The 142,791-nt window shown below is 50.0% G+C and overlaps 1 protein-coding gene and 1 long non-coding RNA gene across 4 annotated transcripts; both read right to left on the bottom strand.

The window, feature by feature from the left end:
- Nucleotides 1-57,166: 57,166 nt before the first annotated feature.
- Nucleotides 57,167-126,814, bottom strand: LRFN5 (leucine rich repeat and fibronectin type III domain containing 5). 3 transcript variants are annotated; one of them, XM_053377665.1, is made up of 4 exons: nucleotides 126,606-126,814; nucleotides 78,184-79,603; nucleotides 63,255-64,030; nucleotides 57,167-57,647 (listed from the first exon to the last, which is right to left on the bottom strand). In XM_053377665.1, the coding sequence occupies exons 2-4, from the start codon at nucleotides 79,581-79,583 to the stop codon at nucleotides 57,526-57,528; spliced, it is 2,298 nt and encodes a 765-aa protein (XP_053233640.1). In that variant the 5' UTR covers nucleotides 79,584-79,603; nucleotides 126,606-126,814; the 3' UTR covers nucleotides 57,167-57,525. The 3 variants fall into 3 exon arrangements, with proteins under 3 accessions (XP_053233640.1, XP_053233554.1, XP_053233462.1); XM_053377579.1 differs by having other exon boundaries at nucleotides 57,556-57,647; nucleotides 63,015-64,030; XM_053377487.1 differs by lacking the exon at nucleotides 57,167-57,647 and having other exon boundaries at nucleotides 62,405-64,030.
- On the bottom strand, nucleotides 58,120-58,919 carry LOC128408971 (uncharacterized). The gene is made up of 2 exons (XR_008329170.1): nucleotides 58,706-58,919; nucleotides 58,120-58,675 (listed from the first exon to the last, which is right to left on the bottom strand). It is a non-coding gene; the product is annotated as an uncharacterized LOC128408971 (long non-coding RNA).
- Nucleotides 126,815-142,791: the final 15,977 nt, after the last annotated feature.

Here is a 142,791-nt window from a genome sequence, read left to right as displayed (position 1 = left end):
CAAGTTACAAGAAAGGCGATTCCGACTAAATATCAGGAGGAACTTCCAGGCAGGAAGAGCTGTTTGGCGGTGGAACAAACATCTTTGGGAGGTGCTGGACTCTCCTTGAGGTTTTCAAGCAGAGGTTGGATGGCCATCTGTCCTGGATGCTTGAGTTGAGATTCCTGCATTTCAGGGGGCTGGACTAGACGACTCTTAGGGACTTTCCAAACTCTACAATTTTATGATTCTGTGATCCATAACAGATGGCCATCCAATGCTTAATATCCTCTTCTTCTTGCCTTCTCCTCCTCTTCTTCCTCCCCTCCAAAGGTGTGTGTTTGTGTGTGAGAGATGTTTCAGAGAAACTCTCCATCTTCCTCTGAGAGATGCTGCTGGGGTCGCCTTGTGCTGCTGGACCTCTGTGGGCCCTTGGAGTCCCCACTCCTGCTCACATCCTGATGCTCATTCAAAGAGGAAGGAAAGGTGCAGCTCCTGGGGGCAGAAGGAACAGAAGCCACCAACACCTGCCTGGTGCTAAAGCCTGGACACACACACACACACACACACACCTTCTTGTCCATCCCTCAGTCCCAGATTACTTCCTGAATTGGCTTGGGAAAATTCACTCCTTGCTAAATGTGTCCAGTTTAGGACATCTCCATAGAAATGTGTGTAAAAATATGTTTGTGAAAGCAGATAATAATACCTATCAATGTTCACAGCAGGAATCACTGTCATAAAAATGCACATCTAGTTAGCAAATTGTTAAGAGGTTTTTTTTTACTTATTCCTGCTAAAAGCAATAACCCAGAATGTCTCTGTAAATTGCATTACCCATGTTATCATGGCCTTAGCTTAGCGCTAATAAAAACCACATATAACAGCTCCTCTTTTTTCTAATCTGTTCAGATGCTCAGAACCTCCTTTGGCAGAACTTCTTTAAATATGAAATCCAGCATCCTGGTCTCACAGTCGCTGCCCAGACACCTGCAGGGAACTCGCAAGCAGGACCTGAGAGCAAGAGCAACGCTCCTCCGTTGTGATTCCCACCAACTGTATTGGGAGGCACTGAGAAGGTCCAACGTGGCCACAGTTGGCCATCCATAGCTGTCTCCTCCTCCATGAAATGGTCTAATCCTCTTTTGAAGCCATCTAGGTGGGAGGCCAGGTCCAGCAGACTCTTCTTAGGAAGCTGAAATATTGGAAGAACCAGGAACCCCCTCCCACAGGAGGCACAGATGCCAAACATCACGTGGGAAGGCTTAAGAAGAGGATTCAACCATTTCATGTTGGAAGCAGCACTGCTTTCGAATCTCAGTTGCTGGAAACCACAGGAGGGGAGGGGTCTCTTTGTGGGAATGTTGAGGGTCACAGGAAAGGATATACAGTGGTACCTTGGGTTAAGTACTTAATTCGTTCCAGAGGTCCGTTCTTAACCTGAAACTGTTCTTAACCTGAAGCATCACTTTAGGTAATGGGGCCTCCTGCTGCCGCCGCGCTGCCGCAGCACAATTTCTGTTCTCATCCTGAAGCAAAGTTCTTAACCTGAGGTACTATTTCTGGGTTAGCGGAGTCTGTAACCTGAAGTGTATATAACTTGAAGAGTAGGTAACCCGAGGTACCACTGTATTGTTTTTAATACCCTTCCTAACTTGCGTTAGCAAGTTCCTTTACTTAGCAGAGTGCATTCCCCTTTACAAAGCACAGCAGATAGCTGGTTGCAGGCTCGTGTGAGCCTCTCACTATAGTACAATTCAGTCTGTCTCAGATTGAATTGTACGTTCCTGGTAAGTTCCCTTGACTCCCCCTTAAAAGAATAAAGGCTCCACAGTCTTATTCAAAGTCAATAGAATAAGTTTACTTACATTGTACTATTTTATTGTTGTTAGCTGCCCTGAGCCTGGCTTTGGCTGGGGAGGGCGGGATATAAATAAATTTTATTATTATTATTATTATTATTATTATTATTATTATTATTATTATGGCAGCGCACAGTGTGATCCCTGAAGACGGACTTAGTTGCAAATATGTACACGTGGATCTGTCCCATATGGGGGATAGTCCCAGTGCTTCTGCTAGCTGAGAAGCCTTGCTAGAAGCTGGTCAAATGAAGAAGGAAGTCAAAAAGAGAGAGGTGTGCTGCGTGACTCATCCTTTTGTTACCTGGACAGGTTGGGTCACGCCCACCTTCTAGTCACATGCAAAAGGAAGGATGCTCCAGGCCAGAGGAAAAGGAAGTTTTGACTGGCTGGACCAAACATTCCCTCTCATGTCCACTCTAGCAAAACAAGGAATGTTGTACTTGACTGCCTCTCATGGATCACACCCCACACTCTTGTGCTCAGATCCTACTTGTGCGTTTCTCCTAATGGGCATCTGGTCGGCCACTGTGAGAAGAGGATGCGGAACTAGATGGTTCTTATGTTCTTATGCACGAAAGGCAGAAGCTGCACAAAAATCTTCCCATGGCGAAGCTGCAAAAGATGGGGCTTGCGCAGTGAACAAGCGAGGCCTCCTTGATCGCAGCTTGCCTTGGCAAAAAGCTCTGCCCGTCTCCTCTTGTTCCTCGGCCGTCTTCTGTTGCAGAGGCACCTGTGAAACCAATTAGGAGAAGGGGGCCTTTCAGCTGGCACAGCCAGTTCTGCAAGAGGCACTGACAGGCATGCATCTCGGAAAGCTCTGCTGGAGAGGCTTCCCTGCAGAAGGGCAGAGGGCAGCCACGCTCCCCCCCTCCCTTCAGCACCCCCTCCCCTGCCAGGGAGGCCCTCCCCTCCCGGGCTCTGCTACCTCCTGGGGGAAAGGCTGGCCTCTGCATCAGTGAGCTCCCTTCCCCCCAGACAGCTCCAGCATCTACTTGCGGCCGACGGTGTCTGTTCTTAAACATCTCTCCTTGTCCTTGAATTGCCAACTTTGTCCTTGTGTGACATCGGCTCTCAAATCATCTGCTTCCCTTGAGACCGAGAAGTTGGTCTTTTCTGAAAGGGGGGGGGGAAACACACATTTTTCATAGCATTTGCAGCATCTGAGCAGGAACAGGTGATGCTGGCAGGTCAGAGCCTGTCAGAGCCGCAGGTGCAGATTCCGAAAGACAGAGGGCGTAAGGGGGAAGCCCACTCCCACCTCCCTTCTGTCTCCATCCCTCAGTGGTGCTGGGGGGGGGGCAAATCTGTTTCTTTCCCTTCTGTTTGCCAATTAGCACAGGTACAGGCAGATGAAAGGGAGGACTTTTTCATGCAGCGCAGGCTCAAACTATGGAACTCCCTCCCACAGGAGAAGGCTGTGGCTATCAGCCTTGTTGTTGTTTGGTCATTTAGTCATGTCCAACTCTTTGTGACCCCATTGGTCAAACTCATGCTGGCAGCTTCGAGAACACTGTCCCACCATCTCGTCCTCTGTCGTCCCCTTCTCCTTGTGCCCTCCATCTTTCGCAACATCAGGGTCTTTTCCAGGGAGTCTTCTCTTCTCATGAGGTGGCCAAAGTACTGGAGCCTCAGCTTCAGGATCTGTCCTTCCAGTGAGCACTCAGGGCTGATTTCCTTCTGAATGGATAGGTTTGATCTTCTTGCAGTCCATGGGACTCTCAAGAGTCTCCTCCAGCACCAGAATTCAAAAGCATCAATTCTTCGGCGATCAGCCTTCTTGATGGTCCAGCTCTCACTTCCATACATCACTACTGGGAAAACCATAGCTTTAACTATAGGGACCTTTGTTGGCAAGGTGATGTCTCTGCTTTTTATGATGCTGTCTAGGTTTGTCATTGCCCTTCTCCCAAGAAGCAGGCGTCTTTTAATTTCGTGACTGCTGTCACCATCTGCAGTGATCATGGAGCCCAAGAAAGTAAAATCTCTCACTGCCTCCATTTCTTCCCCTTCTATTTGCCAGGAGGTGATGGGACCAGTGGCCATGATCTTCGTTTTTTTGATGTTGAGCTTCAGTCCATATTTTGCGCTCTCCTCTTTCACCCTTATTAAAAGGTTCTTTAATTCCTCCTCACTTTCTGTCATCAAGGTTGTGTCATCTGCATATCTGAGGTTGTTGATATTTCTTCCCGCAATCTTAATTCTAGATAGCTTCAAAAGAGGTTTGGGCAAATTCATGGAAGAGGAAAAGGCTACTGATACGAACCATGAAGGCTATTGCTTTGCCCTCAGGAGTCAGAGGCAGCAATGCTTCTCAAAATCAGTTGCAGGAAACCACCAGAGGGGAGAGGCCTCTTGGACTTGGGTCCTGCTTCTGAATTTCCCTTTGAGGTGTCAGTTCTTGGATTTCTGTGAATTTGCAAAAAGCAGAGGAAGTTGTGCCAGGGAAGAACCACCCCTGCCTTTTAAAAATTACCTTTGGTACTTCTCTCCTTAAGTCTCTGACTCACTACCAGGATGACCTTAAGCTTCTAGTCCCTAATGTTGGGTTAGGGTTAGGAGGAGGGTGGAGCACCCCCACATTTCCCAGTTAGGATTGCAAGATGATCATGCAGACCCACCCTGCCCGTGGACTGTCACTCCAGAGTGGTGCATGCTCTGGTTATCTCCCGCTTGGACTACCGCCATGCGCTCTATGTGGGGCTACCTTTGAAGGTGACCCAGAAACTACAACTGATCCAGAATGCAGCAGCCAGAGTAGTGACTGGGAGCGGCCGCCGAGATTACATAACACCGGTCTTGAAAGACCTACATTGGCTCCCAGTACATTTCTGAGCACAATTCAAAGTGTTGGTGCTGACCTTGAAAGCCCTAAACGGCCTCGGTCCAGTATATCTGAAGGAGCGTCTCCACCCCCATCGTTCCGCCCGGACACTGAGGTCCGGCTTCAAGGGCCTTCTGGCGGTTCCCTCGCTGCGAGAAGTGAGGGTACAGGGAACCAGGCAGAGGGCCTTCTTGGTGGTGGCACCCGCCCTGTGGAACACCCTCCCTTCAGATGTCAAGGAAATAAGCAACTATCTGACTTTTAGAAGACATCTGAAGGCAGCCCTGTTGAGGGAAGTTTTTAATGATTGATGTTTTAATGTATTTTTAACCTTCTGTGGGAAGCCGCCCAGAGTGGCTGGGGAAACCCAGCCAGATGGGCAGGGTCAAAATAATAAATAATTCTTCTTCTTCTTCTTCTTCTTCTTCTTCTTCTTCTTCTTCTTCTTCTTCTTCTTCTTCTTCTTCTTCTTCTTCTTCTTCTTCTCCTCCTCCTCCTCCTCCTCCTCCTCCTCCTCCTTCTCCTCCTCCTCCTCCTCCTCCTCCTCCTCCTCCTCCTCCTCCTTCTTCTTCCAATTCTGGTGGGGCTCCTGTGCCTTTACGACAAACATAAGCGCAAGAGCTTAGTGGGAAAATGCTCCGTTTTCTCCTGCCATGTGGCACTCAGGCCAAGCTGCCCTTTCTGACGCCCCTCCCCAAGATGACCTTGGCTCTGATTGTCTGAAGACTCCGCAAAGCTCAAGGCAAGGTTGTTCTTCTGAGCTTCACAGCTTGGCAAGGATTCTGGCTGCTGGAAAGCCCAGAAGAGGTTGTCCTGAGAGCCTGGCCGGACCAAAGTGTTTTTCCTGCTGAGGAGCAAAAAGTGCATTGCTGACCTCCTCCTGGCAGGCAGATCCCCCCTCCCCGATCCCTCCAGTTGGGCCTTGACTTACAATCATGGAATCAGACATTTGGAAGGGACCCCAAAGGGGCATCTAGTCCCGCCCACTTTGTCGCCAGTCCTCCTCAGTCCCGTGGTGGGTAAACGGGAGGCAGAGCGACTCCCAACAAAGGGGTGTTTTTCTCTGCTCTGGAACACAGAAGAGGGTTTATGGGCTGTAACAAGGAATGAAAGAATCTGACCATTTTGGATTCTCCTGGTTTCTCTTTTTTCCAAGACTCCACCCCCCCCAAACAAAAAAACACCATTTGCAGATCAATTTGTGATTATTAGTATTATTAAGTCCTCATGAAAACTCATCAGCATTTTCATAGAATTGTATTTTAGTCTGCATTTCTTCTAATATATGCATACATGGATGCAATGCAGCCTATTTGCAAAGCAATGTCCACTGATATAATTATTTTATTTTCTGGATGCAATATTGCCTATTAAACACATTTTGGCAAAGCAACTTCCACTGATACAATTATTTTACTATTATGAGATATCTTTACCTGCCACGTAATACTTCTGTCTGTAAATCACTTACAAGACAACAATAATGTCTTTTGGGTGTGTTATTTGGACTAATATTTACATTCTGATGCACATTCTCCCCCTGCGCACGCAGACCTGTGCACAATGCTTGGCTGGAGAAACTTCCTAGCGAAGTGGGAGGCGTGTGGCAGACTTTGGAGGGTGGTTCTGTGTTTAGGTTCTCCCTTCGTTTCCGGAAAACGGGAATTAAGTAGGTGTGCCTTTGAATGTGAAGTGAATCGACTTTCTCCCCCGTCTCTCATCGTAACCTGTAATTTCAGAACTATTATCCGGAGACATGAAACTCGTCCCTGCCTCACAATTACGGACTTGCACAGCAAAATTCTGAATAGCGTGTTATTGATTAGAGAATGGCGATTATACTAACAACAACATTTCACCAGCATCAGATTAAAAGCAGGTTAAAACTTCAGTCTTCCAATGGAACAAATGGTCCTCTGATGTCCACCTTTCTTTTCTTCTTTTTCATATTTAGTAAAGATTTTCTTGATTTACAGAAGCATGTGTAATGTCTCTCTCTTGTATTTTTTCTATGTAACATTTTTACAAATCAGTTTCATTTGTTGAGACATTAGGAAGAAAAGGGGGGAGATGGGGGGTCGGGGGTGATGTTTCTATTTTGCTTAATGTATGTAGGGTTTGGTGTCAGCGTTGCTTGTGTCGGTTCTCTGCTGTTCACTTGTGTTCCTTTGGGGTGAGAGAGGCTGGGGTTGGCCCAGGGTGTGGTTATTCATTTGTGGTTGGCTGTGGTGGTCTTTGTTTTCTTGTGTGAGTGGGGTGGGTGGGTGTTTTGGATCAGGTTAGCCATATTGATTTGTATGCTGTTGGTGGATTATTGTCTTTGTCTTGTTGGGCTGTGTACGTGATAAAGGGGAGCCATACCGGGGTGAAGGCGTCTTCTTCTGTTTGACGTCCACCTTTCTGATGGCGAGAGCTGCTCATTCGACAGTGCAATGGGGCTCAGTCAAAATGTGGTGGACTCTCCTTCCTTGGAAGTTTTTAAGCAGAGGTCGGGTGGCCATCTGGCATGGATGATCTCGTTGAGATTCCTGCATTGCGGGTGGGGGGTTGGTCCCATCCAAGTCTGCAGTTCTACTATTCTATGATTCTGTTTCATGGGAGGTTTTTAAACATAAGTTGTTTGACTGCCTGTCAGGGATATACCTTAGCTGTGGTTCCTGAATCTGCTCACACACCCCCCCCCCCCGTGGCCCCCCCATCTTGTTGTTGTTGTTTAGTCATTTAGACTTGTCCGACTCTTCATGACCCCCTGGACCAGAGCACGCCAGGCACTCCTGTCTTCCACTGCCTCCCTCATGTTGGTAGCTTTGAGAACACTGTCCAACCATCTCGTCCTCTGTCATCCCCTTCTCCTTGTGCCCTCCATCTTTCCCAACATCAGGGTCTTTTCCAGGGAGTCTTCTCTTCTCACGAGGTGGCCAAAGTATTGGAGCCTCAGCTTCAGGATCTGTCCTTCCAGTGAGCACTCAGGGCTGATTTCCTTCAGAATGGAGAGGTTTGATCTTCTTGCAGTCCATGGGACTCCCAAGAGTCTCCTCCAGCACCAGAATTCAAAAGCATGCATTCTTTGGCGATCAGCCTTCTTGATGGTCCAGCTCTCACTTCCATACATCACTACTGGGAAAACCATGGCTTTAACTATACAGACCTTTGTTGGCAAGGTGATGTCTCTGCTTTTTAAGATGCCTCCCATCTTAGCGACCTTGATTTCCATGAAGGAAGGAAAATGGGGTGCAGAATGAGGGCTCTGCCTCCAGCCACCGCCTGGGCCGCCCCGCCAGGCTCAGCCTTCACCAGCCCCCCCCATAAATAAATACTCAGCCCCACCACCTTGACAAGACTCAGCCAGGAGACTCTCTCTAGACTCACTGCAAAGTATTCCAAACACTTTGAAAGCAGTGCAAATTACTATGGATTATTGCAGATATTTCAAGTGCTGCAGGCGCTGATTTCCCGTGGGAAAAGCTCTTCCAAGGAGGGGGAGGGAGGGAGAGAAACTCCTGGGAATTCCTGGACTGAGCTTCCTTCATCACCTTCTCTTCCCCCCCCCCGCGCCGCTTCTTGAAAAGGGGAAACACTGAGGCAAGCAGAAAAAAGGATGAAAGGCGCCCCTTGTGACATAAAAAAACCCGCTATTTCGGGGGAAATTTGAATAACAAAAGCATCCGCAAATAGCTCTGGTGCTGAACTCCTTGCAGGTTAAAAGAATATCTGTTAATTGATTATCACTTTCTCTGCCCCAATTATCACTCTCTCCACCAGCACCACTTGACGGGGGGCGGGCGGGCGGGGGCTCGCTCTCCCTTCTCCTGAGTCATCTTCTGCTTCCCGCCCGACTTCTCTTGGCTACCCGAAGCTGAAATGGAAAATGTGCTCCAACTAAAACGTTGTTGTTGATGATGACGACGTGCGGCTTTGCCACTCGTGGCCCCATGCCTGCCCCATACGCAAAGCCATTTGGGTCGTCTGCGTCTGCCTTGCAGCGGGTTGGAGTAGATGACCCTTGGGGTCCCCCCAACTCTACAATTCTGGGCTCCTGAGACTTTTGAAGGTGGTGGACTCCCCTCAGATGGATAGCTCACTTGGTTGCACCATGGTGCCGATAATGCCAAGGCCGCTGGTTCGATCCAGCTGCATATTCCTGCCCATAGCTGTCAACTTTTCCCTTTTCTTGCGAGGAATCCTATTCGGAATAAGGGAATTTCCTGTAAAAAAAGGGGGAAAGTTAACAACTATGTTCCTGCCTTGCAGGCGGTTGGACTGGGTGATTCTGAGGGCCCCTTCCAACTCTACAATCTATGATTCATTGGCAGTTCTTTCCCCATAGGCTGGGTGACTGCTCCCTCCAGAAGTGTTTGCACCAAAGACGCAAGGACATAAGAACACAGGAAGAGCAAGGCGGCTGGATCAGACCAAAGGGGACTCATCTCCACCCCCATCGTTCTGCCCGGATACCGAGGTCCAGCTCACAGAGCCTCCTGGCGGTTCCCTCACTGAGAGAAGCGAGGTTACAGGGAACCAGGCAGAGGGCCTTCTTGGTGGTGGCGCCTGCCCTGCGGAACTCCCTCCCACCAGATGTCAAGGAAATAAACAACTATCTTACTTTTAAAAGACACCTGAAGGTGGCCCTGTTTAGGGAAGATTTTAATGTTCGATGTTTTATTGTGTTTTTAATATTCTGTTGGGAGCCACCCAGAGTGGCTGGGGAAACCCAGCCAGATGGGCGGGGTATAAATATCATCATCATCATCATCCAGTCCAGCCTCCTCTTCCCACAGTGGCCAACCAGATGCCCCCAAGTTGCTGCCCTGCGCCCCCTCCCTGAGCCTGAGTCCACATCCCACCTCACAAGGCTGTCACAAGAAGAACCAAATGAATGGCGCCTTCTTCAAGCATTCACCTCCATGGGGAGCCCACAAGCAGGAGCTGAGCCCCAAAGCAGCCCTCCCCTCCTGAGATGCCCAGCATTGCTGCCTCCAATGGCACCAGCGACATACACCCGTCTTGGCTATAATCTTGGCCATTGATAGCCTTATTCTCCATGGATTTGTCACCTAAATACCATTTTTATATATCATTTTGCCTTGTACACATTTTTGCAAGGGCTTCACCCTAACCCCAATCCTCTTTAAAAAACATCCAAGCTGGTGGCGCTCAGTTTGCTCTGCATGAAGAAGGATTTCCTTTTGCCTGGCCTGAATCTCCCAACATGCAGCTTCAGCTGAGGTCCCTAACCCAGAAGGCAGCAGCAGCACAGCTTGTCACGCCCTGTCAACACAGAAGCCTCTGGCTCAGAGATCTGCAGATTTGTTACTGGGCCAAGTTCAAAGCGTTACTGTTGGCATATAAAATCCTGGACAGTTGGCAGGATTTTACTTGCAAGATTGCCTCGCCCCCCATACTGTAAGACGGCTTCGATCTGTGGAACGGCCACCATCCTGGGTGCTGCATCAAGCATGTTTGGCGCTTGGAAGAAATCATTCTTTGAGTCTGGCAGCATCTAAATAAACACCTTGAAACTCCTTGCCTATTGACACCTTCACTGTGTTCTTCCCAGTGCCTGCTTAAAACGCTTTTTGTTTCTGCAAGCATATCCAGACATGTGGTTTGTATGTGTTTTAATCCAGTTTTAATTTATTATGGACTCTTAATTCGTTCTTGAATATTTTTCCATGCCTGCTTTTAACTATCTTTTATTGATAATGCCAAGGTCTGGGTTTGTAAAGCAGTTTGAGGTTTTATGGCAATCATAAGGAAACAATAAAATCTATTTGCTTATAGATTTACTTATAGACAGACCCACGCAAATGGCAAGGAAGGAGATTCTTACTAAAGCGCATGAAGAAATTTGTGACAGTCAGAGCTACTCGAAAGTGGAACCGTCTCCCTCAGGGGGTTGTGGACTCTCCTTCCTTGGAGGCTTTTAAGCAGAGGAGGGATAGTCATCAGTCAGGGATGCTTGAGCTGAGATTCCTGCATTGCAGGGGGTTGGACTAGATGACCCTCGGGTCCCTTCCAGCTCTACAATTCTATGATTCTATAACAGCCCTCCTGCCCACCTAGCAGTTCGAGAGCAAGTAGATAAATAGATAGAAGAAGAAGAAGAAGAGTTTGGATTTGATATCCCGCCTTTCACTCCCTTTAAGGAGTCTTAAAGCGGCTAACATTCTCCTTTCCCTTCCTCCCCCACAACTAACACTCTGTGAGGTGAGTGGGGCTGAGAGACTTCAGAGAAGTGTGACTGGCCCAAGGTCACCCAGCAGCTGCATGTGGAGGAGCGGAGATGCGAACCCGGTTCACCAGATTACGAGACTATTGCTCTTAACCACTACACCACACTGGCTCTCTGTAGTACCGCTCTGGCGGGAAGGTAAATGGCATTTCCACGTGCTGCTCTGGTTTCGCCAGAAGCGATTTAGTCCTGCTGGCCACATGACCTGGAAAAACTGTCTGCGGACAAACGCCGGCTCCATCAGCCTGCAAAATGAGATGAGCGCCCCAGAGTCGTCTGCAACTGGACTTCACTGTCAGGGGTCCTTTACCTTTTTTACAATAGCCCTAAGAGGCAGATCATGAGCATTTCCTCTTTGCAGAGGGGAAGCTGAGTCTGGGAGATCAGCTAGAACATTTGAAGCCCCAGCAAAGCCATTTACACCAGAATATGGACGGTTGTAGCTCTCTATAAAAAGCAACACGTGGAACCAGCCCAGCAGATATGAAGATGTTTCGGATTTGGATGCAAGATGCCGTGAAGATGGAGGAAGCCAACTTCCTTTCACAATAAATTGATAAATAGGAGCAAGGTGAGGTATCGGTTAATAACCAGGAGAAAACAAATGTTAGGCAGATGAGAGGTGCTAAAGCTTCATTTGATGATGATGTGAGGCGCCTGACACACGCCAGCTTCCCAGAGAGGCATCAAGGAACAGATGGTCTTTGCAAGGGAGTCGGGCACGGCATTGATCTTCATTTAAGTGCTCAGGTTTAACAACCAGTTCTGCAAAGTCCATTAAAAGACCATCTTTTCCAGAAGCCCCCCCTCCCTCCCTCTCCACTTCACAGCACTATAATTAAACCTAATTCTCTATTAAGTCGGCAAAGAAATTGTTTATAAAGCATTTGAGGTACAGTTCTTGGTGAGATCTGCGGAGCTGTCCCAGTGGATGTTTGGGGCTGGGGATCCTGGTTCAAGGCCCGCCGGTTGCCTTACGTGGCCTTGGGAAATGCAGAAAGCACTCTTCGCATGCTCAAAAGAACATTTGGACTGTTTGCACATGCGGAATGTGTGCAGAGGAAGGCAAGTTCAAGGCCTGGGAACCAAGCCTCATGAGCAGGGGTTGAGGGAGTTGGGGTGCTTAGCCTGGGAAAGAGGAGACTGAGATAGGAGAGCCATCTTCAAATACCTCAAGGGCTGTCCCGCAGAAGAGGGAACAAGGTTTGGTTTCTCCTGCTCTGGAGGTTGGGACTCGAACCCATGGCTTCAAGTAACAAGAAAGGAGATTCCAACTAAACATCAGGAAGAACTTTGTGACAGTAAAAGCCACTCAAGAGCGGAATGGAATCCTTTGGAAGGTTAGAGACTCTACTTCCTAGGAGGTTTTTCCGCAGACCTTGGATGGCTCTCTGTCAGGGATTCCTCAGCTGAGATCCCTCTTTTGCAGGGGGTTGGACTAGATGGGATCCATTCCAAAACAGTTCTATGATTCTCTGTGCTTCAGCCAAGCCCAGTCCCTGGAAATGAATCAGAAGGCTCTGCCTACATTCTCATTCCCCCTGCTTTCTACAAAACGCTTGTCTCCTTTGCCTGTTGCTGTCTGATTTTTAGGGTTTTTATTTCTGGCCCTGTAATCAAGACTCAAGGCCCTGGCTAAGCAGCTCAGAGACCTGGGAAAGTGGCCTGACATGGCAATTAAAACTTCCTTGCCTCGGAGGGCTGTGGCTGAGCTCAGTTTGGCAAGAGGCTCCGAGGGGAAGAGGCAGTGGAGCTTTCCAAGAACTCGCAAGGAGAGGGAAGCTGCCCAGAAGGCACTGGCTTCCTCCGGCAGAGACATCAGGACATCAGAAGAGCCTGCTGGATCAGGCCAGTGGTCCATCTGCTCCAGCCTCCTGTTCTCACCAGGGCCAGCCAGATGCCCCCATGGGAACCCAGCAAGCAGAACAGGAGCACCAGAGCAACTCTCCCTTCCTGGGCCTTCCAGAGCCTTTTCCTCCTCCAAGAATTCCCTTTTGTGTAGTTCTCTTTTCAAGCCATCCAAGCTGGTGGCCCTCATGGCCTCCTGTGGCAGGGAGTTCCACAGTCTAACTCCACACCGCATGGAGGACTTTATCTGTCCTGCATCTTCCAACCTTCAGCCTCCTTGGATGTCCTCAAGTTCTAGTGTTGAGAGAGAGGGAGGGGAACTTCTCTCTATCCCCTTTCTCTGCGCCAAGCATGATTTTACAAACTCCAGTCATGCTCCCTCTTGCTTGCCTTTCCTCTCACAAAGCAGCCCCAAATGCTGTCACCTTTTCTCATAGGAGATTCGCTTCATCCCCTGAACCATTCTAGAGGCCCATTCTGAACCTTTTCCCACGTACCTATGGGACCGCCTCTCCTGGTCTGCCCCACGGAGGACCTTAAGGTCTACAAATAACAACACTTTGGAGGTCCCAGGTCGCACGGTGGTTAGATTGGTCTCAACTAGGGCCAGGGCCTTTTCAGCACTGTCCCCGCCTTGGTGGACCGCTCTGTCGCAAGAGACCAGGGCCCTGCGGGACTTGACATCTTTCTGCAAGGCCTGCAAGACAGAGCTGTTCCGACTGGCCTTTGGTTTGGACTCGCTCTGACCCTTATGTTTCTATCCCCTTATGGTTTTGACTTTTAAAATGAGGCATTTTAACCTGTATTTTAAATTGGTTTCTTTTCCTATGATGTTTTTACTGTGATTTTACTGGTGTTAGCTGCCCTGAGCCCAGTTCTGGCCGGGGAGGGCGGGGTATAAATAAATTATTATTATTATTATTATTATTATTATTATTATTATTATTATTATTATTATTCCGACTCTACAATATCCTTTTTGAGGTGAGCCGACCGAAACCGCACACGGTATTCTAAATGTGGTTGTCCCATCAGTTTGTATAATGGCATTGCGATACCAGTATTTTCAATTCCTTTCCCAATGATCCCTGGCGTGGAGTTGGCCTTTTCCGCCCCACACGACGGGGTGGGCCTGATGGGCTGGTGACCCGCGTTGGAGGCTGAGGAGGCCGTGGAGTGACAAGGCCGAGCCCAAGACCGCAGGCCACCCTCTCAGCTTCACAGGTTGTCGTTCCAAATAGTGCCTCTCGTGGAGAGATTTGACAGGGACCCTGGAGATGATCTGAATGGATGTTGCAAGTGCAGATTAATACATTCGCTCGGCCGAATCCACCTGGGGATCTGAAACAGCTGCTCCAAGAGGCTTTGGTGAGTTGGCACTTTCCTGGAACAACTGCAGATGTGGCGTCTCTCTCCGCAGAAATGAAAGAGCAAATCAGCAGCTGTCACAATGATGGAGAAAACCCCCCAAAGGCTGAGCAGAAGCAGGGAGTTCAGCTGGAAGATGCAGAGAGGGGGGAGCACAGTGGAGAAGAGGAGGGAAGCCCACCCCTCTTCATCTTGGGGTCTTAGCTGCATCTTGAAGTGGGGAGGCGTCAGGGGAAAGCTGTGGCCCCACATAGTCCATCAAGGAGGCTCCAGGAGCCGGCCAGCCAACATCTCTCCTGCATGCAAATGAAATTTGTTGGGAGGGAAGAGTCTGGGGGAATCTCTTTGGGCTGCATGCAAAGCGGCGAACAAGGAAGAACCAGCATCTTCCTGGGGCGAATCTGGAGGAGAGAAGGTGCAGAAAGGGGAGCGGATCGGGAGACTGGACCACACAGTTTAGACCTCTCGGCTTATTGAGTGCTGTGTGGCTTGGACACCAGGTCATAAACGAGCGTCAAGCACTCAGATGGTCACCAACTTGGGTGGCTTTTAAAAGGGAGTAGACATATAGGAGGATAAGGCCATTGCTGACCCCCAGCCAGGATGGCTCTGCTCCGGTCTCCACAAGATGGGACAGAAATTCTTCTGAGTCCCAGCTGCTGGAAACTGTAGGAGGGGAGAGTTGCTGCTGGGCTCAGATCCTGGCTGCAGGTTTGCCATCATGGTCTTCTGGTTGGCCACCGTGAGAACAGGATGCTGAGCAAAATAGGCCATGGGCCTGATTCAGGAGGCGGTTCCTCTGTTCTACGGCCATGCATTCAGCCACACAAGCTCTCAAGGACCACCATTGCTTGTGCCCTCTTCCCTTGCAGTGACCCTCCTGCTCTGGGCCTCCTCCTCCTCCCTGCGCCCCTCACCTGCAACTGCACAAAGTCCTTTCCCGTGAGCTCTAGCGCTCCCCCCCCCTCTCATTTGAGGAGAAGTGGCATCATGATGGACCCCCTGTGGCTGCTATTTCTGCTCTTCACGCTACACCTGTGGCTCATTTGTCAAGGTGTTTTGCAAATGAAATTTCTGAGGGCAAGAGCTGTTTGGCAGTGGAACAGGTAACCTCCGAAGGCGGTCGGCTCTCCTTCCTTGGAGGTTTGCAGCAGGGATCAAACCTGTGACCATGGGCATAGCCAAGTTGGCGCAGGGAGGGGCAGCTGCCCCCCTAATCAATAAAAATCAATACAAATACATAGCAAACTGAACTTCTGCCCCCCCCAGCAAAGATCCTGGTTATGCCTGTGACCTTGGCATTATCAGCATCGTACTCTAACCAACCAAGTTGTCTATGAGAGGAGAGACACTCTCTCCCTCTCTCTCTCTCTCACACACACACACACACTCCTCTCCATCAAGCCATTTCTCCAGCCCTCTTAGAAGGGGTGCTCTTCCTTTCCATTTGCATACAGAAGCAACAATAGTGAGGTGCTTTTTCCTGCTAGAAGCACATACCATGAAAGCAAATATTAAGGCCGTTCCTAGGCTCACTCCCTGACAAGGCGGCCAAGAAAGGAGCTCCGCTGATCATCTGACAGCCCTGAGACTTTCTTCTCAGCTGAAACATCAACTGTCTCCAATACTTCCTCCTCTTCTTCCTCACAGAGCAATAAGCTGTCATTGACAGCGCGACGTGGATGCTTTGCATTTAAAAGTCTTGCCAGCCAGCTGTTTCAATTCTTCCAGCAATTAAACGGATTACAGTGGGAAATTAGATGTAATATTTGTTCGAGGCAAAATAAGCCAGAAATTGGCAGGCTGTGCATTGCTGTGAAGCTGAAGTTGGCAGCGCAGAAGGACAGGACGATGAAAGTAGGAAGTGCTCTTTCTGTGGAGAGGGTGAAAAGCGCCAGAATGAAGACTTGGCTTTTCCTTAACCAGCCCACGAGCAGGACAGACCTCACTTAAGGCAAGTTCTCTTAAGCACATCAGAAGAGCACCTGCTGGATCCGGCCAATGGCCCACCTAGTCTAGCATCCTGTTCTCACAGTGGTCAGCCTGTGAGAAACTCACAACTGTGGGCTGGCGGATGACGCTATTGGGAATTGGGGTGAGGGATTGCATAGAAAGCAGCATGGCCTCCGTGCCTCTTGTGCTGGACTCCGGCAGGTTAAGGCTCTTTGTAAGCGATTGCACCAGGCCATTTAAGCATCATAAATCCTGTTTATCTGGAGGTCGTCATCCTGGTGTCGTTTTGGTGTCGAAGCAGCCGGCTCTGTTTCCGCGGGAGAGTGAGCTGCATACTGATGGGAAGAACATCAAACAGGGAGGCAGGCAGGCACGGAGCGTTGCTCGTCTGCAGTGGATGTTTAATGGTTTGCTGACAAGAATTAAATATGGAAATTGTAATTAGTCACTTAGCCAAACAGAGCGGGGGCCAGGCTCTCCTCCCCAATACGCCAGGAGGGCAGGAGGGCAGGCCGACGGAAGCTGGTGGGGAATGAATTAGCCGGGAGAGAACCCAAAAAACCTCAGCATGGCTGCCTCCGACTGTGGTGGCAGGGCAGAGCCATCCTGCCTGGGAGCCATCGGTAGCCCTCTCCTCCTCCTCCAGGAATTTGTGCTTTATGTTTAATGTGTCTCCAATTAAAGGCGTACCATCTCAAGTGTTCAGGTGAAGTGTGAGGTTATCAGAAAGGCTATACTGTATGTCTGCACTTTAGTTAGGAAGTATGGAGAGGGTTATGGCTCGTACACCCCAGGTAGTGTGGTTGCTGACCTTGAGCCAGACATCCTGGAGAGTGAAGTCAAATGGGCCTTAGAAAGCACTGCAAATAACAAGGCCAGTGGAAGTGATGGTATTCCAGCTGAACTATTTAAAATTTTAAAAGATGATGCTGTTAAGGTGCTACACTCAATATGCCAGCAAGTTTGGAAAACTCAGCAGTGGCCAGAGGATTGGAGAAGATCAGTCTACATCCCAGTCCCAAAGAAGGGCAGTGCCAAAGAGTGCTCCAACTACCGCACAATTGCACTCATTTCACACGCTAGCAAGGTTATGCTTAAAATTCTACAAGGCAGGCTCAAGTCGTATGTGGACCAAGAACTCCCAGAAGCGCAACACAATAAACAAATGGAGAGGGTCTTGGCTGAAGAAGCACTCTGCTCCTTAGAGAACATGTCTGCGCATGTGCCGCTGTGCCAAGGCCAGGAGAACTTAGTGAAATGTGCCTGCTTCCACAATGTTGTGCTTTCAAGAGAAACATGTCACTATAGTGAAAGATAGGCTGGCACCGGAATATACGTATAGCTACAAAAATGAATAATTACGTTTGGCATTTTAAGATGGAATATTTCAATGCTGCAACTGGGCTTACAGCATGCTGCTCAAGGAAGAAACCAGCCCTAACTGTTTCTCTAGGAAAAATTTCACTGCACGCCACTGAAAGAGCTTCTTGGTGCCATTCTGACTAATTTGAAGGGCATATCTTAATGTTTTCCAACCCCTGCTGCTCCCCTTCCTGAGGTTTTGGGACAGAAATTCAAATGAAAAGCTCCCCCTGGCCTCCCTGAGTGCTGCTGGCCTGGACTTTCTAGGCCAGGGGTGAGCAAACTTTTCCAGCAGGGGGCCGATCCACTGTCCCTCAGACCATGGGGGGGCCTATATATTTTTTTGGGGGGGGGAAATATGAACGAATTCCTATGCCCCACAAATAACCCAGAGATGCATTTTAAATAAAAACACACATGTAAAAACACGCTGATTCCTGGACCGTCCGCAGGCCAGATTGAGAAGGCGATTGGGCCGGATCCTGCCCCCGAGCCTTAGTTTGCCTACCCATGTTCTAGGCTCAGGACAGGCACTTTTTGCAAACCTCCCACCTTCTGGGAACAGAGATGATGTTACCGTATTTTTCGCCCTATAGGACGCACTTTTCCCCCTCCAAAAATGAAGGGGAAATGTGTGTGCGTCCTACGGGGCGAATGCAGGCTTTCGCTGAAGCCTGGAGAGCGAGAGGGGTCGGTGCGCACCGACCCCTCTCGCTCTCCAGGCTTCAGGAAGCTCTGTGCAACCCTCGGGAGACCGACGCCACTTCGCGCCCGCCTCCCGATGGCTGCGCAGAGCTGCCTGCAGTCCCGAGGCGAGCGCAGCTCTGCGCAGCCATCCGGAGCCGGGTGCGAATTCACGCCCGCCTCCCGATGGCTGCGCAGAGCTGCCTGCTGTCCTGGGGTGAGCGCAGCTCTGCGCAGCCATCTGGAGCCGGGTGCGAATTCACGCCCGCCTTCCGATGGCTGCGCAGAGCTGCCTGCTGTCCTGGGGTGAGCGCAGCTCTGCGCAGCCATCTGGAGCCGGGTGCGAAGTCACGCCCGCCTTCCGATGGCTGCGCAGAGCTGCCTGCATTCCGAAGCCTGGGGAGACCGGCACGACTTACCGCTGGCCTCCCACGGCTTGCGGATAGCAGGCTGTTCTCGGGGCTGGGGTTGGGGGAAGCTCGGGCTTCCCCCGCGCCAGCCCCGCGCCTGGGGGGGAAATAATTTTTTTTCTTTATTTCCCCCCCCAAAAAAACTAGGTGCGTCCTATGGGGCGGTGCGCCCTATGGGGTATGTCTCCGCTTCTTCCAGCCCCTTGGAGGGGATTCTCCACACCATTTTGGCTTCTGCTGCTCCCTTTGTGGCAACTGCTCTGCTGTCACCTATAAACCATCACTGCTCTGGGTGTGCAATTCACCTCCCCCTTCACTTTCTCAGAGAGAGAGAGAGATGGAAAGGGGTTCAATTAGTTCCTCCTGGCAATCGCTCTCTCGCTGGCTCGCTCTTCCTTAAGTGCTCTGCTCCCACTTTGCTTCCGTAATGGCACTTCAGATTCTCCACCAGCCTTTAGTCTTTCTAATGTATTTTCAAAATAAATTCTTGTTATTGGCTCTCATTGCTTTAGCTTCTCACTCCTCGCATTCTCTCTCAGGCAGCTGCCTTATTGCATTTCACTCGCTGGAATTTATACTCTGGGATTGACTTTCTGCTATTTGGATCACCTTTCTAATTTTTCCTTTTTCGTTTTAATAGCTTTTCAAATCACTGCGCTTTAGTTGAGCACAATCCCTGGAAGATTCCTCTCCCTTCCTCTTTCTCCATTGGTGGGTTCACTAGAGAGTTCATTTAAATTTTCATAACATGCTTCTGCAAACACCTTATACACCCCGTCGCATCCCAAAAACCTGTGGTGGTTTACCGCGTCATGGATGTGGGGGAAAGAGAAGAGACCTGTCTGGTGTAGTATCTCAGCCCTTCTAACAAAGTGACAGGTAAGTGAGTTAGACCATTGTTTCCCAACCTTGGGTCTCCGGCAATTTTTGGACTACAAATCCCATCACCCCTGACCACTGGTCCTTCCAGCTAGGGATGATGGGAGTTGTATACTGGAGACCCAAGTCTGGGTAACACTGAGTTAGGCAGCTGGGTGAGTTTGGCAGCAGAATGGAGAGAAGAAAGGAAGGAAGGAAGGAAGGAAGGAAGGAAGGAAGGAAGGAAGGAAGGAAGGAAGGAAGGAAGAAAGAAAGAAAGAAAGAAAGAAAGAAAGAAAGAAAGAAAGAAAGAAAGAAAGAGCTGGAAACAGGCTGGGAGTTGGAGCTGACGAAACCTTGCTCTGTGCTGCATCCAAAGCTGTGTCTAATGGAGAAGCAAGATCCGTTGGGGGTGTTGATGCTGTGAGCTCCTCCAGCTCTTGCTCAGGTTATAGGTAAAGGTAAAGGGACCCCCGACCATTAGGTCCAGTCGTGACTGACTCTGGGGTTGCGGCGCTCATCTCGCTTTATGGGCCGAGGGATCCCGCATACAGCTTCCAGGTCATGTGGCCAGCATGACTAAGCTGTTTCTGGCAAACCAGAGCAGCGCATGGAAACGCCTTTTACCTTCCCGCCGGAGCGATACCTATCTATCTACTTGCACTCTGACGTGCTTTCAAACTGCTAGGTTGGCAGGAGCAGGGACAGAGCAACGGGAGCTCACACCATCACAGGGATTCGAACCGCCGACCTTCTGATTGGCAAATCCTGGGCTCTGTGGTTTAACCCACAGCACCACCCGCATCCCACTGCTCAGGTTATACATATGTACAAATAAAACCATATTAATTAGCCAGTCTATGGCCTGGGAAAAGAGGAATGTTTCTTCCTGGCACATTTTTGAAGCTTTTCCAACTACTGATTGTTCTTTTTGAGGTGACACACCGGGCGGGGGCGGGGAGAGGAGGGTACTCTTCACCCTCTGCTCTCACCAAGGCCAGGCTGGGGGGCTGGAGGGACTTGGTTCACCCCCCCCCCCCAAGATTCTGCTCCCAGAGACACAGCCTCCTTGCCCCCCCCCATGCTATGTCACTAGTCACCAGAACTTTACACACTACTCCAAATGCTGCCACACCATAGATTTGTGCCATGGGATTATGATATCAGAAGTTTTATTTTCAATCGCTTTCTGATGACCCTTAGAATGCATTTTGCCTTTTCTGCAGCAGCCGAACGCTGGGTTGACATCTTCATTGAGCTATCCAAAACCCTGAGGTCTTGCTCCCGGTCAGTTGCATCCAGTTCACCTGAATCAGGATGGAATCATACTTCCGGCGCTTAATTATTATCATTTTTAAAAGGGTGTGGGTAGAAGAGTTTTTAAATGCATTGCAAGGGGGAAGCTAAGAGGAGCTGAGTCTGCCTTGGGATCGAGGCCCCCTCCTCCAAAGGAGGAAAGAATCTGTCATGTTAGAAGTCACATTCAGTCTGAAACACTTTAAAGCTTCAACTTTCGCAATGTTGCGTTTAATGACAGGGAAGAAAAAAAGAGGCGAAAGAGGTTGTCTGTCAATGGCTTAAAATTTGTGAAGAGCAATAAAAAGAAAATGAAGAGTTAGACTTCTCTGGCCAGAACAAGCGAGGCTGAGAGAGAGATGGGGGGGGAGGGGTTGTTTCTTGGGAATTTGAAAAACAGTAATAGTATTCTTTTCCTCTGCTGCTGCAGACATTTTGCTCAGTTAGGATTATTCCTCCGATCATGCTGGTGATTTAAAAAAACAAACCCATGCATATAAATAAATCGGTGGAATGGACAGGACTTTCCACCGCATGGACATCTGGGCTTAATCTGAAGAGCTTCTACATCAGAGGCATAGCATTAAAACTGTTTTCACATTTAAAAATCAGCATAATTTTTTGGGTACAATCCAGCCAACACAAAACACTTTAAAAACAGTTGAGGGATTTGGGTATGTTTAGCAAGGAGAAAAGGAGACTGAAAAGAGACATGGTAGCCATCTTCCAATATCGGAAGGGCTGCCACATGGAGGACGGAGCAAGCTTCTTTTCTCCTGCTCCAGAGGGCAGGATCCAAACCCATGAAGTCAAGTTACAAGGAGATTCCAATTACTTTCTGGTGGTTTGACAGTGGAATGGTCTCTCTCAGAAGGTGGTGAACTCTCCTTCCTTGGAGGAATTTAAACAGAGCTCAGGGGACCATCTGTCAAGGATTCTCCAGCTGTGATTCCTGCAAGGGGCTGGGTGGCTTTTGGGGTCCCTCCCAATGCTAAAATTGTACAATTCATTGGATGCTTTTAAAAAGAGGCTGGATGGCTGGCAGAGATTCTTTCGCTGCAATTCCTGCATTCCAAAATACGGGACCAGATGACCTTGATGGTCCCTTCCCGCTCTACCATTCCATGATTCTATGATCTCACAGAAGCTGAGTTTCTGAGCCTTCATGAAATGTTGGGAGTGCATGTGGGGGGGGGGCTGCTTTCTCCCTCCCGGTAGAAAAGGGGCCACCAAGCATTTGCTTCTTCATTGGCAATTCCAAGAGATGGGGATGCGGAATCACAGTTTGAGTTTCACTTACTAATGCAAGTTTTGTGTTTTTTGGATGTTTTTATTGTTCTGCACAGAGAGGCTGGTGGGTCTCCAGTGTGCTGTTTGAGCAATGTAAAATGTGAACATTTATTAAAGTCGACAATAAAAGCAATCCATGCAAGGAGAAGAACAGGCTTAAACAACACGCCAAGAGGACTCGGCTGCAAGTCATGGCAGTCTGCTCAGACAGCTCTACCCTGGGGAGAACCCCCTCCCCCAAAAAAAACCACACACCCTGCCCCCCAGAGGAGAGACAAGCAGGACGGCCCTTCCCCCCACCCAGTCACCCAGTGACTTGCACACAGACATATCTTCAAGAGGCCCAGAGCCCTGCCACCAAAATCTTAGAAGCATAGAATGGAAGATTTGGAAGGGACCTTGAGGGTCATCCAGTCCAACCCCCCGCGATGCAGGAATCTCAGCTGGAGCACCCATGACAGATGGCCACCCAACCTCTGCTAAAAACCTCCAAGGAAGGAGAGTCCACCATCTCCTGAGGGAACCTGTTCCATCGTTGAACAGCTCTTACTGTCAGAAAGCTCTTCCCACTGTAGCTAATGGGGCCTCCCACTGCTGCCGCGCTGCTGCCACCACCGCATGATTTCTGTTCTCATCCTGGGGCAAAGTTTTTAACCCAAGATGTTAACTACTTCCAGGTTAGCGGAGTCTGTAACCCAAAGTGTTTGTAACCCGAGGTACCACTGTACTGGGTAGAGAATACGCCATAGATTGTTGCAGGGGGTCAGCAGTGTGGAATATTTAAAAGGTTAAAGGTAAAGGACCACTGGATGGTTAGGTCCAATCAAAGGTGACTATGGGGTTGCAGCGCTCATCTCACTTTCAGGCCAAGGGAGCCAACAGGACTAAACCACTTCTGGTGCAACGGGACACCGTGACAGAAACCAGAGAGCACAGAAAGGCCATTTACCTTCCCGCCACAGTGGTACCTATTTATCTACTTGCACTGGCATGCTTCCGAACTGCTAGGCTGGCAGGAGCTGGGACAGAGCAACGGAAGCTCATTCCTTCGCAGGGATTCGAACTGCCGACCCTCCAACTGGCAAGCCCAAGAGGCTCAGTGGTTGAGACCACAGCGCCACCAGCGTGGAATATTTAAGGTACAGTCAAACCAACAATTCCTGTTTTGGTAGACAGGCACATGATAGAGGCTGAAGCCCACAGAGTTTCCGTGTAAACTTGCTAGAGAGATTTCTGTGAGAGACACTCCCACGGAGCCTTGACAAGGGGAGGGCAGAGCTATGTACTCTTCTGCCTGCCTGGGCACATCATGTCTTTTTCGGCACTTTCCACCAAGCCAACAATGTGAGGACATTTGCATCTCTGAGCTCCAGTGCTCAGACACCATTTTAAACTAGACTTAGTATGTCTTTAGTATTGCCATTTTAAACCTGGCTGAACAAAACTGCTGTATCTGTTACTCTTCAACAAGTATTCTGAGTGAGTAAATATTTTTGTTTTACCTTTTAGAAGACTGTGTGGTTGTTGTTTCAAGGGGGAGAAAAGGGTGACATGCCAGGAGAATCCAGTCTGCCTTAAAGCATCCTGGATTACTTAAACCAAGGGTCAGCAAGCTTTTTCCGCAGGGGGCCGATCCACTGTCCCTCAGACCTTGTGGGGGGCCAGACTATATTTTTTGGGGGAAATCTCCCCCCGACTCTCCCCTCCCTTTACACAGCACCAGACGAGCCCTGGTGGCTGCTCACCTGAGCCTTGTGAGGGACAGGGGCTGGCGGCGGCGGAGGGTGACGTGAAAAGGCTGGCTCTGGAGAGGGGCTACTTAAAATGGTGCTCAGCCAACCACAGCTCAACAAAGCCCAGCCCCCTTCCTCCTCTAGGCAGGGCAGGGAGAAGCTGGGAGGAGGGAGGGAGGAGGAGCCGCCAAGGTGTGTGTGAGGGAGGGGGGGAATGGTGCAGCCCAAATGATCAAAATCCCAATGCCGATCCACGTGGTGATTCCCGGACTGTCCGCGGGCCAGATCCAGAAAGCAATTGGGTCAGATCTGGCCCCTGGGCCTTACTTTGGCTACCCATGACTTAAACTAAATAGCTAAAATTAGCCATTCACATTCCACCAAGTACAGCACCCTCGTTCTGGTGCTGCCCTTTGAGTGGCCCCCATTAGCACCCCTCCAGCATCAGTTCACCTTCACTGTGGGTCCTTGCTCCTCTGAGACCTCCTGCTTGCTTAGAGCCCTGGGATGGAGAATGGGATGTAAGTACCAGGAGGGAACGAGCCGAGCACCCAGGCAGCGTCACACGGCCCACCAGAAGTCCAGGCGCGCAGGTGGTGACAGACATGACCGGGAGGATGAAAAGAGTGGGACCAGGCCAGAAGAGGAGTAGCCACCTGCGTCATCTCCAGAATCTGAAGCACTTAAGAGTTGCTGCCTTGATCCTCAACGGATATCTGGCAACCAAATTCTATGCTAGCATCTCCAAATGGAATACCTTGCTCTTCGCTATAACCCTGAACGCTGCTGCAGCTCTGGGTATTTCTGCAGGGAATATCCCTGCTTGCTTGTAGGCCTGTTCCATCACACTCTTGCTAAGTTATTGCATGGCTTTATTCAAAAAGTAGTCTCTTCTATGGACAACTGCCTCACATTTTTATATCCTTGTTGTGTCTGCTATTACATTAATGTATGCTGGTTTTGGGGTTTTTTGTGAGTCGCATTGGGTTGCCCTGGGAGGGAAAGCATATATCAAACAATAATGGTGGTGGTGTCAAAATTCATGGGATTGTTTTGGGCAGCAAATTAATTGAGCTCTAGAGCTTGTGGACATTCAGTGAAGCTGAATGTTGGAAGATTCAGCCCAGATAAAAAGGAAGTCCGTGCAGCACAGGAGGCAGTGATGTCCACCAAGCAAGGTGGCTTTGAAAGAGGGTTGGACAAATTCATGGAGGAGGAGAGGACTATTGATGGCTGCCCTGGGTCTCTCTGCTCTCCACCGCTGGAGGCAGCCATGCTTCTGAGCACCAGTTACTTGAGGCCACAATGGGCTCCTATTTGGCCCCTTTCAGAACAAGATGCTGGATTAGCTGGGCCATGGTCCTGATCCAGCCTTGCCTTTGGTCCTCACACCTGCCTGCCCAAAGAAGTCTCAGCCCCCAAGTCCACAATGCCACTTGGATCCTGCCCTGACCCTTGCCTGCCAGCACACCCCCTTTTTCCTTTGGCTACTGGACCTCCCAGAACTGCCACAGGGCACCACATTGAATATCTGTTTTCTGAGGGTGGGTAAAGAGATTGGAGGAGGCAGTGAGGTGGAGGATACAAATGCATTCGTGCAGATTATTCATTTCCCCTTTTACGGTCACTCAGATCTTTGCAGATGATGGACTGGGAACATAGAAGTGATATCATGAAATGCAAATGACTATTAACGGGAGTAAATCAGGCTGGAATTATGCACAGCGCTGGCTTGATAATTTAAACAAGAACCTGTGGTTCTCTTTGAGAAGACAAATGTTTTACATGCCCCTCTTCCATGGTGCAATTTGAGGGGAATGGCAGGATCCGGAATGCAAAATATTTACACTTACTTGAAACAAGAACCAAAAGGATGTTTGAAAGTGTTAACATGGCAAAGCCCTGCCTAAGGTGATTAACTTTGCAGTGCCCGCATAATTAACATGGGTCTCTGCTGATTCAAATTTAAATTTATTTCCACAATATATTGAAGTTGTTGGCTCATGTATTAAAATGGAGCTGTCTTTCAGAAACACAGTTTTTGCTATCAATGCTAAAATAGGGCTGGGGTGCGTTTGTGTTCTGTGCTATGTAGTGTCACAAGTGCTTCCCATGCTCCAAACAGCCGATTATGGATCTGCCTGTGCCTCTGCCAAACCCCTCCCCACCCCAAAATAGCATGCCCAGAGAGGGGTATTCAGGTGTGTCCTGAACCACCCAAGATGCCTGCAGGGTCACCAAGGCCATTCTGAGAAGACAGGTATCCATCACAAAATCCCTAACAAAAACAAGTACTCACAGGAATTTGCTGAATGTCACAACTGTCATCTGACACTTCAAGAAGGAATTTATTCAAGAAGGAATAAATTCATTTGCTTGGAAATTGTTTTGCACCTGAAAACACAGGTTGCTTCCTATTGGAGCCCAGCCATTTAGACTAGCCCAAACCAAGACCTTGGATTTTGGACATCTTGATCTTCCTAGATGTGCGCCATGCAGGGGTGAGGAACAGCTGTGCCTCCCCCCAGATCTTGTGGGACTCAATTCCCAGCAGTCTCAGCAGGTGGAGATCAGCCACGGATACTGATGGGGTTTATAAGCAGCCCAGAAACATCTGAAGGGACACAGATGCTCCCCACCATTGAGGACACCTGGACACCATCTCTGTCCTTCTCTGCCCTTCCTCATTCTGCTCCCCAGGGCAACAGGGATGCCCTCCTGCTTCGCAGTTTGAGGACGAAAATGTAGGTAAGGATGGGAGCTCATAAAGCAGGAATCACAGCTAAAGAATCCCACTAGACAGTGATCCGGCCTCTATTTAGAAGCCTCAAGTGAAGGAGAGTCCACAACCTCCCAAGAGAGGCAATTCCGCTGTCCAATGGCTCTTACTGTCAGAAAGCTCTTCCTGAGGTTTAGTAGGAATCTCCTTTCCTGTCACTGGAAGCCATGAGTTTGGTGTGGGATTGTTGAGGGTGGCAGGAGAGGATATATTGATTATTAATATCCTTCCTAACTTGCACTAGCAAGTTTCTTCATTTAGCAGAGTGTATTCCCCTTCTTACGCAGCAGAAAACTGGCTGCAAACTGGTGTGAGCCTCTTAAAACAATAATCAATTCAATCTGGCTTGTCCAGATTGAGATATGTTCTGATATTCCTGGTAAGACCCCTTTGATCCCTCCTAAAAGAATAAAGACACCACAGTCTTATTTATACATAACAAATAGTAGTTTTAGTCATGATCAGGCAGAGCGCAGTGTGATACCTGAAGGCAGGCTTTAGGCTTAAAGTTACAAACAGGTTTACCCCATATAGGAGATAACCTGGGGGGCGGCTTGGCTGGCAACCAGCAGCACAGTCTACGTAAATCAGGGTGTTTGCAGGATGAAAAAGAAGATCAAAGAGAGGCCTTTGACCAGGTCTGGAAAGGTCACGCCCACCCACTAGTCACATGCAAGGAGGGAGGCTCCAGGCCAGGAGGAACAGGAAGTTTTGACTGGCTGGACCAGACATTCCCTCGCATGTCCACTCTAGCAAAACAAGGAATGTTGTACTTGACTGCTCCCAGTGGATTACATCCCACATTTGGGTCGTACCCTCCAGAGCAGGAGAAAACAAGTATGTTCCCTCTTCCATGTGACAGCTCTTGAGATATCTGAAGATGGCTCTCATATCTTCTCTCGCTCTCCTCTTTTCCAGGCTAAACGTCTCCGACTCCCTCAACTGCTCCTCACAAGGCTTGCTTTCCAGACCCTTGAGCATCTTGGTTGCCCTCCTTGGCACACCTTCCAGCTTCTCCGTATCCTCCTCCACGTGGGGTGCCCAGAACTGGACATAGGGATCCAGGAGGGGCTGAGCAAGGCACCGTACTGTGGGGTCTTTTCTCTCACTCTGTGACCTCACAAATCCTGTGCCAGAACTGCATTGCAGGAGGTTGGACTAAATGAAGCTTTGGGTCCCTTCCAACTCTGCAATTCTATGATTCTATGAATGCCTTCCTGGCTGGGGGCCACAGCAGACCCTCCTGTGAAGATGAAGCTGCGGCTTGTGGCAGGCAGGCCACACTCTCTAGCAAGTGCTCCTTCCATCTCCTGCCTTTCCGACTCCAAACCACTCAGAATGCCTGAACAGAATTGTGAGTGACTCTTTTTGAAATCTGAGGTCCCAGCTGAGCTTGGCTTAGAAAATTCAGTGGCCCCCAGCTGTGTGAGAGTGTGTGACAGAGAGGACAGAGAGACAGCTCCTGAAAAACAAAACCAGGAATCAGCACACCCTCAAGGACTGGCTTACAGTTAATAAGGTGCAAGGATATTGTGAGAAAACAGAAAGGGTTTTCATTTTGCAACTCCCAAGTCTGAAAAGTTAAGCGGGATCCATGCCTCTTTTGGCAGGACATGAAGGGACAAAACTCTTCAAAGCCCCTTTGCCTCCAGGCTGTTTTTCCCTTTGAATAGTGACATTATTTTGCAAGCCAGGAGTTTACACAAAGACAACCTTTTCTGGGATGCTTCAGAAACCCACGGCACATTTCCAGCTGCATGCAGTTTTGCGCTCCAAAGAGACTGCGGTGCTTATTAAGTCAAATGGGCCCAGAAACCTGCCTGCCTTGGCGGAAATGTGAACTTGGTCTTGCTCTAGGAAATGAGCAAGATCCAGAGGGTCTAGCCCACAGATGGAGTGGGCCTCTCGGTGTCCATTGCTGAGCCAAAGCAGGGCAGAACTTAGAATCATGGAATCATAGCTTTGCAGAGTTGGAAGGGACCCAGGGGGTCCTCTAGCTGGAGCCCAAACTGGGGCCGGGGTCCCCTCTCCTTTCCCAGCTAGGAGTTTCTCTCCCTTCTCTGGGATGCTTCTGAATACCAGTCACTGGAAATTGGAAGAGGAGAAAGGACTCTTGTGCTTGGATCCTGCTTGTGGGTTTCTCACAGGCATCTGGTTGGCCACTGTGAGGACAACATGCTAGACCAGATGGGGCCATTGGCCTGATCCAGCAGGCTCTTCTTGGGTCCACCACTCTTTCAACACACACCCAATCCTGTGTGAATTTGATGTTCTTTTGCCATTGAGCCAGGGCTGGATTTAGGTTTGATGAGGCCCTCAGCTACTGAAGGTAATGGGGCCCTTTATCTGTCCAGCTGTCCTTTGTCCACAACAAATGGTCACTGTTTTTTTGTGGTTGAATATATGCTAGATGGTAATTGATGGACCTAATAGGTATCTCAAGCCATTTGCACATGTTGTCCTGCAACCCGTCCATGCAGAATATAGGCACCCTATATGTAGAAAGGAGCAAACCAGTGATATTTGAGGGAGCAGGCTAGCAGGCAGGGCCCATTACTGACTTCATAGGAGCCAACACAACACAAAACACTGTTGCTGTGTGTCGCTTTTATTTTATTTGTTTTTTATCTTATATTTTGGAAATGTACTTCCAGGATTGTTTTCTTGAAATTTCTTGGGGGGGCGCCCAAGAGAGTGGGGCCCTAAGCTCTAGCTTGTTTAGCTTATACGTAAATCTGGCACTGCATTGAGCAAAAAATGAGGGCTTCAAAGAATAGCAAGGAAGTGCCCTCTCCCCTGCCCAGTGACCTCCACCCAACCTATTCCCACTAGGTCCCCAGGGTGCCTCTCACCCCTTCTTCACATCCAAAACTTTCCCAACTCCTCGGGCTGATTTTACTATATAATTTTTTCTTTGCCCACCCTTTCAGGAGCATCACACCTCCGTGCTAGACTTCTATCAGACACTTAAAGGGCAATCTTGTTATTTCAAGCTCTGTAAGGCAAGGAATGATTGCAGTGATGACAACCTCATTTAATGGTATTTATTTCTTAATGCACCCGCGAAAGGAGTCATGGCCGGGCGGCAACAATGCAAAGGGCTGTAATCAGGGCTCTGGGTGAGACTCGTGCTGCTTTGCAACCAAATTGTCTCCTGGAACTGGAAAGGTTTTGCACAGGAGGAAAATCTTCCTTGCTGGAAATAAATGCACCTGAGCTGCTCAGGATTCTTCCAGGCCAACACCACGATCCTGAGAGCGGTGCAACTCAGCTCCGCCTCTCCAGTGGCAATTTAGCAGTGAAAATAAAAACAGATGGATCAGGCCAAAGGAGGCCCACCCAGTCCAGCCTCCTGCTCTCACCGTGGCCGCGCAGATGCCCCAAATGGGAGACCCAAAGCAGGACCTGGGAGCAAGAGTGGTTCTCCCCTCCTGTGGTTTCCAGCAACTGGGATACAAAACCACAACAACCTCACCTCATACCCCTCAACCATCCTGATCTGAGCGGGACAGCCCAGAATTACAGAAGCCATCCTGGCTTCCAGCTGGATCCTGGAATGTCCCGGGTTTAGGACTGGCACTCTGGCGTGAGTTTTCTGGCTCATGCCAAAAGACACCCCTTTTTTGTCTCGCGCTCTTGCACAAGTCAGCTAGCTCCTGCGAGAGCTCGGGACCAAAAAGAAAGTGTCCTGATTTTGATCAGCAGGATGTTGGAGAACACACAGCCTCCAACAGTGGCAGTAGAACACAGCCCTTGGGGCCAGGAGCCTTCTCCTCCATGAATGTGTCTGAATCCCTTTTGAAGCCCTCCAAGTTGGTAGTGAAGCAAGGGAGACAAAAGGGAAAAGGGAAATGGAGGGGAGGAGGAAGAGAGGGAAAATGTGTGTTGATGAAAGGGGGAGGAATGGAGAAGGGAAAGGGAGGTGAGTGAGGGGAAGTATTGCTTGCTTTCCCTCTCCTCCTTCTCCACTTCTTCTCTCTCCTCCGCATTTCATGGTGTCTTCCTTTTCCTTCCTTTCCACACCTCTATCAAACTCCTCGCCCACAGAGTCCTGCTCAAGTTCTGAGCTGTGCATGCAGCTGGCTACTGAAGGGCAGCTGCCCAGCTTTGCAAGAGAGCAACTGCAGCCTCCAGGCAGTAAGCCCAAAGGCGAGAGAGGATGGGTTCGAATGACAAGAAAGGAGATTATGGGGAAACATTAAGAAGAACTTTCTGGGGCTAAGAGCTGTTGGACAATGGAACAGACTGTTTGGGAAGGTGGTGGGCTCTCTCGACTTTGGGTGACCATCTGTCAGGGATGCTTTAGCTGGGAATCCTGCACTGCAGGGGGTTGGACTAGATGACCCTCGGGGTCCCAACTCTACCATTCTATGAGTGCAGCCGAAGGGGAGAGGGAGACTGGAGGGAAAGCAGAGAGCGTTTTGGTGATGAGGCAGGCCCATTTCTCTCCATCTCTTGTCATAACTGAGTTTCCTCGTGTCCTAACAATGCAAAATTAGTTTAGAAGCCCACAAAAGAGATTCAGCCAGATGGAATAATTCCATCTCCTGCCCTTTGTGTGTTTCTGTCTTACCAGCTCACCAGGGGCTTGTTTGCTTCCCCAGATTTGAGCTCATTCATGCAAAAACCTGGGGAGGGGGATTTGTGTTGGGAAGAAGCCAGATCCGCTTCCAGTTGTTACAGTGAAACTGGGAGGCCGGGAGGAGGAAAGTGCGGTTGTTGCCAGTGGGTTGCTGGGTCTCTCTTCGCTTGTTTTTCTCAATATCGGAAAGCGGCACTTCTGCATAAAATAGCACAAGACAATATTGTAATAAGAACAATAAAACTGACTTGATGGGGTTGTGGGGTGTGTGTGTGGGTGTGTGTGTGTGTGTGTGGGTGCCCATCCATCAACACTGGTTGCATAGCCAAGGAGAGAGAGGTTTTCCTCCCTCTCTCATGGCTCTGGGACTCCTTGACATCTCAGGAAGCTGAATATTGGAAGGTTCAAGACAGACAAAGGACATCCTTCTTCACACAGCATAGTCAAACCATGGGGTGTGGGATTTGTGTCTGCACAGTTGGTATTCCTCAGTGGACATCTAGGAAGGAACTTGGAAAGCATACATTTGGGGGTTACCCCCCTATCCAGGTAACAACAGGCACACCTGTGGTGCTGAAGGATGCTGAACCTGGACACTGAGGTCCACTTCCGAGGGTCTTCTGGTGGTTCCCTCAATGCAGGCAGCAAAGTTACAGGCAACCAGGCAAAGAGCCTTCTCGGTGGTGTCACCCTCCCTGTGGAACACCCTCCCTTCAGATGTCAAGGAGATAAAGAATGTCACAACTTTTAGAAGACATCTGAAGGCAGCCCTGTTCAGGGAAGTTTTTAATATTTAACATTTTATTATTATTTTTATTTTGCTGGAAGCTTTGCAGAGTGGCTGGAGAAATTCAGATGGGTGGGGTATAAATAATAATAATAATAATAATAATAATAATAATAATAATAATAATAATATTCATCTGAAGTTGATTCCTGCATTGCAGGGGGTTGGAGTAGATGATCCCTGAGTTCCCTTCTAACTCTATGATTCTGTGATTCGGATCATTGGTGCCTTCAGTCTCTGAGTGATGAGAGACGCCAGGGGTTCCAGCTCTTACTCAGGGCAGATAAAATAACGCCCTTTTTTGCACAGTGCATACTATGGAACTCCCTGCCACAGGAGACAGTGGTGACCACCAACCTGGACGGCTTTAAAACAGGATTAGACAAATCCCTGGAGGAGGAGAGGGCTATTGAAGGCCACTAGTCTCAAAGGCTATGCTTTGCCTCCATGGTGGTCAGAGGCAGCCGTGTTTCTGAATACCAGCTAGTGGAAGCCCTGGGAGGAAAGAGGGCTCTTGTGCTCAAATCCTGATTGCTGTTTCCCATGAGGTGCATTTTGTTGGCTCTGTGGGAACAGGATCCTAGACTACATAGATCACTGAGCTTGATCCAGCAGGACTCTTCTTATGCTCTTATTCCCCTGTGCTCAGATCCTGATCGTGGGAGTCTTCCCATTGGGACGCCTGGTTGGCAACTGGGAGGAGGCAATAATGGACGGGCCATTGGCCCTGATCCAGCACAGTTCTTCTTATTTCCTGAAGGCAGCGGCCATGCTCAGCCTTGTTCCAGGCCAGGGGCGCCGGGATACTGGATGGTTCCAGGCTGGAAGGGCGAATGGCCTGACTCAGGTGGGCGGGCAGCCTCACCTGCGCTTCTCCCGCTCCTGGAAGACGCCTTCCTTTCCCTCCTGCCGGGAGGAGACATCCACAACTGAGGCAGCCGCACCTGGGAACGTCTCCCAGCACAATCACGCCTGACGCACGGAAGTTAAATATTTTCAAAACACTTAGTTTTGGAAGCCACAAATGCTTCTGCTCAGCCTTGGAAAGGTTTTATCATAATTAATGAGGGAGGAACATTTGGAAGAATAGGCCAGGTGTACGATGAGCAAACAGGAAATCACGGAGCCCCGCTCATACTGACATTTCGCTCTCGTCTCCTTCTCCGCTTCAATCTGCTCCTAATTGTTGGCTAATTAACGACTCCTTGCGCCGCCGAGAACTTTTTTCTCTCTCCAAGCGAGGCCCTGGTATTCTTGGCAAAGAGCCCTCCGCGTTGGCACACGCCTTTGTGCTTCGCCTTGTTGTAAAGCGCAAGCCTTGCTCCACGCAAAACGGCTCGTTTTCCAAGGGCTCCAGGCTCAGCGAGAGGCTCTGCGCCAGGCGCCCTTTGAGGAAGCGGGGTGAGGGCGCATGAGAAAGAGAGAGACCTCTTCCCCACTCTGGTTTTCTTACAAATCTACCGGTAGGGAAAGGGATGGAAGGGGGCACGATCCAGCAGAGCTCTCATGGAGAGATGGGGGTACGAGAAGGAAGGAAGGAAGGAAGGAAGGAAGGAAGGAAGGAAGGAAGGAAGGAAGGAAGGAAGGAAGGAAGGAAGGAAGGAAAGGACTTTTCTCTATCTCTTGTCCCTGAATGGTTAGTTTTCTGTGTTCAAAAGTGTCTTGGGTTTTGAAGACGCTCAGATTCAGGACGCAAAGGAGAGACGTGCTAAGAGGAAGGCAGGCTTGGCAAACCCTCAAGGATCAACTCCCACCCAGAACCAATGTCCCAACTGTGGTAGGACGTGTGGATCCAGAATTGGCCTCCACAGTCAATAACGGACTCACAGTTAAAACCGTGTTTATGGAAGACAATCTTACTCAACTACGAGGAATCGCCAAAGAAGAAGAGTTTTCTGTGTGCAAAGAGGAGGTCCCCTTTCTTGCCCTTAAGAACATAAGCACATCATAAGGAGAGCCTGATGGATGACGGTTGCTAGAAAGCACAGGAGGAGACGAGATGAACCACTGATTGTCCTGGTCCAGGGGGCTCTTTGGATGCCCTTATGGAGACCACAGGAGCAGAGAGTCCTCTTGTCTTCATCTCCTGCTTGTCGGCTTCTCACGAGCCTGTCCACCGTCAGAACAGGATGCTGCGCTAGATAGGCCGTTGAGCCTGATCCATCAACTCTTCTGATGTTCTTATGACTGGCAGCCGCCTGAGGACCCTGAGCGAATCTTCCCGGCTTCTGAGTGTCGGCGAAGCAAAGCCTCTTCTTTTCCCCACCAGCCTCCCTGCAGGAGAGGAGTGGGGAGCTCCTTTTTCTGCATCAGCGCCCCCTCCCCCCCCCCGCCCCTCCGCCTGCCTTCCCTCCCCCCTCCTCAATTCAGTGTGTGTGGATTCGCTCTCCCTCCGGAACTGCCCCAGTTTAGCTGACAAGGCGAGCAGATGTTGGCCTCTGCTTTGCAGCCCCTTCCCCGCCCACCTCCCCCCCCCCGCGACAGATCCCAGCCTCCAAAATGGCAAGCGGGCACTTTGCCGCGGGAATCCCCAAGAAAGCCCCCAACCCCCCTCCATGGCCTGCTGAGGGCTAATGTGCAGACGCAGCAGGTTAACCCTTGCAACCCCAGCAGGAAAGGAGCAGAGGCTCTTTCCTCTCTTGCTGGAACTCTAGGCTTCATTTACTGTGCCCCCCCCCCGCCAGCATCCTCCAGCAACCCAGATGCTGCAGCCTCTGCTTCTGCTCCCTCTGGCAATCTCTCTGCTGTGTGTGTAAAAGGGGGGGGCAGAGAGGCAGGTGCTGGGGGGGGGGGACTGAAAGAGAAATCGGCAACGCTTGCTGATTTGATAGAGGGGCCAGATTAAGGAGTCACTATTAATAAGGGACGCGGGTGGTGCTGTGGGTAAAACCTCAGTGCCTAGGACTTGCCGATCATCAGGTCGGCGGTTCGAATCCCCGCGGCGGGGTGCGCTCCCATCATTCGGTCCCAGCGCCTGCCAACCTAGCAGTTCGAAAGCACCCCCGGGTGCAAGTAGATAAATAGGGACCGCTTACTGGCGGGAAGGTAAACGGTGTTTCCGTGTGCTGCGCTGGCTCGCCAGATGCAGCTTGTCACGCTGGCCACGTGACCCGGAAGTGTCTTCGGACAGCGCTGGCCCCCAGCCTCTTAAGCAAGATGGGCGCGCAACCCCAGAGTCGGACACGACTGGCCCGTACGGGCAGGGGTACCTGTTAGGATATTTCCGTTCCACCTTAAAAGGGAGCAGGATGTTTGTATAACAGCCTGCGTAAGTTCCTGTCTCACAGGATGTTTATGTTGTATGTTCGTTTCGTTTTTGGCTGTTTTGCCTGAGCAGTCGGAGCAGACGGTCATGCTTTTCTTTGTTCTGACCAACGCCTAATAAACTGTAAATATGCATGTTCTGCTCTCATGCTGTGCAACTTCTGTTGTGTGAATTCTGCTGATAGAGTGTGCACAAGTCCAAGAATGTGGCTATCTTTTCTTGAGGCTTCGTGTCGCTACAATTGCTAGATACTGCGTGACTAAGGGAGGTCGATGGATCGTCCGGCACCGAGCTTGGGGCTCAGATGGACTTTATCTCCCTGGCAGTATCCCAACAACAGGTTTCGGGCCCAGATTCACGGCACTTGCAGGAGAGTAAGACTGCGACAGACTGCTGAGGTATGTGTGGGAAAAGCGAAAGCAGAGGCTTTTCTGTTGCCGCGGCAGCCTCTTTGATGTCCGGCTGGCCTAATTGGCCTGGGAGCCGAGCCAAGGAGGCATCGTGATTTATGGGCTGCCGAGATAAGAAGTCTTAGAACGCATAAAGGCTCACGGCTAAAGTAAAAAGCTGGAATGGAGTTTTTCCAAGCCTCTGAAGCTGCTGAGTGTCCTAAATTAAATCGGGACAATTATGAGACCTGGGCAAGATGGTGTGAGAGTTTGCTGCGTCAGTTTGGAGTCTGGCATACTGTATTTGAGGCCACTCCAGTTCCTCGGACAGAGAAATGGCAGGGCCAGGATTCGAAGGCCATGGATATTATTGTCTTATCCGTCTCTCTGGAGGAAATAAAGACGCTTGCTGGAAATCTCACGGCACGTGACATGTGGGATGCTTTGAAAAAGGCCCACCAGCCAATAATCCCAGCCCAGTGTTTGAATGCATCGGAGGTCCTGGCTGTTTCCCAGAATGCTAGTGAATGCAGGGATGCTGAGGGCACCGGTTGCAAGCTGCAGGGGGAGAAGACTGCGACGTCATCCCAGGCAGCATTCCAGCCTCCAGGGGGAGCCAAGGAGTCGGCAGCTGAGAGCTCTGTTTCCCGTGAGAACCAAGGTCAGAGCCTTTGCAGAGGCCGGAAGACCAGATGTAAACAGAGCAAGATGCTTGCAGGTGGCCAGGAGCGGGGGGGGCAAGTTGCAAAAGCCCACGCCAGTGGAAAACAAGGCTATGTTAGCTGGCACAGCTCCACCAAAGGCTAAAGGCACGTCTGATGGCCAGGAGCAGGGGGGCAAGTTGCAAAAGCCCTCGCCAGTGGAAAACAAGGCTATGTTTGCTGGCACAGCTTCACCAAAGGCTAAAGGCAAGCTGCAAAAGCCCACGCTGGTGGAAAACAAGGTTTTGTTTGCCAGCAAATCTGCTTCGAAGGGGAAGGCCAGGTTTATTGTTGACTCAGGTTGCATGCGCCATCTCAGCAAAGACCGCCATCTGTTCATCTCCTTCACACCTCAAGATGGAGAGATCCACCTGGCTGATGGAAGGACTTTGCAAGCTACAGGAGTTGGAACTGTGAAACTTGCAAGTCTGAATACGACCATTAGCAATGTACTTTTTGTTCCAGGAGCTGCGGACAATTTGATTAGTGTACCACAGCTGACTGGGCGTGGTTTTGAGGTTTCCTTCAAGAGGACTGTCTGTGTCATCAGAAAAGGCAAAGAGGACATGTGGCATGCCAAGTTGATGGATGGTTTGTTCAGTCTAACTTATGATGATGTTGCTGTGTCTAATGCTGATACTTGTTGTGTTGCACAAACTAACAAGGTTCTTCATGCAGGATGCATTCACGATGCACATCGCAGATTTTGTCACCTCTCTTGGCAAGCGCTAACCAAGATGCCTGAGTTGGTTGAAGGTTTGGACATCAAACCTTGCAAATTTCACATGAAATGTGTATCTTGTGCAGAGAACAAGGTGAAGGTTGCTCCAAAAGGCAAGGAGTCTAGCAGGCAGGCTTCCAAACCCTACCAGCTAGTTCATGCAGACCTGGTAGGTCCTCTAGCGCCCTCTTTGGGTAGAGCAAGGTACTTCATGGTTCTAATTGATTCTTTTTCCAGGTACATTCATGTGTTTATGCTCGAGCAGAAATCGCAAGCATTTCCTAAGTTCAAGGCATTCTGTGCTTGGTTGGAGAATGCTCACGGTAAACGTATTGGTTGTCTGTTTACTGATCGAGGCGGGGAATTCACTTCTCAGCAGTTTGAAGCTTTCCTGACTGAGAAGGGAATCCAGCATGACTTGTCAACGCCTAGATCGCCATGGATGAATGGGCTTGCGGAGAGAGCAAATCAAACGTTGCTGCAAGGGATAAAAACCTTGTTGCATGATGCCAATCTCCCTGAGAAGTTTTGGGGGGAGGCTTTGGCGAATTTTGTTTATTCTTTTAACAGGAGACTGTCATCACCTATTGGCTGCACTCCCTATGAGAAAATGTTTGGTAAGAAACCTAACACCAAGCACATGAAAATCTTTGGTTCTGACATGTGGGTGCACACCCCACAAAGCAACAAGCTTGGGAAGCGTGGGGCACATGGTCTGTTCATGGGGTACGAAAAAGGTGCATACAGGGTATGGATGACTAACTCTAAATCCATTAAGTTCACGAGGAGTGTTGAGTACAATCCTAAGTGGGGGGAAAATGTGGGAATTTTCCAGAGTTACCCAGAGGAGGATGAAGGTGATGTGAAGAAAGCAGGTCATGCTGAGAAAGCTGAGGAAACTGAGGATGAGGATGATGATGATGATGATCAGAGTTCGGATTCCAGTTCAGTGGGCGGCGCTGCTGCTGCTGTCAGTGACAGTGATGACACAGCAGACTACAAGAGCGCAAAGGCCTCAGTCAGACCATCTGATGAGTCTGACAATGAACTGGAAGAACCACTGTTCACCATTGGTCACTTTTCTCCTAAGAAGGAGGAGATGAGTCCAGAAGACTTGCGTCTGGTTCGCAGGTCTGAAAGGGCGACCAAAGGCAAACCTCCAAAGAGATTTGCTGATGAGTTTGCTAAGATGGCAACTGCTGTTCTTAGTAGCTCAGAGAAGGTGTGGGAACCTTCAAGCTTCAAAGAGGTCCAGGAGTTAACCTCTAAAGATGCTGAGCCTTGGCTTAATGCCATGAAGGCTGAAGTTGATTCCTTAAACAGGAACCAGACTTGGGAGCTGGTACCGGTAGTCCCAGGAATGAGACTGGTTGGCAGCAAATGGGTCTTCAAGGCCAAGACAGACCAGAATGGCAAGGTTGTCAGACACAAAGCCAGATTGGTTGCCAGAGGTTTTTCACAGGTACCAGGGCAGGATTACCACGAGACCTACTCGCCCACGGTCAAATATGAGAGCATTCGGCTGATGCTCAAGATCGCTGCGGAGGAGAAACTGCATGTTTCCCATCATGATATTAATACAGCTTTTTTGTACGGGATTTTGAACGAGCAGCTGTACATGCTTCCACCTGACGGGATGCAGATACAGAAGGGAATGGTCTGTAAACTGCGGAAATCCTTGTATGGTCTCAAGCAGAGTGCCAGGTGTTGGAACACAAAACTCACTGAAACGTTGCTTTCTCTAGGTTTTCACCAGGGCAAAGCTGATCCGTGTGTGTTTGTCAAGGAGGAGGGGCAAAACAAACTGTATTGTTTATGTTTTGTTGATGATCTTCTGATGTTTTGGAAGAATCAGGCTTTTTACCAAAGCACCCTAGCTCAGCTGAAGGAGCACTTTGACATGAAGGATCTTGGTGAGGTATCCAACTATCTTTCTCTGCAGGTGGAGAGGGACCAAGCAAGTAATTTTCTGGTACACCAAACACAGAAAATTGCTGATGTATTAACCAGGTTGAATTTGGTTGATGCAAACCCAGCAGACACACCGATGGTGACAGGTTACCAGGTAGATAGTACTGCTGAAGCGTTTTCTGACACAACGCTGTACAGATGCATTCTAGGCAAGTTGAATTTCATTGCTAGATGCTCAAGACCTGACATTGCTGTAAGCACTAACCTGCTTAGCAGACATGCAAACAATCCTACTGTTCAGGATTGGAAAGCTCTGAAGTGCATAGCCCGGTATTTGAAAGGGACTATGCACTACAGGCTGAGGTTCACCAGTCAGAAGACTGGAGGTCTTGAAATCTTTGCAGATGCAAGTTTTGGAAGTGACACCACAGATGGTACAAGCACTTCTGGAGTATGCTACATGTACAACCACTGCCTGTTTGACTGGTTGTGCAAAAAGCAGACGACAGTTAGCCTAAGTTCCTGTGAAGCAGAACTCAATGCTCTGTCATTTTCACTCATGGATTGTGAATGGTTGATGCAACTGTTTAAGGACATTGGGGTTTCTGTGAAATGTCCTATACAAGTGTATCAAGACAATAGATCTTGTTTGGCTTTGCTGAACTCGGAGAGTTGCAAGCAAAGGACCAAGTACTTGCAGATTAAGCTACATCGTGCAAGAGAGTGTATTCAGAAAGGACTCATTCAGGTGTCCTACATGCCAGGAAATGAAATTCCTGCTGATCTGTTGTCTAAGGTTGTTAACAGAGAACAACTGAAGGTTTACGCACAAAGGTTGCAATTGGGTTGAACCACAGGTACTACAGGTTACACGGAAAGGGGGAGGATGTTAGGATATTTCCGTTCCACCTTAAAAGGGAGCAGGATGTTTGTATAACAGCCTGCGTAAGTTCCTGTCTCACAGGATGTTTATGTTGTATGTTCGTTTCGTTTTTGGCTGTTTTGCCTGAGCAGTCGGAGCAGACGGTCATGCTTTTCTTTGTTCTGACCAACGCCTAATAAACTGTAAATATGCATGTTCTGCTCTCATGCTGTGCAACTTCTGTTGTGTGAATTCTGCTGATAGAGTGTGCACAAGTCCAAGAATGTGGCTATCTTTTCTTGAGGCTTCGTGTCGCTACAATTGCTAGATACTGCGTGACTAAGGGAGGTCGATGGATCGTCCGGCACCGAGCTTGGGGCTCAGATGGACTTTATCTCCCTGGCAGTATCCCAACAGTACCTTTACCTTTACCTTACCTATTAATATGTAAAGCCCATAAACACTTGAGACCACTTCGCCTGAACCCACTGTGACCGCTCTGATCAGCACAATCAGCACTGTTACAAGAGCCACATAATAGCCATATTCGAAAGGATCGACTATTCAGTGTGGCAGCACCAACACTTTGCATCCTTTACCTGTTGAGATCCAGCCAAAAGAAAAAAGAAAAGTCCCAGTCCCACTCTCTTCTGCCTTGGTCAGACCCCACCTGGAGTCCTGTGTCCAGTTCTGGGCACCACTATTTAAGAAGGATGTGGACAAGCTGGAAGGTGTACTGAGGAGGGTGACCAAGAAGATCAAGGGTCTGGAAACTGTGGGATGTAAACACAGGAGCAGTCAATGACAACATTCCTAGAGTGTACAACATGGGGAGGGATGTCAGTCCAGCAAACAGGTAAACTTCCTGGGGACGGACTTCCTCCGCATGTGACCAGAGGTGGGTGTGGCCTCACCTGTGCAGGTAAATGATAAAAGCACAGGGCAGGCAGCCATCTCTCTCTCTCTGATCTTTATCTTCTGAAGGAGCAACATGCCCTCTTGGCTCTCAGCCAAGAGAGGAGGATAGGACTATCTCGCTATAAGATAGATTCTGAGTGTATTTTACCTTTTTAAGCTGTCTGCCTTCTGGGATCATATTGTGAACAGAACGTGAGTAAACTCTTTTATAAAGACTGTGCCGTGTCTTGTACTTTAAGAGGGAATAAAGGGGAAATTACCAGAGTAATTATTATAGAGGTTCTAGCGAACCTGTGCAGACGTTACCGTTGCGAACTTGAAAGGGGAATGTTTATAAACTCTGCTGATATTTTGGGAACTTGTTAGCACAAGTTGGATTAGGATATAATCTCACAATATATCCTCTCCTGCACCCCAGAACATTCCCACAGAAACCAAGCCTGATAAGGAATGGTTGAAGGAGCTGAGTATGTTTAGTCTGGAAAAGAGACTGAGAGGCAGGCCCCTCTTAAGCATATATGGCGCCGTGGTGCAAGGATCCCTCCAGTGCCCCCCGCCTCCACGTTTCCCTCTGGGTGGGCAGTGGCTGGAGGGCGGCTCTTCTGGCGGGGAGGAGGCTCCGGGAGCAGCGCAGCATGGCAGAGGCGGGCAAGGGAGGCGCCACAGCCAGCCTCCACCTCCTCCCTGGCGCCCTCCAGAACTTGGTGCCATGGGGCCCCACACCACGTGCCTCTATGGGAAAGATGCCCCTGCTGAGAGAGCCATCTTCAGATATCTCAAGGACTGTCACATGGAAGAGGGAACAAGCCTGATTTCTCTTGCTCTGGAAGGGAGGACCTAAACCAGGGCTCAGCAACCTTTTTCATTATTATTTTTTTAAAATAATATTTTTTAGGGGTTTAAAAATTACAGAAAAAAAGAAGAATGAAAAAATGAGAAATTAAATACATAAAAAAGAAGAAAAGGGGGAAAAATACAGTAAAACAGAAAAAATAAAAACGAGCATTTAAAAACACATCCAATGTTTCCCTATCTTTATCTTTCATTTACTTGTTTCATCGACCTCCTCACACCTCCCTTTTTTGTATTCTAGTTCAATTAGCTATTTCAGCAAATCCATTCCATCTTACTCAAATTTTGTTCCATAATTTATCTTAACCCAATTTAACCTTAAATTTTCCACTTTGACCCATTAACAATCTATTTTTACTTAATTCTTTATAACCTTTCTGCTAAAGCCATGTAACTTCATTCCAGCATCCTTCTAACATTCCTTAATTTTACAGTATTTCTGTAAATAAACTTTAATTTTTTTCCAATCTTATTCCACCGACTCTTCTCCCTGGTCTTGGATTCTGCCAGTCATTTCCGCCAGTTCCATATAGTCCATCAACTTCATCTGCCATTCTTCCCGGGTGGGTAAATCTTGTGTCTTCCAATCAGCAACCTTTTTCATCAGGGGGCCGGTCCACTGTCCCTCAGACCTTGTGGGGGGGGTCGGACTATATTGGGCGGGAAGAGAGACTGAACAAATTCCTATGCCCCACAAATAACCCAGAGATGCATTTTAAATAAAAGGACGCATTCTACCCATGTAAAAACACACTGATTCCCAGACCATCCATGGGCTGGATTGAGAAGGCAACTGGGCGGCATTCGGCCCCTGGGCCTTACGTTGCCTAAGGTAAAGGGTAAAGGGACCCCTGACCATTAGGTCCAGTCGCAGATGACTCTGGGGTTGCGGCGCTCATCTCGCTTTATTGGCTGAGGGAGCTGGTGTACTGCTTCCAGGTCATGTGGCCAGCATGACTAAGCTGCTTCTGGCGAACCAGAGCAGCTCATGGAAACACCATTTACCTTCCCGCCGGAGCGGTACCTATTTATCTACTTGCATTTTGACGTGCTTTCAAACTGCTAGGTTGGCAGGAGCAGGGACCGAGCAACGGGAGCTCACCCCGTCGTGGGGATTCGAACCACCAACCTTCTGATCGGCAAGTCCTAGGCTCTGTGGTTTAACCCACAGTGCCGCCTACCCCTGACCTAAACCAATGGCTTCAAGTTTCAAGAAAGGGGATTCCAACTGGATATCAGGAAGAACTTTCTGACAGTAAGAGCTGTTTGGCAGTGGAACTGATTCCCTCAGGAGGTTGTGGACTCTACTTCCTTGGAGAGGAGAGGTTGGGTGGCCTTCTGTTATGTATGCTTTAGTTGAGATTCTTGCATTGCAGAGGGTTGGACTAGATGACCATTGGGTCCCCTTCCAACTCTACAATTCCATCATTCTCTAAGCAGTCCTCTCCCCTCCTGTGGTTTCCAGCAACTGGCATTTCGAAGCACTGCTGCTTCCAGCCATGTCTATGAGCCACCGACAGTCCTCTCTTCCCCCATGAACTTGTCTAACCCTCTTTTAAAGCCACCCAGATTGGTGGCCACCACAGCCTCCTGTAGCAGTGAGTTCCAAAGCTTAGCTATGCACGGAGAAGTACTTCCTTCCACATCCTCATTCTCATCCCTGACCATTGGCTGTTCTGGCTGATGGGAGCTGAAGTCCAGCAACACCCAGAAGCAATCGTGTGTGTGTGTGTCTGTGTGTGTCTGTGTGTGTGTCTGTGTGTGTCTGTGTGTGTGTCTGTCTGTGTGTGTGTGTGTCTGTCTGTCTGTGTGTGTCTGTGTGTCTGTCTGTGTGTGTGTGTGTGTGTGTGTGTGTGTGTCTGTGTGTGTGTAGGCTGTCCTATGAACTATCAAATAACTTGAGCGCAGCTTGCATTTTCTCATGCAACGTGAATGCCATCTGGCCTCAGCGGCTCATTATTTTTTCATTTGTCAGCTAAGTTCTGAAATGTCATCCTTTTGTCACCTCCACTTGAGAGGCCCTCTCCAAAAATAACGTTCCAAGTGTGGGTCTCCTTTCAACGTCTTCTTCTTCTTCCATGGCTGAAACCACAATTCGGCTTCCCTGCCGTTCCCCTCAATTATTCCTTCACTTCTCGGCTTTTTCCTTCCTTCCTTCCCTAATGGCCCCGCAGACCCTGTGGCTGGTTTCCTTCTCTGGCTGGTTTCAATTAACCTCTATTATTAGCTGTGGCGTATCAAGCAAGCCCTGGCCAGGGCTCCCATGAGGCTCTCTGAGGCAGCTGCCTTGAGCGACACTCTGGGTTGGGTGGCGGATTTGCATCTGGGGGCAGCACCCCCCTCCCTGCCTCCTGTCTGCATGGAGACGAGCGTTGCCATCTTTCAAAAACTAAAAACCAGGACACCCCAAAAGTTTTAAAGCATTTTAGGAAGTCCCCTATTTTTCCTCCCACCAAAATTGTTGGAATTGTTTTCTTTAGGAAACCACCAAATAAGTGCATTCCCCCACCCCAACTGACTTACCCAAGATCCAGGACAAAGTGCCACCTTTCTGGCATAGGGCAGCCCTAGAGAAGACTGAGAGGGGATAGGAGAGGCCTCTTCAAATATCTGAAGGGATCCTATATGGAAGATGAAGCCAGCTTTCCTTCTGCTGCTCCAGAGGGGCGGACCCAAACCAAATGAGTCATAGAACTATAGCATTAGAAGAAGAAGAAGAGTTTGGATTTGATATCCCACTTTATCACTACCCGAAGGAGTCTCAAAGCGGCTAACATTCTCCTTTCCCTTCCTCCCCCACAACACTCTGTGAGGTGAGTGGGGCTGAGAGACTTCAAAAAAGTGTGACTAGCCCAAGGTCACCCAGCAGCTGCATGCGGAGGAGCGGAGATGCGAACCCAGTTCCCCAGATTACCAGTCTACGACTCTTAACCACTACACCACACTGGCTCTCGTGGGACCTTGAGGGTCTTCTAGTCCAACCCCTCACAATGCAGGAATCATTTTTCCCTGCAGCCTAGGGCTCAAACCCACAACCTTGAGATTAAGAATGACAGATGGAAGTTTTACTTGATGTTTGCTCAGAATCTCCTTTCTTGAAGCTTGAATCCATTGGTTCGGACCCAACCTCCAGAGGTTAGGGTAAAAACAAGCTTGTTCCATCTTCAAATTGTGGTGCCCAGAACTGGACACAGTATTCCAGATGTGGTCTGACCAAGCCAGAATACAGCAGCACTTTGACTTCCCTTGATGGACCCTATACCTCTGTTGATGACAGTAAACTTCTGTTGAGTCAAATGACAAGAAAGAAGATTCCCATAAAGTATTAGGAGGAACTGTCTGATGGCAAGAGGTGCTGGATGCTGGAACTGACTCCTTTGGAAGTTGGTGGGCTTGACTTCCCTGGAGGTTTTTAAGCAGAGGTTGGATGGCCATCTAGCAAAGATTCTTTAGCTGTGCTTCCTGCATTGCAGAGGGTTGGGCAAGAAGGGCACCTGAAAGAGGGACGGTTGGCCACAGGGTGGCAACTCATCATATCCAGAGGTTGAAGAAGGCAAGTTGGCTGGTTGGCACCTGTCTGTCTCGGGAGGCAATGGAGGAGTGTGCCTTTGGGGGTGAAGTCAAAATGTTGGAGCATTGCAGCGCCTGCTGTGGCTGTAGAGACCGATAGGGGAGAGACATGGCAGGGGTGATATCACCAGGCTTCATGTCACGGTTGCACACATCTCTAAAATGCATTGCAACAAGAGACTGAGCTAGCGCAAAGTGGCTGAGTGGCCGAGCTCCTCCCATGCCCAATCTTATTGAAATGAGCAGAAGCCAGGGAGGCTCTCTGGATATATTGTTTATTAATATCCTTCCTAACCTGTGCTAGCAAGTTCCTTTACTTAGCAGAGTTTTACATTCCCCTTTTAAACACACAGCTGATAACTGGTTGCACTCTAGGAAAACAAGGAATGTTGTACTTGACTGCTACTTATGTATCACACCCCACAAGCACCACCCTCCGGAAATGGGTGTCTGATGTCCGTGGAATGCGAGGAAGCAGACATCAAGGTGCAGGAAGACCCTGCACAGAGTGGAAGTCCTTCACACGGTGCATTGTTAAACTATGGAACTCCCTCCCTCAATGGCTTTAAAAGAGAACTCAATGGCTACTGATTACGATGACTATGTGCTGCCTCCACAGGGCAATGCTTCTGAAGCCCAGTTGCTGGAAGCCACAGGAGGGGGGAGCTGCTCTTGTGCTCAAATCCTGCCTGAAAATTTCCCACAGGTGTCTGGTGGGCCACTGTGAGAATGCTGGACTCAATGGGCCCCCATTGGCCAGATCTGGCAGGCTCTTCTTGTATTCTTCTTGCTTTTCAGCCATTCACTGTGAGCAAGGGAGGGCACTTCAGCGAGGTCACTTGTCCGCATTTCTGCAAAGGGTGCAAAGATGAGGAAAAAGACTTTTTCAGCTGTTAGTGAAAACTGTCTCCAGTTTTAGTTTGCCTTTCAACAATCCAGTGTTGGGAGCTGAAAAAGCGAAGCTGAGTGTACTTGTCTGACCTCCTGCCAAATCTCCTGGCCCCTCCCAGGGCCTCCTCCCTCCAACCCAGGAGAAACCTGGTCCACACCTCTGACTGGGAGAAGGATCCCAGGGAGCCCACGCAGGCGCTCGGTCTCTGAGCTCCTCAGGGGTGGCAGAAACACATTTTAGAAGGTTCACAAGACCTTCAATAATGGTCCCCACAAGAGGCCATTAAGGACTCTTAATTCAGATGCTCTGTAATGAAGGGAGCCGAGCGAGTGGAAAGATTAAGCAGGAAGGAAACATTTAGCAGGGCAAGGATGCAATTATGTGCAGAGTTGAAGGACGGCAAGAGGGGCAGGAGGTGTTTGGGTTTTGCCATGGAAAGAGGCTATTAAGGAAAGGAGAATTTGCTAGGAAATGTTAACAAGCTCTGCGGGGGCCAGGCGGTGAAAGAGAGAACCGGGTTTTCGGTAGGGAACCCAGTTGATTTCCCCCCTCTCACTCACCTCTTGGTTGCCCTGGCAAAGGTTTCATTTAAAACTCTAGCGCTGCCTGTTGTGACACACAGAAGAATCAATCCTGCGTGTGCATCTCACTCGAGGGAAGGGAGACAAGTCTTTGCTTCTGAACACTGGAGGGGAACCCTGCTTCCTGGTTCCCTACAGAAACCTTCCTAAGTGTGAGCAGGAGACACCCCTTAATCCTGGGAGGAAGACATCCTCTGCAGATGAAAGGGTCATCCAGGGAATCTCCAGCCCTGGGAATTGCACCCCAAGGCAGTGTAGGTGGGGCATCAGAACACAGACTCCCCACTGCTCAGCTGCAGGCAAAAGATGTGTGCTTTCATTTTCAAAAGCTGAGTATGGAGGTCGCCTGACTCCTCCCCCTCCCCCTGTGGCTCTCAGGATCCTGACACCCCCTCAGGATGCCTGGATAGAGGAGAGGACGAACAGAAGAACATCAGAAGCTGGATCAGACCAGCGGCCCATCTAGTCCAGGATCCTGTTCTCACAGAGGACAGCCAGATGCCCATATGGGGAACCCGCAAGCAGGATCTGAGCCCAAGAGCCCTTTTCCCTCTTTGGGTTTCCAGCCACTGGGCTTCAGAAGCATTGCTGCCCCGCCTATAGGCCCCATCTCCATTAATTTGTCCATTGTCCAAAGCATCTGCAGCTGCCTAAGAAATTTCCCTCCACTGAGTGTCATGCAATCTCCAGGTCCTTCTGAAGGTCACCTGGAACAAGGGCCTCCTCTCCTCCCTTACAGGAAACCAACCTGCCCTTCCTGCCCAGTCACATCCCACAATCTGGATGAAGGCGGCAAGTTCTCTCTCTGCTCTCCCTGCCGTATCAGTAAGGAGAGAATCTAGAAGCACTTCTGCATAGTAAGCAGCAGCGACACACTCTCTCTCCCTCCTCAGGCATGTCTCCAAACTGGATCTGGATCTGGATGAGGGGATCGGGGCAAAGGGGGCAGCTCCCACTGAAGGGGGCAAGGCCACATCCTGGGGTGGGCAGGATCCCTCTTCTCCCATGCCTTGAGCTGCACTCACAATGCTAGCCCTACTTCCTTGGAGGCCAGGGAACTTGCACTGCGTTCTTCTAAAGCCAGTTCTGTCCTCACAATGGCCAGCTAGATGCCCCAGTGGAAAACCAGTAGAACCAGTTGCTGGAAGCCACATGGGTGGAGAGGAGACTCGCACTCGAATCCTGCTTGCAGGTTTCCCACAGTGAGAACTGATCACTATTTGGGGAGCTCATTCTCCTAGGTTCAAAGAGTCACAGACCAGCAGCTGCCTCTGTATGTGTGTCTTGTCCCTTCAGACATGTAAGGGAAACACACACACACACACACACACACACACACACACACTTTACTCCTGTCTCTCATATCAAATGTGCTGTGTATGTGTGCAGAAGTGAGCAACACAGAGCCCAATATCCCTTCTGCCACCCGTTCTCCTGCTAACTGGCAAAATGTTCAAATACCACACGCGAGTGCTGTGAAAATAACGTTGGGGGTATTTATAGATCCAGAGATAATGAAATGCAAATAGCAGTAGCTGCAATTTGGCAGGGACCGAGCCGGCTTTTCTGCACACACTCCGTGAGCAGGGATGACTTTGCAGTTTTGAATGGCTGGGGATATTCAGGGCTTCACGGCAGCCTCCTTCTGGCTGTGTGGTTTGCCAGGCAAAGCTTCTGCTTGGCATGCAGGAGGTCCCAGCTTCAACCTCTTCATGGACCAACAAAGGTCTAACTGGGCACCAGGCACTTCCCTGCGTTCCTGAGCCCTCAAGCCTGAGTCTCCAGGCCTCCTGAAAAAGATGCTCTTAAGAACACAGGAAGCACCACCTGGATCAGGCCAATGGCCCACCCAACCCAGCATCCTTTTCTCACAGAGGCCAACCAGATGTCCCAGTGGGAAGTCCAAAAGCAGGACCCAAGCAGCCAGAGCAGAGCCATGGTGACCAGCAGCCACAGGTAGCTCTCTAGATATCTGCCCATCATCTTATGACATTCAGCTTCCTTGGGTGAGTTCTAGTGTTATGAAAGAGGGAGGAAATCTTCCTGCTGTCCACTTTCTCCAGGCCACGCATAATTCTATAAATTTCAAAGATGGCATCTCTTAGACTCCTTTTCTCTAAACTGAAAAGTCTCAAACTCTGCAGCCTTTCTTCAGAGGCGAGTCTCTCCGCCCCCTTGGTCATTTTGGTGGCCCTTTCCTAAACCTTCTCCAACTCCACATTCTTCTTTATGAGGTGAGGCCACCAGAACTGGACACAGTAGATTCCCAAAGCTCCTGGGTGGTTCTTGCCCCGGAGATGCTCTTTTCTATTTCTAGAGAGGTATTTGTGTTCTTCAGAGACACACGAGGAAAGAGGTCAACCTGGAATCCAGAAAATACTTCTGGCAGAAATGCAAGATGAGAAGCATTGTTCTCCCCACCCCACTGGGTGTGTTGCTCTTAACCCCATGACCTCCCAGTTGACACACACACACACACACCCCACAGCTCTACAAATCACCAAGCACCATCTGAGGCCACCAGCTTCCTTGTGAGGCTTACTGGTATGATTGGCAGCCTGCCTGCTCAGCTTCTCCCACCGAGGTGAGGAGAAGTTCCAGCTGCCTTCACAACACGGATCTTGAATATTTACCAACAGCGGGTGACATCATCCTCTGCGGAGACACATCCCTCCCTCCCCCATTCCTCGCTAAACCTCTTCCCAGGGCAGAAAGCTGGTTGATAACACGTTTAATTAAACTTGTGAATTTGCCCGAAACCATCTTGTCTTGTTCTTGTGCTTCACTTGTCATTACATCCTTTCAGAGCGTGGAGAGATCATCCAGCACCACAGACAGCTCCAGGCCCAACTTCCAGCCTGCCCTTTCAGATCCACAGCACTGGCGTCCCCATGCACACAGATGGGTTACTGGGGGCGGAGGGAGGATAGCTCCTGACTTTGATGTTCCCAGGACTGTTTCAAAGCAGAGGCAGAATCATAGAATTGTAGCGTTAGAAGGGACCACAAGGGTCTTCTAGTCCAACCCCCCACAATGCAGGAATCTTTTCCCCCTGCTCAAACCCACAACCTTGAGATTAAAAGTCTCATGCTCTACCCACTGAGCTATCTCAGATTTTGCTACAGCACTGGGATGGCCTTCAAAGACATCCATGGGAAGAGGGTCCTGTGATGGAAAGGTATTGCTGCAACCTAGGGTAGAATCATCAAATTGTTGAGTTGGAAGGGACCCCAAGTGCCATCTAGTCCAACTCCCGAAGTGCAGGAATCACAGCTAGAGAATCATGGAGAGATGGCCACCCAACCTCTGTTGAAAAACATCCCATGAATAAGAGTCCATCACCTTCTGAGGAAGCCCATTCCACTGTCCAACACCTCACCATCAGAAAGTTCTTCCAAAGGTTGAGCTGGAAACTCATTTCTTGTCACTTGAATCCATTGGTTCGGGTCCTACCTTGCAGAGCACCAGACAAGCTTGTTCCCTCTTCCATGTGACAGCCCTGTTGATATTTGAAGATGGCTATCATGCCCCCTTCTCAGTCATTGCACAGCGTTGGACTAGATGACCATTGGGTTCCCTTCCAACTCTACGGTTCTATGATTCTCTTTTCCAGGCTAAACATACCTAACTCCTGCAACCGTTCCTCATGGCTTGGTTTCCAGACCCTTGATCATCTCAGTCACGCCCTCTGCCCACCTTCCTGCTTGTCCATATCCTTAAATTGTGGAGCCCAGAAGTGGACACAGGACTCCAAGGCTGAAGAGAGCCTGGCCCTCTGAAGGCTTCAGATCCCCACATGGCCACAAAGCTCACCGGTTGACTTTGGGGGCCAGTCACCACCTCTTCTCAGCCTAACCCTACCTCACAGGGTTGTTGTGAAGATGAAACCGGATAAGGGGAGAACCACAGGTGCCACTCTGAGCTTCTGGGAGAAAAAGGTGGGATATAAATGCCCAGCACCCAACAGGGGCTCCCCTCCCCCGCCTCAGTCAAGGTGCCCACAGGGGATCCCCCAAGGAGAGCCAAGTTATTTGGGCATCTGAGCTGGAAAACCCCCAAAGTGCCTTCCCCACCCCCACCCCCAGCAACACAGAAAAGACCAGTCTTATTCATTCATTGTTGCTGTTGCTGTTTTCCAATGCTGTGTGTCTTGTGCATTTTTCTCGTTTGCATTCTTTGCATTTAAATATATTCCTTATTGTAGTGCAGTTTTAGAATTATTTTAAGCCTCCCTAATGCAGAGGCACCAGGAGGCGGGAGGGGGGGGATGCGGGGGGGATGAACCAACATTAATAAACTGAATTGCTGCCCTTTCTGGACACTCTTGAACAGATGGCTGAGGTGGCTGCCTCCCTCTGCCTCATGGTGGGGCCGGCTCTGGCTCAGGGCAAGCCCCCCCCCCACAAGCCCACATCAGGAAGCAGAGGGGCAGAGTAGCTTCTCTGCAAAAGAAAAGCCCCTGGTGCTTGCAAACCAGGCCCTGTCCCTGCAGGGGCCTTTTTCTTCGAAACACCTCTCTCTCTCTCTCTCTCTCTCTCTCTCTCTCTCTCTCTCTCTCTCTCTCTCTGCTCCCCAAGGAGTCACAGATAGGGCTGCCATACGTCTGGATTTTCCTGGATATCATTAGGATTTCAAGGGCAGAATTGACGTCGGGGGGGGGATTTGTCCTGAATATTAGGTAACTCAATCAAAAAATTGCATGGTTTTTTTGGGAGGTGTTTTGGCAAATAAAAGTTCAACAACTTTGGGGGTTTTCCTTTTAAAAAGCTTAAGAATTCTGGAGTGTCCTGGCTTTTACTTTTTGAAATATGGCAGCCCTACTATAGAAACATAGAATGATAGAGCTGCAAGACACCCTCAGGGTCATCTAGTCCAACCCCCCGCACTGCAGGACTCGGGGCTAAGGAATTCCTGAGCGATGGCCATCCAACCGCTGCTTAAAAACCTCCTAGGAAGAAGAGTCCACCACCTTCTGATGGAGTTTGTTCCACTGCTGATCATCTCTTGATGTCAGAAAGTTCTTCCTGATGTTCAGCTGGAATCTCCTTCCCTGGAATTTGGATCCATTGAATCATCATACAATCACAGAGTTAGCAGGGGCCCAAAGGGTCGTCTTCTCCACCCCCTGCAATGTAGGAATCCTTGATCTGGGTCCTCACCTTTGGAGCAGTGAAAACCAAGCTTGCTCCATCTTCCAGGTGACAGTCCTTCAGATATTTGGAGATGTTTATCCTTTCTCTATCTCCTCTTCTGCAGGCTGAGATTGAGAAAAAGGCACCATATTTCACAGGATTAAAGAACCGCCTCCCTCTGCCTCGCAGTAAGGCCAGCTCTGGCTCAGGGCAAGCCTGCCCCACCATCGAAGCCTGAAGGGTCCTCACCTGTGCTGGGTCCTCAGGTGCAGGCACCGGCTGAGCCTGCTCTGGCTCCTGAGGTGATGGAGGACCCATTGCCTGCAGGTGGTCCACTCTCAGCCCCGTCAGGGGACGCGGAGGTTGCCTCTGGGTCCGGGAACCCTCCAGCCTCTCCTGAGCTGCAGAGGCTCAGGGCAGAGAGGCGGAGGGAACTAAGTTCCCGCAGGAGGAGTGCTGGCCTGCTGGCCTGGAGAGGCGAGTCACCAGAGGATCGGGGCCGCCCTATGCCTCGGGGCAGATAAAAGCCAGCCAGCCCCAGTCCCAAGTTGCGGGAGCAACATTGCTGGTAGCCTGTTCCTGCCTGCATCCTGTCCTGCTCTTCTGCCAGAGTTCCTGACCTCACCCGACTCCCTGCTTTAGACCCGCTTCAGCTTTGACAGACAGCCTCCATACCGCACCCTCGACCTTGGACTGGACTCAGACCTCGCCGCACGGTTAACCCTCAGGACCAGCACACTGTCCCTCTCCCAGGCCATGATGGGGAGGGGGGCTGGGATGGAGAGGCAGTCAGGAAAATGGGATTGCGTGTCCTTCCTCACAGGGCTGTTGGGTTAGGCAGCCAAGGTGATGCAGGAAGATTCAGAACGGTTGAGGAAGTTGGGTATGTTTAGCTTGGAAAAGAGGAGACTGATAGGAGAAATGAGAGCCATCTTCAAATATCTCAAGGGCTGTCAGGTGCAAGATGGAGCAAGCAAGTTCTCCCCTGTAGCTCCTAGAAGCTGTCAACAGGCAACAGATCAAGGAAAGTATTTGGTTCCACTGTATTCTGCCTTGCTCAGACCACACTTGGAATACTGTGTTCAATTCCAGGCACCACAATTTAAGAAGGATTTTGACAAGCTGGAAGGTTTGCAGAGGAGGGCGACCAAGATGATCCAGGGTCTGGAAATTAAGCCTTATGAAGAATGGTTGAAGGAGCTGGCTATGTTTAACAAGAAAAAGAGGAGAAAGGAGAGCCATCTTCAAATATCTCAAGGGCTGTCCCATGGAAGAGGGAGCAAGCTTGTTTTCTCCTGCTCTGGAGGGGAGGATTCCAACCAATGGCTTCAAGTTTCAAGAGGTTCCAACTCAACATTGGGAATAATTTGCTGTTGGCAAGAGCTGTCTGACAGCAGAACAGACTCTCTCTGAAGCTGGTGGACTCTCCCTCATCAGAGGGTTTTTAAGCAGAGGCTAGATTCATTCGCTTTGGTTCTTGCATTGCAGGGAGTTGGACTAGATGACCCTTGGGATCCCTTGCAACCCTTCGATTCTATGATTATAGGTGAAGAACATTTTCTTTGCACGTTAAAAGAGCTCTCAAATGTAGCAGGAGCTTGTAACTCCTCTGGGATTTCAAGCAGGGCATCGCTTTTAATTAAGGTTGGGAGGGATAAAGCTGCCTTGGCTCACTAATGGAGGAGAGCCAACAAACTGAGGCTCAGTCCAGATAAGATGGAGGCACTGCTAGAAGGTGGTTCCCTAGAGCAGATGGCTGGGAGGTGGCCTGTTCTGGGTGGGGCTACACTCCCTCTGAAAGAGTGGCTACATAGCTTGGGGGTCTTCCTGGATCCTTTGCTGTTGCTTGAGGCTCAACTGGCCTCAGTGCCGGTGAGGGTCTTCCATCAGTTTTAACAGGGATAGCCTAACTTCTGTCATCTATGCTCTGATAACATCCAGGTTAGATTACTGCAACACATTATACACAGGGCTGCCTTTGAAGACAGTTCGGAAACTTCAGCCGTTGCAGAATTTGGCGTCCAAGTTCCTCTCCCGGACAAGATGGTTTGGCCAATTAAACAGTCTATGGTCTTCAAAACTGAGCAAGAAGGCTCATTGTTGTGTTTGTTATTATGTTACATTATTGTGCTTTCATGTTGTAAGCTGTCCTATGATCTTTGGAGAAAAGTGGTATATAACTTAAAATTTTATCATAAATAATATTAACTGTTCTCTCGCTCAAGGGCAAAAGGGAAAGCTGCTCTTCTTGGGACCTTCTTCAAAGGATGCTATGAAGGCTACTCTGGAAAGACCAACCCTGTGGGGAACCAGCAAGCGGGATCCAGCACAAGAGCAGCCCTCCCCTCTGGTGGGTTTCAGCCACTGGGATTCAGAAGAAGCTTTGCTGTCTCCCATTGAGAAGATGGTGATACAAGGACGACTGCAGTCGACACAAGGTAATATCCCCAAGGCAACTATCTGTAAACAAACAATAAATGTCCATAAAAATGGCAAAAGTAGTTTCTTTCCCAAATAGGTTTTATCTTAAACCATTGCAAACGCAGTAAATAAAGAGATCACTTGTAATATGTCAGTGGTTCACTGCTCATTTCTTCTCTTTCCAAAATAGATTTTATCTTGAACAATTGCAAACGCAATAATAAAGAGCCCGCTTGTGATATTCCAGCGGTTCAGTGCTCAGACGTCATTCCAGTTATCTGACGTTTCGTCGCCAAAGATCTTAGTCATCAAGCTGTCAAAATCAGCTGTAATAGAATTGCACTGAATTAACAAGTAGAATAGAATAAGGAAAATTAAAATTAAAAATACATTGAGAATGCATAATTAAGACATGCCTTTAATTTTCCTTATTCTACTTGTTTCCCATTGAGAAAGGCCGACCATAGCTATCTTGGCCAGCAGCCATGAATGACCTCTGCTCCTGGAATTTGCCTAATCTTCCTTTATAGCCATTCAAGCTAGTTCCCCCCCCGCGGGAGTGAACTCCAGGGCTGGACTATGCAGTGCGTGAAGCACTTTCTTTTCTCTGTCCTGGATCTTCCACTGTTCAGCTTCACTGGCTGCCCATGACTGTTCCAGTGTTAGGAGAGAGGGAGAAGAACCTCTCTCTGTCCTCTTGCCCCTGGCCTTGTGCTTCCTTCCCTGGTAGCCACGGCTTCTGAGAGGTCCACAAGGTGCCCCAAAGGACTCAGAGAGAGGCCTGCCTGCCTTTAGCCGGATCCTCAAAGGCACCTCCCATTTGGGCAGGATGAAGCCAGTGGCCCCAGCAGCCAATCCATTGGGGAGGGTGCAAGGCACACCCTCTTTCTCTTTGCCAAGCGCAAACACACCTTTTGCGCCCCTGCACATGCTTGGCAGAAACCCAGAAGATTCGTCTCCAGCGCCGTCCTCTCTCTGTGACCCGGCATCTAGGAAGGCAGGCCCACCCCCCAAAAACCGCTGCCAACATCCCAACAGGAGGCCACCCCCAGGCAGTGCCAAAGAAGGGCCCCGTCCGATTCACGAGGCAGATTGCTGGACTGCACAGGCCAAAACAAAAGGCTCCTTGCTCACGCTCCAGCATGGAGTCCGGCATCCTGATGTCCTTCTTGCCCACTGGGCTGCCTGCCTGCAACTCTCTCTGTGCCATTCCAGAGAGCCAGTGTGGGGCAGCAGATGTGCTGGACTGTTGTAGCTCAGTAAGAGACTGGATCAGAGCCAACAAACTGAGGCTCAATCTGGATAAAACAGAGGCACTCTTAGTGGCCGGTTCCCTTAGACTGGAGTGATGGGGGGGTTGCCTGCTTTAAATGGGATTACACTTCCTCTGAAGGAGCAGGAGCGTAACTCGGGGTTCCTTCTGAATCCCTTGCTGTCACTTGTGGCTCAGGTGGCCTTGATGGCACCGAGTACCTTCTGGTGGCCTAGCTGTGCCCCTATCTGGACAGGGACAGCCTAACTTCTGTTGTCTATGCTCTGGTAACCTCTGGGTTAGATTGCTGCAATGCATGATATGTGGGGCTGCCTCTGAAGACGGTTCGGAAGCTTCAGCTGGTGCAGAATTTGGTGGTCAGGCAAGACGGGCAAGATAGTTTGAGACTATTACACTAATCCTGGCCCAACTGCACTGGCTGCTTATTCATTTCCAGGCCAAATTCAAAGTGCTGGTTTTGACCTATAAAGCCTTAAACGCCTCAGGACCGCAATACCTCAAGGACCGCCTCTTCCCATATGAACCTACCCAGACCCTGAGATCATCTTCTGAGGTCCTTCTTCGTGTGCCTCCTCTGCGAGAGGTCCGGAGGGTGGCAACACGAGAACGGGGCCTTCTCTGCAGTGGCTCCCTGTCTATGGAATGCTCTCCCCAAAGAAGCTCGCCTGGCAGCTTCATTGTACACCTTTAGGCACCAGGTGAAAACGTTCCTCTTTAACGAGGCCTTTGGCTGATTGACATCCTTTGTCCTTTTAAATGTGTTTGTAGAAGGGCGAGGGTTATTGTTCTGTTTCGGTTTCGGTTCTTGTTTTATTATGTATGTTGTCTTTTTACCTTGTATTTTTAATGTTGTGAACCACCCTGAGATCCACAGGTGAAGGGTGGTATACAAATTTAATATAATAATAATAATTATGATAATAATAATAATACTTAGCATTGGACTAGAACCTGGGAAAACAGGGTTGAATCTCCCTACTCAGCCATGGAGCTCACTGGCTGTAACTTTGCGGGGCAATTGGTGCCTCTTATCCTAACCTACGCGGGTGGCGCTGTGGGTAAAAGCCTCAGCGCCTAGGGCTTGCCGATCGAAAGGTTGGCGGTTCGAATCCCCGCGGTGGGGTGCGCTCCCATTGCTCGGTCCCAGCGCCTGCCAACCTAGCAGTTCGAAAGCACTCCCGGGTGCAAGTAGATAAATAGGGACCGCTTACTGGCGGGAAGGTAAACGGCGTTTCCGTGTGCGGCTCTGGCTCGCCAGATGCAGCATTGTCACACTGGCCACGTGACCCGGAAGTGTCTCCAGACAGCGCTGGCCCCCGGCCTCTTAAGTGAGATGGGCGCACAACCCCAGAGTCTGTCAAGACTGGCCCGTACGGGCAGGGGTACCTTTACCTTTACCTATCTTAACCTACAAGGTTGTTGTGAGGATGAAATGGGGAGGAGGGAGAGTCATGACCCCCCCTTGAGCTCCTTTGAGGAAAAGGTGGGATGTGCACGATGGCCACCAGACTTTCCACACCACTGTGTTCCCTCCCAAAATCTGCCCCACTGACTCAACACGATCTTCCTGGAAAGGGTCTCGTGACCCCTGGCCCCCCCTGCCAGACCCTTTTACTGAACAAGGAAAGAGCTTCATTTACGGCTGGGAAGGAGCTGGATTCAGAAGATGACACACTGAATTCTGTTCCAGCCTCGGTGAGCGGGGAGTGAGCTGGACCTTCTCCCAGCCCCCCTGGAAGCAGCTCCAAGATGTTGCAGGATGTGTCTCAAAGACTCCCCTGCCCACCCACCCGCCCTCCCTGCTCCTGTCAATGAACCAGTGGGGAAACGCTCATATTAAAACATTTATTTCCAGGGGTGGTGTGACATAATGGAGAACCAGTCGTACGGTCTGTGAATTCAACCACCACCAACCAGCAACCACGAAGAGGAAGAGCGGAGGCCATGCTGGGCCCAGATCCCTCTCCCTGTTAATTCTTTGCTGTACAAAAGAAAAATAAAGTCCTGAAGGCCAGAAGAAGACACTTGCAATGCCTGGGCAGGGTTTCCTGGGGGTGGGGCAAAAGGGGGGGGGAGACAGGGGAGACCATCCATCCCTCCAGCATCTCCAGTCTCCGTGGGTTCCCAGCGCAGGCCTGAGGCACCGGGGGTGTGACGTCCCTGCTGGTGGCGCAGAATTTGGCCCTATTCTCAGTCTCCGGTGAGTTGAAACCGAATGGATTTTTGTCGGGTGCAAACGTGGGCGGCCACGTTTTCAGGAGGAGGAAGAGGAGGAGGAGGGTGGCAAGCACTCTTCAGGCTGCTGCCAGCTTCTGTGTGGTGGAAAGAGAAACAGAGAGAGAGAGAGAGAGAGAGATCTATAACGCCCGGCTTGGCTCAGCTCCTCAACCAAAGCAGAACCAACCTGGAAGGGGAGAACTTCCACCAGCTCCCTCCCTCCCTGCCGCCCACCTGCCCATCTAAGCATCTTCACTCAGGAAAGATGGAGCCCGGCCTCCACAACGCCCCACTCCCAGGAGGACTCCAGACCCAGGAAAGAAAAGGCTTCGGCACACAGTGCCTGGCTGAACTGTGGAACTCACTGCCACTAGAGGCAGAGATGGCCAGAAACCTAGATGGCCTTACAAGAGGATGAGACAAATTCCTGGGAGAGGAGAGGTCTTTCCATGGTTGAGAGACGTGTGGCTCTGCTCTGTCTTCACAGCTGGAGGCCAGTTGCTGGGAACCAGAGGAGGGGAGAAAGTGCTCTTGCGCTTGAATCTTCCATGAATGTGCCTCAGCATCTTTTCAAGCCACCTCTGGCTCCTGTGGGAGGGAGTTCTGTTGGATCAGGCCAGTGGTCCATCTGCTCCAGCCTCCTGTTCTCACCGGGGCCAGCCAGATGCCCCCATGGGGACCCAGCAAGCAGAACAGGAGCACCAGAGCAACTCTCCCTTCCTGGGCCTTCCAGAGCCTTTTCCTCCTCCAAGAATTCCCTTTTGTCTAGTTCTCTCTTCAAGCCATCCAGGCTGGTGGCCCTCACGGCCTCCTGTGGCAGGGAGTTCCACAGTCTAACTCCACACCACATGGAGGACTTTATCTGTCCTGCATCTTCCAACCTTCAGCCTCCTTGGATGTCCTCAAGTTCTAGTGTTGTGTGTGAGAGAAGGGACCTTCTCTCTATCCCCTTTCTCTGCGCCAAGCATGATTTTACAAACTCCTGTCCTGCTCCCTCTGGTTTGCCTTTCCTCTCACGGAGCAGCCCCAAATGTTGCCACCTTTCCTCATAGGAGATTCACTCATGGGCGGTTTCCCATTGGCACTTGGTTGGCCGCTACAAGAAGATTTCAGTGGTGGTGGCCTGACTCTGGCATTCTCTTCGCAGGGAGACAGATGAGAACATTCAAAGAGTCCTGCTGGATCAGGCCAGTGCTCCATCTGGTCCAGCTTCCGGTTCTCACATAGGCCAGCCAGATGCCTCCATGGGAAACCGGCAAGCAGGATTCAAGCCCCGCCACAACTCTTCCCTCCTTCCCTTCCAGCAACTGGGGTTCAGAAGCATCACTGCTCCCAACTGTGGAGGAAAGGCATCGGCCCCTGGGGCGAGGAGCATCCTGATGCTCTTCCATGAATGTGCCTCATCCTCTTTTCAAGCCATCTCTGCCTCCTGTGGCAGGGAGTTCCGCAGTTCATCCTTGCACTGCATGAAGAACTAGATGTCTTTCCAGCTGTGGTGAGCTGGAAGCCAAGGCGTTCTATAATTAGCCTTTTAGCTATAGCTGCTAAAAAAAACCCAGGTCCTGTTATATGTGGTTTTCTATTGATTCTTAAATGTTTTCTCCTTCCCAGGCTGTTTGCACCTAGTTCTGCACCAGCCCTTTTATCATGTTGGCTCCAGCCAGATTTATGGCCTCCCTGCATTTCATTCTTGGAAGCTGCCTTGAAGGCAGGCTGGCGAAGAGCAGGAAAAGCCAAGCATTGGGACACAGGAAAGGACTTCTGCTGCTGCTGCTGCTCAGAGGAGAGAGAGCTCCTTTTTTAAGATTGTTTTTATTTTTTATCTATGCCATTTTAAATTGTTGTTGAGATTAATGTTGTATTTTTAGTTTTAGATTGTATGATTTATGTGGAAATTGCTTTCTATTTGGTTGTGTACCTTTTGATGTGTTTTATTGATTGCTTATGACTTTTGTTATGTTATGTAATTATGTGCCGTATTTTTCGCTCTATAAGATGCACCCGGACATAAGACACGCCTAGTTTTTAGAGAAGGAAAACAAGAAAAAAAATATTCTGAATCAAATGTTGTTGAAGAGGCTTTGCGCAGCAATCCCTCTTGCTGTTCTGGCTTCAGCGATAGCTGCGCAGCCTGCATTCGCTCCATAAGATGCGCACACATCTCCCCTTACTTTTTAGGAGGGAAAAAGTGAGTCTTATAGAGCAAAAAATACGGTGAACCTTGTCATGATGTAAGCCGCCTTGAGCATTGTTTTAACTATGGAAAGCCGACATACAAATAAAATGATGATGATGAATAACCCAGTTTGGTCGTAATGCCAAACCATTGCTTAGCAGAATGGGAGCCAGGCAGCACTGAGTCGGTCCCTGCCTGTCTCCTGTCCCCCAAATGAGTTTGGAAGCATCTGCCTCATGCTTTGAACTAACCGCAGTTTATCGTGATGCATGAAAATGGCAAGCCACAGTTTGCTGGGAAAGTTCAGCACCAAACCATTGTTTCTGATTCCAACCCGCCAGCGCCAAGCAGGATGGCCCAGAAGGCGGAAGAGAAAGGGAAGCTCTCGTCCCTGTGGAGAAACGTCCGGCACGTGAGGTGGGGGGGGGGGGTGGAGAGAGCATCACAAAATATATGGCCCACGATGTGCTCAGGGTAAACGATGACCTAAAGAACGTATGTGCATTTTGCAAAGTTGATGCATTTTTAAAAATCTGCCTATTTAGCTTAGAATGTGTGCTTTTAACTGTGAATTTTATTCCTTCTGCTTTTCTACGAACTTAAGAATTGTGGAGTTGGAAGGGACAGTGGCGGAGGAACCCTCTCCGGCACCCGGGGCGGCGCAGCCCATATGGACTGTGCATGTGTGGGCATCCCACACATGCGCACTCTGTACGGAATGTCGCACATGTGCTGTGCATATGGGCTGCCGCTCGCGTGCGGTGGCTGTATGGGCGCCGTGCGTGAGCGGCACCCCTATGGACGCCATGCAAGCGGCAGCCCATATGGACTGCGCATGTGCAGCAACTGTATGGGATGCCACGCATGCTCAGTCCATACGGGATGCCGCTGGCGCACGTTGGCTGTACGGGCTGCCGCTTGCACAGTGACCATACAGGCTGCCGCGCAAGTGGCATCCCGTATGGACAGCATGTGAGCGACGCCCATATGGACTGCGCACACCCTCTACAGCTGGGGGGAGGCAGGGGCCATCTTGTCACCCCTCCCAAAGTGATACCCGGGGAGGCCCGCCCCCTCCGCTGCCCCCTTCCTACGCCCCTGGGAAGGGACGTCTAGTCCAACCCCCACTTGCTTTTAATGTTGCTTTTTTATTTTAATGTATCTTTTGCATTCTGTTAAAGCATATTTTATGTGCTTTGCAAACAGCTAGTACCTTTGTTTTCAGGAAAGCTGCACGCACATTTTGTTAAAAATAACAATGGCGCACATTCACACACGTCGTTCTTTGTGCACAGAGTAAGGCAGCCTTTAGTCTAGCAAAACGGGATCAACGTCTCCTCGGGCGAGTTACTTACTACGAGAATTACTTTTCAACTATTGTCTTTGTGACGTTTTTAGCTTTCTGCATTCCCTCTGTGTCGTTTAAATTTGCATGTGGGAATAATAATAATAATAATGTTGCAAGCTGCTTTGGGTGGACTTGGCCAGAGAAGTGACTTTTTAAAATGCCATTCACGGAGCCTTGAGTCCATATCAGGGGGAATAATAAATATAAAGGGGGGAATAAATAAAATATAAAATTAATAGAGAAAAAAAGAGAGTTGGGGGGAGGGGAGGCTTTACAAGCCAGAGCAGCTGCCTCTGGAGGGAGAAAAGGCAAGAGAGGCTCATCTTCCTTCCCCACCAGATTCACCCTTAGCAAGGAGAACAGCTCACTGGGGCCCCAAAGTAACCCCAAAGGAAGGACCCAGAAACCAGGCAAGGCCAAGGGAAGCACCCAGGGGTGGGGTGGGGGGTGATGTGAGTACTTGTGGGGCATTCATCTCTGAATTGGCACAGGCACACTTTGAGTTTCAGTTGTATTTTTTCTTTTCCCCACACAAGTTCTCAAAACGGACAACCAAGCGAGCCCATTTTTTCATATGCATTAATTCTATCACGGAAGAAATGAAGAAGGGATCTTAATGCAATTGTGAAATCACGCCCAGATCCCTCTTTGCACCGCGACTGAGTGCATGGAATTCCTTCCCTGGGATCCATCGGCAACCTGGGGCAAAAAGCGTGCAGCCAAACAGTGAGCAGCTTCTAGGATTCGTCCAGGAGAAGAAGGGATCGATCCAGCACCGGGGCAACTCCAGAAACAAGATTAAGCCATTTGGAACCCCAAGAAGGAATTTGCAGGAGCCTGGAGAGATCTCCCAGGCGAGCATCGCAGAGGTCTTATGGCTGCTCTGTTTTGGGGTGTTATAACTGCTTTTTATCGGTAATAGGGCATTGCAACAGGCCGTCTTCTATGCCTGGAAAGCTGACTCATAGCCTTGCACAAATAGAAGGAACAAAAGAGCAAAATTGGCACAAATATAAAAGCTGCTGACTCAGCCTGGAGAAATCTCCCTGCCGCCAAGAAGACCCACGGAAAGCAAGGCTGGCCGGCCTGCAGCACTGCTGACCCACTTTCTCTGGGGCTAGAGACCCCAGACTCCTGCTCACTGCTACCGAGAGAGAGATGGACAGGCTCTCTGACCAGACAACCTCTGCCCATTGGGCAGCCTGGCCAGGGGGCAGGGGCAGACACCTCCTCCTTCCCCCTGTCCCCATTGGCCACCCGGATAGGGCGCCCCCAGCATCCCTGAACCAAGGAGGGTCATTCCAAGGGCATCGCCCGGCCACACCGGCTGAAGGTATTGAAGGAATATTTTATTTTACACAATGTAGCAACACAGAGTTGATGGGTTTTGTACAGCGTTGGCCCAGAAAGGAAGGCAGGACCAAAGTCACGGGGGAAAGAGGGCAGAAAAGACACTCGGCTCGATTTAGAAATGCTCCCTCTCCCTTTTTTGTCTACTGATCCATCAGAAAAGCAGCCTTCCGTTGGCACAGAGGAACGAGCAACGAGGCCCTTCTACAAGCGGCTCTTTCTTCCCCCCAGGCCAAGGCTCCTTCTCTCTTTCCTGGGTCCTCGATCGGCTAGGGTGGGACCCGGGTGCCAATCCTAGCAGAGGCGGAGACCCCGCTCGGCTTTTGTGCTTTCCCCTTAAATCTTTGTTTCCTCGCCAATATTTCCCTCCGGTTGTTAGATTAAACGGAAACCCCAAGAGAGAAAAGGTGGTGTGAAGGGGCACTCCACAGTGGTCCACGGCCGGCTCTGGGCGGAGAGGCGAGAGGGGCAGGAGAAAGCCAGCCACTGCCCCCACCCGGAGACGAGTTCTTGGACAGTGTTTGGAGGGCGGGGGAACCCTCCGTCCTTTTTTAGGACTGGCAAAATAAAAAAAGAAAAGCCACACACCCCCAGCCGCTCACACCGTGCTTTCCAATATCCACTCCGAACTGGAGAAAGTTGCTTGACCACTATCCGCCTCGGAGGAGTCTGTCTGCAAGAGCATCCCATTCATGGACAGGCTCCGCTTAGACCAAAATCCGCCCGGGTTCGGGGAGTTAAGGTAACAGTGGTATTCCATGATCTCTCCGTTCAGGGAGTACCTGCGCTTGGCGCGGGACGGGTCGGCGGGCAAGGTGAGGAACTTACTTGGCTTGGCTGGCGCTCTCTTGTAGGTGGGGGCCGCCCCCGGGGAAGAGTCCGCCGGCCGGGCGGCCAGCTGCAGCGCCGTGGAGTTGTTGCGGTTCGTGTTCTGCGACTCGAGGCCGCCAGACGCGGAGGAGCAGGAGGCGCCTTCGCCGGGGACGGCGTCGTGGCTGCCGGACTTTGGCGTGGGCTTGCGCTTCAGCTTTTGGGAAGCGGGGGGCCCCGGAGTCCACGTGGGCGGCAGGGCGGAGGTAGCACCGGCCCCGGCAGAAGCGGAGCAGGAGTCCTGGCCGGGAAAGGCGTCCACCGGCCTCGCCGAGCCCTCACCGCCTACCTTGCAGCACTGCAGGCTCTCCTCGCGCCCCATGGCCTGCTTGGAGCCCGACGGCGGCAGGGCAGCGCCGGCGCCGCCAAACCCAGGCTGCTGGGCCTGCTGGGCCCCGTTGGTCTGGGAGTAAACGTTGCTGACCTTGGCGGCCTTGGGGTGTCCGCCGTTGTTGCACACCTTGTAGCGGATCATGAGGATGATGATGAAGACCAGCACAGAGGCCACGATGATGCCCCCGATGATGATGATCATGGTGCCCCCCAGGAACTGGGACTGCATGAAGTGGCAGCGCACGTAGTCCTGCTCCGTCGTGAACTGGATGCAGCCCACCACGCGGGTGGCCGTCAGGGAGGTGATGCCGTCGTCGTAGATGGCCAGGACGCACAGGTCGTAGACCGTCCCCGCCGCCAGGTTGTTGACCAGGAAGGTCTTGCTCGTGGGAGGGATCATTCTGCGGAGGGACAGAAAGAAAAAAGGCGTCACTGGGCTGGACTGGGAGGACCAACCTCACAATCTTAGAAGAGCTATATAAAGGTAAAGGGACTCCTGACCATTAGGTCCATTCATAGAATCATAGAATCGTAGAATCATAGAATCGTAGAGTTGGAAGAGACCACAAGGGCCATCGAGTCCAACCCCCTGCCAAGCAGGAAACACCATCAGAGCACTCCTGACATATGGTTGTCAAGCCTCTGCTTAAAGACCTCCAAAGAAGGAGACTCCACCACACTCCTTGGCAGCAAATTCCACTGTCGAACAGCTCTACTGTCAGGAAGTTCTTCCTAATGTTTAGGTGGAATCTTCTTTCTTGCGGACAACTCTGGGGTTGCGCGCTCATCTCGCTCTATAGGTCAAGGGAGCTGGTGTTTCTCCACAGACAGCTCCTGGGTCATGTGGCCAGTATGACAAAGCCGCTTCTGGCGAACCAGAGCAGTGCACGGAAATGCCGTTTACCTTCCCACTGGAGTGGTACCTATTTATCTACTTGCACTGATGTGCTTTCAAACTGCTAGGTTGGCAGGAGCAGGGACTGAGCAACGGGAGCTCACCCCATCGCGGGGATTCGAACCGCCGACCTTCTGAATGGCAAGCCCTAGGCTCTGTGATTTAGACCACAGCGCCACCCGCGTCCCAGAAGAGCTATATAGGTGGTTGAGATAGATAGATATATATATATACACATATACACACACATATATATACATATGCATATACATATATATATATATATATATATATATATATATATATATATATATTCCAGTAGCACCTTAGAGACCAACTAAGTTTGTTCTTGGTATAAGCTTTCCTGTGCATGCACACTTCTTCAGATACATTCAGATGCACATGGAAGCGTATACCAAGAACAAACTTAGTTGGTCTCTAAGGTGCTACTGGACAATTATTTTAATTTTTTGATATATTTTGACTGCGTCAGACCAACATGGCTACCTACCTGAATCTATATAGCTGGTATTTAATGCCAACTAAACTTGCCAAAATGTATAAGATAAAAAATAAGGAATGTTGGAAATGTGAAGAAAAGGAAGGAAATTTCTATCATATGTGGTGGACTTGAAGTAAAGTCAAAGTCTTCTGGGAAATGATATATAATGAGTTAAAGAAAATGTACAAAAGTACATTTGCTAAAAAACCAGAAACATCTTTACTGGGCCTAGTAGGGGAAGAAATTACAAAGAGACCAAGAATAGTTTATGCATGCAACCACAACAGCAAGGACTCTATTAGCCCCCAAACGGAACCAACCGGAATGAGCAACGATTGAAGACTGGCGGGTGAAGATGATGGAATATTGAAAACTGGCAAAGCTGAAAATCCGAAACCAGTGTGATGAAGCTTTCCCAAAAGACTGGAGTCAATTTAGACAATATTTGAAGGGTGATTGCAGACAATTAACAACCCTGGCAAGATTGACTTAAGAAGACTTGTAATGTTTATGATTTATACCTTTTTATATTTATTTAAAATGTAAAAATGGAAATGGATGAAATGCAGGGAGGAAGAGGTACAAATGTGATGAAATAGATAGGAATTATGGTAACCACAAATCAGGCCATTGGCCCATCTTGCCCAGAACCCTGTTCTCACAGCCAGGGGCCTGTTGTGGGCAGCCCAAAGTCAGGATTCGAACACAAGAGCCCTCTCCCCTCCTGAGGTTTACAGTAACTGGGATTCAGAAGCATGGCTGCCTCTGGCTGTGGAGGCAGAGCTGAGCAGAGTAGATAACAATCAAGGATTTTTTCAAAAATATATATTAAAAATTGGATATTTTTTATTTATATAGTTTTGTAAAAAAAAAATTGAATTTTTTTTTTTAAAAATGCTTTTGGAGGGAAAATCTTTCTAAATATTTTCTATTGAAGTTACATTGGAGTCCAAAGGCTATTCATCAGGAAAGAAGGGTTTGTTTAAGTTTTTCATGTGTGCTAAGGTTTTTTAATAAAAAAAAATTGTTGAACCACATCAGTTAACAAACATGGATACATATGCTATAATGTTATTGTTTTAGTTAAATAGATGGTTTAAATTGTTATGAAGGAAATGGTTATTTTTCTCCTTCCAGTAAAGTACAGCAGAAAAGTTCTCCAAATATAAACACTTCACTTATTCAACCTCACAGTAATTTCATAATTATCAGTCTTTGTATTTCTGATAGTAGAACCAAATCCGTAAATTTTTGATAGAACTGTAGAAACTACTCTGAAAATTTATTAGTCCAAAAACGAAACCTTCATCTGGTTGTAAATATTAAGATGATACCAGCAAGAAAGAGTCTTTCTGTAAAAAAAAAAATGATTTAAATCAGGTCTTACTGACTAGTCATTTAAATCGCGATTTAAATCGGTTTTGGTCTGAAGCCAAAGAAGAGAAGGCTGAGTTTAAGGCAGAAGCAAAGCCTTCTCTCATCTGTACTGGACAAGGGCAAGGAAATGGGCGCAATGAAGACCTGATATTGCAGCCGAGACCCTGAAGGATATTGCCCTATTGGGAAAACTAAGGAAAAGGGACATGAGAAGCTAAGAAGAACCTGCTGGATCAGACCATCTAGTCCAGCCTCCTCTTCTCACGGAGGCCACAGATGCCTCTTCTGGGAAGCCAGCAAGCAGATTTCAAGCACAAGAGCAACTCTCCCTCCCGGTGGTTTCTGGAAAGTGATAATCAGAGAAGCTGCTGCCTTTGACCGTGGAGGAAGAGCACTGTCTAGCCATCCTGGCTGGGAGTCATTGATAGTCTTATATCCCTCATGAATTTGCCCAAGCCTCATTAATAGCCATCTAGGTTGGTGGCCAGGGCCGTCTTTACCTGGGGGTGCAAGGGGTGCGGGGCACCCGGGCGCCAAATTCTGGGGGGCGCCAAATGTATACCTAGCGTCAAATATTCCCGACAATTCAAGAAACAAAAGCAGTTATTTCTGCTGCGTCGTTGTTACAGGTGAGAGATTTTCCTTCCCCCAAAATAGCTCAACAACTTTAAGTTTGCCCCCCTAAAAATTTGGGGTAGCTAAACTAAATTTGGGGGCGCTGGGCAGATCTTTGCACCCCGGTGGCACATATGCTAAAGATGGCCTTGTTGGTGAGCATTGCTCCTTCCCTCCAGTGGCAGTGAGTTCCGTAGTTTAACTATGAACTGCATGAAGGAGGATCAAATCTCTCCACATTCATTCATTGGGTGTCCACGAGGTCTAGTGTCTCCTCACAATTAAAAAGCCCCGAACACAATCACCTTTCTTCATAGAGAAGCTGCTCCAGCCCCTCAATCATTTCGGAAGCCCTGTTCTCATCCCTTTCATTTTTATCCAAGTAGGACTAATTCAGCCAGCTAGCCCTTGTGATTATCTAATGCTTATTAGATGGATTTCCCCTAAAATGATTTCTGAACTTTGAATTTTATTGTTATTCATGTTTTTATATTTTATTTGGGCCCATCACCTCCTGGCAAATAGAAGGGGAAGAAATGGAGGCAGTGAGAGATGTTACTTTCTTGGGCTCCATGATCACTGCAGATGGGGACAGCAGTCACGAAATTAAAAGACGCCTGCTCCTTGGGAGAAAGGCGATGGCAAACCTAGACAGCATCTTAAAAAGCAGAGACATCACCTTGCCAACAATGCTCCGTATAGTAAAAGCTGTGGTTTTCCCAGTAGTGATGTATGGAAGTGAGAGCTGGACCATCAAGAAGGCTGATCGCCGAAGAATGGATGCTTTTGAATTATGGTGCTGGAGGAGACTCTTGAGAGTCCCATGGACTGCAAGAAGAACAAACATGTCCATTCTTAAGGAAATCAGCCCTGAGTGCTCACTGGAAGGATAGATCGTGAAGCTGAGGCTCCAATACTTTGGCCACCTCATGAGAAGAGAAGACTCCCTGGAAAAGACCCTGATGTTGGGAAAGATGGAGGGCACAAGGAGAAGGGGACGACAGAGGACGAGATGGTTGGATAGTGTCTTTGAAGCTACCAGCATGAGTCTGACCAAACTGCGGGAGGCAGTGGAAGACAGGAGTGCCTGGCGTGCTCTGGTCCAGGGGGTCACAAAAAGTCAGACACGACTAAACGGCTAAACAACAACAACAATATTTTATTTTATGCTGCTTTTACCATTAAGTGTTTTAAATTTGTTGCTAGCCGCCCTGAGCCCGGTTTTTGAACCGGGAAGTGCGGGGTATAAATAAAAATGTATTATTATTATTATTATTATTATTATTATTATTATTATTATTATCATCATCATCATCATCATTATTATCATCCTTTTTGACGCGAGGCACCCAGAACTGCACGCAGGACTCCAGATGCAGTTGCACCATAGATCTGGGCAAAGGCATTAGGATACTGGCAGTCTTGCTTCCCATTTCTTTCCTAATTATCCCTAGCATGGAATTTGCCTTTTCCATGGCTGCTGCACACGGGCTCAGCAATTTCATACCTGTTTGGCTTGATTTTATTTCATTTGCAAGCAAGGAGGAGCATGACCTGGAAGCCCCCTCAGTCCACGAGCGAATAAGGCCAGTACAGTGACTCAGGGCCTGCAAATACTTTCAGTTCCTTTCCCTGGACATAAGGGGGCCCACGTTTTGCATCCCCGTCTAGTCTAACCTCAATATCTATGCCAGAAATAGTTCCAGTTGCTGCATTTGACGCATCCACCCACCTGTGGTTTATTTCCTCGGGTTTTGTTTCTTGTCTGTCCTTGTTCAACAGCGATCCATCATTCTATTTATTTAGTTATTAAAAATATGTATATACCTCTGCATGGTAAAAATCGTAGCAGAGCAGTTTACAGCAATATAAAACCGTGCAGCTGGCGGTTACATGGGGACTCTGCAAATTGTCAGCCTATCCTGTATGATCAGGCCATGTTTTGCAGTATTTGGTATAACCTTCGCAGAAACAATTCAACAGATGTTATTTAAGAAGAAGACAAAGGAAAGAAACAAACGCTTCTTGCTGTGCCAGGGAGAGTCAAACAACGGATAAGGAAGACTCGGAAGCAGCACCAGGGGACACGGAAAGGGGCGCCCCCAAACTCAGAGCACCGAAGTCAGGAAGACGGCAAGAGCTGTGAGCAAAGAGAAATGGCCTGTCCTGCTCCCTGCATAACACGGGATTTGTTCTCTTTTTGAACGTAAGCCATTGAACCTCCAGCATACCCTCCAACACTCCTCAAATGAAAATAGGGACATTTCTCACTTCCCTCCACCTGACCCTCCTCCCCCCTTTTTTGCCTGTATCCCCCACCATCACAGAGCACTTCCCCCACCAACGGGACGCAGCACTCGTGCCCTCCCTACTCCTGAGAAAAGCCCTGAATCCCAATTTTATTTTATTGCATTCTTTGGTAGATTTACAAAAAGGAAAAAGGCATACCAATATATGCATTTTAGAGAGGGGCGAGATTAGATGCAGGCGCACAATGCATATATTTTTTTAAAAACCTAAGACTCCTCCAACTCCGCTCTGCTCCCCCGTTCTTCCTGCCCAGGGTGGCCTTGCCCTCTGCCTGCCCCCCACAACCAGGGGGTCACGTGGGGCTGGGCCTGGCCAGCCGCAGCCTCTCCTTGCCCGCTCACCAGCCGCCGCCAAGAGATGCCCAAGGGATGCTCCTTATCGGCTGCTGCTCAGGACAAACCTCCCCCCTCAGCCTCCCCCCTGAGATCAGGGGCGGCAGCACCAGCTGGTGGTGGCCAAAATGACATTTCAGGATCAAACCCAAAGCCAGGAGGGCTTTCATAATTCCTGGGAAATCGGGAGACTTGGAGGGTATGCTACAGGCAGAGCCTCATAAGACAAGGCCAACGTTCTCAATGTTTAAAGTTACACTGTAAACCAGAGGTTCCCAAATGTTTGGGTGCCATCGCCCCCCCCCCCCCCGTTCCATAAATTCATCCCCAGTTCCCCCTTCCTTATAAAAACCATTATCCAGAAGAGCAGTTTGCAGGACTCACTAAGGAAGATGGTACGGCAATTCAAATCAGCAACCAAATAACTGCACTTTTGTTCAAACCCCAATTAATACTACTCACTTCAATGAAGTCTACAAAGCAGATGAACTGCATCTGGTGCTGACAGACACCTCCAGCGTGTCCCCCGGTGCCCCCTCACCTCTTGGCACCCCCCTAGGGAATCCCTTTCCCCACCCACTTTGGGAACCACTCTTGTTATCCAGCTTGGAGACTCCGTGATGCTTGTCCCTAGCAAAAGATGAAGCCACATTCTGCCTCCCACCTGGAACAGGTTGGGAGGCCTGGAGAGAAGCCTCATGAGGTGAGGGTGGGGCACATAATAATAATAATAATAATAATAATAATAATAATAATAATAATAATAATAATTTATTTATACCCCACCCTTCTGGCTGGGTTTCCCCAGCCAGTCTGAGCGGCTTTCAACAGAACATTAAAAACAGAATAAAACTTCAAACATTAGAAACTTCCCTAAACAGGGCTGCCTTCAGATGTCTTTTAAAAGTCAGATACAGTGGTACCTCGGGTTATAGACACTTCAGGTTACAAACTCCACTAATCCAGAAATATTACCTCGGGTTAAGAACTTTGCTTCGGGATGAGAACAGACATTGTGCTCCAGCGGCACGGCAGCAGCAGGAGGCCCCATTAGCTATAGTGGTGTTTCAGGTTAAGAACAGTTTCAGGTTAAGAACAGACCTCCAGAACGAATTAAGTTCTTAACCTGAGGTACCACTGTAGTTGTTTATTTCCTTGACATCTGACGGAAGGGCGTTCCACAGGGCGGGCGCCACCACCGAGAAGGCCCTTTGCCTGGTTCCCTGTAACCTCACTTCTCGCAGGGAAGGAACCCCCAAAAGGCCCTCAGGAGAGGGACCCTGGTGCAATTGCAATTGGGGGAGGTATACTGGGCCGAGGTCATTTAGGGCACCCAGCCGCCTCTTTCTCAGTAGTGCAGAAGCCAGAGGAGAAGGTGGCTTTGTTGCAAATACCCCATGGCAAAAAGACAAGCTCCCCAACACACAGAGGCCCCATGGCCACTTCTGGTGGGGGCTGCTCATTAGTCTCAAGTCTTCTTCTTTATTTATTTCCTGCATTTATATCCCAGCTTTTTCTCCCCAAGGAGCTCGAGGCGCCTGACATGGTTCTCACCCCCTCCTCGTTTAATCTCCACAGCAGTCCTGCAAGGCAGGTCAGTCTGAGAGAAGGCACTTCTCCAGATTTTGCAATGCGGTTCTGCAAAGCGGCTCTTGCAAGGGCAAATGCTCACACCAAGGCAAGAATGGAGGAAAACGGCAAAGAAAGAGGCATCTTATTATGGAAAGTTGTTTTGCAAAAAATGTCTTTATCAAGCAAAATTGCAAACAGGTGTGTCCATTTGTAGGAAATCACACTAAAATGTTGTGGGGTAACAGCAACAATAATGGTGGCAAACTGCTGTGAAAATGGGGAGCCGTGAGCTTAGGACTACTGTGGGGTTGTAGCTCAGTGGTTAGAGCAGGCATCCCCAAACTCGGCCCTCCAGATGTTTTGGGACTACAATTCCCATCATCCCTGACCACTGGTCCTGCTAGCTAGGGATGATGGGAGTTGTAGTCCCAAAACATCTGGAGGGCCGAGTTTGGGGGTGCCTGGCTTAGAGCATCTCCCTGCCCGAACCCCTGGAAAGTGTGTCCCGGTCTCTGCAGGCGATACAGATCTAGCTAGACCAGCAGGTCTGACTTTGTATCGAGGCCCCTTGCTGGCTGCCTAAGGCTGGAGGAAGAAGCAAATAATTTTATTTATGACGTTCCCTTCATCCGAAGGTCCCAGGGAAGACGCCAGGAGGAAAGCAACATCATAAACCACAGTCACGAAAATAGGGTGGGTTGTAAATATAGGGGAAACGAGAAAGCAAAGGGGAGAGGCAAGCCAGCCAGCTGCCTGCTGCAAGTTGGCCTCAACTGGCCCAGAATCGGGGGCAAGGAGTCCAAGGGGCCCAGACACCACCACCATCATCATCATAATTTATTATTTATACCCCACCCATCTGGTTGAGTTTCCCCAGCCACTCTGGGCGGCTCCCAATCAAATGTTAAAAACAGTACAGCATCAAATATTAAAAGCTTCCCTAAACAGGGCTGCCTTCAGATGTCTTTTAAAGATAAGATAGCTGCTTATTTCCTTCACATCTAAAGCGAGGGTGTTCCACAGGGTGGGCGCCACTACCGAGAAGGCCCTCTGCCTGGTTCCCTGGAACCTCACTTCTCGCAATGAGGGAACCGCCAGAAGGCCCTCGGTGCTGGACCTCAGTGTCTGGGCAGAACGATGGGGGTGGAGACGCTCCTTCAGGTATACAGGACCGAGGCCATTTAGGGCTTTAAAGGTCAGCACCAACACTTTGAATTGTGCTCGGAAACGTACCGGGAGCCAATGTAGATCTCTCAGGACCGGTGTTACGTGGTCCCGGTGGCCGCCCCCAGTCACCAGTCTAGCTGCCGCATTCTGGATTAGTTGCAGTTTCCGAGTCACCTTCAAAGGTAGCCCCACGTAGAGCACATGGCAGTAGTCCAAGCGGGAGATAACCAGAGCATGCACCACTCTGGCCAGACAGTCTGCGGCCAGGGACGGTCTCATCCTGCGTACCAGATGGAGCTGGTAGACACCTGCCCTGGACACAGAACTGACCTATGCCTCCATGGACAGCTGTGAGTCCAAAATGACTCCCAGGCTGCGCACCTGGTCCTTCACAGTTACCCCATTCAGGACACAACCTGAGACGCCTCCGAAGACCCAGGACTGCCCTGGCTGAGCATCCTCTCTCGGAACGGGCTCCGTCCTTCCGCATCCTCTCCTCCTCAGGCTTCTAGTCCCTGTGAGCAGCCCCACAACCACAGACACATACAGCCCTCCCCACAGCCCCCAAGGGGAGTCCCTGGCAAACGCTCTCTCGCCCGATGCAGTAACCGCAAGGAAACCTGCCAGCGTCCTGGGAGAGTCTGGGGGCTTGTGGGTGGCTTTGATCTGCAGGATCCCGCTCCCTCCCCAAGGACGTGGCTTTGAAAAGTGGGGGAGAAAAAGGGAATAATTTATGACAAATCGGTTTGGAAAGGTGTGTCTGCTCCATTAGGAGGCTTCAAAGCAAATCCACTTAGCAAATCCAACACCTTGTCCACACGCTCTTCCGTCATTCATCCATGGATATATATAAATAAAAAATAATTTATGGATATCCTTTTCCCCTGTCGTTCCCTCCCCCAAACAGAGGGTGTTAGTGTCTCCTGAGTAGGGCTAACTTTCCAATCCTTGCGCTAATCAGATTACCTCGAAGGATTAAAGGTCAGCGGGGATGAGCCAAAAATAAAGCGCAAATCGAACCTGATGGCTGCAAAAGGCCTTTCCTCTTGCCTGGAGGCTGGTTGGTGCTGGTGGAGAATCAAAGAGCTGCAGAGTTGGAAGGGAACCCAAAGGGTCCTCTAGTCCAGCCCCCTGCAATGCAGGAATCACAGCTCAAGGGTCCCTGACAGGCGGCTGCCCAACCTGTGTTTGAAAACCTCCAAGGAAAGAGAGTCCACCATCTACCGAGGGATTCCGTCCCGCCATCGAACAGCTCTCACCGGTGCCGGATTTACGTATAAGCTAAACCAGCTCTAGCTTAGGGCCCCACTCTCTTGGGGGCCCCAAAAAACTTAAGGAAAAAAGCCTGGATGTACATTTCCAAAATATAAGATAAAAACCAAATAAAACAAAACCTACATCCAGCAACAGTGTTTTGTGTTGTGTAGGCTCCTATGAAGTAAGAAATGAGCTCCGCCTGCTCCCTCAAATATCCCTGGTTTGCTGATTTCTCTATATAGGGTACCTACATTCTGCATGTGCAAATGGCTTTAGATACCTATTAGGTCCATCAATTACCATATAGCAGGGGTAGTCAACTCCCAAGAGTTGGCAGTGAACATCTTATAGGAAGTGCAAAGCATTCAGGAATGACAGAAATCACGAGCTCTCCCAGGGTTAGATTCCGATGAAACATTAGGGAGACCTTTCCGACAGAGAGAGCCAGGGCCGGATTGAGGTTTGATGAGGCCCTCAGCTCCTGAAGGTAATGGGGCCCTTGATGTGTCCAGCTGTCCTTTGTCAATAGCAAATTGTCGCTGTTTTTGTGTGTTGAATATATGCTATATGGCAGGCATGTCCTACAGGTAGATCACTGGACATCTGTGGTAGATCACTGGTAACTCACGGTGATCGCCAGCCGCTTTGGCCACAGGCTCCTTGTGGCAAAGGGACTTCTGCACAATTAATTCAAACCAAATCTAGAAGCTTATCTGACTCCCTCAACCCTCACCTCTCTGTTTTTGTACATTACATACTTATTCAGACTCAGCCTTTGCCCCTGATGGGACTCAAGGCAACGTACAAAGAGCCAGTCCCCTCTTTGAGGCCACACTTGGGTTGCAACACATTTCAAGCAGGTCTGGGGGAAATCTGGCCTGCCAGATGTTGATGGGTTTCTTTTTAAAAAAAGTTATTTGATTTTGTTGATCAATTCAGTCCTTTTACATCTTTTGTGTATTGTGGCATTTTATACATTCTGAGTCACTGTTATTTTTATTGATTATAATCTAGTAATGATTTATTGCAATTGTTGAGGGTGAATTTCTATTTCATTACAGTGGTACCTCTGGTTACGTACTTAATTTGTTCTGGAGGTCCGTTCTTAACCTGAAACTGTTCTTAACATGAAGACCACTTTAGCTAATGGGGCCTCCCGCTGCTGCTGCGCTGCCAGAGCACGATTTCTGTTCTCATCCTGAAGCAAAGTTCTTAACCTGAGGTACTATTTCTGGGTTAGCGGAGTCTGTAACCTGAAGCGTATGTAACCTGAGGTACCACTGTATTAGGTGCTACTACATTCTAAATGCATTATTGGCTATTTCTTTATTTGATATAGGTTGTTTATGTGAAGGTCATATTCCTAACTGCATTGGAGCGCTCTGATGGTGTTTCCTGCTTGGCAGGGGGTTGGACTCGATGGCCCTTGTGGTCTCTCCCAACTCTATGATTCTATGATTCTATGAGATGTCTGATCTTTGCTGCTTATGTTTTTTCCTTTGCTGCTTGCAAGCATCTCATGTGCAGAGATACAGAAAGGCAGTATGCAAATAAAAATTGAAATGAACTATGTTTCCCACCATCAGACATCTTATTTATGAAGAATATTTGTACTGCTGTGCCATACAAAATATCAAAGTGGTTTACACCAATAAAACCATAAAACCATCCCATAAAAACCACAACAAAATAAAAGAAAAAGTCAGACATCAACAAAATATTGTGGAAGGTTGCAGTTTTAATGGCCTGCAGAGGCCTAGAGGAATAGAATAGGAAGGTTTTCAGCAGGCTTTTAGAAATTGGCACAGAAGGTCCCTGCTGAGTCTCCAGTGGCAGAGAGTCCCAGAGGACTGGGCTGAGAACACTGAACATATTTCAGGTGTGCATATTTGGCTACTATTTCACCTCACTTGCCTAACCCCCCGCAAAACTCCCTGAAATGCAACAAGACTTGCACCAGCAGTGGAGACTTCCAGGAGGCTGATCCCCAGGGAGAACTTGCTGCAAGACGGACCCAAAAGAGAAAATAACAGACCACCAGTAATCACATACAGCTCCCAAGTTAAAACAGTTCGACGCATCATCAGAGATCTACAACCTCTCCTAGACAACAACAGTTCTCTTTCTCAAGCTCTGGGAGGAAGACCTTTCATTGCCTACAGACAGCCACCCAATCTTAAACAACTCCTCACCCACAATAATACAGCAACCAGACTTAACATGGACACTGGTACCAGAGCCTGCAATAAACCCAGATGCCAACTTTGCTGCCACATAAACCCGGACAACACCATTACTGGCCCCAACAACATCAAACATACCATCTCAGGACTATTTAATTGCTCATCTTCTAACATTGTGTATGCCATCAAATGCCAACAGTGTCCCTCAGTTCTCTATATTGGACAAACAGGCCAAACGACGCCAAAGGATAAATGGACATAAATCTGACATCAGGAATCACAAGACAGAGAAGCCGGAAGGAGAATACTTCAGTCTCCCAGGCCATTCAATACAGGATCTCCAAGCAGCTGTCTTATTACAAAAGAATTTCAGAAAAAGACTTGAAAGAGAAGTTGCTGAATTACAGCTTATCACTAAACTGAAAACTATGGAGAGACCTGGTCTGAATAGAGATATTGGATTCCTGTCTCATTATATATGCTAATCATCTGCATACTATCCCTTGCTTTTTCCTGTAGGATTAATTGCAGTCATTAACAGGTTGACCATACCCTTTGAGTCAATCACCCATCTCCTACTCCCCTCCTGAGAAAAACACCATCCCACCCTCCCACTATATAGAAGGGCCTGGTGACTTCTGTTTCAGTGTATCTGAAGAAGTGTGCATGCACACAAAACCTTATACCCAGAACAAACTGAGTTGGTCTCTAAGGTGCTACTGGACAATTTTATTATTTTATATATTAGGAGGCTGGAAGAGAGACTTGCCTTCCTTGCCCTTCCTGACATTTGCCCTTTGCTGCTGCCAGCCTCCTCGGGAGTAAGGCTATGGGAGCCAGCTGCAGGCTACTTGGAGGGCAGCAAAACCAGGGCCAGAAACGTTACTGCTGGTTAACTCATGCCTTGCTGTGTCTCCATGTACCTAAGCCCAGGTTGCTTTTTTGGAATGGTAATATTGCCTTTATTCTCCATTTGCCCAAATTGCTGATTTCTGTCATTTTTGGATCGACTTCCATAAACTGCGTTTTGTATACTTGCACTTCCAGCGCTCTGCATTTCAATGTTTGCAGGTGGCATACAGATAAAAATAAAGACTTCTAAAAGCACGAGGTGGAAAGCTTTCCTTAAAAAACAATTAAACACTGCTAGCGTTAAAACTAAGTGCACAGATAACACCGATGGAAGCCATACCAGTAATTACAATTAAACTGGCACAGCGCCAGCCTTTTTCTTAAAAGCAGTCTGTTCCCAAATGCCTGTGGGGAGAAGTCTTGCAAGACTGGAGCAGACTTGGGCAGAGGTGTAGCTGGGGGGGGGGGAGGTGCTCTGGGTCATGCATCTCTCTTGGGGGCAACGAAGGGGTCGGGTGCCTGCAGGCTCTGCGCCACCCAAAACGGCACCGTGGGGCTTGTGTCTGCCCACCACCTCTCCCTTAGCCACCCTATAGCTGAGGGGGAGGTGGGGGCAGACCCCAGGGAGGCTCCACGCAGCACACCCTGCCCTGGCTCACCCCACCCCGGGCACAGGGCCCCCGAGCAGCTAGCTATGCTGCTGGACTTTGGTAATTTTTGGTAATATGGCTCTCTGTGCGAGGCCAAAATTTGCCCCCTCCACCAATGGATCCTCTCAGTTATGGATCTTCTGGATCTTGTGCCCCCTTGGCTCAGTGCCCTGTGCAGGGAGGCCACCTGCTGCCAGGCGTCAAGGAATCTGATCCCCCACAGCAGGCTGGCAGGAAAAGATAAGACCAGGAAGCTCTTACCAATGTCTTTTATTCAATATTCACAGAGGGAGGCTTAGAAATGATACCTCTTGGAGCAATGGTGTTGCTCTGAGCAATCTCCACCCCCCTTCTCTCCTCAGTCAGCAACAGCACCACCCACCTTACAGTTGCCGCTTAAGGCCATTTGGTTACAAGCCTTTGCTCTCCTGCTTTCACTGCCCGCCGGGTTCTGGGAGAAGGGGGGCCTGGAATGCTGTCGAGTGATAATGTGTCATCCAGCTGCTCCGGCTCTGCTCCCCCCCCCCACTTCCTCTCTCATTATTTCCTAACTTTGCTCTTCGTCTCCCTCTGAGCCATGACCTTCCTCAAACTACTGCCATAAATCTATACTGTCTTCCTCTTCTCTGGAAGACTCAGGAGGGCGAGGCCATCTCCATCATTCCTCCTTTGTCCAGTCCCACACTGTCCTGAATTTGGTGCTGGCAAGACCTGAATGAAGAGGGTTTCTCCCCATCTCCTGCTGAGCCCACCTGACCCCCCAAGAGCCTAGAAGAGGCGAAAGGAAAAGGTTCCCCCCCCCCAGCGAAGGGAGCTGGGCCAAACTGGTCAGGGCCCCTTACCTGTAAACAAGCGAGTCGTCATACGTCCCGTTGTACTGGATTTGGAACATGCGTATTCCGGGGATATTCCTTTGGAAGTTGAACTTGAGCAGGGCGGTGGAGGACGTGGCCTCGGCCACCACCACCTTCTTGTCGGGGCTGACCTTGGGCTCCCCGTTGCTGCTGCTGCTGCTGCTGCTGGCGTTGGAGCCGGACTTGGTGGAGGTGGAGATGTCCGAGGACCCGGGGTCCGGCTCATGGATGTGGTTGGTGCTGTTGACGATGTGGGGCAGCTTGATGATGTGCAGGTCCACCGACTGCGTGGCCTCCCCGGCCGGGTTGGAGGCGATGCAGGTGAAGGAGCCCGTGTCCTTCATGGTGGTGATGTGGATGTCGAGGGTCCCGTTGTCGTAGACCAGCGAGCGTGTGGCGTTGGAGATCAGCTTGCCCTCGGGCGAGATCCAGTGGATGGCCGGCTCGGGGTCCCCGCGGGCCTTGCACCTCAGGATGGCCCTCTGCCCCTCCAGCACCCTCAGCTCATGGGTGTGCCTCGTGATGAGCGGCGGCTCGCACAGAAACTCCTCCTCGGGGACCGACCAGAAATAGCGGCCCGAGAGGAGCGGCGGGGAGGCGCAGGTCTCCAGGTCGTCCTCCCTGGAGAGGCGCCGCAGCCACAGCAGCTCGCAGTTGCAGTGCAAGGGGTTCCCGCCAAAGCTGAGGGCGAAGGTGGAGGGGCTGATGATCCCTGAGGTGGCCAAGACCTGGGCCCTCTGGAAGAGGGGGTCGGGGGGCAGCTTGTGCAGCTTGTTGGAGGTGACGTCCAGCCGGGTCATCTTGTGGAGGTGGGAGAAGGTCCCCTTGGGGATGCTGTCGATCATGTTGTGGTCCAGGCTGAGGGTGTGCAAGCTGACCATCTTCTCCACGGCGTCCCAGGGGATGGTCTCCAGGTTGTTGTAGGATAGGTCCAGCTCCTCGAGCGCCAGGACGTCGTCGAAGGCCGTGGCGGAGATCAGCGTCAGCTGGTTGTTGTTGAGGATCAGGTGGTGCAGGTTGAGGAGCCCGCTCAGCATGTCGTGGGTGATCTTGGTCAGCCGGTTGCTGTTCAGGTGCAGGGCCCTCAGGTTGCGCAGGTCAGCAAAGGCGTGCGGGGTGACGAAGCTGATGGTGTTCCGCGAGAGGGTCAGGTCCACCAGGCTGGTCATGTTGGCAAAATCCTTGCGCTTGATGCTGGTGACAAAGTTGTCGGCCAGGCGCAGCTCCACGGTCCTCCGGTCGATGTTGGGGGGCACAAAGAGGAGGCCCTTCTTGGCGCAAAGGGTGGCGAGGTTGGGGGACAAGATCTGGCAGACGCAGCGCTTGGGACAGATCTGAGCCTTCGCCGCTATGCCAATGAAGAGCAGATACAGAAGCAGTTTTTCCATTGTAGAGCGGGGTCAGGATGCTGAGAGAGAGAGAGAGAGAGAGGAGAGGGGTTACATGGGGAGCACCGGGTTCGAGTCCCACACACAGCCCCACCAGCGCAATTCATTTCATAGAAGCATAGAATTGTTGGAAGGGAACCCCCAGGGCCATCTGGACCTCCCCCCGAACACAGCTAAAGAATCCATATCAGGTGGTCGTCCGACCGCTGCATAAAAACCTCTGGCAAAGGAATCCAAGGGGTCTCTTCACTATGGAACAGCTATTTGTGTATTTATTATTTCATAAAAATTATACACCATTTGATGGGGGGTGAATCTCCAACAACCTCAAACTGGTTTACAAATTGAATAAGACAATAACATTATCAGTTTTTTTAAAAAACCTCTTTAAAACTTTCAAGAAATAAGATCAGAACTTGGGTTGCCACATTTTGAAGAGCAAAAAAGAGGACACTATGACAACTCTCTTTTTAAATTGTAGGCTATAGAAGCTGTGAAATATTGCTGAGGGGGCAGGAGAAGGGAAGAGGAAAGCAAGTCTTCAGCCACCAGTTGTGTCTATGTCTCCTCCAGAAAGTATAGCCAGAGACATTTTGGTAAATTTTAAAAATCCACCCAGGCAGAGATTTTACTCCTGAAAAGGGGGACATGTCCCGGGAAAAGAGGACACATGGCAACCCCCTGCTAGAATCTCCTTTCTTGCCACTGAAATCCATTGTGTCCTCCCTGGGGGAGCAGCAGAAAACAAGCTGGCTCCCCCTTCCCTGCGCAAAAGGTCCCGGCTTCACCCCCCAACAGCATCTCCAGCCAAGACTCCCACCTGAACCCCTGGAGAGGTCCTGCCAGTCACCGCAGAGACAAGGCTGAGCAAAGTTTTCCAGGTGCCCTCCTGCATTATTGCAGCCCCGCTTCACCCCAAGGTTGGAGGGACATCTGTCAGGGATGCTTTAGCTGAGATTCCAGCATTGCAGGGGTTGGACTAGAGGACCTTCATGGTCCCTTCCAACTCTACAATGCTATGATTCTTTGATGTTTTATTGTATTTTTACTATTTTGTTGGGAGCTGCCCAGAGTGGCTGAGGAGGCCCAGCTGGATGGGCCGAGTATAAATAAATTATCATCATCATTATCTTTATATAACTCTGCCCATCTCATTGTCTGTGTCCCATCCACAAATCCCACTTCCCCTGCAGCAAAAGTTAGTTGTATTATGACACCAGCCAGGCCACCATACTGTCCTTTCCCCCCATAGAATCATAGAATTTAACGCTTTTATGTTCTGGCTGTGATTGCTGTTCTAAACCACTGCGTAAATCCATGCACAAAGGCACAACAGGAATGCAGGCATTAGGGCATCTGCAGAACCAAAGAAGGTAAGCACAGCTCTGTAGGATCAAGGCCAAGGGGGCCCATCCAGCCCAGCAGCCTGTTGTCACAGAGGTCTACCAGATGCCCATTATGGGAAACCAGCAAGCAGGATTCAAACACAAGAGCCCTTTCCCCTCCAAAGGTCTCCAGCAATGGGAAAGTGGGGATGGCTCCATCACAAAGAATCTGTGTGTTTTGCAAAGGTGCTCTTGTGCTGTAGCACATTAAAAGCAGGACGACCAACAACACCAAAAGAACTGGAGCATTTGCAGCAGGAAAGTTGCAGGAGTTTAGCAGGAAAGTAGGAGGCAGGCACCAGTTGCAGCTGAAGAAATATTGTGGCAGTGGCCCAAAGGGCCACCATAAATGTGATAATGTGTACCCCTGGAATTCCTTGAGTGCGTTTCTAATAGAAAAGTTATGGTAACCTGTTGCTTTATGAAATTGGTGATTTTGCAAGTTGCCTCCCCCCCCCCCAATTGGGGCAGGAATACATCTACCGTATTTTTCGCTCTATAACACGCACCCAACCATAACACGCACATAGCTTTTAGAGGAGGAAAATCCGTAGGCATGCCACCCGTAGGCATTTCCTCCATAACACGCACAGACATTTCCCCTTACTTTTTAGGAGGAAAAAAGTGAGTGTTATGGTGCAAAAAATACGGTAATTCAGGGGTCAGCAACCTTTTTCAGCAGGGGGCCGGTCAACTGTCCCTCAGACTTGGTGGGGGGCTGGAATATATTTTGAAGAATAAAAAAATGAACGAATTCCTATGCCCCACAAATAACCCAGAGATGCATTTGAAATAAAAGGACACATTCTACTCATGTAAAAACATGCTGATTCCCAGACCGTCCATGGGCTGGATTTAGAAGGTGATTGGGCTGGATCCGGCCCCCAGGCCTTAGTTTGCCTACCCATGTAATATGTGAATCAAAAAGATACAGCTCAAAGCTAGAACATAAGTTGTTACATTGTGCAAATGTCTGCACGTAACACTAACACAATGTAACAGATCCTGGTGGGAATCAACACTGAATCAGCAAAATTTCCAGTGTTTATTGTGCATGTGTATTAAACATGAAATGAGGTAATGATGTACATGATTGGTGAAAATTGAAATGCTTTGTCTGAAACTTTATAAATACCACTGCCTGGACCATCGGGTGGGGTTGCAGTTTTGCGGAACAATCCGACTGTAACCTATTGCTTTGCAATAAACCACGATGGACTCCTAACTCCTCTTGTTTCTGGGTTTTATTGGCATAAACTCAAGAGATAAGCTACTTTTTGGCTTACAACAATATGACCACCCAAAACCCTTTGAGGTGCACAGACTGAGAAAAGCACCATCAAAGGCCCTATACAACCATCCCAGTGGCATCACCAATCACAAAGAAGGCACAGTGGAAAGGATGCCAGGGAGTGCTAAGGAATACCAAATGCTGCAACATTTCTTCATGAGGAAGTGAATGCCCTCAAGGTCACCCCTTGAAGAAGTGGGGATTTAAACCCAAGTCTCCCAGGCGTTAGGCTGACACTCTAACCAGTGCACCACACTGTCCCACAATGCAAGGTGTCATAGGACAGCATTAGGGTGTCAGCAGTTTTATTTTTGACCCCTTTCCCAACAATTCCTCGCATTAACTTTTGCCTTAGGGGGGCTGGTGTCTCCATGGCCTCCGACAGGGAACTGTGATCATAAACTCAAAGTCTCCTTCTGGTCCGTCACCACCAGCTCAGACCACATCAGAGTAGATATGTGAAATTCAGTTTATTTGCCCCAATGGCTCACCGCTTGGCCCAGGCTGGCACTGAACCATGCTTTGGGGCTTCCATACCTTCAGGATTTGTCCATTGGAAATAACGTCCGGGTGAAATTTCAAAAAATCGGTAAAAATGTCCTTATAGACCCAGACATATGGCAACCCATGTCAGAAGGGTTGAATTTTTTGGCAAATTTCCTTAAAAATAGCTCAACAACTTTCCCTCCCCCCAAAAAAGTTCAACAACTTCTGTGTCCGGATTTGTGTTCAGCAACCCTTCCATCTTTGCTGGTTTATTTGCTGGTTTATTGCCCATTCCTCAATTTTGGAGAGGCCCCTCTGGAGTTAAGTCCCTTTTTCCTTTTCATAGAATCATAGAATTGAAGATTTAGAAGGGACCCTCAGGGCCACTGAGTTTACCCCCTGCAATGTTTCTGCCATCATCCCAAACTCGTGTCTCCCGGCAGCTCCTGGCTCCCTCTCAACCATCCGCAGAGGTGAAACAGCTTTGACCCCCGCCTTCCAGGGGGTTGGACTAGATGACCCTTGGGATCCCTCTGAACTCTGCAATCCTAGGAGCACATGTCTGAAACCACGGGCAAGACGAAGATCCAGGCCGTGCAATCGCCCTTCCCCCCAGATAAATTTCCTTGGCTCCAACTTCGCTTTCCTTCCAAGTTAAAGCTGTTTTATTGGAAGGAGATTGTGCTTTTTTCTTTATGACGGCTGAAGTTTTCTTTGCTGCTGATTTTCTTCTGCCTCCGTTTAATTATTTCCATCCCGCATGGTTCTGTGCACTTAACATTAGCTGCCTTGCAAACAGTTTTGTTGAAAAGGCAGGATATAAAACATATTAAAATGCTCTCTGTGGTTTAGGAAATGTCAGTGTGCAAGCTCTGCCGACTCCATGTCCAGAGGGCTCGGCCTCCCAGCCCCAGACAAGGACCCCCATGGCCTGCCCTGATGGGGAACAGTCTGCCCCTGCCCCACATCCAGAGGGTAGCAGGAGCCCAGAGGCCGAGCAATGCCACTGATGGGTCTTTTGCTGCCTCCATCTCAGACGCCCAGGAGACTCTTGTGTCCACTGGACAAAGGGAAAAAGCTTACAGAAACAAATTCATTTTTATAGGCAGCTGAGAGGGTAATCTCTTCTCTGCAGAATCCAATATTGCTCCAATTTATACGTTGCGTTGGAAAGAAAGTGGCTGGGCTCCTTCGCGGAGAGCCAGGCAGTCCAGGACTATAAATGTACCAATTAAACTTGCTCCCTTTCCCCAGCAGCCCTGAACATGAGGGAGGCAGGTCGTTCTGGGAAGGAACCATAAATTTTTGGAATAAAACCATTTACGCCTTTCCGCGGAGAATATTCTTTTGCATTAATTTGGACTTCCAAGGGTGATGCTGAAGCACATCCTTGAGGAAAAGGCCCCCAATTTCTCTGACCCTGGGGAAGGCGGGCCATTGGGAGCGAGGCTCCAGACACAGAAACAGGAGGCTGGACTAGATGGGCACTGGCTGGATCCGGGAAACTCTTCTTACATTCATAAATGCTTTTGTCCTCAGGAAGAGTATTGTGTGCATTTGGGAAGAGTGACCTTATTTTGCCAGGGGAGGGGGGGAGAGATGTTCGGATTTTACCCCAGATTTCTATAAGCTGCATTTTACTGCTTCCGTTTTATTTATCTTCTGCTCCTTGAGAGCTGCCTTGGGAGTCCTTTCTGGCCAGAAGGCGGCATGGAAATAAAGTCCAGCTAACTATCCTTTTCCCGTTCCCTACACAACTCCTTGCAAGCAGATTCCAGACAGGAGCACTTGCTCTTCCTCCCAGCAACAGATGGGAGAGAGTCCCCCCCACCCAGTGGCCCCTGAGGAACAGACGCCACATGCCAGGGACAGGAGGCCAGGCTGGCTCAGGGAACGCGAGCGCAGGACCATCGCGTCAGGCAACTGGCACCAGGAAATGCGCAGGAAAGAATCTTGCTTGTGCATGACGCTGCCTCTGAATGCCAAGAGGCTAAAGCAATGGCCCGTCTAGTCCGCCATGTTGCTCTCGCAGCAGCAGAGAAGATCTCCCAGAGGGAAATCTGCAAGCAGGATCCCAGCCCAAGGGATCTGGTCCCTCCTGGATTCAGAAGCACTGCTGCCTCCGACTGTGGAGGCAGAGCTTAGCCCTCTTCTCCAGGGATCGTGGCCAGGGATAATATTATTATGAATAATAATACAGTGGTACCTTGGTTCCCAAACACCAAAAACCCGGAAGGAAGTGTTCTGGTTTTCAAACCTTTTTCAGAAGCCAAACATCCGATGGCTATTGGGCACCTGCACCAATCAGAAGCTGCCCCTTGGTTTTTGAACATTTCAGAAGTCAAACGGACTTCCAGAACGGATTACGTTCGAGAACCAAGGTACCACTGTATTTGGCGCTTTTGGTTTTTCTATTTATTTGCGTTTTTGTTTTTGAGGCTTTTTCGGTTAATTTGTTTTTGTGACGGTGTGGAACCCAGTTCAGCTGATTGACAGATTGTGTGACTGCGGAAATGGATAAAAGTCCCCCCTCCAAACAATGACTATCATGAGAGCAAGGAAGAAAATAATAATAATTTAATTTTCATCGTTTACAATACTGTCTTATTTATTTTATAGTACAGTACATTGATTATTGCTTTTATTTATGGATCAATGGTCTCTTTAGGTACTAAAATTCATGTTAAATTGCTGTTTTAGTGGTTGTTTCTAAAAGTCTGGAACGGATTAATCCATTTTGCATTACTTTATATGGGAAAACGGGCCTCGGTTTTGGAACGCTTTGGTTTTGGAACAGACTTGTGGAACGGATTAAGTTTGAGAACCAAGGTACCACTGTAACCAAGAAAAACCTGTTGCCTGTTTCCCCCCCTTTGATGAGGTTCCTGCTTCATGCTAGCAGCTCACTCCTTTGCAAGATTGTTTGCATTTCTAATTGAAACCTAAAGGTTTAGTTGCTTGATTCGTTTATTTGCACAACTCATTAATTGCTTCGTATTAGAAAGGTCAAAGCGGTGTACAAAAGGGAGGAGGGGAATACTTAAAATAACAATTAGAACACGTTAGTTAGAGGAATTCGAGACATCTGAGGACAGCAGAGCGGACAGGCATCTCCTGTCAGCCAGCCAGAAGACGAGGAGGAAACTCTCCTGAAACAGATGACTGAACTTTTGCAGATAAGAACTGTAGTGATGGGGGCTTTCAGCTATCCTGGCATCTGCTGGAAATCTAACTCTGCCGGGAGCAGATCACCCCATAAATCCATGCCTTGCTGACAACCTCATCTCTCAAGTGTGACGCGGCAGCTAAAAAAGCCAATGCAATTCTGGGCTGCATCAATAGGAGTATAGCATCTAGATCAAGGGAAGTAATAGTGCCACTGTATTCTGCTCTGGTCAGACCTCACCTGGAGTACTGTGTCCAGTTCTGGGCACCACAGTTCAAGAAGGACACTGACAAACTGGAACGTGTCCAGAGGAGGGCAACCAAAATGGTCAAAGGCCTGGAAACGATGCCTTATGAGGAACGGCTAAGGGAGCTGGGCATGTTTAGCCTGGAGAAGAGGAGGTTAAGGGGTGATATGATAGCCATGTTCAAATATATAAAAGGATGTCACATAGAGGAGGGAGAAAGGTTGTTTTCTGCTGCTCCAGAGAAGCGGACACGGAGCAATGGATACAAACTACAAGAAAGAAGATTCCACCTAAACATTAGGAAGAACTTCCTGACAGTAAGAGCTGTTTGACAGTGGAATTTGCTGCCAAGGAGTGTGGTGGAGTCTCCTTCTTTGGAGGTCTTTAAGCAGAGGCTTGACAACCATATGTCAGGAGTGCTCTGATGGTGTTTCCTGCTTGGCAGGGGGTTGGACTCGATGGCCCTTGTGGTCTCTTCCAACTCTATGATTCTATGATTCAAGCCGAGGAGGAAAGAAGGAACACCTGGAACTCTGCTATCCTGCACTTGCATCCATGGAGGAAGTGGCGGGTGAAGGGTCAGGCGCAGAATCATAGACCATAGAGTAGGAAGGGACACTAAGGGTCATCCAGTCCAACCCCCTGCAAGGCAGCAAAAGCATCCCTGACAGGTGACCATCCAGCCTCTGCTTAGAAACCTCCAAGGAAGGAGTCCACAACCTCCCGAGGGAAACCGTTCCACTCTGGTACAGCTCCTGCTGTCAGAAGGTTCTTCCTGATGTTTAGTCAGAATCTCTGTTCTTGGAACTTAAATCCATTGCCTCGAGTCCTACCCTCCAGAGCAGGAGAAAACAAGAATGCTCCCTCTTCCATGGGAAAGCCTTTAAGATATTTGAAGATGGCTCTCCTATCTCCTCTCAGTCTTCTCTTTTCCAGGCAAAACATACCCAGCTCCTTCAACCGTTCCTCATCAGACTTGGTTTCCAGACCCTTGATCTTCTTGGTCACCCTCCTCTGCACCTTCCAGCTTGTCAACATCCTTCTCAAATTGTGGTGCCCAGAACTGGACACAGTATTCCATGTATGGTCTGACCAAGGCAGAATAGAGCGGTACTATTGCTTCTGTTGATCGGGACACTAGAATCATAGAATTGTATTGTTTGAAGGAAGCCTGAGGGTTATCTATTCCAACCTCCTGCTGATGCAGCCTAGAATTGCAGACTACAATGTCCAGCATGAGGCTCTCACAGAGACCTACCAGAAGCCCCCACGGAGAACTCAAAAGCAAGGAGGACCCGAGTGCGAGAGCAGCAGCAGCAGCAGCAGCCCTGTCTTCCCAGAAAGAGCTGAGATTGGCAAGAGGGCTAGAAAACAACAGAAATGGGTTTGCCCAGCTCTGCGTGGAGTAAGGAGGAGGATGTCAATGGAAGGTGAAGTTTGATGCTTAGGGGGAAACGGCAAAATGTTAACGGATGACAGGAAAAAGTCAGAAACGCTTACAGATTTGACAGAGATGGAAAATGATGTTGACAGGCTGGAAGGCTGGACCAGCACCAGGGAGATGACATCCTCCCTTTAAAATAAACCCTGGACCTGGGTCCCAAGAGCCAAAGGCCCCAATGCTGGAAGCAGAAGCTGCGAGCTCAGCAAGCAGGAGGCGCCAGGAGGGTCTGGCCTGAGCAGGTCACCAGGAGGTGGCTGAAAGGACAAAGGCAACCCAAGGCTGCTTGGGTGGGAACAGAGTCTCCAGCAGACAAACACACAGAGTCTTCTACGCTGACCAGGCTGGTCTGGAGTCCGGGACACATGAGAATCCACATTATAAGGAGGAGGCAGACCAGGACGGAGGCTGGAATGGCAAGGGGCCTGGAAGGGAAGTCCTGGGAAGACGAGTTGGAGGAGCTGGGGAGGTCCAGAGTGGAGAAGATTCTTGGCTGCCAGTCCTGCAGACCTGCTCCCTGCCTTGCGAACCTCTTGAGACAATTGGGAAGGGAGGGCTCTGGGGCCCTGACAGATGATGGCTGGACCGACAGACGGACTGATTCCAGCTACAGGAGCTGAGGCTTCCACAGAGGCCCTCTTACTTGTGAGCCCTGAAAGACCTTCTTCTCAGGATGCCTGCAGACTCTTGGGGTGGGGTGTTGTTGTTTTCTTGGGGTCAAGATTGAACTCTGGAGATGCTAATTTCACTGCTATTGGTATCATTATTTTTTGCATCTGTATTTTTCAATCCTTTTACGACTTACGTGGGGAGTGTTTTAATTTTGCTGTGTTTGTTTTGATTCATTTGTTTTGAATCTCTCCATTTTGAAAGGATTTAGCTATGGAAAGGAAGCACACAAATAAACAATGGTGATGCTTCAGGTGAAGGTGAAAAGGGGACCTGGCAGCTGCCCTGGAAGAGCTGAAGAGGGAGCAAGATCCTGCTCTCCGTTGCTCCAAAGGTCAGGCCTGACCCCAAACTGGTGGGTCTTGCAACAGGAAAGCGAATGTCAACTCCTCCCGATACAAGATGCTCAGCTATGGAAGAGTCTGTCTCAAGAACAAGAGGCTGGCCAATCTCTTGCCAGCAATAAGAAGTGCCTGCAGGATCAGGCCTATGGCTCACTTAGTCCAGCATCCTGTTCTTACAGCAGCCAGCCAGTTGCCTCAAGCCACAAGCAGGACTTGAACACAAGAGCAACTCTCCCCTCCTGTGGCTTCCAGCAACTGGCATTTAGAGCATTGCTGCCTCCAGTTGTGGAGCCAAAGCAGAACATCCTGGCTGGTGGCCATCAAAAGCCCTCTCCTTCTCCTCCATGAATTTGCCCAATGTTCTTTTCAAGCCCCCCAGGTTGGTGGCCACCCCTGGCTCCTGTGGGAGGGAGTTCCACAGTTGAACTCTGTGAAGAAGGACTTCCCTTCCTCTCTCCTGAATCTTCCAACGTTCAGCTTCATTGGGCTCTCTGCCTCCTTCGCACCCTCACAGCTGAGACACGGGAACTGAACTGTACAACTCCTCAGTGCTACTTGCTCCTTTCAGCTTTTTCATTTTATTTTCACCTTGTAAGCTTAATTAAAATGTTGAGCAGCCAGTTGCTCTCGTTGCTGCAGCCAAGACAGCTCGAAAGGATGGCAGGCGCCAATTTGCTTGGAGGCCCCAGCCTGGCCTGCCCTTCCAGAGTCACAAGTCGGGGAGCAAAGGAGAAGGCAGAAGAGGCTGAGAGGGTGAGCCGCCTGCGACCACAGAATAGCCTGTCTTCGGGGGGGGGGGGGCTTAATTAAAATGGCAAGGGATTTTGAGAATAAACCCAAGAGCACCAGAAGAGCCTGCTGGATCAGGCCAAAGGGTCCTGGGCTCACAGTAGCCACCCAGATGCCCCAAGGGAAACCTGCAAGCGGAATCCGAGCCCATGAGCCTCCCTCTCCCCTCCTGTGTGCAGCGGTCCCTTGGTTCTCAAACGCCTTGGTACTCAAACAACTTGGAACCCCAAAACTGCAAACCCAGAAGTAGGTGTTTCAGTTTCCAAACTTTTTTTGGAAGCCGAATGTGCTTCATTTTGAATGTTACACTTCCATTTTGAGTGTTATGCTGAGATCTGTCTGTTTTTGCTATTTATTTTGTGTTTTTGTTTTTTGTGGCTCTTTTTTGTTTTGTTCTTGTGACTGTGTGGAACCCAGTTCAGCTACTGACTGATTGATTGTGTGACTGCAGTACATTGTTTATTGCTTTCATTTTATGGATCAATGGTCTCGTTAGATAGTAAAATTCATGTTAAATTGCTGTTTTAGGGGTTGTTTTTAAAAGTCTGGCGTTACTTTCTATGGGAAAGCGCACCTTGGTTTTGGAACGTTTTGGTTTTGGAACGGACTTCCGGAACAGATTAAGTTTGAGAAGCAAGGTACCACTGTATTCAGAACCACTGACTTGTCTCCAACTGCAGAGCAGAGCTATCCTGGATAGTGACCACTGTTAGCCCTCTCCTCCTCCCTCTCCTCTTCCTCCATGAATCTGTCCACACCTGGGAGCACATTCCAGGGTTTAACCCTGCACCATGGGAATCACAGCACTGTAGAGTTGGAAGGTATCCCACGTGTCATCTAGTCCAACCCCCCTCCCTCAATCACAACTCAAGCATCCCTGACAGAGGACTGTGGCCTGCCCTGAGTCTTCCATCGTTGGGATCTGGAGTGAGGAGAGAGCCTTGGTGTTTCTTTTAGCACCCTCTGCATCCCAGTGAAGCCAGACTCCTTTACTCTGCGGAGACCTTGAGGAGAATCGCTGCTCAGAGTCTCTTCTTGGGGGGGGTTGTAAGTGAGAGAGGAGAAAGAGCAGATCATTCCTTCCCCATCTCCGGAAAAGACATCTTTGTTTCAGAAGAGGGGTGGGCGGCTCTCTCCCTGGACCTCCACGTATATTTATCCTGCTGCTTGTGTATTGTTTTAATTATCCAGTGTTAATATTTTATGGGCATTTATCATGAGCTGCCTTGAGAATCCTTTAGTAGCAAGACCAAAGATGGAAGAGATCAATAGGCACACAAGTTCCATGCAAGCTTGGAAGGAAAGTGGCTCAGAGATCCCACCCCCACCTTTCCTGGAAAGCTCTGAGAAAAGTTGCAAGCCATCCATCAACTCCTGAATTCCTCCATGTTGAATTAACCCCTGCACTGCCGTCACTTCTTATGCCGCACCATCAATGCACAGGGCCTCTCCTTCTAAGGCTCACCCCAGGGCTTCACTGAGAAGATATGTCTGTGTTTGTTTGTCCCTCTAAGAAAGGTCTCTGCCCAGCCCAGCCTTCTCCCAAGGGAGAAGCCCAGAGGAAGAGACCAGAGCTCAATGGCAGAAGGCATGGTTTGCTTGCGGATCCAAAGGGGGACAGGTGATGGAAAGAATTCTGTTGCTGTGATTCCTGCATTGCAGGAGCTTGGAAGAGATGACCATTGGGGTCCCTTCCAACTCCTCCCCCCCCCCAAGAGCCTGTGTCAGGGAGCTGGACCCAGAGCCTGGTCTGGTCTGATAAGGCAGATTCCCACAGGCCTAATCTAAATCATATTGGGAGGGGGAGATCCAGGAAACAGAGACCAAGGCAAGTCTCACAGGGGTTAAAGGTGGACTCCCTCTCTTTGCAAGGGCATTGGGGGGGGGTGAGAGAGAGAGAAGAGAGGGGAAGAAGAAACTTTTCCAGAAAGCTCTGAAGGGCAGCTTGGTAGGAGCCGAGTCTCCAGCAGGGACACCATCCACAAGGAGTGGGGGAAGGGAAGTCTCCTCCCTCTCTCCAAACACGGAGAACTCCTGGACATCCCATGAAGCTGAACGTTGGAGGAGTCGGGCAAATAAAAGGAGGGACTTCTTCATGCAGCACAGAATTAAACTGTGGCACTTGCTCCCGCAGGGGATACCAGTTGGAATGGCTTAAAAGAGGACTGGACAAATTCACAGAGGAGGAGGAGAGGGCTCTGCAAGGCTACCAGGCTCCACCTCCAGCCTTCTGGTCGGCCACTGCAAGAACAGGATGCTGGACAAGCTGGGCCATTGGCCTGATCCAGCAGGCTCTTCAATCTTCTTCTGCGGGTGCAAAAGTCAACTACGTGGCCTGAGAGCACGCTTCCTCCTGCATCAACGCCTCTCGAAGCTCTGCCTTTTTATCGGGCTCTCCAAGCTCCAAGCCCATCTGCTTCCAGCGAAGCCTCCCAAGGCTGGGGTGCAATGAAGAGGAGACCCCCGTGGCAACATGTGGAGGCTGGAAGGGAGGAGAGCAGAAGCCGCAGCCTTTCCTTTTGCCAGAGAGAGAGAGAAGCGCCAGATCAGCTGCTTCGCAGGAGCCGCTGCAGCACCTCCAGGATGCGGCTCTCGGGTTCCTGACATCTCTCCTCTCTCCTCTAATGGATGCAGCCGGAGAGTCTTGGTGGAGCCACAGCAGCAGCAGCCTGTGAATTATTGATGGGGGAGCAATAATGTGCAGGGAGCAGGCGGGGGGAGAGGACCCCACCCACCCCTCTCCTCTCACCCCAGGCCTCCCCAGCCAGTGTAAGGAGGAAGAGGCCAGGCCTGCGCCTCCCCTTCTCTCCCTGCTCCAAGGAGAGCACAGTTAAACCGTGGAACTCTCCCCCACAGGAGGCAAGAATGGTGTAGAAGAGGATTAGACAAATTCACAGAGGAGGAGGATAAGGCCAGGGTTGCTCTGCTCTGTCTCCACAGCGGGAGGCGGCAGTCCTTCCGAATGCCAGTTGCTGGAAATCCAGAAAGAAGAGAGCGCGGAGATGGACAAGCTGACTTTGCAGATAAGAGAAAGAATTTTTTAAAAAAATTATTGGAACATATTCAAACAATATTTGAAAGACCGTTACGGGGAAATCGAAATTTTGACCAGTTTAGAATAACTTCTGTAAGAAAAACAATACTAAAATATAGTGGAAAAACAGGAAAACAAACTCTCAGATGTGTTAAAAGAAGCATTCAAAGAAGTAAAACTGAGGACCCAAGTAAGAAGGGGAGGGAAGTCAAGTATAGAAGGAATACGAATGAATCAAGCGATTAAGGACAAATTTTTATTTTTGTTTTCTTTATTATTATTTAGAGATACATGTTTAGCCGTAGGAGAACTGAGATGTTATAATGTGATCTATGAATATAAATGAAAAGTAACCAATAAAGATGATTTGCAAAAGAAGAAGAGGAGGAGGAGGAGGAGGAGGAGGAGGAGGAGGAGAGCGCTGTGACACTTGGAGGTATCCCATTGGGGGCATCTGGCCAACCAAGAGGATGCTGAACTAGGTGGACCATTGGCCTGATCCAGCAGGCTCTTCTCACATTCCTGTGGCAGTGATAGCCAAGGGCAACTGCCTCCTTCTCCCCACCCACCCCCTCTGCTGGGCATTCTTCCAGCACCACTGCCTGGGAACAGCGTGTGGCCCCTGGTCCAGTGTGTGTGGCGGATCAGGAGGGAAAGTGCTGGACTTGAGTCTTGGCACAGAGGGGCAACATATACCAGCCATTCAGAAGCCCCTCTGCTTCCTGCAGAAGCACCTGGCAGCATCTCCAGCTTGGGGGGGGGGGAGGCTGGGAAGGGCTCCATGCCTGAAAGTAGACCTGCTTGTTGGTTCAATTTCTGACCTGCCTGTTCCTGTCCCTGCCTTAAGGAAACAAGAACCTAAGACTACCCTAATGTCAGGTTCTGCACTTAGGTGGGAAGAACCAGATGCACAAATATAGGATGGGGGGCACCTGGCTTACTAGCAGTACATGTGAAGAAGATCTAGGGGTCTTGGTGGATCAGAAGCTGAACATCTGTCCACAGTGTGATGCAGCTGTAAAAAAGCTCATGTGCTATGAGAAGTGAGAGATGGACCATCAAGAAGGCTGATCGCCAAAGAATTGATGCTTTGGAACTATGGTGCTGGAGGAGACTCTTGAGAGTCCCACGGACTGCAAGAAGATCCAACCTCTCCATCCTGAAGAAATTCAGCCCTGAGTGCTCACTGGAAGGACAGATCCTGAAGCTGAGGCTCCAAGACTTTGGCCACCTCATGAGAAGAGAAGACTCCCTGGAAAAGACCCTGATGTTGGGAAAGATGGAGGGCACAAGGAGAAGGGGACGACAGAGGACAAGATGGTTGGATAGTGTTCTCAAAGCTACCAGCATGAGTTTGACCAAACTGCGGGAGGCAGTGGAAGACAGGAGTGCCTGGCGTGCTCTGGTCCAGGGGGTCACAAAGAGTCGGACACGACTAAACAACTCAACAACAACAACATGCTATGATGTATCAAAAGAAGTGTAAGTCTTCTCCAGAAGACTGTAAGCATCCATTCTCCTTTCACTCCTGCTGCAGGGCAGGGGGCGAATTCCGCCTTCCCCACCATGAGCCCGCCTCTCCCACTTCCAGGTCATCTCCTTGCTTTGGGGTCCTGCCCTTGGCTCCTGCCTGCCTCAGAGGGGAGTGAGATGCTGCTCCTCTTTGGCGACACCCTCAAGCAGGCGGAGTGGGGGCGAAGACTCTTCCTCCTGACTCAGCCTCCATCCTCAGAGCAGAGAAGGGTTGTCTACCTTCTGTGGAGAGCAGGGCTGGTGGCCTGGACCGGCTCTCTGCTGTGCCAGGGAAGCCTGTTGTGCCTTGCGTGGCCAGCAGAGGGCGCTGGTGGGGCCTGCTCTGCCACCAGCCAATCCCGGGTGGGCCAGTGGGCGTGGGCTGGGGAGCGAAGCAGAGGGGAGCCTTCCCAGTCCCTTCTGCCAGTGCGGTCCCCTCTTGGGGCATTTAAGGAGGCTGCGGCAGAACCTGACAGCTGAGTTGGAGTTGGATCTTGCCTGAAGGAGCCCTGCTCTCCTCCAAGGATGTGGGGTGCCTCGTTAAAGGGGTCCGGGGAGAGGGGCCCAGTCAGAGTTCAGTGGGTCACAGCACACCTTCAGAGGGTGATCCTGTGGGGTCACCCTTATTCATAGGGAGAGCCTTAACCCAGTTGGGCTGGAAGATTCAGGATCCAGTCCACCCAAACCTACTGACATCTGTGATCAGTGAAATTGTGGCCTGTTGACTCCCAAGCCCCATATCCTGTGTTTGAGGCATCTCTCCACAGCCCCCACCAGCAGACGGGTCACTGGCCCCCGCGTACAATCCTTTCAACTGACTGCTGGCCCTTGAGAAATAGTAATCCTAATTCAGGGGGGCAAGGAGGAGGAAGAGATGCTTTCTTCCCTTCCAAATTGAGAACTCCAAGCACAACAGCAATACCTGAAGCTCTGGAGGACATCTGTGCAAATCCCTTTTGTGCTTTTTAGCCAGGCAGGTCTGGACGCCCCGCCAGAACTGCTCTCCAGGCCTCAGGTGCCCTTTCTAAATCAGTACAAGAACTGAAATGCAGCGTCCAGGTGGGGATGCATGCATTTGTGGAAAAAATGCTTTGCATTGGGGGAAATTGCTTGCAGAAATGTGTGTTTACCAGGAGAACTCTGCACTGAAATGCTGATGAATTTTCATGAGGACTTAAAAAACACCAAACTGACAGGTCCACCCACCCCAAGATGATGTCCTCCTCCATCAGGATTGTGCAGTGTGTGGCCCCCCCCGCTGCCTTTGGACAGAGTCCAGCTCAGGGCTGAGCTTCTTCTTCCACTCCCACATTTCGGGTGCCCCAAACAGGCAGCAGATTGTGCTGGCCCATTTTCATCGTTCTTTTAGTAAACCAAACTGGGAAGGTGACCGGTGGGAAGAATAGAATTGCAAAATTCCCTAAACCTAGAAAACATGCAAAGAAGTGTTTGGGGTGCTGGAGCAGAGAGCCCCACCCCCCTTGACTGATTGACGGACGTCAGCTGCCAACGCTGAGGCTTCCAGAGAGACCAGAGACCAGCTTCTTTTCATATCTTTATTTTGAGAACTTATTAAGACTTATGTGGGGATTGTTTAATTTTGTTGTGCACATTTTGATATGAGACCCCTTATGGCTTATGACTGCTTTTGTTCTATTTTTGTAAATATGCAAATCGTTTCATGTTGCGAGCCACCTTGAGGCTTTTAACGATGGAAAGGCAGCATGAAAATAAACCAAGATGATGTGCAAGATCTCCTTAGGTTTCTGTCTCATGCAACTAATTGGCCGTGTCTGAAAACATTTACAAGAACTCGCATATTAATTTCCAAGGAAAGGGATAAATCTACTGAAAATTACTCAGAAACCAGATTAAGGCTGTGATCCTATAGACACTTCCATGAGAATAAGTCCCATAAAATCCAACAAGATGCACATAGGATTTGACTGTTAAGTGCATTGGAGAGATGCTTTCTCCTTAATCAAATATTTCAGTTCTAGTTAACGGCTATTTTTGGGAGGAGGGGCAGTTTGAGCAGGTCAAGTGGGGATGCTGCACTTGTTCAGTCAACTAAACTGAAAAAATCAAACATTTGTTTAGGTCAGCACAAGCATTTCAGAAAACTGCATCGCTGCTCATGACAGTAACCTAGAAATTCCTAGCAGACTGTTGACATGGATTTATTTTCCATTTTATTAATTGCATCATGACCAGATTCCGTGTCACCCATCCAACAAGCACAGGTTTCCAACCCTGAGATTCAGAAAGATCCCTGCCTTCAACTGTGGAGGCAGAGATGAGCCATTGAGACTAGTCATCATCAAAAGCCTTCTCCTTGGTGAATTTAGCTCTTTTGAAGCCATCTAGTTTGGTGGTCACCTCCTGTGGGAGGGAGTTCCACAGTTTAACTCTGTGCTGCACAAAGAAGAGCGAGGATTAGGGCTAGGGAATATTTCAATATATCACCCAAAACTGCCTTGAGATGCATATCATGATACAGGGTTCATAATTTTTGACCTGGCAAAATATCGCAAATCATGATGCGTGTTTGTGTGTGCTATGCAAAAATCAATGTGGGGGGGAAACACAGAGGGAGTCAATCCTTCTCTCGAGTCTGCTGACTTTGCTGGCTGAGATCTCCACTGCCTCCTGCAGGGAGCAGTGAATCCCCAGAGCAGAAGCTGGCAAAAATCACGATGGAGGAAAAACCGTGACGCCAGCTGATACCTCTGCATAGCTCCACCCTTATTTCAGACATTGTGATATATCGACATATTGCGATGTTTAACTGATGAAAAATCATGGACCACTTATAAACGCCATCTCCAACTCCTTGAAAGATTCCATCAATGGTGTTCAAAAAATTCTACACATCACTTGGGAAAACAGGCAAACTAATATCAGTGTACTGGAAGAAGCAAAGATCACCAGTGTGGAAGCAATGATTCTTCAACATCAACTTCATTGGACTGGTCATGTTGTGCGGATGCCTGATTGTCGTCTTCCAAAGCAACTACTCTATTCAGAACTTAAAAGGGAAAGCATAATGCTGGTGGTCAACAAAAGAGGTTTAAAGACTCTCTCAAGGCAAATCTTTTAAAAATGTGGTATAAACAATGATAACTGGGAAACACTGGCCTGTGAGCGCTCCAGTTGGAGAACAGGCGAGACAGTTGGCCCCTGAGTGGCCTAATTCTGCCTAAGCCACGGTCCGATGACACGTAAGACCCGGCAAAGCCCCAGGGTCTGCAGGGACAAAGCTGGAGTGTGCAGAGCATCCACGGGGTGTAATCCAGTTATGCTAAGTCACTCAGAGCATCCTGCACATTACACCATGAGACCCACGTGGGGCTATTCGTGGCCAGCAGGCTCAGAAATAGCACCAGGCAGCATGGCACAGACCGGGGGGGGGGGAGAAGAGGCTTCTTTTCCAGCCCAGGAGGCTGAAGGGCTCAAGGGCAACATCTCAGCCTCTCTGTCAAGGGGTGAGGGGATCAAACCCTCCTGAAGATGAGAGGCAAGAGGTCCAGATAACAGGCTGCTCCTTCTCACCTGGGCCACCTTTCGCTTCTGAAGCTGCAACCCTCGAGCCAAGAGCAGCATAGAATCACAGGACTTGAAGGGACCCCAAGGGTCCTCTAGTCTGACCCCCTGCAATTCAGGAATCTCAGCTAGAGTTTCCATGACAGATAACCCCCAAAAATCTGCTTAAAGGCCTCCAAGGAAGGAGAGTCCACTCCCTTATGATTTCTCCAGTTGGAGAACAGCCTTGACCAAAGGTGTCCTGGGCTTTGAAGACACTCGAACTCAGGATGCAAGGGAGAGATGTGCTAAGAGGAAGGCACGCTTGGCAAATCCACACCGTAATCAACTCCCACCCGGAAACCAACGTCCCCACTGTAGAAGGACGTGTGGATCCAGAATTGGCCTCCACAGTCACTTACGGACTCACTGTTAAGACCATGTTCATGGAAGACAATCTTACTCGGCTACGAGGGATCGCCAAAGAAGAGGAAGGATATCATAAGATCATCGAATTGTGAAGTTTGGCTGGAACCATGATCATCTAGCCTGACCCCCTGCAATGCAGGAATCTCAGCTCAAGCATCCTTGACAGATGGCCCCCAATCTCTGCTTAAAGGCCTCCACAGAAGGAGAGTCCACCCCCTTCCGACGGAGACGGCTGCACTGTCAATTAGCTCTTACTGACGGGTCAGAATAAATGGAGGGGGGTTAGTCCATCTTCCTGTTTCCACAGTGGCCAACCAGGCGCCCACAAGGAGCTGCCCGGCTCCCCTTCCTTGTGAATGAGTCTACATCCTACCTCACAAGGCTGTCACAAGTAGAATCCAGTGAGCATTTGGGTTCATAATGGAAGCTTCTTATCACACTGCAGGACTTGAATTCACACACCCAAACACGAAATCCAAGGCAGGGGGCGGGGAATTGAACAAGCTCTCCTTCCTCTCCCCAACCCCCTCACCCCCCCCGGCTCTCCTTCCTTGCACCCCCCCCCAACTGCAGCGGCAGAGAGTGGGGCAGTCGAGGCCACCTGACTGTAGTTAAATTGTCAGGTTTCAGCCAATCTGATTTAAAATGCTATTAATGCCTCTCCGCTTTCAAGTTGTCCAATTTGAATTCAGATTAGTGATTAGCATAATAGTGTTAATTCCAGATACCAGCACACACCACTGATTTGATATTAATTTGCTGTGGCCTATGAATTTTTTATGCATTCTCGGTTTTATTTTTCATTTTTAATTGCGGCGGTGCGGAACGGCGTCGCGCGCCTGCAATAAAGAGCATCTTGGAGCCCCCAGAGGGAGCAGCTGAGCTCTGGAGACTCTTCTCCAGGCAGCCAAAGAGCGGCAGGTGAGGAGGGGCGGGTCCATGGGTCTTCCTCGCCAGAAGGATCAGCCCCAGAGGAACCTTTCTGGGTTTTTCAGAAGAGATCCATGAGCCACTGAGAGAAGTCACTTCCAAGCCACAGTTTCTCCTGGGGATCGGGGGGGGGGCATTTATATCACCACTGTATTGTTTTCTACTTATAATAGTTTTATCTATGCTGTAACCCCATTTGGAAGACTCTCCAGTCCTGGTTGCCTTACATCAAGAATTTTGTTTGGAAACGTTTGGAAATGGGAAACCAAAACAACAGAGGGGGTGGTATGTTTGGGGCTTTTCAGTTTAGAGAAGATGCAGCATGATATAAGTTTATAAAATTACGCATGTCAAGGAGAAAGAGAAGTTTTTTCTTCCTCTCCCGTGAACATTCAGTGATGGGGTTATGGTTTTGGTTTTTGTTTTAACTATTTATTTTGTGCTATTTGCCCTGAAATCTTTGGATGAAGGGCAGTATATAAATTTAATATCATTCTCACCATCACCATCTGAATGTTGGGAGATTCTGGATAGATAAAAGTAAGTCTTTCATACAGCACATAGTTATTCTGTGGAACTCCCTGCCACAGTAAGTCATGGTGGCCATCAACCAAGATGGCTTTAAGAGGGCATTAATGGAGAAGGCTCTTGGGGAGAGTTGCTCTCGCACTCGGGTCCTGCTTGTGGATGGGCATCTGGTTGGCCGCCATGAGACCAGGAGGCTGGATGAGACCGGGACCCATTGGCCTGATCCAAGAGCCTCTTGTCACGTTCTTGTGCTCAGCACGTGGATGGGGGCAGTGAAGGACTAACATGGCAGAAGGCAGTTGCGCAAGGGCTCCACAAGATGCTCAAGTCACCCAGCAAATCCCACTGCCAAAGTGCGGTTTCCAAGCCAATGCCATGGCAACCCCACCCCAGCAACAGCTGCCTCCTTCTCCAACCTGCTCAGGAGGAGCTGCCTCACTGCCAACACACCTCCTCCCACCTCCATCATCTCCCACTCAGTCAAAGGAGGACCACCCCAAAAATGAGGACGCAGAACTCGTGTCTCTTCTGTTCACCACATACAGTCCCTGAAGCACAGTGAGGAACCCAAAAGAGATTTCTGCCCTAATAAAGGGAGGGTGGTTCAGGGGGGTGGAGAAAAGGCCAAGAATGGACCCTTCTGATAGGTATAGAATCATAGAAGTGTCGAGTTGGAAGAGACTTCAAGAGTCATCTAGTCCAATGTGGGAATCTCAACTAAAGCATCCCTTACAGATGGCCTCCAACAAAGGTGAGCTGTGCTTTTTGTTTTTATTTGTAGACTCACAGAATTGTAGGGACCCAAAGAGTCATCTAGTTCAACCCCCTGCAATGCAGGAATCTCAACTAAAATAAAAAAGGGAAAGGACCCCTGGAGGGTTAAGTCCAGTCAAAGGCGACTCTGGGGTTGTGGCGCTCATCTCGCTTTCAGGTCGAGGGAGCCGGTGTTTGTCTACAGACAGCTTTCCGGGTCATGTGGCCAGCAGGACTAAACCGCCTCTGGCGCAACGGGACACTGTGACGGAAGCCAGAGTGCACGGAAACACCTCTATCACAGGTGACCTGCTAAAAACCTCCAAAGAAGCAGAGTCCACCACCTTCCGAGGGAGACCGTTCCACTTTAGAACAGCTCTTACCATCAGAAAGTTCTTTCTCGTGTTGAGTCGGAATCTCCTTTCCTGTAATTTGAACCCACCAGTAAACTGGCAGCTGCCACTGGGAAATCTAGCTGGCTGCTCTGGGAAAGGACACAGGATGCTGTTCTCAACAGGATCCTACCCCTGATCCAAGAGGGCTCATGTCTTTACCCAAGACAAGAGATATGGAAGACCCAATGGTCAAGCAGGCTTGCTCTACACCAATCAGCATCCAGGTCATCCAAAATCCTCTCTAAACCTGAGACCTTCCATCCACTCACTAGGAGACCCAAGAGGGGACCTCCTAAAACTAGCCAAAAGGGACTTCCCAAAAGCCTCCTTACATGGAGTGCAACTTTACACACATCCCACTCCAGGTGGGGAATCATCTCAGGATATCCTAAATGAACCGCAAACACAGTTCTGAAGTGAGATGGTCAAATTTGTTTGGAATGATTATGGCAGGGGGTGGAATTGTGAGGAGCTCCAGACTATGACCAGGATATTTGGACCAGAGCAGACAGCTGAATGGAAACATTCAGTGGAGCCAGTGGGGAAAACTGGGACTTTCCATGTTAGGAATCCTTAGGAAAGGGACTCAGGAGAACCTTGTCGGCATCCTAACACACCATTCTAAAAATGTGTACATTTGCAGCCCTCTCACCTCAAAAAGGATACTGTAGGTATTGGCGGCTGCAGAAAAGGGAAAGCAACATGATCCAGCGGACCCAACAGTGATCCTCTGAGGGGGGATATACAATATTTGAGGCTTTTTAGCACAGGGGAAAAGGAGAGGAAAAGCAGCGCAGTGGAAGTGTGTAAGATTTAAAAAGGCGTGGAGAAAACGGAAGGGGAGAACTTCTCCCTCTCGCTTAACCCTGGAACTTGGGAGCATCTATGGACACTGAAGGTTGGAATATTCAGGAAAGACAATTTAAACTACGGAACTCTCTCCCACAGGAGGCAGGGATGGCCACCCATTTGGATGGCTTCAAAAGACGAATTCCTGGAGGGTAACAGAGGGATATGCTGGATCAGGCCAATGGCCCATCTAGTCCAGCATCCAGTTCTCAGTCAGACAGCACTGGATCCTTGAGATGTCCACGACTGACCCCAGGACCATCAACATGAAAAGCATATTCTAGCCTCCATTGTAACATAGCAGGTGTAGAATTTCATACAACCTTCCAGTTTGCTGTTTGAGAATCTGAATCAAGCTCTCAGCATCCCCATGTTCAATAAATAATCAATGGAATAATTTGCTGTCCCCTACCCCCTCCCAACAGTCATCAGAAGGAAAAGCTTTCTGAATAACTCTCTTGCCCAGAAGGGAGCAAAGAAAAACCAGATTCCAGCTTCTTCTCCTTAATGCCTGAGATTTTATAGAGAAGCTCAAGCAGGGAGCAGGGCAGAGGGCCTTTTTGGTGGTGGCGCCTGCCCTGTGGAATGCCCTCCCATCAGAGGTCAAGGAAATCAACAATTATCTGACTTTTAGAAGACATCTAAAGGCAGCCCTGTTTAGGGAAGTGATGACTGATGCTTTATTATGCTTTTAATACTCTGTTGTCTGTTGGGAACCGCCCAGAGTGGCTGGGGAAACTCAGCCAGGTGGGAGGGGTAGTAATAATAATAATAATAATAATAATAATAATAATAATAATAGTTATTATTATCTAGCACTTCCAGGGACACAAATGGGGTGCTGCAGGGTTCTGTCCTGGGCCGTTGTTGTCCAACATCTTTATAAATGACTTGGATGAAGGAATTGAGGGGATGCTCGTCAGAAAGGGATCCAGGGGTCTTGGTGGATCACAAGCTGAACATGAGTCAACAATATGATGCAGCAGCAGCAAAAAAAGGGAATGCTATTCTAGGTTGCAACAACAGACGTCTAGTGTCCAGATCAAGGGAATTATTATTATTATTATTATTATTATTATTATTATTATTATTATTAATTATTATTTATACCCCGCCCATCTGGCTGGGCTTCCCCAGCCACTCTTTTCCCAGCCATTCCAAAAAAATATTAAAATACTATAATACATCAAACATTAAAAGCTTCCCTAAAAGTTGAAGTCCCACTCTATTCTGCCTTGGTCAGACCACATCTGGAATACTGTGTCCAATTCTGGGCACCACAATTTAAGAAGGATGTTGACAAGCTGGAAGGTGTGCAGAGGAGGGCAAGCAAGGGTCTGGAAGCCAAGCCATATGAGGAACGGTTGAGGGAGTTGGGTAAGCTTAACCTGGAGAAGAGGAACCTGAGAGGGGATATGCTGGCCATCTTCAAATATCTGAAGAGTTGCTTCATGGAAGATGGAGCAACTAAAGAGTCCTAAATGTTTAAACGTTTTCTCATCGAAGAATTCAATCCCCTTGGCACTGGCACCAAATCAAGGGCGGAATATTGTGCTCCCTGCGTGGATAGAGCTTTCATATCATTTATTCACTAGGCGGCGCTGTACTTAATTGTATCTGGGTGGAGTTAGGCCTGTACTGCTTAAGAGACAAAGTTCATGACTAGTTTGTGGTCTAAGTCTTCTGTGGCACAGTCCTACTCGGGTGTAAGCTCCCTTGAGCCCAGTAGGAGTGAACTATGGAGGAAACCTGCGGAGCGTCAGCCCAGCTGATTCAGCCCATCTGACCAGGAGGCTGCAAGGGGAATCAAGACAAGATTTTCTGCTAATTAGCTGATGGTACAAAGATTACAATAAACAAGTTTGAATCATCCCTTTTCACTTTTAGTCACCGAGCTTCACTCAATTTTAATTCACATGCTTAAGCCATGTAGAGAGTAGATGACTGAGCAGAGCAGAACTCAAGGAGGCCTCCATCTCGGCTGACCAAATATTCTTCCTCATTCTCGGCCTCGAAGCTGATTCACACCACCATCTGGACGCCAAATGGCAATGCGAAATCGCAACGCAGCTTGGACCTCTGCCCACCATGAGCTGGTGAAGGGCAGGCGGCACTGCCACCACCTCACATGTGACTCTCCTCTCAGCAAAATGATGCACGCACCCCAACGTGCAAAGAGTTGACGCCTGCGCGGGACGGGCGGAGAAAGGAAGCGCACTCAGGGGGCTCAAGCCACGCACACAGAAGTTTCTCAAAGGATATATGGCATGGAGAGAGTGGGAAGAGAAACACCCTTTTCCCTCTCTCCTAACACTAGAACTTGTGGACGTCCCGTGAAGCCGGAAGACTCAAGGTAGATTTTTACCTGCCATGCAGGTAAAGATAAAGGTAAAGGACCGCTGGATGGTTAAGTCCAGTCAAAGGTGACTCTGGGGTTGCGGCGCTCATCTCGCTTTCAGGCCGAGGGAGCCGGCGTTTGTCCACAGTCAGCTTTCCGGGTCATGTGGCCAGCAGGACTAAACCGCTTCTGGTGCAATGGAACACCGTGACGGAAACCAGAGCGCACAGAAACGCCATTTACCTTCCTGCCACGGCGATCCCTATTTATCTACATGCTTTCGAACTGCTAGGCTGGCAGGAGCTGAGACAGAGCAACAGGAGCTCACCCCCTCACGGGGATTCAAACCACTGACCTTCTGATCAGCAAGTCAAGAGGCTCAGTGGTTGAGACCACAGCGCCACCCTGCGTCCCTTGCAGAGCATAGTTAAACTGTGGAACTCCCTCCCACAAGAGGCAGGGATGGCCTCCAACTTGGATGGCTTATAAAAGGCAGGTTTATGGAGCAGAATAAGGCTCCCGATGGCTCTGCTGGGCCTCCCCAGGCAGCAGTGCACCTGGAGGCAGTTGCTGGACAGGACAGCAGGGAAGGGGAGGCTCCTGCGCTCGGCTCCTGCTTCTGGGATCCCTACAAGAGGCGTCTAGCTGGCCACAGTGGGCTGGCCTGATCCAGCAGGCTATAACCATGGGCTTAAATATTTTGATGAATTGTTTAGGGGCTTTTTCATGATTTGATATCTTGATACAGTGGTCCCTTGGTTCTCAAATGCCTTGGTACTCAAACAACTTGGAACCCAAAAACTGCAAATCCAGAAGCAAGTGTTCCAGTTTGCGAACTTTTTTCGGAAGCCAAACATGCTCTGTTTTGAGTGCCACACTTCCATTTTGAGTGTTACACTGAGGTCTGTCTGTTTTGGCTATTTATTTTGCGTTTTAGTTTTTGCAGCTCTTTTTTGTGACTGTGTGGAACCCAGTACAGCTACTGATTAATTGATTGTGTGACTGCAGTACATTGCTTATTGCTTTCATTTTATGGATCAATGGTCTCGTTAGATAGTAAAATTCATGTTGAATTGCTGTTTTAGGGGTTGTTTTTAAAAGTCTGGAATGCATTAATCCATTTTGCATTACTTTCTATGGGAAAGTGTGCCTTGGTTTTGGAACGCTTTGGTTTTGGAACGGACTTCCGGAACCAAGGTACCACTGCATTTATGTTATAACCTTAATGAGGTTTACCAAGTTGTTCTATATTTTAAGATACTGTAAATTCTTCTTGCTGTTTTATTTTTTTAAAAAAATAGCATTGTATTCTTCCATTTTGATTTTAGGTGTTTTGAGTGTTATTCATGGAAAAGTGAGACCTAAACAGGGACTTGGAGCCCTTCTGAAGTCCCACCCCAACCTCCCTGTTGCCTCCAAGAGTCGGCCTGAGGATAGACGGTCCCTGTTCTTCTCCAGGGGGGAGCCAAGGAGTTCTTGGTGGGAAAAGACCTGCCCTCCCCCCAGGGAAGATGGGGGGGGCAAGTGTCAGGGCAGACCCCTCCTGCATCTCCCCATTTCTCGTCTCCACTACAGAAACCTCTTCCTGGCAGGGAAAGGGCTTTCGCCCCTCCAGGTCCCCCTTCCTGGAGCTTTTCCAGCTCTGCCATGTCCTCTTTGGAGCAGACCAACCAGAACTGCCCAGAGTAGGAGGCAGAGTCTCTTCATGGGAGCTTTTTAAGCAGAAGTTGGGTGTCCACCTGTCATGGATGCCTTAGCTGTATTTCCTGGATTACGGGGGTGGGACTAGATGACCCCCAGGTCCCCGCCAACTCTACAACGTTATGATTCTTTGAGTATTTAAGGGTGGCTCTGCTACGGATTTCAAGAGAGGCCTCATGAATCACGCCACAGTCCCAGCTTCAGACCGTCTTCCTGGCTTTCTTAGTTTTTTAATTACTATTTACATTAATATTTTGTCGATTTTTAATTCTGTCAACTGGTGCGAAATGTATATTTTAAGAAAATCAGGACAGATATATTTTTGATACCTTTGCTGTATTTTAAAAATCATAGGACGACAGGGCGTTTTAAAAAATAAAAATAAAAAATACAGTTCCTAATGGTCTCTAACAAGGAAATCTTCTTTTCTTTATGATTCTATAAAAGGAGATTCTGGCTAAGAAAGAAGAGCTGTTTTTACTGACAATGTCATTGTCTTCTTCCCTTTGTAAACCGCTTTGAGGGTGTTGTCGCTTCACAGTCGGGGGGTGAATAAATGATTGTGAAATAAATAAATGCAGAGATGCAGGCAGAGCTGTTGGGCAGCGAAGAGGATGAGACTCTCCTTCCTTGGAGGCCAGAAGGCCATCGGTCGGGGATCCTTTAGCCACGATTCCTGCCTTGCAGGGGGTGGGAGAAGGTGACCCTTGGGGTCCCTTTTTTGAGCTTGTATCCCACTTTTCCTCAAATGTTGGTGGCACCTACGGTTTTCATCTTCCTGTTTTATCCTCACAACCACCCCTGAAAGGTAGGCTGGGCTGAAAGGCAGTGACTGGCCTCCGAGGTAACCCAGCCAAGGGGGGGATTTTAACCTTGGTCTCTGCCAGATCCGAGTCCTGCCCTCTAACCACTAGGCCACCCTTCCGTAATGCGCATTGTTCCAGAAACAGGCACCAGACTTCTAAGGCTGCCGCAAGGACAGAAGAGAAAATTGATGGCTCCGTGCAGAGCAGACACAATCTGGGTCTTATTGTGTGAGAACAAGAGCGTCTCTTTCAGCCCTTTAAGAAGCAAGATTTATTTGCAGCCTTTCCCACTAACGGATGCTCTATCCGTATGAAAGTGAGATAAAGCTAATCCAACATGTTCCAGGACACTGCAGAGAAGCAGAGGCTTCCTCCGACCATCTTCAACGGGGGGAAAAGAATGTGATTTGGATCTCTCGGAGACGCGACGTCCTTAAGGAATATTCACGCCGCAGAAGATGGGGATAATCATAATGCTGTCTAAAAAAGGACAAGCCCTGCAACGGAAACAAATTTTCTCCAGGAGCCAAGAATGGTAAATGATTTATGTGCACTTATTTTAATTTATTTTTTGGGCTATGTACAATTCATCCTGCGGACATGAAAAATTCATCAAGCAAAGAGAAGAGTTTTAATAAACTCATCCGGAGGTGCATCAAACTCATCGCCAGCAGGAGCAGAACTCCAGCTCATCCCAGGATGGCCGGCATCTGCTGTGGGGCGGCAGTTAAGCCCTGGCACCGCCTAAAATCATAAAACTATAAAGTTGGAAGGGACCCCAAGGGTCATCTAGCTCAACCCCCTTGCAACGCGCAGCTAAAGAATCCCTGGCAGGTGGCCTTCCAACCACTCCATGGAACAAGAGTCCACCACCTTCCAAGGTCATCCACTGTTGAACAGCTCTTGCCATCAGGGAGCTCTTCCTCATCTTCAGTCTCCTCAGCTACCACCACAACCAGCTTCTACGCAGAGAAGAGACTGCTCAGCTAGATCCCACTAGGCTAGCCAGGCCCCTCACACCACCATGAAGTCCCACCAGAGCTGCTCCCAGCAGCAAGAGCCAGCCAGCCAGAGGCCTCTGCAAAGGCCACAAGCAGGGCATGGAAACAGGAGAAGCCACACAGATATACTGCTAATCTACAAGGAAGCTCTATTCAGCAGTCTTGGATACTGTCTGTTATAGAATCCTAGAATTGTAAAGTTAGAAGGGAGGAGAAGAGTCTTTTAGTCCAACCCCCTATAATGCAGGAATCTCAGCTAAAGCATCCATGACAGATGGCCATCCAACCTCTGCTTAGAAACCTCCAAGGAAGGAGAGTCCACCACCTCCTGAGGGAGTCCGTGCCACTATGGAACAGCTCCTGCTGTCAGAAAGTTCTTCCTGATGTTTGCTTGGAATCTCCTTCTTGTAACTTGAAGCCATGGGTTCAAGTTCTACCATCCAGAGCAGGAGAAAACAAGCTTGTTCCCTCTTCCACGTGACAGCCCTTGAGATATCTCTGAAGATGGCTCTCATATCTCCTCCAAGTCTTCTCTTTTCCAGGCTAAACATACCCAGCTCCTTCAAGCACACCTCATAAGGCTTGCTCTCCAAGACCCTTGATCATCCTGGTTGCCCTCCTTGGCACACCTTCCAGCTTTCCCATATCCTCCTCCAACTGGGGTGCTGAGAACTGGACACAGGACTCCAGGTGCGGCGTGACCAAGGCGGAATATTCAATGGATCCAAATGAAAAGAAAGGAGATCCCAGCTAAACATTAGGAAGAACTTTCTGCTGGCAAGAGCTATTTACCAGTAGAATGGACTCCCTTGGATGGTGGTGGACTGAGGTTTTCCAGCAGAGGGTGGATGACCATCTGTCAGGGGTTCTTGAGATGTGATTCCTGCATTTCAGGGGGCTGGACTAGATGGCCCTCAGGGTCCCTTCCAATGACTCTATGGAACAGGCACCTCACCATGAAGAGGATTGAAGTCCAAAATCAGCACTTGGAAAAATTGCAGATAAGGGAGAAGGCTTCAAACTTCCTCTGGGAAATGTTTGATTGCTGGTCTGGGGCAGACAAACACTCAGAAACATGGTCTCTCAACAGTTAATCATAGAAATGTAGCCTTGGAACCTGGGACCCTGAGCATCGCTGAATCCATCTCCTTGCAGTACACAAAATCTCATTTCTTGTCATTTGAACCCACTGATTTAGGTCCTCCCCTCCAGAGAAGGAGAAAACAAGCTTGCTCCCTTCAGCCTACAAGATATTTGAAGGTGCCTCTCATGTCCCCTCTCAGTTTCCTCTTCTCCAGGCTAAACACACCCAACTCCCTCCACCTCACAAGACTTGCTTCCTAGACCCTTCATCTTCTTGGTCGCCCATCATCTTGGGTGAAGCAAGAAGGACACTGACAAACTGGAACATGTCCAGAGGAGGGCAACCAAAATGGTCAAAGGCCTGGAAACGATGCCTTATGAGGAACGGCTAAGGGAGCTGGGCATGTTTAGCCTGGAGAAGAGGAGGTTAAGGGGTGATATGATAGCCATGTTCAAATATATAAAAGGATGTCACATAGAGGAGGGAGAAAGGTTGTTTTCTGCTGCTCCAGAGAAGCGGACACGGAGCAATGGATCCAAACTACAAGAAAGAAGATTCCACCTAAACATTAGGAAGAACTTCCTGACAGTAAGAGCTGTTTGACAGTGGAATTTGCTGCCAAGGAGTGTGGTGGAGTCTCCTTCTTTGGAGGTCTTTAAGCAGAGGCTTGACAACCATATGTCAGGAGTGCTCTGATGGTGTTTCCTGCTTGGCAGGGGGTTGGACTCGATGGCCCTTGTGGTCTCTTACAACTCTATGATTCTATGATTCTAAGCAGCAACTGGTCCCCATCCCCTTGCCTGCCTGTTTAAAGGGGTCTCCCCAGGTTTAATAGTTTGTTAATTTGATTAATCATTAGGAAGAACTTTCTGATGGGAAGTGGTGGACTCTCCTTCCTCAGAGGTTTTTAAGCAGAGGTTGGACAGCCATCTGTCAGGGATTCTTGAGATGTGATTCCTGCATTGTGGGGGCTGGGAGAATCCCTTCCAACTCTACAAGTCTGGGATTCTATGAAGAAGGTGCAGAGATGGGGATTCTAATCATCACACAACACATCATGGAGACAGGAGGGCTTCCATGTTCCTGGCAGAGTTCCCTTACTCACCCCCAGAGGAGCCACTAGCAGCATTAAGCCCCCCCCATAAGTTGGGCTCAGAGACTCAAGGGGTGTCCTGCCCTCTCCCCACCCAGAGCAGCCCCCATCAGACCTCAGATGAGATGGCAGCCCAGCCCAGACCCCGTCTGGAGATTACAGAACAGAACAAGGATCATCATTGCAGAACTTTAATCTCAGATCCAATTACATTTTCTAAAAAACAAGTTTGATTCGACCTAATTATTATTAGGCCCATTTTAATCAATCCCAGCACCCTGAAGGAATCTATCTCCCCCTGTCCTTTTTTCAAAGAGGCAGATCAAACATCCGAGCTGCCAGACCACAAAGGGCTTTGAAAAATAAGCGGCCTTTTCTGGAAAAGGCAGAAAACAGAGAAGGGGCTGGGCAGGAGACGCGAAAACCTTCCACTGATGTTGAAAGGCCCTTTCCCAGGAAAAGTATTAGTTGCTCCAAAGGGGCTTGTTGGTTGATTGATTGATGATGCTTCCATGCTGTTTTCTCAAAGTGGCTTACAAACAATAACTAACCATAAGAGAACAACCTAAAGAGTACAGCATAAATCATATAATATAATTAACAAATCATCAGTAAAACAACTGCAATCTACAAAGCGCTAATAAACAAACCAGCAACTGAAAAACAGGACAAACATCACAACTGCAGCATAAACTCATATTCTATTATTAACAAACCATGTTTTTAACCTCCCAAAGAAGACTGTTGGCTCTCACTGCATGAAAGAAGCAAGTCGAGATTTGTATCTCGAGGCAGATCAAGGTCCTCCTTGCAGGAGGCGGCCTCTGTTTGTGTGTTTGAGTTTCTCCAGCCTGGCCTTTATGGGCCTCCTGGTTCTAATGTTCTTAACTCAGCGCTCTCTTCATCTGAGCCTTTGAGATAGGAGACACGCACACAGCTCTGGCACAGAGACGAAATCTGGTCGGGAGCAATGTTCAGGCAAAGGCTTGCTAAGGGATGGCTCTGTGGTGGAACCCTTGGCGGGGGCTCCAGCTAAATGGACCTTTTCCTCCCACCCAAAGGCCAGGGGTCCACGAACACTGGCTGAAACAGCTCCCAGTTCAAACAGGGATCCACAGAAGACCACTTCCAGTTGCAGGGATCAAGCCTGCCCAGTGCCCAGAAGGCATCTCAAGACTGAAGGGGCAGCCTAAGAATGTAATAAAAGCCCTGCTGGATGAGGCCCATGGCCCATCTAGTCCAGCATCCGGTTCCCACAGGAGCCAACCAGATGCCTCAGTGGGAAACCCACAAGCAGGATTCGAACACAAGAGCAGCTCTCCCCTCCTGCAGTTCCAGCAACTGACATTCAGAAGCATGGCTGCCTCTGAATGTGGAGGCAGAGCAGAACCACCCTAGCTAGGAGCCATCAATGGCCGTCCATGAATTTGTTTAATCCAATTTTAAATCCATCTAGATGGGCAGCCATCACTGCCTCCTGCGAAGTGAATTCCTCAACTTAACCAGGCGCTGCATGAAGAAGGACTTTTTCTTTCACAAGCTCTGGGGGTTTTGCTAGCCCTCCTCTAAGTGTCTGACCGCAAATGGGCAGCTTCTGCCGATGCTCAGTCAAGATTCTGTATTGCTTCCCCCAAACACAGACATACACACTAATAATGATAACAATATAATAATAATAATAATAATAATAATAATAATAATAATAATAATAATAATAATAGCAATACCCTACCCATCTGACTGGGATGCCCCAACCACTCTGGGCAACTAACTGATACCCAGGTATGCCAGAGATTTTAAAGATCGCTGGAATGGGATGGCCAGTTGTGCTGTGTGCACAGACACAATATTTAGAGCCCAATGCAAAAACGAAGTGCAGATTCAGTGCCAAGACAGCTTCCTTTTACCAGCCCCACCCCAGGCTTTTGCTTTGGTGAACCTTCCGACTGATGAAGGTATTTTGTGGCATTAGATGTGCCTTAGGACAGCCTCAAATCCGTTCTGGAGAGTTCATCGTCTCATAGAACGGTGGGGTTGGGAGGCTTGCAGGAATCTCCAGCATCCACGACAGAGGACCTTCCAACCTCCAAGGAAGGAGACTCCACCACCTTCTGAAGATGTTCGCTCTGTGGGGAACCCAAGGACAGATTTGTGAGGGAGCCAGAATCCTTCCTCTGACAGGATGTTCCAGTGGCGGGACAAATTAAAAGGGGTGGGAGATTTTCCAAAACAAGAGTGGCCATCAAACCCCCAACCATGCAGGAGAAGGGAACCTTTTTCTCTGTTTCACTTATTTGGAGGGTTTTGGGGGGCAGAAAAGCTTTTAGGGGGGCACAAGGAGGGCTAGCAAGCATCATCTTGGGAGACAAGGCCTTTGTCTCCTGCTGGGGCAGTGCCTGGTCCCTGGACCACTAGCTCTCGACTCCAGAGCCACTTGAAGAAAGAGGAGAAGGAGGAGAATTCAGGAAGCTGTGGCTCTCAATTCTGGCTTCCGGTCTTCCTTGGCCAGATGGCTGGACAGGGCAGGGTGTGGGCGAGTGGCCCAGTTCCCTTATTTATCTAGGAAACTTACACAACCCTCAGCTTTGCCTGGGGATAAATTCAGGCACTAAGTCACTGCCTGCAGCACAAACACAAAGGGCACAGCTAGGCTACACATCCGCCAGCCCAGCCCCCAGAGGTGGTTTGCTGAGACGCCACCCCCTCCTGGCTTCGCCTTCGTGATTCCGCTACACTTCTTGGCTCAAGACCAGAGGAAGATCTGCTCAAAGCCAACCGCCAAACCAGGAGCGTCACGGGTCCAAGATGCCTTTTCCTGCATCAGCCCAGAGGCCTGCTCATCACAACCAAGTGTCAAAAGTGTGACCCACATGGGACCCACTCTGGACTCGGGAAAACGTTTGGTGGGCAACTCTAAACTCATTGCAGTTAAGGTATCCAAAGCCCCTTTTATCCTGATTTTTTGGAAGGGCGTTCATAGGTGGTTTGAGAGGAGTCAGTCCACCCATGCTTTGCAGGACGGCGTGTGCCAAGGCCTGCAAGGGAGGGGAAATCACGAATCGTTGGTGCTTGCCACATGGAACGCCAACACGGCAGCTTCTCAACATCGCTTGTGACAATTCCCACCAAGCCACACAAATTCCCCAGTTGTTGTTGTTTCTTAAAAACAACACAACCCTTTTTTACTTGCTTGCCTTGGGTCTCCTTGCTTTCTCATTCTGCCTAGGAGCACAGAACTCTCAAGGTGCCACACACCTCGAGTCAGATTTCCAAACAGGTGTTGAAACCAAGATGTGATTAAGGGGCAGACATGCCAGCACCACTTGGCACCAAGCCCTTTCCTTCAGCACAGAGGCTCCTCGCTCTTGCCAAGGGCTCGATCCTTTCCCCCTCCTGCTGGGTGATCCCTTTGTGGGAGGAAGGGAGGGAACAGACTCCAGCCAGCTTTCCATTTTTCAAAAGGTGGGCCAGGTGGGGCATGTGCTGGAGAAGGGCTCTTATGCTCAGCTCCTGCCTGTGGGCTTCTCCCTGAGGCATCCGATGGCCAGGGCAAGAACGGGATGCCCTACGAGGCGGTGCCCATTGGCCTGATCCAGCAGGCTTTTCTGATGCTCTGATGAAGAGCAGCCTGCATCTCCCCAGCCTGCTGCCAGAATAGCTCTCTCCATCTGTCATTTACTAGGACCTGCTCTTGCCGTTGCTACCAAGAAGGCCGCTTGCTCGAGTGCGTTGAGGAGCATGACGGCATTTCCCTTGCATAACAGCACCAGAAGAGCCTGCTCTTCTGTGTTTCCATGAGAATCATAGAACCGTAGAAGGGTAGAGTTGGAAGGGACCCCAAGAGTCATCTAGTCCAGCCCCCTGCAATGCAGGAGTCTCCAGGACAGATGACCATCCAACCTCTGCTCTCCAAGGAAGGAATGTGAGCATCAGAAGAGCCTGCTGAAACAGGCCAGTAGTTCACCTGGGTCCTCATCCTGCTCTCACAATGGCTGAACAGTTGCCTGTGGGAAACCAGCAAGCAGGATCCGAGCACAAGAGCCCTCTTCCCTAGCGAGGAGCCCTTGATAGCCCTCTCCCTTGCCCCTGCCCCTCCCTGCAGGCCAAGAGACAACCAGGAGCAGTTGGCACCATTGAAGAAGCTTTCTCCCTTGCTTGGGGGCATAAAATTGTGCCATGTGCCCCTTTCCAGGTGGGAGTGCCCAGCACATCGCTCTCAGGGATGACCAGGGATCCCTGAGGCCCACCATACCAGTGTGATGTGGTGGTTAGAATGTCAAACTAGGAGTGAGCTGGGTTCAAATCCCACCCAGCCTGAAGCTCCTTGGGTGACCCTGGCCCAGTCACTGCCTCTCCGCCTAACCCTACCTCGCAGGGTTACTATGAGGATCAAATGAGAAGGAGGAGAGCCATGTACACCACTTTGAGCTCCTTGGAGAAAACGGTGGACTATATATGCATTCAATCAATCAATCAATATAATGATATATCTGCAATTAGCCTTTAAGGTGCCATAAGACTAACTCTGGTAGGCAATTTACACACACATGTTCTCTGCTGCGAAATTCAAAAGCCTTCTAACATCTGCCAGGCAGAAATCTCTTTTAAATTCTGTTTTTGAACCCCTTGTAAAGTCTGAAGTTGAAATCAGGCTCATGGATTACCTTAAAGGGGTAGAGGACAGTTAGGAAGCAGCCAGTGTCCAGCTGCACCTAAAATACCAGGTCTCCAATCCATTGCCCAAATACAATGATTTCCCCAAGCTCTCTGTGGCCTCACCTCTGATCCAAGGTCCACAATTCCTCCACCAACTGTCACTGTGAAGCTGCACTTAGTGGGTTAAAGGGTTTCCAGCCATTTCTACATCCAGCGAAAAAAACGAGTGCTCTTGCAACCCAATCTTGAAAGTTGCCCAGGCAGGAATTCCAGTATAACAACCTGGCTTCTCCAGGAGAGGCCACCCTGTTCCCAGACAGGCTGAGGCACAGCAGTGCAGCTGGCACCAGGAAGAAGTTCTCCCTCAGGTTTCATCTAAATCCTCTTTCTTGCCATTTGAGCCCAGCAGACTTTGGGTCCAACCCTCTGGGAGATCTCAGGGTAGTCGTGAAACTTGCTCTCACTCTCCATCCCACATGAAGACAGGTGGATGCTGTGCAGAAAGGAGGTTATGGCATTCACTTCCCATTCCCCCAAAGAGAAGCCAGGAAGAGTGACTCAGACCTGTGGGGAGGGACCCACGGCAGCCACAGCCCACCTGCCAGGTTGATGTCATCTGCGGAGTCTTACATTGCAAAGGAGAAGCTCATGACTGTTCCAGGAAAGGCAACCTCACAGGCACTGATGAACAAAATGGCTCCTGAGAGCCAGAGTGAGGCCCCACCTCACAAAGGCCAGCGCCTGACACAGCAGGGAAGGCAGGCAGCAAGGGCAGCTTGTGGGTCCTGGGTGGTGCCCAGAACTGGACACAATATTCCAGGATCAAGGCAGAAGAGAGGGTACCATGACTTGGTCTGGACACTGGACTTCTCTTGATGCAGCCTAGAATAGCATTCGCTTTCTTCTGCTGCTGCTGCATCACACTGTGGGCTCAGGTGAGGCTTGTGGTCCACCAAGACCCACAGACCTTTTCTACATGTACTGCTGGTAAGCCATGTTAAGGAAAATTCTGGGTTGAGAGGATACTCAACAGCCCAGCTCGTCAGGCAGAGCCTGTGGGTCTATACGGTCAGAAAGGAAGGAAGTTCCAGCCAAATATAGGAGCAAAACAGCAGTCAGTAGACCACAATCTTTATTGTTGCGCAACAGCTCTCCCTAGGAGTAAGAACCCCAAGCATGGGGTGACATCCTCTTTTAAACCTTCCCTCTTTCCCCCAGAATACACTTCGAGCAGCATCATTGACACATCGCCTCTACATCACTAGCATGTCACAAATGGGGAGGGGTCTACAAGGGTTACACAAGTTCAACATTAGGTCACTTTCTCAGACACCTTTTCCAACACCTCTCAAGTATCTCCGAAAGAACAATAAAACTCTTTACATCTCCTTGCCCTCAGGACTTATCTGGAGGTGGGCTTTCAGAACACCTGACTTGCTCAGCTGCCTCTGTAGATGTCCATTGTTGCCCCCTTGGTCACTCCCTGGGTGGAGTGCTCCCTGGGGTGTATGTGCTCTCACTCTTGGGGAATTATGGCGGGATGCCCTCTTCCTGCTGCCTACATGACTTCCTGCTTCTTGGTTCATGGAGGGAGGTGGAGCCCAAATTCACCTTTCTTTAATGGTTAAAATGGCGTTGGAATGAGGAGAGTTGGTTAAAGAATGGATTTTCTACGAATTTATAAAGCTAGGTATCTTCCCTGAGCTGTCAAGTCAAAAGGATACATTCAGGCATCATATTTGTAACATTGTAACAACTTTAAAGATGTGGGGGGGGCATGTCATTTCCATAACAGCCAAGTATCTTCTATGTGCGCAACTGGTTCTTCCTGTTTGAGTGTAAAAACTTGCATTTCTCCCTACTGAAATCCACTTTGTTAGTTTTGGCCCAGTTCTCCATGACATGCAGCTTTTTATAAACATCTATCATGTTGCCTCTCACTTGCCTTTTCTCTAAAACTAAAGAGTCCCCAACGCTAGGAGAGGGTGTTACGAACCACCTGCCCCAAGTGGCTATTGGAGCCATGAGACAAGCAGGTTGCAGGACGGCAGCAGCCAAAGACCCACCGAGGCCACGACTCCGGGGCTCAAGCTTAGAGACTTCGCCACCAGCTTCCAAGAGCAAGCCCACATCTCCAGGGCCATCCACCTGAACTCCTCTCTGCTTCCCTGATCTCCCCCGTGCATTGACAAGAGAGGACCATCTCAGGATGGCCAGAGGAAACTGCAACAACCATTCATCTCCTGCTGGAAGCCCCAGTGGGAAGTGGCCTTTTGTGGGGGCCCCCAATGCCATCTCCCTGCAACCTGATTTTTATCAGAGCGAAATCCCAATGTTCTTCTTCCTCACTGGCACAAAACCAGTGATCAGGAAAGAGATCGGAGAGGCAGGAAGTTGCATACACAGAAGACATGAGATTCTCCTTCATTGGAGGTTGCTGAGCAAAGGTTGGCTGGACTAGATGACCCTTGGAGTGCCTTCCAAATTCACAGATTCTCTGTGGAACAGCATCTGAACTTACAATTTCATATTCAAGGTAAGCAGCGAAGGAAGAAAGCGGAGGCTGAGCAGGCAGCCGAGTGTGGAGGATGCAGCGGTGGGTCTTGATCCGCTGGGATAAAAAATAAAAATCCCATTCTCAGGCCTAACTCAAGGGTTACAAAATAGTCTATAAATATGGGGAATAAATCCCATTTAAATGGACCTAAGAAGAGCCTGCTGGATCCTGGCAATGGCTCACCTACTCCAGCATCCTGATCTCTTTTTATAACTACAGCTGGCATGAAGAATTAGGAGTCAGAGGAACACTGAGCCGACCATCCAGCAAGACAATTCAAAGCACAATTTAACTATGGTTCAGGGGTTCCCAAAACCTTTGGGGGCCCCACCCCCTTGGTTCCACAAACTCATCCTCTACTGTACCCTTCAAAAAGCATTCTTCAGAATAGCAGTTTGCACAACCCACTAAGGAAGGCAATAACTTCCTGACAGTAAGAGCTGTTCGACAGTGGAATTTGCTGCCAAGGAGTGTGGTGGAGTCTCCTTCTTTGGAGGTCTTTAAGCAGAGGCTTGACAACCATATGTCAGGAGTGCTCTGATGGTGTTTCCTGCTTGGCAGGGGGTTGGACTCGATGGCCCCTGTGGTCTCTTCCAACTCTATGATTCTATGATTCTAACACGACAAAACTCAAAACAGTAACCAATTAATGCAACAAAATGGATGCACTTGATCTATCAGCTTTTCAAAGTCTGGTGGCCATTTACACCCCAAGCGTCCCCCTGCTGCCCCCTTGCCTCTCAGTGCCCCCCACTCATGTCCCATCACCCACTTTGGGAGCCACAGCTCTAGAACAAGCCATGAGCCTCACAAGGTCAGTGGGAGGTCTGCCACATGCGTGCCATGGATGAGCATGTTTGCTGACAAGTCCTGCTGAATCCAGCATGACCACAAATGCACAGACAGACACATACCTGCTTGACTGCAGAACCAGGGCGAGGGCCCCCCAGAAAGCATAGGAGAATCACAGATAACACTGACGATTATGCCTGCCTAGATATTATTCTGATGGATAAGATGAGCCACCCAAGATGGATAATCCCTTCCTTCACTCTCACAGCACAAAAGTATCAAAAAACGGAATTACGATGTGTTTAATAATAATAATAATAATAATAATAATAATAATAATGCACCCAAACAAAAAGAAATAAGCAGAAATATCTTTTTCTATTTCCCCTTTCAGCTATTAAGAGTGTATTGGTAAAATACACCCTGGAAAGTAATTCAGCAATGCACAATGACTACTGCAACAGTAGTGGTTGGGGTGGGGGTGCGCAATTCTGCAGATTTGCCATTTCACACAATATTTGCAGGTAAGAGATGAGATTCTCCCCATTTCACGGGCTTTAGATTTACTAAGGAAACAGATGATATTGTAAACAATCCATTTTCCCGAGGAGGATAAACCCAGAAAAGAGGCTTCGGAGAATGCCGGCACCAGAGATATTTCCATTTATTTCTTGATCTGTGGAGTCCCCGCGGTGCTGCCCTTACAGCATCAAAGAACAATTCTTTTCAGCCAACAGGGCTCCTCTTGGCCCCCATCTCCCCACTGCTGCCCCCCCAGATGCCCTGCAAAACATAGGCCAAGGAGGAAAGGGTCAGCAGCGGAGGAATGTGCATGCACCGGATGAAGAAACTCCTTGTGGCCCTCCCCTCTGCCCTTCTCTGTACTGCCAGGCATTGGGGATGCCAGTGGGGGCTGGGGTCCAGCAACATCAGCCCCCCCACTGGCCATTCTGCTGGGGGGGCTGACAAGGAGACCAGAAATCATGCAGTGCCCTGGGGTCCCCACCTCTTGAGCTAGACCAGGGGTCAGCAAACCTTTTCAGCAGGGGGCCGGTCCACTGTCCCTCAGACCTTGTGGGGGGCCAGACTATATTTTGAAGAAGAAAAATGAACAAATTCCTATGCCCCACAAATAACCCAGAGATGCATTTTCAATAAAAGGACACATTCTACTCATGTAAAAACACGCTGATTCCCGGACCGTCCGCGGGCCGGATTGAGAAGGCGATTGGGCCGGATCCAGCCCCCAGGCCTTAGTTTACCTACCCATGATCTAGACCGTTGTGTGATTCAGGCAGCCAAGAAGTACAAAAGAACACAAGAACAGCCTGCTGGATCCAGCCATCTAGTCTAGCGTGCCTCCTGTTCTCAGTGAATTCAGGATTAGGCCTGGTTGGCACCATTGGTCTCGTCAAGGCACCAAGTGAATTTGGGGTGTGGGTGGCTCTTAGTGGAAGCTGTGGTGTCTGAGCTGAATGCCTAGAGGTTCAGAACGTGAGAAGAGCCCTGGTGGAGCAGACCGGGGTCCAACTAGCCAAGCATCCTGTTCTCACAAGGGCCAACCAGATGCCCATTATGGGAAACCCGCAAGCAGGATCCAAGCCCAAGAGCTCCTCTCTCCTCTCCTGGGGTTTCCAGCCACTGGTGTTTGAATGAATGAAATGTATTATGGTCCCAGACCAGATTCACAAACCGTACTAAGCGAACATAAAACACAATAAGATTAAGTTTGAATTAACAATCAACTATGACAATAAACAATACGAATATGACAGCCATTAGAAATGTGGTTTAGGTCTTAGTCTCTAAAATATTATCTAGAGTTTGCACCTGAGACCTTAGTCTTTGTAATAGCACAGCTTGTTCCCTCAGTTTTATGGCAGTCATGCAAAATTTGGCCCCCCCTTAGCGTGATATCTGGATCTTTATCCTCTATCAGGGATTTTAAGAATTGAGGTTCAGACCCACTTGGAATTTTCTGTATAACAGGGGTGATAAAGACTGAACGTATATCCTCATAAAAACGACATCGTAGCAAGACATGAGAGACGGTTTCCACCTCTATCAGGCCAAGCGGCAAACTTGTTCCACATACGGTTTACCCACAGATCTGCCCTGCAATAAGGCAGATGGCAGCACGTTGAATCTAGCGAGGGTGAACAACAGTCTATATTTAGATATTTGTAATTTTGACAGATATATTGCCGGGGTAAAACCATCTTTGACTGCTGGGTGTTTATTCATCTCACTCACATGACACTGAAATTCTAGGTCCCAAATTTGTTGGCGAATTGAGCAACTGGTTTTTGGCAGCCTTGTTGCCTCCTTGATCACTTTGGTGGCCCCTTTCTGAAACTTCTCCAACTCTACAGTGTCCTTTTTGAGGGGAGGCAACCAGAACAGTACAGTATTCCAAAGCCAGTCACACCGCCGATTTGTATAATGGCCCTATATTGGATTTTGCCACTGGTTATTAGATTTCACATGGTTGATTTTTGTGGTTTTTACAGTTTACGTTGTATTGGCATATTTATGGATTGCAACCTGCTCTGAGATCATTTGATACAGGGCAGGTTAGAAATGCAGTAGTGGCAGCTGACGTTATTAATAAATATAAGCTGCATTTTTTGCGCTCAGGTACCTCAAGGTGATTTCTTTCAGAGCAAACGCAACGGAAATGCTGAAATCAGATAGAAACAGCAAAGAACAAAAACTAAAATCCTCTTGCAGCAACACATTTAAAGGGGGCAAGTCTTCCCTGCCGCCATGTGAAGAATGAGCCCCATGAAGCCACAGAGAAGGATGAGGAGGATTAAACAAAGGGGGGGTGGAGACCCCCTTGAAGGAGCAGCAAGGGAGAGGCCCAAGGACATGGATAGGGGAGCCCTCACAGGGCAGGGCGCTCATTGTGGCATGCAGCCCTGTCGGGAAGACTGCCACCCCCAGGTTAGAGGGCAAAGGGGCTCAGGCCAGGAAGGCAGCTTTGCTGAAAAAGATGGAGCTCCCTTCTGCAGGAGGGCAGCGACCGTCACCAACTGGAATGGCTTTTTAAAAGAATTGTGCAAATTCATGGAGGACAAAGCTCTCCATGGCTCCTGGCCACAAGGACTCTGCTCTGCCTCCACAGTCAGAGGCAGAGATGCTTCGGAACACCAGTTGCTGGAAACCCCAGGAGGGGAGAGGGATGCTCTTATGCTCGGTTCCTGCTTGTTGGTTTCCCATTTAGGGCATCTGTTTGGCCTGTGAGAAAAGGATGCTGGACTAGATGGGCCTGATCCCGAAAGCTCTTCTGATGTTCTTCAATCTGGTACCTGCTTTCAAATGAGTCACTAAGGAGCACTGGCAGAGGAACAGGGGTGCGGAGGGAGTGCACCGTCCCGGCAGCCACGCCCCCAGGATGTACGCCACGCCCCCGCCTGCTCTCCGCCGCCACCACCCCGCCAGAGCTTGAAGCTCTGCCACTGCTAGGGAGGTGGAGGGGAGCTACTCGATTTAGACAGATGATCTCTGTGAGGTTTATTGGCATAGGAAGAACATAATAAAGGTGGAGAGAAGGAAGGGGCCATGGTGGGATCAAGCTGATTGTTCTGTTCCATTACAAAATATCAATTGGCTGGAAGGATCCCCACCCTTGGCGTCAATTCCGGCTCCTTCTCCCTCAGCCCAGCCCTCCAAACCAAAGAAGACCTTGGAAGCTGCAGGGACTTCTGGTTGGTCAACAGGGGGAAAGGGATGATGGGCCTGATGCGGCTGCTTCTGGGCTCCTCACCAAGATCTCCTCAAGCCAGAGGAATGCAGAGAGGGAAGGGGCTCAGGGCCCAGAGGCAGGAGGGGGGTAGGAGGCCAAGGAGAGAGGGAGGCTGGAGCCAAAAAGGGAAGCACGGGCACAACGCAAGGGATGGGACCTGTTCTCCTGCAACACTGAGTGGCAGGGGAGGGTCTGGGGGACCCACCACGGGGCATCTACCTTGCCACACCGACCCTGCCTGGGACTCTGATCAGAGATTCTTTAGTTGAGATCCCCGCACTGGACGAGGTTGGAATAGATGACCCTTGGGATCCCTTCCAACTCTCTGATTCTATGGCTGTTTTGAATGTGCATCATCTGGATTTGCCTTATTCTGTATTTGTATCATTGTGTTTGTATGTATTTGCTTCTAACGCCTTATGAATTTACTGTATGGTTTTGTGTTTTTATATTGTTGCAAACTGCTGTGATATATTTTTATGGAACAGTGGTATTTAAATATTTTGTGTGTGTGTGAAGAACGTATCTGTTTGTTCCTGGGATTGCCCTGGGAGTCTTTTGGCGGAAAGGCAGCATGTAAATAAACAGTAACATAACCTAACAAACAATAGCTTCGCATGGACCCACAAAGCCATGGGCTCTGGAGAGGAGATGGCAACTGTCTCCTTCCTCCTCAGGTTCTGTTGCACCACTGGGAGCTAAGCCATGGTTTGCTTTCGTGTCACCTGCTTTTGGTTTGTCTGGAGTCTGTCAACCCACAAGCCCAGATTCAGAGGACAAGTTCTGCCAAACAATGACTTAGCTCTCAGCTGCAAAGTGGGCACCTTCTCCACTCTGAAAGACCACACCTGCATGCCCACATGAAGCCATGGTTGGGCTTAGCATGACAAACTGGGTTGGCATCTCTTGACTGTTTATGTGGTGCTGGAAGCTGAGGCAGGAGCCTCAACTTCTAATGCTCATGCTTTGGGGAGCACCAGCGGATCTGTAGCAGCCCTAATTCTTCAGCAAAAGGGTCCTTTTGATCCGAGAACAAATACCTTGTACTGCTGTAGTCCAAAGACATCAATCAACAACCAGGATAACAAATTGAAACAAGCACCTGCTCTCGTGTAGCTTCTCCCTTATTTATATTTCAAGATCTGCTCCTCTCCCATAAATGGAAAAGAAAACCAGCGAGGAGGAGGAGGAGGCCAGGGATTTTGCCAGGTTGGCTGGGGGGCTCAGCAGGACAAGCCTGTGACCCAGGACTGCTCTGCCCCCTCCTCTCTGGCCAGAAGGTTTGCTGCGATTCCTGCAGTACATAGGCTAGACAAACCAACTCTACAATTCTATGAACCTCTTATCTCCTCCAGCTCTCCCATGTAAACTCCACAGGTATGATCCTTGCAGGTGTGTCTGCTTCCAAGCCCCTTGGTGGTGAGAGGACATCAGCACCCCGGACTTTGGTATATCCATGCCTTGGGAACTCTGCACTGTCCAGGACAGACCACCACCTCCCGTCTGTGAAACATTTCAGGCAGTGGGCAGGACCAGAGAAGTCAGGGCATCGGGACACCCCCACAGCCCAAGGATGCTCTTTAACTCATTTGATCCTTCCAGTTCTTCACAGAGCCTTTGCTCAAATCTTCATCAGCCAAACAGAAATCCAAAATGGCAGCTTCCATAGCGCCCCCTGGGAACTCAGCCTTGTAGGGCCACCAAAATGCCCAAGAGCCTTGGGCCCCTCTTCCCCTCCAAGCCACAAACTAGGACTCCACCAGTTGAAAAAGGAAATGCTCCAGTATTTGAAGGGGGTTTCTTTCGAGCTCTGGTCTTCAGCTGGTGGGGCAAGAACCACTAGCAGGTCATGGATTGATTTGAGCAGCAGCTCAAACAGGAGCATGGCCACCAGGGAAATAGATGGGAAAGGTTAAGAAATGGGTCCCCCAATGCATGTTTGGGGGCACTGGGTTTTTTGAAGCCGGGGCTGGAAAGACAACTGTCATGGATGCTTTAGTTGTGATTCCTGAATTGCAAGGGGTTGGACTAGATGACTCTGATTCTATGCAAAGTGCACCCTGGGTCTGAAAAGGCTGAAGGCTGGAGCTTTAGAGGCTGCTTCCAAGTGTGATGTTGGAACTGGCTAGTCCACAAAACTGGCAAGATCCACGCTGGCAGGAACCAAGGTCTGATGTCTCTCCCTCGCTCTGGCCAATTGTGTGTCAAAGCCTCGCACACGTGACCCATAGAGGGGAGAGGCTCAGAAGCATTTCACGTCTCCCTTGAAATCGGCCTCAGGTGCCCAGAGCACAGCCCCCTTTCCACTCATTCTCTCCCTCTCTCACACACAGGCGCACCTCTGGGGCCAAATCCTGCCCCTCGCCTCCCCCATCCGCCCACTGCATGTGGTGCTTCTACAACCGCCGCACCTTTTGAACAGACGAATGCAGAGCTGTGAGGCCGGCACAATCCTGCAAGGCTTGTTGTTTTGTTCTGGAGTAGCATCTATTTCAGGCTCAAGGGCAGGGGAGACACCGAGAGGAGAAAGCAGCCGCCACTACGAAGGCAGACTTTGGTCCTGCTGGGCTGAATCGCTCCTCTGACAACCGACAACTGCTGCCTGCCTGCCTCCTCCCCTCAGCCTCCAGCGGAGATGGTCACATCTGGGTATTCACATGTGGGCCTGAGCACCCCCAACCACCAACCCACAAGTGCCCTGAGCTATTTGGCATATCCAAAGGCAGCCAAACACTCTCCAGGCAAATTCCCCTGGAAAGGACTGAACCATGTCCATATTTCAATTTCTTCTGGTGGGGTGGGGGCAGGGAAGACTTCCTTGCCAGGCCTTGTCCCGCTGCCCTATCTGGATCAGCACATGCTGCTCACACCTGCTCCAAATGACACCCACCCACCCCGCCAGCAACCGCCATGGCTGCTCCACAAGGGGCCAGCTCTCCTTGCCAGCAGACCTCGCCTACTTAACTGGGGCTCGGCTCAGCCTGCTAAAGACAAAGCTAGTCTAACGATTTTCCCGAGCAGAATGTTTGCTCTGATAGCATCCCCAAAGATTTTCCTATAAAACCAGCCCTGTTATCAAGCCCTCGAGCAGAAGGAGTATCGATCCCCTGGGGGAGAGGGAGGGCAAGCAATTGCAGCCCGGGAGACTTGCCCACATCCAGCTCTCCTTGCCCAGAAGGAGAAGAAAGGCTGGACTCCCCCTTGAAGGTCTCCTTGGTCAGGAGGAAGGAAGGGGCTTTGGGGGTCTCCTCCTCCACAACCGCCTTGGGGCTCCTTGGGCAAGTGGGGGTTGGTGGGGGCTGGAATGTGGGTGCCAGCCTTGCGGTCAATGTCCTCCCTCCGCTGCCAGAGGCAGGAAACTCTGGAGGCTGCCTTCTCCTGAGTCTACCTTGGTCTTGTCTACCTCGGCTGCCAGTGATGGCTCTCCAAGGGTTCAGGCCAGGGACATTCCCACTCCCAGCTGGATGCTCCACCACGGGGACCCTCAGGAGGCCCCCAAATGAGACCACATCCTGTGGAGAGAGAGTGCTGCTGCTGAGGTTGCTCTCAGCTCCTGTTTGCAGGTGGGGAGACCAGGATGCCCGACTAGTCAGGCCTCCACTTTGGTAGGATCTGGCAGCCAGGCTCTTCCAATACACGGCTACAATGGCAAGTAGCAAAGCCTTTATGTCTTAGGCCCTAAAATGAAGCAGCTATCCTCATGCATTATCAGAGCAATCCTTGCAACAGACCTGCAAGGGGCCACCTTTCCTATCCATATCGCAGCTGGGGGCCAAGGAAATACGGGCTGCCTAAGGCCACCTCATACAGCCAAGGTGACATTTGGACAGAGGACTGGCCTGTCTTCCACCTTCCAACCAGTTGCTACTCAGGGAGTTGCTTATGTGGGATCCAGGCCAACAGGCCATGGAGCTCTGTAGCATCTACACTGCCTGGCAGCAGACTCCCCAGGGGTCCAGGGTCTCCCTCAGCCCCTACTTGGAACCTGTTTCGGGGAAAGTAGGTGCTCGTCCCTTGAGCTCTGGCCTTTCCCCTGAGAATGTCCCCCTCCACCTCCTCTGGCCAAGCACATATCCCCAGGCCAGGAAGGAACCGGCTGGACATGAGGCTAAAACAATGTCCAGAGATACTAAGTACCCTTCCCCCACTTGGGGGGCCTCCTTGCCCTCCAGCCCCCCAACTTGCTCCAGAGCTCTGCAAAGACCTCAGACCTGCTCTCAGGGCCTGGAGGAAGAAGGGAGCTCCCACCAGCTCACTATTAAGGGTGCCCCCTGCCCCATTCCCCTGAAAGCCCCACACCAGCAGCCAGGAGGCAGAGACCCGGGCCCTACAAGCACAATTCACAAGGGCCTTACAGAAAGACGCTCCTCTCCACCCCCACCTCCCAAAGGGGGACAAGTTGCAGCAGCAGTTTAGGTCCCCAACGCCAAAGAAACGGGAGGGCAACTTAACAGCTGGAAACCTCTTTCCTCAGAAACGTGCCCCCTCCCCCCCGGCCCCTCCTCCTCCAGGGAGCCTGCCATTTCCATGGCCATAGACCGGGGGGGGGAGGGACACAGCCCCCACCATTGCCTGGGCTCTGTCCACATGCTCCTCCTCCCGTCCCCACCCCCCAAAAAACCTGCCATTCTCCCCGCCCCCCTCCCGCTTCGGAGCTCCAGCGCGCCTTTCCAGGAGGCGCCCCACACCTTCGGAGAGCACCAGCAGGAGGGGGGCAGGAGCGGGGAGATCCAAAGCGCTGGGGGAGGGGCAGCCCAAAGACCCTCTCGCCTAGAAACCGGCAGGGACACCCCCCCCCGCTGCTGCGGAGAAAAAATCTGCGCAGGCAAGAAGCGGAGCGAGTTCCCCGAGGGGTCCAGGTTTTTTGGGGGGGAGCCTAGATTCGGCGGCACGAACGGTGCTCCCCCCACCCCGGAGAAATCCCACCCACTCGGCGCCAGGCCCTTGGTTCTACGTGCGGGGAATCGGGGGCTGTCGGCTGACTCCTTCCCCCCGGTGCGGGGGGGGGCCGCTCCCGCATCCAGACCCTCCAAACCCGACCCTGTAGCTCCCCCAACCTGCCAGAGCCGCAGCGGCAGGCAAGCGGAGAAGCGAGTTCCGGAGCCCCGAAAACGGGGGAGGATTTGGCAGGTGGGGGGAGGGAGTGCTTTGCAGGAACCTCCATTCTCTCCCTGAACAGGACGGGGGGGGGGGCGGGGGCGTCCTTCTGTTATAGAACCGGGAAGAAATAAGGAGGGGCAGCGCTCACCCCCTCGTCGCGCAGGAAAACCGGGAGAAGGGCGCAGCAGCCACACCTGGCCGTGCCCAGCGGGACCCTCCCCTCCCTTCCCCCTCCCTCCGACGGGGAGGGCCCGGGGAAACAGGCCCCCCATTGGGAAGAGGTGGCTCGCCCCCTCCCCTCCCCACGTCTCCCAGCCCCCTTCCCCCCTCCCCGCGCGGGGGCTGCAATGCAGAGAGCGCGAGCCGAGGCGCTTACCTGCTGCCTCCCGGGGAATCCGACCGGCCGCCCGGGGCGCTCCGTCTCCGGCGGCCGCCTTCCTCCTCCTGCTGCTGCTGGCCGCCTTCCTCGTCGTCGTCCGCCCGCTCCCTGCTCCGGTGCGCCGCTCACCAGGCGCCGCGGCAGGCGCCGCATCCTACAGGCGAGAGGCGGCGGCGGCCCCGGGCGGCGGCGGCGGCACAAGAGCGGCTGCGCTCGGGGCCGGAGCGCCCGGCTTGGCGGGCGCGCTCAAGCCGCCGAGCTCGCCCCATGGGAAGCGCGCGGGCGGCGGGAAGCGACTCCACCGGCCCGGGGGTGACCTTGCCCGGCCCCGACGCCCTGCGCGCCGCCTCGCCCGCCGCTCCCGCGATGCGCAAAGATCCCTCCGGGCGCGCCGCGCCCTCGCTGGCCCCGGGCCCCTCCGCCCCAGCGCCGCCGCCGCCCCGGCCGCCGATCACATCCCCGCCGCCGTCGTAGCCGCCGCCGCCGCCAGGCACGAAGGAAAGAGCGCGAGCGAGAGGAGCGGGCGCGCCGGAGCCTCGGCCGGGCGCCGTTCAGTGGCGCCGCCGCGGGGACAGTGGCAGCCGAGCGCCGCCCGCCTGGGCTCCTCCGAGCGCGCCGAACCGAGCCTCTCCTTCGCCGCCGCCGCCGCCCGCCGCGGCCAGCTCCATCCCCGGCGCCGCACCACCAGAAGCCCCGGAACGAGGCGGCTGCCGCCCGGCCGAACCCCGCTCGCCTCGCTGCCGCATGAAGCCTTGTGGCGGCGGCGGCGGCGTCTCCTCCGCAGTCCGAAGCGCGCCCGAGTGGCGGAGACGGGAAGCGTCCGGCGGCGCGGAGGGGCGGGCAAGCGGGCGGGCGGGCGGGGAGGGGGCGGCGCCGGCGCAGGAGCTGCGAGGCGGCGCCCGCCTAGCCCGGCCTCCAATAAAGGCGCCCGCCGCCCAGATGCCCCTCCACTCGGCGGCGGCCGGGGCTGAGCCGGGACGCACCGCCGAGGCCGTCGGGGAGGGGGCTGCCCTGCCTGCGCCCCCCACCCCCGGCCTCTTCCTCCGGGCGGTGCCCGCCTGTTCTGCCGCGACCACCGCTTCTTTTCTCCTCCCCGCCTCCACCAACAAAGAGACGGGGCGCGGGGGTCTCGGCTCCGTCGGGGGCTGTTCCCTCTTGGATGGCAAGGACGGCGACGGCGGAGCTGCCGGGGCGCGGAAGAAGGTCCGCGGCGCCGCGCTTCCAAGCGACGGATGGAACGCCGTCCGGACGTCCCGTCGGAAGATGATGGACCTTGTGGGGTGTGCGGCGTGGGGCGGGGGCGCAGGGCCAACAGCACGAGGGCCAGCGGTTCTGCGACGTGCTGCTGCCCTCCGGAGCGGGCCCGAGGGCAGCTAGCTGAGCCGAGAAGGGACGCGCTCCTCCCGACGGGGCTCGCGCTTTACCGGCCTCTCTCCAGCTCCGCTTCAGGGCGCGGCGCGGGCGCTTCTTCCGACGGCGGGGAGGCTGGACGGGAGCTCCGCTCCGTGGCGGAGGTGGCGAAGGGGTGCTGCTTCGCTTTCACCGGGCAACGGGGCCGAGGCGATCTGCCCGCGTGGAGGGAAAGCGGGCAGCAGGCCGGACTCTTAGCTGACAGCGGCGACATCCATTTAAATGTGTTTGTGGGAGTGGGGGGGTATTGATTTCTTCTTGTTTTTATGATGTGTGTTTTGTTCTCATGTATTTCTAAGTTGCAAACCACCCTGTGATCTTCAGAGGAAGGGTGGCATACAGGTTTAATAAATAATGATAATGATAATAAAGTTCATGGGCCTGCCTTGCAGGGGTTGTAGGAGTACCGAGGGGGCTTGGAAGTTCTTTCAGAGCACAATCCTTTGGAAGTCACTGGTGGGGATGATGGCCCTGCATTGAAGGGGGTTGGGCTAGAGGACCTTTTGGGTGTCCCTTCCACCTCTGCAATTCTGTGATAATGATTCTGTGCAATAACTGAGCGTCTCTCAGGCTGAGCTCCAGAGCCTCTGCGCAGCCCTGGTCCCTGCCTGCTTGGCTGGCCTGAAGCAGCTGCCTGCTCTCTCTCCAGGGAACATGCTGGCTGAAACCGCTAGGCCAGCCACTCTCCCTGCAGTGTTGTCCCCTCATTTGACAGCTCAGGGCAGGGCTTGCACTGAAGGCCAGGACACCCAGGTCAAGGGTGACCCCCAAAGAGGGCAGCAAATGGTGGCCTGAGGTCCAGGGAGATCCTTCCACTTCCCCACATCCCCCTGAGATATGGATGGTCTGCTGGTGATGGTCACTGGTGATGGTACTATGGAGCAGCCTGGAGAGGAGAAGGCAGCTCCCTGCACACAGGCAAGTCCTCCTTGGCAGGGTAAGGCAGAAAGTCCTGAGGTGTGGAGGAACTCATCCTGGGGTTCTGCTGTGGCCTCTACAGGGCCAAAGAGAGCCAGCTTCCAAGGGGGGGGGTGAATACCTCTTGAGGCAGGAAATGGCTGGCTTGAAACTTGCCTCTTCCAGGAGGTCTCAAGTCTCTTAGACCTGGCCTCCTCTGACCTACCTTACAAGGTTGTTCCAGTTGATATGAAGCATTATGAACACTCAAAAGCACCCGAGGGACACTGTGGAGCTACATGCACCTTGTAAGCAGGTGACTCACCTGGATGACTCACCCTCTGCTCCCTGAGTAAGTGGGAGATCCTGGAATAAGAGCCATAAGTGGGTGACCTCCTTCTCTGAGAAATGGAGGGGACCTATTGGCAACAGCAGATCCTAATGCAGTAGGCCAGGCAGGACTCCCTGTGGAGCAGTGGGAGAGCCAGTGTGGTGTAGTGGTTAGAGCAGGCATGGCTAAACTTGGCCCTCCAGATGCTTTGGGACTACAATTCCCATGATCCCTGACCACTGGTCCTGTTAGCTGGGGATGATGGGAGTTGTAGTCCCAAAACATCTGGAGGGCCAAGTTTGGCCATGCCTGGGTTACAGTATTTGTCTAGGACCTGAGATACCATCGTATGAATCTCCACCCACCCAGTCAGCCATGAAGCTCAGCCTAACCTACCTTGTAGGTTGTTGGGGAGATCAAATGAGGAGGGGAAGAACCATGTGTGTCACCTTGATCTCCCTGATCTCCCAGGTCCTAATCCAACACTCTCTCCACTGAATCTCCAAACTCCCTGTTTGAGCAGTTACAATATAAGTTCTCCTCTTCCATGCAGAGAGATGCCGGCTTCTTAATTAGTTGGGAGTAGTGAGTTTTTAATTATTTGGCTTGGAATCGGCCTCTGTCCAACTCTTAATGCTTGTCTGTATTCTGAGCTGAAGGGAAGCCATACACCCTGTGCCAAGACCCAAATTTATTCTTCAACTCAAGATGTAAAAGGAGGTTCTGCAGTCCACAAGGAGCCCACCAGGCTCCTGAGCCTCTTAGTGAAATTTAGCTGCTGTGAAATCATAGAATTGTATAGTTTAAAGCCACCCCAAGGGTCATCTAGTCCAACCTTAAGTAATGAGGGAATCATAGCAAAATGACCCCTGACAGATGACCACCCAACCTCTGCTGAGAAACCTCCAAGGAAGGAGAGTCCACCATCTTCTGAGGGAGACGGTTCCACTGTCAAACAGCTCTGAGCATCAAAAAGTTCTTCCTGACGTTTAGCTGGAATCTCCTTCCTTGTCATTCAAATTCGTTCCCTCAGGAGCAGGAGTAAGCAATCTTGCTCCATCTTTCATGTGACAGCCCTGGAGATATTTGAAGATGAAATGATAGCCCAGAACATCCAGATGGACCCCAAATGTATGAAAAATCATAAAAGTGTCAACAAATAAATACCAAAACGGCCTGAGCCGTAGAAGTGCCGCATTTTCATTCACTGCCTCCCTTGTGCCTGGAGGCACCATTAGATGAAAAGCAACTGATAGACAGATTCTCCTGGCTGGACCTTTTGTGAAAGGATGACCCCGACTTCACATACACGCCAATATAGAGAAAAGAGCCAGCAGTGACTAGCAGGGAAATGGATTTGGGGGTCACAGTGGGCAGCTCAATGAAAGCATTCCCTCCCCCATGTGGGGTGTGGCAGCCGCAGAAAGGCAGGTTCTGTGTCGGGGGTTGTCAGGGGAGAGGGCTGCGAGGAAAACCTTTCGGTGCCGTAACGCCCTGATGCGCATCAGTGGTGTGAATGCACTTGGAATGGCGTGTGCTCTCTGGCTCCCTGGCCTGAGGAAGGGATGGCAGAAGTGAAAAAAGTGAGGGGCCTGAGGCTCAGAATGCGGGGGGGGGCTTCCCCCATCAGAGCATGAGACCAACAGGCAACTGGGTCAGCCCTAAGGAGCCCACCTAGTCCAGCACCCTGTCCTCGCAGTGGCCAAAGGTGAGGAAGATGGAAATGTTTGCCGGGGAAACAAAAGAGAGGGATGTGAAATAATACACAGCAGGGCTTTCCACATCATGGGTTGAGTCAAAACTCCAGGACTGAGCTGCTCTTTTTATTGGCCCAAATTGCCCAGCTTCCTCTTTCTTCCTTTGGGTAAATGCATAAGCAAAAGATCCTGCTGGATCAGGCCAAGGACCCATGTCGCCCTGCATCCTGCTCTCACAGTGGCCAGCCAGGTGCCCCCAGGGGGATCCCCAAGCAGGACTCGAACACAAGAGCGCCCTCTCCCCACCTGCAGTTTCCGTACAGACACCAGAAGAGCCTTCTGGATCAGGCCAAAGGGGGCTCATCTAGTCCAGTGCCCTCTTCTCCTCCCAGAGCCTGGCACCTGGGACCTTCCACCAAGGAGTGAGTTTGGACCTGGGCCAGGTCTGATTCCAAGGGACCACATAATCCACATCTGCCCAAGACGCCTGACGTTGCATTGCAGAGCAGGAGGACCAGACAGGCTCCACTCCACAGACCAGGGTGGATCTATGGGCTCTCCATCCCTCACTCTGCCTGTAACTTGCAGAACAGGAGTCACTGTGAGCCTCAAAGAGACAGTCTAGGGAGGCTGCTTTGCTGTTTGGGGGATCCAGTCCCACCCCCATAGAACACCTGCTCTGCATGCAGAAGGTCCCTGGTATGATAGGAAACGCCCCCCTGCCTGAAACCCTGGAGAGCTCTTGCTGCCAGCCAGTGTTGGCAATACTGAGCCAGATGCACCATGGCAGTTTCCTGTGTTCCTACCGCCTGCTGTGGCAGCCGTCTGCCTCTCCATGGCGAGCGGCTCCTGCCGTGTGCAGCATGACTCAACGTGTTGAGCAGGGATGCTTCTCCACATTGTTGCGCAGATAGAGAGATGGAGAGGCAGAGTGGGGTCCACAAAGAAGACCACCCGCTCTGTGTGGTGGTGAGCTGGTGATGCATGCCCACAACTCCGTGTGATGAGAGGGAGCAGCCTGCAGGCTGGGATTGCATAGAATCAGAGAACTGCTGGAAGGGACCCTGAAGGTCATCTACTCCAACCTTCGGCATTGCAGTAAGAACAAGCTAAGAATCCCTTGCAGGCGTCCACCCAACCCCTCCTGAAAAACCTCCAATGAAGGAGAGTCCAACGCCATCTGAGGTGGCCCAATCGGCTGTCTAATAGCTCTTGCTATGAATGTTCTTCCTAATGTTTAGCGGGAATCTCCTTTCTTGCAAGCTGAATCCATTGGTTCAGGTCCTGCCCTCTGAAAACACTTTCACTTCATCTTCCATGAAGCAGCCCATCAGATATTTGAAGATGGCCACCACATCACCCCTCCGGTTCCTCTTCTCCAGGCTAAACGTATCCAACTCCCTCAACCGTTTTTCATACGGTTTGGTTTCTGGGCCCTTGATCATCCTGGTCGCCCTCCTCTGCACACATTCCAGCTTCTGCTTCCTAAATTTATCCTTCTTAAATTGTGGCGCCCAGAACTGGACACAGGATTCCAGGTGGGGTCTGACATAAAACAGAATAGAGTGGGACTATTACTTCCCTTGATCGGACACTAGACTTCTGTTGATGCAATCAAGAATAGCATTAGCTTTTTTTGCTGCTGCATCACACTGTGGGCTCATGTTCAGCTTGTGGTCCACCAAGACCCCCAGATCCTTTTCACATGTAGTGCTAGTAAGCCAAGTGTCCCCCATCCTATATTTGTGCACCTGGTTCTTCCTGCCTAAGTGCAGAACCTGACATTTGTCCCTATGGAAATTCATTTTGTTAGCTTGCACCCAGTTCTCCAATCTGTTAAGGTCATTTTGAACCCAAATTCTGTCTTCTTCAGCATTAGCTATCCCTCCCAATCTTGCATTCCTATATTTTCAACAAAAGCATAGTTTTTCTCTCTGGGATGCAATAATACTCTGTGACCTGCCCTGAATTTTAGAGACATATATAGATAGATTTGTAACCATCTCAAAGTCCTATGAACTTTGAACCCAGTGCCACACTGTACCTGAAGTGGAACTGATCCCTGGCCACCATTTCAATGGGGTGCGAAAGGAGGGCGCCGTTTGGGGTGCTTCTGTTGATGAAATTCAGAAAGCCACGTGTTTCTGCTCTTCTTCCCACGTGTACCAGAAGCTGCTGCTTTTGCAATATTATCCTGAAAGGAAATCCCTTCCAAATTCTGCTTCTCAGGGACTTGACACCTTGTAGGTGTTTCAAACTCTTGGAAGAGCCTCCAGCTTTGCTAGAAATCGGAAGCCAGGTGCTCTCTCTCTCTCTCTCTCTCTCTCTCTCTCTCTCTCTCTCTCTCTCTCTCTCTCTCTCTGCAGGAACTGTCAGAATCCTTCCAGGGCGCACTTCCTCCTGCACAGCCCCCACCCATCTTGGATATCCCCCCCCCAGGAGCCCCCCATTTTCTCTTCCTCACAAGGCCCTCCCCCCCCCCCCGCCAGTGCCCTGATCTCTCACACACCCAAGTTCTGCAAGTTCTGCAAAGCTGCGATTTAGGAGACTTCCAAGCCCCCCCCCCCGCCATCTCTCTTCCAAAAGAGAAAATGCGACACACACACACCCGCCTCCTCCTGACGGGCCTGCTGCCCCTTCTTGCTAGGAATAGTGGGACTGGCCGGGGGCGAAGACTTTGCCCAGTTCGGATTCCTTCTCCCCCGACGTTATCTTGAAGTTCCCCGGTCTGTAGGCTGGGGCCGCTGCTGCCTCGGAGAAAACCCTGCCCAACAGACGTGAAGCCGCAAACCAGCCCGGCTCCCGAGGAGACTCCCGCGGGGGAGGGAGCCCTCCCTGGCATCCCTTCTGGCAGTCCCCTCCCTGCCCTGCTGCCCCACAGATCCTGCTCTGCTCAGGGACCCCCTTTTTGTGTCCGCCCCGCCCCGCCGCATCTAACCCAGACCCGGTCACTGGGGGTGGAATATTCTCACGGAGAGGGGCCTGAAGACCTGGGCTGGGGGACGCGGGGTTGCCCACATATGTATATATGTGGTTTTATTTATTTATTTATTTAAACTAAAACATGTTCACTTAGGGACTAGACGACCCTTTGAACTCTACAATCCTATGATTCTGCGAAAACTAAGATGAAGCCTACACAAATGCACAGGGACGCAGGTGGTGCTGTGGGTTAAACCACAGAGCCTAGGACTTGCAGATCAGAAGGTCGGTGGTTCGAATCCCTGTGACAAGGTGAGCTCCCATTGCTCGGTCCCTGCTCCTGCCAACCTAGCAGTTCAAAAGCACGTGAAAGTGCAAGTAGATAAATAGGTACCGCTCCGGCGGGAAGGTAAATGGCATTTCCGTGCGCTGCTCTGGTTCGCCAGAAGTGGCTTAGTCATGCTGGCCACATGACCCGGAAGCCGGATGCCGGCTCCCTTGGCCAGTAAAGCGAGATGAGCGCCGCAACCCCAGAGTCGGCCACGACTGGACCTAATGGTCAGGGGTCCCTTGACCTTTACACAAATGCACACAGAGGGTACGAATTTGCGCTGCTTCACTCACACTCCCTGAAAAGGGGATTGACTTATTTATTAAAGTTGGTGTGGAGAGAGACGTTGTTAAAATATTGATTCATCTGGAAATATCAGGGTAATTGCCCTCGAGGTCTGATGTTCTCACGTAAAGCTGAAAAATCACTCCAAGATCCACATGGAAGCATATGTCACCGGAAGCTGTTGAACATAGTTATTATTGCCCATATGCAAAATAATATTTTGCCTTGTACCGGTAGTTGAAAATGACTCCCCCCTCCCCCCCGTTTGTCCTCTAGCATGCCTTGAATTTTGAGTTAATTTTTCTGCAATAGCTACGGACTAGATTTGATTACATCGTAAATCCTTATTCCTCTAAATTTCTCCATTATTATTATTTTTGCAATAGCCATTCTTGTGACTCACAATACAAACACAAAATCCATTCTTTATCCAAACATCTTTGCTTGACCCATCCCATTGTGGTTGAGTTTATAAATTGATTTCTAGGAACATCCCCTCCCAAAAGCTGCCCTGAGTGACACTCCCACTGTGAGTGGAAATACTACAGTGCTCTTTGATGCTTTTCCTCCAGCACCGGCATTTTGGGGACAAACCAGGGTTAATGTGTGATACAATGACTGGTGTGCAGTGCCACCTAAAGATTATCTGGAGAGTAGATTCTTGAATCTTTGCTGCAGCTGATTTTCTAGGCACCCTGCTCCACATTCTTCCCCATTTAATGGGATTATTATCCTAACCCAAGTCTCTTTCATAATACCATAGAATTGTGGACCCTTTGAGCCCCTTCCATCGCTATGGTTCCATGATTTAATGTATTTGGATTCTAAACTGTACTTGTTTTACCTGGGATGAGGTAGAAATCACAGAGAAGGAGGCACATTTCCTGCTCTTCAGCCTTGGCTGCCTGATATTTTCAAGAATTGCAAGCTTGGGTTTGTTTCTTCCTCTTCCTCCTCTAAGGAAGGCCTGCCTGCGCCTCCTTCCTCCCCAAGAGATTAACACAGAATTGGATTTATTTTAAAAATAGAGATCTCTCTTACCAGATTAAGTTGTGATGTTCTGGGAGCAACAGTCATTAATTAGGGGAAATTGAGATATTCAGCAATTAATGGGAATTGTGGCACATCTTTCTGAGATAATTCCATGTAAATGACTCACGTAATTATCTGTATTTTGAATAATTAAGGAGGGGTGAGTGTAACTGTTTAACCTCTTGCTGTCTGTTGCTGCAAGGGAGTCTCTGACTCTGTCCTCACATTCACACCTCCTGGCTGGAGAGATAATTGGGCCAAAATCCACTCATCTCCCCCTCTGACCAGAAGCAGCAGCAGCAGCAGGAACTGTTCAGACAAGCCGGCCAACATCACAGCCTCCAGGCCATTTCGCTCAGCTTTCCCTCACAGAGACAGAGTGTTGCACAGCGAGGGGACATCAATGAAAAAGAGAGTGCAATACTTGTGAATAAATGTTTCTTGCACAAATAAGAGAGAGGCCAGGAGCACCATGGAAGGTTTTGGCTGCCTTCCCTACCCTGCTCATCTTTTCCCTCTTAGCAGCCCAGTGTCTGCCTTCCTCTAACCATTGGTCTCTCCTATCCTCAACAAACTTTTTTGAAATAAATTAAAAAATTGTTCAGTAGCACCTTAGAGACCAACTAAGTTTGTTCTGGGTACACAAAATACGAAAGCTTATATGGGAAAGCGTGCCTTGGTTTTGGAACGCTTTGGTTTTGGAACGGAATTCTGGAATGGATTAAGTTTGAGAACCAAGGTACCAAGGTACAGGAGGAGAGAGGGCTCTTCTGCTCAAAACCTAGAATCCAAGAATTGTAGAAATGCAGCGATTTCAACTAAAGCATCCGACCTCTGCTTAAGAACCACCAGGGAGGGGGCATCCACCATCTTCCCAGGGAGTCCATTCCACTGTTGAGCAGCTCTTACTCTCATAAAGTTCTTCCTGATGTTGAGTCCGAATCTCTTTTCTTGTAACTTGAATCCATTGCGTCAGGTCCTCTCCTCTGGAGCACAGAAAATAAGCATGCTCCATCTTCTGTGGGACAGCCCTTCATGTATTTGAAGATGGCTCTCACATCCCCTCCCAATCCTGTCTTCTCCAAACATCCCCAGCTCTCTCAATTATTCCTCACAAGGCTTGGTTTCCAGACCCTTGATCTTCTCAGTCACCCTCCTCTGCATGTTTCAGCTTGTCAATATCCTCCTTAAATTGGGGTGTCCAGAACTGAACACAGCACACCAGGTGAGGTCTGGCCAAGGCAGAATAGAGAGGGCCTATTACTTTATGGTTACCAGATTTTTTTCCAATGAATCCGGGGCCTTTTTCTTTACTTTTTTCTTCTTTGAAGCTGAGTAGCAACAGGGATACAGTAGTGGGGAAGGTGAGGCAAAAGACCCTGGGCCTAAGCACACATGCATATTGTATAAAGGTGCAAAGCCCTTCTTTCAGACCCTGTGAAACGTAAATGTGCAGAGTTTTGAAAAACTGGGCAACAGTGAGCCGCCCACCCATGACTCCTGAGCCTCCCCCGATCAGTCAAAACAAAGGGGGAAGGGGGCAGGAGAGCTGTACCACCAGACGTCCCCAGTTCCCCTTTGGCGGTGGCGGCAGCAGCAGTGGCAGTCAGCAGCCCGGAGCCAGCCTGCTAGCGCAGTTGGCTCTGGCTGACTTCAGGAGCTGCTCACTGCTTGCTGCCATGGTGCCCACCATTTTTCCTTGCCAGTAGTTCCCATATGATGTGTTGCACACAAGAGAAATCATACGGAGACTTCTGGCGAGGAAAAATGGTGGGTGACATGGCAGCGAGCAGCTCCTGAAGCCAGCCAGAGCCAACTGTGCTACCAGGCTGGCTCCGGGCTGCTGAGGCTACTGGTGCCACGTTTCCTGGGGATAGATTTGCAGATCTGGGGACATGTTGGCAGACAGCGAATTGCTAACAAAAATAGTGAATTTAAAAGTGCTCCCATTCATAGAGGGGGGCCATTTCCCTTTGCACCTCCAGGTGTCTCCGTTAAACGAGTCACCCTTCCTGAGAACACAAGTATATTTCTAGCCGAGTGGAGTTCTTGCTCCAGTGAGTTCCTTGTCTCCAGGACCAGGAAGAGGCCAGAGTTAGGCTAAGAGTAAAAATACAATTGGCGAGATGTATTTAAATCACAGAGGATAAACAATGAAAACTCAGCAAACTCTGAAATATAAAGGAAAGAGGCATGCAAATGGGAAAGTGCCGTTTGAGGTGCAATCAATGATTAACTGGAAAAAGAAAACGCAAAAATGTAGAATGAGCTGTAAATACAGAAACAATAGAAAATTAATCTGTGGCGTGAGATAGGGAGATATATGGGGATATTAAAGAGAGCAGCAATTTGACTAATTAACTAAAAAGAACGGCCAACATTAACCAGGCAGCTACCAATAAAACATGCCTATTGCTAAGTCTTCAGGCCCATCCTAAGAACTTCCTCCTGCCCAGACCAGTAACGGAGCAATCCTGTCTACGTATCTCCACTCAGAAGCAACTCCCATTCAATCCAATGGAAGCCTCTCCAAGGGAAGGTGAGAGCCGGCTGAGAGGTGACCTAAGAGACATCTTCAAATACCTGAAGGGCTGCCACATCCAAACGTGACTGTATTGGATTTTCTTGGCAGTTAGCTATTTACATGTGTGTCTCGTTTAATACTTCTGTTGAGTTAAGAGCTCCCAGTTCACTCAACAGCTCTGACATTTGCCAGGTTCAGCATCGGAGCTCAGGAATCCTGTTGCTGCAAGACCACCGCGGAGAAGGTGCCCAGGAGTGCCCGGCAGGGGTCTGCAGCTTTGGTCCTCAGGGCTAAAGAATCGCTGACCGATGTCCACCCAGCCTCTGCTTAGGCTCCAGCCTTTGTGTGTTTTCTGGGTCTTTGGCAGATCTGAAGGACAACGCTTCTCTCTCTGCCACTCTCTCAGCCTTCCAAAGAGAAGTGAGTCACTGTTTGCAAGTCCAGCTGGAGAGACCCATGAATGAAATGGGGGAGAGATGTTGTCGTGAGTAATCCCCCTCCCATGCCTGACTCACTCTGTGAGTCGCTCAGGATGGCCAAAGGGGGTGGCAGCTGCTGCTCCCGCTTACCTGCTTGAGGTTTCTCCGCTTGCCTTTGCAAGCCAGGTGGGTGAGCTGCTGCTCCTGTTGCGATTTTGACATCGGTGAAACCAGTGTCTGTGTGCGAAAGGCAGTCAGGCCTTTATTGCTTCCAAAAATAGATGCCGTTGTGCTGTAAAAATGTGGATTATGGAAATTCCAGAGTTTGGATTGAGCTGAGCTTTAACTGCAGGTGCAGGGAGTGCTCTGAGCAGCGGGTGGAAGGGCGTCCAAATAATTTTACACATCACTCAGGAAGACAGGTGAACTAATGCCAGTGTACTGGAAGAAGCAAAGATCCCCAGTGTCAAAGCAATGATTCTTCAACATCAACTTCATTGGACTGGTCATGTTGTGTGGATGCCTGATTATCATCTTCCAAAGCAACTACTGTACTCTATTCTGAACTTAAAAATGGAAAGCGTAATGCTGGTGGTCAACAAAAGAGGTTTAAAGACTCTCTCAAGGCAAATCTTAAAAAATGTAGTATACACACTGACAACTGGGAAACACTGGCCTGCGAGCGCTCCAGTTGGAGAACAGCCTTGACCAAAGGTGCCATGGACTTTGAAGACACTCAAACTCAGGACGCAAGGGAGAAACATGCTAAGAGGAAGGCACGCTTGGCAAATCCACACCAGGATCAACTCCCGCCCAGAAACCAATGTCTGCACTGTGGAAGGATGTGTGGTTCCAGAATTGGCCTCTACCATCACTTACAGACTCATTGTTAAAACCGTGTTTTTGGAAGACAATCTTACTTGGCTATGAGTGATCGCCAAAGAAGAAAAAGAAGAAGATGTGTCCCATAGTCATTGCCTTGCCCTATAGAACTCTGGAACTCCCTGCCACAGGAGGCAGTGATGGCCACCAAGCTAGATGGCTTTAAAAGAGGATTAGATGAATTCATGGAGGAGGAGAGGGCTACCAAGATCTCCTAGCCACAATGGCCCTGCCCTGCCTCCACAGCTGGGAGGGAAGAGGACTCGGTGCTCAGCTCCTGCTTGCTGGTTTCCAATGGGGGCGTCTGACTGGCGGCTGTGAGAACAGGAGGCTGGACTAGATGGACTCCCTCTGGCCTGATCCAGTGAAAGGGCTCATCTCACGTTCTTAATACTACCTGCTGCCAGTGGTGGAGGAAGGGGGTTGCATAGGGGTGGGCTGCCCCAGGCGTCCCCATTGAGGGGAGTGACAAGCTAGACGTGGACGACCTCCTGGGCTGCTAAGCCAAAGCTGCTTATGCTCACAATGTTCAGTAAATAAACCAGAAAGTAACACTTGCAACTGTAAGTATCTTATTTTTCCTTCTTTTAATAAGTTCAATGTGGCAGGAGGGTGTGACAAGAAATTTTCCGCACCTGACCTTGCTACGCCTCTGTCTGCTGCAGCCACCAAGAAGACACCAACACAGCTGGTCACTAAAGCATCAGTCCAGACGAAGTTTCTTCTGGGCAACTATATGAATAACCCTCAGGATAGCTTCATTTGTGTTGGTGGCTCTGTGGGCTAGTTTTGTTTTGTTTTGTTTTGTTTTGTTTTTAAAGTGAAAGAAGAAATATTGACTAAAAGTTCCAGGAATAATGGCACTGAAGTCTCAGACCAGCTTCCTGCAGATTCTATGCCAGGCTTCACTAGGGAAGGAGTTGGAAATAAAACTGTCAATATCCTAATTCTATGGTGTGGCTGCATTTGGAGCACTGTGTGCAATTCTGGTGACCTCACCTCAAAAAGGATATTGTAGAGTTGAAGACAGCTCAGAAAAGGGTCACCTCAGCTATGGAAGTTTGCAGCGTTTGTGATTTTTTAGTTTGGAGAAAATGTGAGTAAACGGCAACGTGACAGACATTTATTTACCGGTATTTTTATTTTTAATGACATGGGATGGACAAAGTGGATAGAGAAAAATGTTTCTCCTTCTCTCCTATAGCTAGAAGTTGTGAATGTTGGAAGATTCCAGACAGGTCAAAGGAAGTCCTTCTTCATGCAGCACAGTTTAAACTGTGGAACTCCCTCCCACAGGAGGCAGGGGTGGTCATCGAGCTGCTCGTCATGATGGCTGTCTTCCGCCCTGCCTAGTCAGGGAGAGCGATGTTTCTGAATCGCTGTAAATGGCAGGAGGAGAGAGGGCTCTGGTGCTCCACTCCTGCCCCCTGGTTTCCCATTGGGGCCTCTGGTTGGTCTGAGCTAGATGGGCCTTTGGCCGGATCCAGCCGGCTCTCCTTGCTTCCCCATGAACTGTCTGCCACAACAGCCCAGCTGGTTCCAGAGATGCACAAACTCAATATGATCACCTTTCTGTTTGGTTTAATCCCATGTGCGCAAAGGGGCCGGGCGCCCGTCTGAGCTGTCAGCTGGAATCTGTTGTTCTTGCTCCGCAGCCGCATATATTAAGTGGCTGGCAGGATGGCGGTGGGGCTGTCACGTCGCCCTGCTCACTTGTGCCAAGGTGCGCCCAGAGAGCTCTTCACCCACGCAAGGAGGCGCAAGGCAGCAGGCACCTGGGCGGGGGGAGGGACAGGGAAGAGCCCCCTGCGCAGGCCTGTTGCCTCCAGTCCAGGGCTTTTCCTGGCTCTCCCGGGCTCTGCCTCCTCCTGCCGCTGCTCGCCTGTCAAGTCCTCACCCAGAGAGGCTCTTTCTCTTCTGCTTCTCTGGCCACGACAACTGCACTGAGGATGAACTTGCCTTTGGGGGGGGGGCAAATCCAGATCCCACCCTTTTCCTTCCTTCAGAAGCGGTTTTTCCGAAGCCACTCCGTCTCCCCTTTTCTTGACCTGGGATGGTGACCCCAGCGCCGGATTTATGTATAAGCCAAACAAGCTATAGCTTAGGGCTCCACTCTCCTGGGGGCCGCCCCCAAAAAATTAAAGGAGAAAAAACTGGATGTACATTTCCAAAATATGAAATTAAAAACAAATAAAATAAAACCTACATCCAGCAACAGTGTTTTGTGTTGTGTGGGCTCCTATGATGCAAGTTATGGGCCCCGCCTGCTAGCCTGCTCCCTAAAATATCACTGGTTTGCTCCTTTCTATATATATGTGGGGCTACCTTTGAAGGTGACCCGGAAACTACAACTAATCCAGAACGCGGCAGCTAGACTGGGGACTGGGAGCAGCCGCCGAGACCATATAACACCGGTCTTGAAAGACCTACATTGGCTCCCAGTATGTTTCCGAGCACAATTCAAAGTGTTGGTGCTGACCTTGAAAGCCCTAAACGGCCTCGGTCCAGTCTACCTGAAGGAGCGTCTCCACCCCCATCATTCTGCCCAGACACTGAGATCCAGCACCGAGGGCCTTCTGGCGGTTCCCTCACTGCGAGAAGCCAAGTTACAGGGAACCAGGCAGAGGGCCTTCTCGGTAGTGGCGCCCACCCTGTGGAACACCCTCCCACCAGATGTCAAAGAGAACAACAACTACCAGGCTTTTAGAAGACATCTGAAGGCAGCCCTGTTTAGGGAAGCTTTTAATGTTTAATAGGTTATTGTATTTTAGTGTTTTGTTGGAAGCTGCCCAGAGTGGTGGGGTATAAATAATAAATTATTATTATTATTATTATTATTATTATTATTATTATTATTATTATTATTATTTAGGGTGCCTACATTCTGCATGTGCAAATGGCTTTAGATACTTATTAGGTCCATAAATTACCATATAGCATATATTCAACACATAAAACAGTGACGATTTGTTGTTGACAATATAAAGGGCTGGACATATAAAGGGCCCCATTGCCATCAGTAGCTTAGGGCTTCATCAAACCTAAATCTGGCCCTGGGTGACCCTGCACGCCCTCAAAATACTCTGTGCCTGGGTGCCCTGTGGGTTGTTCTCCAAAGAGGCAACATGGTGCAGTGGTTAGCGTGTCAGACTAGGACCAGGGTTCAAATCCCCCCTTGGCCGTGAAGCTAGGGGGGCCGGGCACGGCCGCTCAGCCTGACCTCCCTCACAGGGCTGTTGTGGGGATTAAATGAGGAGGGGGAGAACCAGGTGCTGTACCTTGAGCTCCTCGGAGGAAATGCACTGAAATAAAATTTAAAAATAATTGAGAGCACACGCAGTAGGTAGCAGAATTTTTGTCAGGGGGGCAGGGAAGCAGCTATCTCAGTTCTTGTCGTAAACACAAGAAGAAGGGGAAACTGGAGCCATCTCTGCAGGGCCTGCAGGGCAAAAT

Source organism: Podarcis raffonei, chromosome 1, assembly GCF_027172205.1.
Source record: "Podarcis raffonei isolate rPodRaf1 chromosome 1, rPodRaf1.pri, whole genome shotgun sequence".
Classification (NCBI taxonomy): domain Eukaryota; kingdom Metazoa; phylum Chordata; class Lepidosauria; order Squamata; family Lacertidae; genus Podarcis; species Podarcis raffonei.
The sequence above is the reverse complement of the archived record's forward strand: the minus strand, read 5'-3'. Positions and strand labels throughout refer to the sequence as shown.

Coding starts and splice junctions, on each gene's coding strand:
- LRFN5 (XM_053377579.1), bottom strand. CDS start 79,583: ATGGAAAAACTGCTTCTGTATCTGCTCTTCATTGGCATAGCGGCGAAG. Junction 64,031..78,183: donor GACGACTCGCTTGTTTACAG/GTAAGGGGCCCT, acceptor GTCCCTCCGCAG/AATGATCCCTCCCACGAGCA.